Consider the following 130809-nt stretch of genomic DNA (forward strand, 5'->3'; position numbering starts at 1 on the left):
ACATTTTAGCAGATCCCATGCTTATATCCGATCCGGACCTATCTGACTTTACTGAATCAAGCGACGATGACTTTCAAAGGTACATACCCCATTGTCTAATGCATGACGGCGTTCCCAGGTGTTGTATGGGATACAACTGATAACAAGAGATGTAGTTCAATGTTTGTTAGGGTAGCGGTAAAACTATACTCATTATAATCTCTACTCAAACAAATTGCTTACCATATTTGGATATTAATCATGATTGTTAAACAGTCGTAATTAGTTGTAACGTAACAGTAACAGATCCCTAACTGGTTGTAACCCATTGTGTACTGTTCGTTCTTCCTTTTTGTTGCATTGTAATCCACTTGTCTAAATTTGAAAAGAGTGAAACATCAATGGTGCCTGTATAACCTCGTCAATAAGTTGTAACAGCTTACTAACTGCTTGTAACGTACATATGCAGCATTCTCAAGTTGGGATAACCACTTAATGTCTCGTTCAAAATGTACAGTTACACATCATTCATCAACCTCATTTTGGGGGGAGGCGACGTCAACGCGTAGTTGCAATCCCTGTGTGTTATTTCTTCCCTGAAATGCGTAACGATGGCAAATCAGCAAATATTATTAATAAAACATATGATTAATGATATACGATGTCCAAGTCTCCAATTAATAACATTACATAAATATGTGCTGTAACGATAAAAATTTGTCACCTGAGGTGATGGTGCAAATGCATGATATGCATCAACATCACAGTGTGTTGAAATTGCCCCACGCTCCTCCTACATTATATAATATAAGTAATCGACTGTCAACAAATCATTACCAGTGCCTATATTGCTCACTTATAAAGTTAAATTGGACTAGACATTATAACAAAAATGATATATCAGACCATTAAGACATCTCTGACGGAGTTATGCTTGGAAAAAATAGAAAATCTGGGATGCATCCATTCTGTAGGGACACTTGCAGGAGGCCCCTGATTAGCGAAACGGTGGACCTTGAAATAATAAAAAATAATACGTTATTAAAGCGAGCATACATTAATTACATAATTTGCATGATTTGACAGCCTTCGGGAGCTCACCGTTACAATTAAAGAAAAAAAGGTAGCTCTATTACATGAACAAGAAGGTTTTATTTTAACTACTAAATGTATGCATACCGTTTGATTTTCATCGATATCGGGAGCAACAGCATTTGGAGGGCCATTCACTGTCTGACTCATTGAATGCGTCTACAAGTTTCGTATGGGCAAAATCATTGTATAACACAAATAAAATACGTATATCAGGAGGGATGACGGCCGTAACAACATTATCACATAATGTAACATCAATGTAACTATTTAGGCTGTTAGAAACATCCAGATAAAAGCAAGAGTCATGTCCCTTTTATACTAACCGAAACAGAGTCAGTAGATGAACGGCATCCCATAAACATGTATTCCTCAAATGAAACCGATGTCGGCTCCGATTCTGAGACCTACAGTATTGACACGGTAATAATATTATTTCATAATGAATGTTACCTAAACTTTAGTTAATAGTATAACAATAACTTAATTTTAGCATAAATGTTTCCCAAGTACCAAATTTTGATCCATACCGTAGTCTGTGTAGTCCTTGATAATCTAGATTTTCTTTTTACTCTGTCAAATTTATCGACCCAACTTCGCATCACTCTACTTTTCTTCCCACAGCCTCGTTTTTTAATGCCTCTTGCGACTACTGCCTCCCCCATTTCATTTACAATTTCAATTTTATCTCGTTCCTCCATATTCAGATTTTTTTGATTTTGCAAAGGTTGCTCTTCACTTTCTGAGAGGAGGAGCTCAACTCTCTTTGACAAATCGGATATGACAGTGATTGCTACTTTGCTGGTGTCCTCCGACATTGCTGCTCGAGTTGCGACCTTAATCATGGCTGGAGCGAGCTCCCGATAACGAGTTGAAATCATGACTTTAGGATCAGTCACAACTTCCTGTCCTCGCCGATCAAAACAGTCTCCAGCCCGAGCTCTTTTTGTCCATCGCCTCTTAATGTATTCAAGAGGAATTATTTTTATGCCCACGGTATCAAACACCTTCAACGCGTGCCCACATAAAATGCCTTCATTCTCGTATTTTTTGCAACTGCAACGTACACTTAGATCATTCCGATTGAATACTACTGTTCTTTCAGGTCCTCCATCATACCTCATGACCGTAAACTCCACAAACATCGCTGCATCTTGTTGTCTCAATATAACCATAGCTGTTGACTCACCATATTCATTTTGGAATGCAACAAATACGGTTGGTGAATACGTCTCTGATGCATGCACAAGCATAGGTGTTTGTCTTAACCCTACCATGGGGAGCTTTTGCCTCATTTCATATTCTGCGATCAGTTCATTATATCTCTTTTCATCAACCACCCGATTGAAATGTCTAAAGAACTGCACAAGGTCATGATCCAGTTTCAAATGATTTTTAATTGCTGCATTTAGGCTTTCGCTGAGTTGGGTGCTTCGCATTCCCGCGGTCCATCTTTCTTTCATCATGCACCTTGCCCATTTATCACGAATTTTGTACAACCCTGAGAGCCATTCATTATTTTCAAGATTGTGTTTCTTCACCATCGCCTCCCACACCCTATTGAATTGTTCCACTTCTTCAAACTCATACATGCAGGCACCAAACATGTATGGAAGATCACTATTTTCCTTGTAGTGATTGCCAAGATGTTTCATAAAATTACGCCTTATGTGAAACGTACATAGACCGTGAAATGTTTCAGGCATGACAATTGAAAGAGCGGCTGCCATGGCGTGATCTTGGTCGGTTAGTATGGTACTTGGATGTTTTCCGCACATTGCTTCTAAAAATGTACCAAACACCCATTTGAAAGAATCTATCGTCTCATCATACATAAGGGCAGCACCGAATATCACAATTTGCCTATGCTGGTTAAAACCCACAAATACTCCAAGTGGCCGGTATTCTTTATTTGTTTTGTAGGTTGTGTCGAATGTGACTACGTCTCCAAAAAAGTTGTAGTCAATTAACATTCCTGCATCAGCCCAAAAGATATTCGTTATCTGCTCTTCACAGTCCAGCTGTACGGCATGAAAAAAGGATGGATTCTCGAGTGTTTGCTCTTGAAAATAATTCAGCATGCTACCTGCTTCTCCATATTTCAAGCTCCTTTCCCGTCTCGTTCGAAGATATCGTTTAAGATCATCCCGAGTATATCCCACATTACCCATTCCACCTGCTTCCGTTCCCATAAGCTCATGGCTCTGTTTCAATGAAAGCCCAGCATCCTCGCTTATTTCAGCTTGGAATCCTTGAGCCACACTCACTTTTCTTTGTGATGGCATCATGTGAGCACATTGAGCAATGTGCAACTCATGATTATGCTCTAAGACAAGGTCATGCACACGGTACTTCATTGTCCCTCTAAACAACACGATAACCATCTTAGCTCCACACCCTGTTTTCATCGGCGCTCGTGTCCTCTTTGGCATCACATCACCTTCGTACTTGCGTTTCACACCTTCCTTGCAGCAACTATATCTCCTAGACGTGGTCACGCCGTCTTTATCTTTATTCAGATAGTCTTTACGTACACTGAAACCCATTTTAAAGGCATACTTGTTGTAAAACTTGTACGCATCCTCTTCACTGTTGAACTCCATTCCTAATTCAGGGGTCCCATTTTCTGCCAATTTGCTGTAATCCATTACTTCTACTCCTGCCAATTATGCATCAAACACCCTAATTTGCAACATTTCATGAATAGTATGTACATAAACGACAATATAAATGTATATTACCATTTATAATGTGTTATGAATCACACATTACTCGTATACCAAATCCTATTATTACGCTTATCAATATGATTAATGATTCACATCACCTTACTTTTACTCTAAGACAACGACATTATCTATGTACAAATACAACTCCATGTACACTAACTTATACGGACTGTAATGTATTGGTCACACGATGTAAGTCTATTTTAACTGTATGTACATCCACGCTGGTGATTATATTTTGATTCTAGATTCTTTAACTTACTGGACCTTATGTCATTCGTTAATGACAACCGCATAAACCAACTCCACATTTTCTACTTTTTCTACATTTTGAGGGCCAAACAAGTACTTTCTACTCATTGTAATATATTTCTTACATCATGTAATTGACTTACAACACAAGGTTCACCCATTTATTATTCACATATGTGTCTTTTCCTCTGTTTCACCTCATTCAACTCTGCGCCTCTATTTTATACACACTGTATGGTTAGGAGAGGGGCAAACTAATATTGCTCCATGAGCATGGACCAATTACTAGATGCACAATAATTCATATCAATTGTAATACGGTGGCTATAACATGTAACTAATTTACAACAAGATGTATATTCATTCACTTGTTAAATGTGACTTTATTTCTCTCATCTTTCCCTAATTCCAGTCGACGGTTTACTTGAATACATAACCCTAGGTCTTCCAAAAACTACTATCCCATTATAGTCCATCACTGAAAAGCTGAATGCTCACACACACACAGATACGGTACACACATACAAATACAGTACAACTTCACTATTCTTCTATCATTTTCATATTATGTCTTCAGTGACTCTAATTTCAGCCTTCCTTTAACAGATGTGCATTTGGGTGATAAATTATTGGTCACAATTACTGACATGGTTCAGTCATGTTACCTTGGTCTGCTAATACGCTTCACGTTTCACCGAAGTCGGAGACGTAGCTGCTTCTGCTATTAAGTTGAAGGACAAAATCTGGTTTCGTGAGATGCTGAATTTCCTCTATTTGCTTCTACCTTACCGCCGCTCTTGCACGCATTCAGAATACATACAACACTCTTATACCCAATTGGAGACCACAACTGCTTCTGCTATTCAGTTTTACGGATAAACTTTGGCTTCATCTCTGTTTGCTTCTTCCATGCCGCCTGCCTCTCCACCCACTTTTCTGTCAATTGCTACCTTCATCAGAGTAGACTACACCCACTTCACCTAGAAACACCTAGTAGGTTGAATCCCACCTGAACTTCAGCTTTCTGCTTTCAGTGAGTGGTTGGTCAGAGTAGATTACCTTCACAAGCACATGAAAACGCTTCCCTCAGTTTTGTTTTCTGCGGCTAATTCAAAATTTCAACTTGAATTTCAAAAACCAATTCTCTTCCGTTTGCTCCGTCTGCTCCCGTTTAGAAGTCAACATTTTTTTATTTGGAACGGCATCGTTTTTGTGCCCTGCTTCAGCCTTGCTGACTTGGCTCATTTGTCTCCTCACGTTTTTTATTGTGAGGAGACCGTTCAGGAGCGGTCGTCTGAGGACCGCTCCTGCCCCGTATCCCCACTAATAATAAAAGTAAGGGACTTAAAAGAAAGAAGGAAAAAGGATCTGCAGGTACAACGCCACAAAAGAAACAACAAAAGAAATCAAATGATCAGAGAAAGAATAGTTGTTTCTTCTGTGGAGTTGAAGGGCATCAAAAGAAGCATTGCACCAACTATCACACTTGGCGTGTTAAGAAAGGTTTGTCTCTTAATTTAGTTTGTTCTGAGATTAATTTAACTTTGGTACCTACACACACATGGTGGTTAGATTCTGGTGCAACAACTCACATCAGTGTGTCTATGCAGGGTTGCCTGAATTGCCGAAAGTCTAATGATAATGAAAGATATATCTATGTGGGCGATAGCAAAACAGTTCAAGTTGAGGCAATTGGAGTTTTTAGATTATTGTTAAAGATCGGATTTTATTTAGATCTCAATGAGACATTTGTTGTACCATCTTTTCGACGAAATTTAATTTCTATTTCTGTTTTGGACAAATCTGATTATTCTTGTTCATTTGGAAATGAAAAATTTGAATTGTTTCATGATTCAAAATTAGTTGGTTCTAGTTCTTTAATATACTATGATAATCTATATTTAATTGATACAATTGGCTCATTTAATGAATCTCTGCATCTGAGTACTAGAGGAGTAAAAAGAAAATTAATCAATGAGAATTCAACCGCATTATGGCACAAGAGATTGGGACATATCTCCAAACGGAGAATAGAAAGACTTGTGTCAAATGAAATTCTCGACCCCTTAAATTTTACAGATTTTGATGATTACATTAACTGTATAAAGGGGAAACAAACCAATAAAAGAATATTTGAAACCAATCGGTCTTCAGACGTCTTAGAACTTATACATATGGATATTTGTGGATCATTTTTCACATCTGCTTGGAATAATCAACAATATTTTATAACGTTCATAGACGATTTTTCAAGATATGGCTACATATATCTCATTTCTGAAAAGTCACAGTCACTGGACGTGTTCAAAAATTTTAAGGCTGAAGTTGAGAATCAACTCAATAAAAGAATTAAAAGCGTCAGATCTGACCGTGGTGGTGAGTACTATGGTAGATATGACGGTTCAGGTGAACAACGTCCAGACCATTTGCTAAATATCTAGAGGAATACGGTATCGTCCCACAGTATACTATGTTGGGTTCATCCACTATAAACGGTGTAGTTGAAAGATAAAATAGAACGTTTAAAGACATGGTAAGGAGTATGATAAGTCATTCTACCTTACCAGAATCACTCTGGGGAGAAACACTTAAGACTACAGTATATATTCTTAACAGAATTTCAACTAAAGCAACTATCAAAACCTCTTATGAACTTTGAACTGAGAAAAAGTCCAGTTTAAACCATCTATATAAGACCTATGTCCAGTTGAGGTAAGGCCTTTTAGGTCTAATGAAAGGAAACTGAACTCAAGAACGATTAGTTGTTATTTTATTGGATATTCTGAAAGATCCAGAGGTTACAAGTTTTATGATCCCACAGCTAATTCAATTTTTATGACAGGAAATGCTCGGTTCTTTGAGGATGTCGAGTTTGGGGGAGAAAATACAGTAAGAGACATTGTCTTTAAAGAGAAATATATTAATATTTTCACAAGTGTCATTGTTCTTGTTCAGGACCCTATTCCTGAACTTGATCATGGCATGACAAATCACGACAATGTCAAAGAGTAAACTGTTATAGAAGAACAAACTCTTCCTTTTCAAGAATCAGTGTCATTAAGAAAATCCACTAGAGAAAAGGAGAAGTGCAGTGTCAGATGATTACATTGTTTTTCTCTAAGAACATGAGAATGACTCTGGATTGATGGAAGATGATCCAATCAACTTCTGTCAAGTCATGAAAAGTTCAAATTTTTAAAAGTGGATCGATGCCATAAATGAGGAGATTAAATCCATGAAGGATAATGATGTCTAAGATCTTGTCCCATTGCCAGAAGGTGCGAAACCCATTGGTTGTAAATGAATATTTAAAATCAAGAGAGATTCGAAAGGCAGTGTGAAAAGATACAAAATTCGTTTTGTCACTAAGAGATATACACAAAAAAAGGTATCTACTATAAAGAAATATTCTCTCCAGTCTCTTCAAATGACTCTTTTAGAATTATCATGGCATTAGTGGCACATTTCAATCTTGAGTTACATCAGATGGATATAAAGATAACGTTTCTCAATGGTAACATTGATGAGACAATTTATATGGTGCAATCAAAAAATTTTGTATCAGGAGATCCAAAAAATATGGTTTGCAAACTTAAAAAATCCATCTATGGGTTCAAACAAGCGTCTCGACAATGGTATTTCAAATTTCATCAAGTGATCATCTCATTTGGTTTTGAGATGAATTTAGTTGATGATTATATATATCATAAGTTCTGTGGGAGCAAGTATATTTTTCTGGAATTGTACGTTGATGATATTTTTCTTGCGAGCAACGATATTGGTCTATTACATGAAATTAAGAAATTTCTAACTAAGAATTTTGAGATGAAAGATTTTGGTGATGCATCTTTTGTGTTAGGCATACAAATACACCGTGATTGCTCTCGGGGTATTTTAAAACTATCACAAAAATGCTATATCGAAAAGGTTTTTAAAAGGTATGACATGTAAAATTGTAAATCAGGTGACACTCCTGTAACTAAAGGAGACAAATTTAGTCTTGAGCAGTGTCTTAAGAATGCTTTTGAGGAAAGAGAGATGTAAAGAATTCCTTATGCCTCAGCAGTATGGAGTCTAATGTATGCTTAAATATGTACGCATCCGAATATTGCGTACATTATTGGGATGCTAGGTAGATATCTGAGTAATCTTGGATTAGATTATTGGAAAGCAATCAAATAGGTCTTACGGTATCTACAGAAAATAAAAGACTACATGCTCACGTATCGGAAGTCAGATGAGTTAGAAATCATTGGATATACTGATTCCGATTATGCTGGATGTCAAGATACTATGAAGTCAACGTCAGGCTATGTGTACTTGTTGGCTGGAGGTGCCATATCCTGGAAGAATGCTAAACAGTCCCTCATAACATCTTCCACTATGGCTGCAGGGTTTATAATTTGTTATGAGACATCCAATCAAGAAATTTGGTTACGAAATTTCGTCACAAGATTACGTGTAGTGGATAGTATTGAAAGACCACTCAAATTATTTTGTGACAATAAGTCAGCAGTCTTATATTCCAACAATAACAGGAGTTCGACGAAATCTAAACATATAGATATCAAGTTCCTGACTGTTAAAGAATGAGTATAGAGTGGACAGTTATCAATAGAGCATATCGGGACAAACTCCATGGTTGCGGATTCGCTTACTAAATGATTGCCACCCAAAATGTTTCATGAGCATACTGTTCATATGGGTGTCGTATTAAATGATGTACAGTTTTAGTGGGAGTTTGTTATTTTAAATGCTCTTATGACATTTTTTTATTATTAAGAATTTAAGGATATTTATGCATAAACAAAGTTTAGATTTATCTACATTCTGACTTCGGTATGGTTTGATCTCATGAAAATTTAACGTGGACCAGTTGGAAATAGGCATGTTTTGATCATATTACATGAAATTTCCATGCTACACATCCACATCATGATTCATGTCATTCAATTGTATCGATATATGTAACCATTGATGGGTCGAGTTACGAAAGTGTAACAAAGGCCGCTTTGATCCTATGTTGGTATGATTGATGGAGCGAATTGGTTGCAGATACATTATGATAATGACAGTAAAATTGAATTCATATGGTTAATTGCGAAACATAATTATAAGGTTATATATATAGTCCAAGTGGGAGATTGTTGGATTCTTAATCCAACATTAGACTTATATGTGAATAATTATGTATTGCAAGCTGTCAATTAAGGTTAAGTCCAATTAAAGTGATCAAATATAGTTTGGATTTAATGTATCTAATAGGATGTGGGCCTTTAATGTGTAGATACTTATGGGTTCCTATTTGTATGATGGGCTGAAATAGGATTCCAAAAGATAACAGGAATGTTACCTATAAATAGGGTTATGGTCCCCAGGTCACAGGTATCATTCTAGTTGTCGTATTTTCTAATACCACAAAATAACTCTTTCCTGATATCCCATCGTCATGAAAGATACTAGAGAGAAATTAAAGGCCTCTCTCAAGGACTGGCAAATACGTGTTGACCTGTAAAGTCACCCCAAATTCTCTAAAGATTCAAGTATCAAGTTTGTCAATATGGATTCATGTACGCTTCCGCTATTTTTACTGTTAATTTATTTCTTAATAATCGCCATATAGATTTTGGGTTTAATAGGTGATGATTTTCACCAAAGGTTAAAATTAGATAACCACCCTAACACCACGAACATCCACTTTGACAGATTTGCATAGTTTTTGCAAACTACTCAATAATTCCCCGCTAATTTGCAAAACTTATGTATCTTAACCCATGTAGTCTTCAATAATACAACTTTAACTGATGAATCTTAAGCATAATTAGTAGTATCTCTTGATTTAAACTTCCAACTGGTGTAGGTGATTTAAATTTTTAATGGAGTTGTTAGAGTTCTTAAATTGAACTATAACTCTTATATATATTAATTATAAAGCTTTCGACCCTTTATGTGAGTTTTTAAAATGAAAGATGCTGTAGTTAGTTCTTCTAAGTGTGTTACTTCTGGATTGGCATCTATCTTGATATCAAATGAATGTTAGAAGCAATGTTTTGAAAATCGGATCGGACCGGCCGGTTGAACCGCGAACCGGTCATGGCACCGGTCCGGTTCAATGCCATAATTGACTTTGTCAGAAAACCGGTCAAAAATCAGTTGAATCGCGAAAACCGTCGAACCGGATTGAACCGGTGGTTTCCGGTTTTCAACTTTTCCCTTTTTTTTTAAAATTTTGCAAAATGCAACTATCAAGATTCGAATTCAAGACCTTTGTAATAGAAGATCAATATATTAACTGTTGCACCATCACATCTTATTAGTTTTTTTTTTATAACTTATTTATATGAAACAAACACTCATATTTCTTTTTTTTTATTTTTCTTACAAAATCTCATCCTCTCATGGCCCTTTCTTTTTAATTTTCAACTCTCTCTCTCTCTATTCTCTTTTCTTTTGTCACTCCCTTTTTAATCAAATCTCTTTATTTTTAATTTATTGATGTTTTCTTCCATCTTTTAATTTTGTTTTTGTTCATTAAATTGAAAAAAATTAAAAAAGAATTATTTTTTTAACCCAAATTATTTAATGCCACAACCACTCACTTTTATCTCATTTTTTGTTTCTTATCAAGTTTACATTTCTATTTTCGATTTTCTTGACTTCTTTCGAATTCCAAACTTCATTTTTTAAATTGCAATCTCTAAATCTCAAAACGTAAATTAAAATTTAAGTTTACAATATCTAAATTCTCATAGACGTGAAATAATTTCAAAATATTGTGATATTTTTGGGTTGGATTTAGATATAATTGAAATTGAGATGAAATTAATTTGTTTTAACATATAATTTTAAAATTTTATTTTTTAAAATCAAAGTTATTAAAAAATAGTAAACTTTTCATCATATAAAGTATTAAATTAGTCCATTACATGTCTTATTTTATATATATATATATATTTATATAAATTATTTTAAAAAAAATTCATTGAACCGAAGTTGAACCGTCCGACCGGTTGAATCTTGACCCTTTCACTTCACCGGTTCAATTAACGGTCCGATTTTTAAAACATTGGTTAGAAGCATAATCATGTGGTAGCTAGACACTACCAACTGCAAGCCTATAATGTTGCAGACATTTGGTTTTAACTGTTGTCAGTTGATTGACTATATTATTATGAACTGATGTTGTACATTGAGGAGATCAGTCCAGCATCTTAAGTAATCTAATAAATTTGATACATAAATGTCCAAAAATGTGGATGTATTTTTAGCTAAAGGCCTAAAGGCTTTGTAACTTGCAATAATAAAAAATTCAAAACAAACATCTCCCCCCGCCTTTCTTCTCAATTTAGTAGTAGTTTTCCTTTCCCTGCAATTTTGACGAAGCAATTCGAAATGTGAAGTATTTTCCAGGGCCATTACAATAGAATAACAATCCGTAACTTCAAAAAAAAAAAAAAAAGATTACTGCAATATCGAACTAATCTAAGATCCAAGAAGCACGAAAAATGAACAAAATGAAACTTCAATCAATTTAGCAGAGGGGTCAAACTAAAAGGTAGACAAGCCAGAGGAAAATGGGCACCAGAGGTTGAAATGAGTAAGAGGCATTTTCATGATTGATGGCTAGCATTACAATTTCCTTCAATCAAAACAGGATTTTTCTTAAGACATAGTATGAATAGAAAGTTCAACCATTGCATAGAACGCATGCAAAATGAGCAAAACACGGCTAAAATCTCACATTTTCGTTGTTCTGGAGTGCTTGACATCATTGCACTAGTAATCTCTGTTATTGGCCATATTGGTTGCCTAATTTTGGTGGGCATGGGTACAGACAAAAGAAGGTAGAGTTGAACAAGAAGGGAAAATGGAAAACATTGTAATTAGGCAACGCTAATTCATCAAAATGAACTGACCTTATGAATTTTTGTGGAGAATTTTGGTTTAGTTATGGAGACTAGGGAGAAAGATGTAAAGAAAAGAGTGAGGGAAAAATTTGGGGTGGGGGACAATGTATAAAGTTTCCAACAGATTGTAAATTGTATATAATCATTGTACAGTATGTGAAAAATCATTAAAAATATCCCTTATATTTTGTAAAACAACTTTTTTCATCTCTCATTTTTAAAAGTGTATTTTACATCCCTTACATAATCAAATTGGTCAAATTTGATCTCTATCTAGGTTTCTGACTAGTTTTTAGTCAAAATTCATCACATGCCTTTGACGTGATCATTTTTAAAGAGCAAAATTGTCAAATTAAAATTTACATAATACGATCCGTAGTCCTTCACATTTAACAAAATAAATTTTTTTGTCCCTCACATTTCACAAAATGAATTGTTTCGTCCTAGATTGTTGGAACTGTTTTGAGATCTTTCCGTAATTCATGGATGGTGGCATAATCCTTCACTCACTGTTATTTCTCTCCTGGAAAATATCGTGATTCATGAATTTCTTTTGTTGCTTTGTATTTGTAGGACTGGGAGATTGTAATAGCTTTAGAAAAGCTGGCGGAGTGCCAAGAAACTATCTTAAACTGGGAGATTGTAGGACTGGGAAGTAGTTAGATACATTGGCTTCACCCATAAAGGCTGCTCTTTTTGATAAGGCCCTTTTTGATAAACTATCCTGTTGTTGCCACCATGACAACTCCTGAGAAGAATACTCGCCAGCGGTCATCTCTTCTAGATAAAATGCTAGCTGAAGACAAATATCAGACCAAGGATCTCAAGTCTCCTAAAACCAATGAAATTATTCTAGAGGGTAATAGCTATTCTACCTTTGGCCCGAATTGGACAATAGAACCTCCAGAGAAAGTAACAAATTCAAATGGTGTTAATTGTTCAAAGGATGAAGCTGAGATAGGTTCTTTGGCAATCATTCCCAGTAAGAAAAGGGGAAGTGGAGGATTGCTAAAGAAGCTATTAAGGAGAGAGAGAAACAACACTTGCAAGAAAATAGTTTCATAAGTTGAACTAATGCTAAAACTGAAGTGCGGAATCCAGCAACAGTGAAAATTGGTTTAATTTTTTTGGCTAGAATACTACATTGTGATTTGTGCCTTGCATATCTATGTTAGAGAGATGGTGGGTGTCTCTTTGTTTCTTCTATTCTATAAAAATTCAAAAGAATACATTTCAATTGAATTAGAATTAAATTTTTTTTATTATACCAAGAATACAGAGAGGAGGAATAATCTAGATCATCTATGTTCAACACATAGAACTTACAAGGATAAAGCATTCATCGAAAAGAGTATTCAAATCTTAAGTTGGTCATTCGAGAGAGAGAGAGAGAGAGAGAGAGAGAGTATGCTCTCTATAAGAGGTTTTAGGATTTTTGCAGAACTCATAGCCAAAGGCATGCTTGTGCAGGTGACTTGGGAAGGCACAGAAACTTGGTCTTGAATTCAATTGAATGTTATAATCAACGTCATAACATAATCCAAAATATCATCCTCAGACGTAATTCCAGAATTCTAGGCGGCAGCAGATTACAAAATTGGAAATGTACATGAAAGCAAGATAAGCATATGCCAAAATCAACTTTAGTTCAATTTCTGTATAGCACAAATTTGGCAATTCCATGGAGCCCAGCTTCCCCATAACATTTAGCAATCCGCTCCAAATTGTCATCCCAGGTGCCTTCCATAGAAGCCAAATCCAACAAGAAAGCTGCTTCACCCAAAGCAACCTGTAAACAATGGAAGGTGTATATACACTGAAGCACACGTTGCCAAAAGGTGAGAGCTATGTGAACTAAAACAACACAATACAGATAACAAAGCAAATGAAAGAAAGTACAATATATGCAATCTTGAAGACCTAAAGCTAATGAATATGACAATAACAATGTAAAGCAACATACTGTCCCCAATTCAGGATGTGTAACATCTTAGACTCACATTCTTGGCTAGAAGCGATACCCTGTACTTCTGTACTTGTATCACAGGCATCTACATCCTGAGGATGTGACGGCGCCACCTCCCCCTGGGTGTATCCTAGGGTTTAGCAGACCGCCTGCCCAGCTCTCGCCAGGACTCACTCACTCGCATCCATTAAAATAAGGTGCAACCTCAATAATAAACGAAATAACGGTTCCCAAGTTTCGAACATACAAATACATTCATTTTATCTCAACCATCCATACAGTCCCAAATACATCAAAAGATTTAAGATTTCAGTACATTCAACCCTAATCGAACGACTAGTGCGAGTACAATTACAAAATTCAAAACAACTAGACTACGCTAGTTTGTACACGTCTCACGCCTCGCTCGTACCCCTGTAAGGAAAAAAAATGGCGTGGAATGAGTTAAAATCCCAGTGAGGTACCAAATAGCAAATTGACCATTATTTATAAGTACAAGTTTTCGATATAGCAAAGTAACGAGCATGAAGAGTTCATAAAAGTGAGCAATAACACGTCAAGTAGCAATCTCAAAATAAGCGAGTGTAAAAGTTTTTCAGAAGAAACAATAATCCAATAAGCAATAGTCGTTCCAAAGTATAAGGATACGGAGGGCTCTCAGGAGCCAAATTCCCATTGCAACACCAAGAGCTTGATCACGTAATAGTTGACACTCCGTCAACTTTCAAGTAAGTAACCAATCCAGTAGAACACCACTTACACTACTCTCCGTCTACCATTCAAACCCCCTACTGAGCCCAAAATCCTCAATAAACACGGGTGGTAATACTCGAGTATACTGATTAGTCAAGGAGATATCACTCCACTCGACAATCAAGAGACCCAGGGTTTGTTGCCCAATCGACCAAGCCCTTGCCGGCTCGACTTGAGTAACTTACCGCAGGATTTCTGGAATTCCAGGAAGTGCGCATATCATAAACAAGTATATCAAATCAGTTTCAACAATAAACAAGTATATATATATCAAGTAAGGGCAAGTGCGATAAAGTACACTCTTACCCTAACAATTCACGTATATAACATGTAATCACCTTGGTCACGTATCAAGTTCAATTCGATATTTGAAATCAATTCGGTATTTGAAAGCACTCACCAAAAGATATAGTGCCTTTATTGGTCACTTTCAGGTGGTACTCCGGGTTTGGAGTCCAAATCTGCGATAAAACTCAATTTGAGAACCTTGAAACATGATTAAGATTCGAAACTTAGACGTTTCATTCAATAAGAATCAAGAAATGGAAATTCACTTGGAGAATAGTCGTGAAACAGTTGCTCGCTTTTCATACTGAAAACGTTTGTAACATGTTTACTTGGAAATAACCTTTGAGTCGAAAGTGCAAGGAAAACGGATTTATAGTAATTATTACCGCTTTTCCTAAGGGTACAAGTTCGGCTAGGTTCTAACGTATAACCCTTGATAAACAAAGTAGCAATTGTCCTAGATGGTTCAAGTGATATTCATTTATCAACTTTACCCAAGTCGCAAGTGTATTTTTCTAGTCCTCGAGCGTAAATTTGGGCAGCACGCCCTTTGTATTTTCCTATTTTCAGCCATTTTTGGTTTTATTATTTTCCTCATTCAACCCCAAAGTTACACACACAACAATCTAATTTCAATAGCCATTCAATAGGCTCAAGACAATACAAGGACAAAAATCAAGCTAACAACAAGTGCGGAAATGAGGTTTAACAAAAGACAGATTTGACATGTTTTTGCGTAATGGACACAACCAAAGCTACGCTCATTGGATTGAAGTACAAATTATACCGTTTCGAAGCAAAGACGAAGGCCTACAATTTTCATGAAGATCACTTAGTCCATTTCCAGTGTAACCCAGTCAAATTTCCAGTTCACAGAACCAAATTCCAACTAATTGGCTAATTAACTGTACTACCTTCAAATGGTCATATCTCAGGCTACCAAAGTCCGTTTAAGACGCTCTTAGAGGCGTTGAAAAGCTAAGACAACATACTAAAATTTTTATGTTTTGGAAAATGGCTAAATCAGCACAGATCATAGTGAATAGACACGGTCAAAGGGAGGAACTGTCTAAAATGGATCACTGGATGCATCCCAGGGCAGCAAGGGTATTTTGATTTTTTCATAGGCTACATTGCTCCGATTGAGTTGAAATTTTGTAGACAACTATAAAATATCATTCTCTACAACTTTTATGTTTTATGCTAAGCCTAATTCGGCCTCTAACATCACGAACTGGAACCAGACAGAACTGAACTATCATTTTCCAGAAATCTGGAATTTTACGGTTTCAAAGGAAACTTTCTTCATTTCATGCTTCAATCACTACCACAACCTCTTATATAAGCTTAGATACAACATATACATCCATACAACAAGTATAGGTAGCAAATCCTTCAAACCCTAACTCATGTAACTCAAGAAAACATACACTATATCCACCCAAATCACTACAATAGCTATCATCTACCACAAATTTAAGGTACTATGCCAAGTCAAGCAAGATTAAGAGTAAGAAATGAGGAAATCAGCATTATTACCTTGTTAAAGTGACTACCAAGAGCAACCCTAGCTTTTCCTTCCAAAATTTCACCAACACACCACTAGCTAAACACTCAAGGAAGGTTTTAATCGGTTTAGTTTCTTGTTTCCTCACTTAATATACTCAAACTCAAGATGAAATGGTTCAGCTCTCCCTTGGTTTTTCTCTCTCTCTCTCTTGGCTAAAGCTGCAGAAAAATGATGAAGAAAGGCAGCTCCATGGTGATAAGAAGGCAAGACAATTGGTCTTGGTCAAGGCCCTTAGTTGGCCAACAAGTGTCATCACCAATTCCACTCATTTTTTTGTTTTTTTCCTTGCAAAATTGGGTCAACATTTTCGGCAAAAGCAGCTGAGATTGAGGGGATATTTTGCTCAAATAGTAATGAGCTTGTATGATAAGAAAGAAGTGATCAAGTGGTGTGTTCAATCGGTAGTGCACGGTACACGTCGGTTTGCACCGTTTTTCCTTAAATCACATGTACTAGGATTGTTTTACTTATAATTCACTAACTTATTATTCTCACTTCTAATTTCATATTATTTCTCATCTAAAAGTCACTCTTACCTACCAAATTTGATCCTCACTCCGTACCGAATAGTCACACTATAGAAAAACGTGAAAACCCTAATCCGCTCTAACTTGAAAACGAAAAGTGAAACCCTACTTTCTAGGTTCATTTGCACTTATTGCGGAGTAATTGAATAGTAGGACTATTATAAATTAATAATTTCCAAATAAAAGGGGATTTTTAAGAAAAACGTGAGTGGTTTTACAATTCCATAAATTGAATTTAAAATATAAGAAATTTGAGAAAACGGTCAGTCACAAGTGAAACTAGGGTTTTGATTAGACTTTTAGGGTTTCTAGTCTTATAAAATAAAATGAAGTTTTAAATCAAACCCAAAGAAATAACTTTAGTTTCTTCTTTAAAACAAAATAATGGTTTAAAATAAAAATAAACTAAAGAAACCGTAATACCCTCTTTGAGACTAAACAAAATATGATCCTAAAAGTTGGGGTATTACAGAGGATGCTACAAATTGAGATCAAACAATCTAAGAAGAACATCTCAACAAAGAAGATTTGGATTAGTTTACCCAGTTGGGGCAGTAGGCCATCCATCGCAGCAAAGTAGTTACAGAACCTATACACAACAAGCAATGTGTAAAGATAGAATATTGGTCTCAAATCAATATATTTATTTTTTATTTTTTTGACTTTTTAACTCAAACGCAAGCCTTATTCACACCTAAGGTGTTTTCTGAAAGGTACAGTAAGAGGAATCAAACCTCGCTTGGCCTCAAGAGAAATTATTGACTCGTCTGCTACCAGTCAATACGCTAGCCTAAAAAGATAAGAAATTTTTTATGGAGTAAATAAAAAACAAAGAATTTTAGGGGTAGTTGTATAATTTAGCAGAAACTACAAAGCAAGGCTAGCTTGTCAATCACAAATTAATTAGTAAAATAGATAAAAACAAAGAAAAAGAAAAATAACAATTTATCAAGAATTGTAATTAAGCACCACAGGCAACAACATGAAACTCATCACGCAAGTCTTTTCTCAAGGGAGTATCATGCAACTAAACAAATAACAGAAACAACATAAGAAGATTCAGGGGAAGAATCGCCAGACGAACCGAAAACAAGATATTCATAAAATAAGAGAAATTTCTCAACAATTTGATAACACCAACAATAGTTGAATTATTAGGAGGAAATTCTTTATACAAAAGCCCTAAAAAAAATAATATGTAAAATTTTATACAAAATCAACTACGTATCTGGATGCATTTAGGATCCTTATTGACACATTTAATAGTAATACTAATAATATTGATTAAAAATATATAAAAATATAGAAATCTACCCTAATTAGAATTCTAAATAAAGTATTAACAATATAGATGAAGAATTCCTGAACCCATCCTCTAAATATATTGATAGTATAGATGAGGAATTTCTGAACCCAAGGTCCTCGTTGTGTATCAGTGGTAGATGACTTGTAAGCAGACTATGTTTGCTCCTAAAATTTTCCCTTAGCATACTTCATGTAGTATTACTAGTCACTCTAAGATGGAACAAGCATACTATATCAGTAGGCTTAGATTTGTTTTGCTCCTAAAATTTTTCCTTTGCATATTTCATGTAATATTACTGGTCACCCTAAGATGGAACAAGCATACTATATCAGTAGGCTTAGATTTGTTTTTCTCATAATGAATCTTAGAAGAATAATCATATGTTGCTGCAATTTTGCAAAAACTATTGACTGGCTACATGAGTATATGATGCATATTGAGTTAATCAATCTCAGAAATTTTGATGTACAAATGACTAGAAATTAGAGATGTATTCAGCTAAGGGCTTGGTGGCTTTATAATTTGCAATGACGACAAATTCACAACAAATATCTGCAGCACTGCAGTATTCAATCAGATCTGGAATATGGGACAAGGAACAAAACAAGAAATATTAACCAGATTAGCTGTCAAAGTAAACGGTAGACAAGTCAGAAGAAAATGGGCACCAGAGGTTGAAATGAGTAAAAGACACTTTCTAAGATCCATGCCTGTCTCCCATCAATGTCAATAGAGGAGTTGGCCACCACATTAATAGTGGGGTGGGAGGTCAGGGGTTCAAACCTTGCCCTGACCTCCCATCAATGTGCCTCTATACGAGGAGTGTTCTAAATTCATATGAGTAAGTGGTGCACCCGTCTGGTCTGATGGTGGTTCAGTCCCCGTCAGATTCTCTCGACTCAATTGGGCCACTCCTTAGAGTTGATTCCCATAGAGTAGGTTCTCCCCCCTTTAGGAGTGGGAGTAGGTTAGACTAGGCTAGATGTGTTGTTACCGGTAAAAAAAAGATCCATGGCTGCCATTACACAAGTAAAAATGGGGATCTTCTTGAAATATAGGGCCTGTTTGGAACTTGAGTTTTTACTCAAGTTTGTTTTATACTAGTTTTTTACCAACTTTAGCTACAGTAAGCTAAAAAAAACTTCTCAAAGTTTTCCATCTACATACTTCAAAATACCCAAAACACACACAAAAAAAATTCCTTTCCCCTTTTCTTCTTCTTCCTCCCCCACCCCAACCCACCACCACCTCCATTGCCAGCCACCACCTCCGCTGCTAGTTCCGACGCCGATCACCTCTCTTTACTCTTTATGTCGGTCTTTTTTTTTTTTTTAAAAAAAAATTAGAAGGGGCCGATAAATACTCCTTTGTGTAAGAAAAATCCAACCATGAGAGGAGACTGCTCCTCCTTGAGGACAATACCAGGCAATTCACTCATACCTATGATGGCAAGCAACTCAATGGTCTCCCTATCGACCTCAATCCTATCGGTCTTGATCGCGGATTCTTCAGGAACGAAGTCCATGCAGCGCTCTCCCTCTTCCTTTTGAAGCTTGAGCAAAATACTCCAAATTGGGCTCTTTTGGATCCGTTTCATGAGATGGGTAGAGAACCCGACGATCTTGTTTTTGGAGCCTTTTTTATGGGATGATGACGACTTTGCCGAGGACTTTCTTGTTGGTGTGGAAGTCTAGCGTCAACTTGGAGTAGTAGCGCTCAATGACTTGGCTGGAGGACTTCTTTACTGTCTTGGTGCGGACGCAACCCATTTCTTGGTTGGCTTGTTTTTTGCAGCCTGGGCGGCGAGGGGAGAAGGTGTTGGGGGCGAGGGAAGCTGCGGAGAGCCGGGGGAAATGTGAGCGTTGCTGAGGCTCCCGGTGCCGGTCTTCTTGGGGAAGGGGAAGGGAGGAAGGAAAAGAAAAAAGAAAGAAAAAAAGAAAAAGAAAAAAAGAAAAAGAAAGAAAGAAATGAAAAGGGAAAAGTTTTTCATCTTACAAAAGTTTTTCTACAACTTCTACCGTGATCTAAATTAAAGTTTTAGACAAATTTCCAAAAAACTCAGGTGCCAAATAGGGCCATAGTATTGGTGAACAGAAAGTTCCACAAATTGGGAATGCATACGAAAAAATGAAGAAAACACAGATGATAACTCATTTTCTCATTTCAAGTACTTGACTCTTGAATTGAGACCATTCCGCTGTTAATCTGTGTTATTGGCAGGCATTGTTTTACAGAAAAAAGTGCTAGTAGCGCCGGGGAGAAGGAACATCACATCACATGAAAAAACTAATGAACATTTGTATCATTGGCACAAAATATTTTCCTAGATTTATATTTGGATAAATTCCATTGTGACCCCCTAAACTATACGCGGTTTCCCGTTTCAGTCCCTAAACTTCAAAAGGGACACTTAAGTCCTCAAACTACTAAATCCATCCCAATTAATTAAAAACGTTGACCGAATCCACAAAACCATCAAGGTTTTTGCGGCATGTAAAACATGTGCTATTGACCAAGGGCAAGGATGAAAATTTAGACAAAAGATATTAAAAATGAAATAGGAATTTATTTTTAGCACAAAGAAGGGAAAGCTTTCCTCCTTTTATCCAGCACATTCGGGTCATATATTTGACCCGATCCAATTCATGAAAGAGAAGCGATGTGCCCTAAGAAAACAGAGACCAATTGGTTGAATCTCAAAATAAAAGGTAAAAACTAAGAAGAAAAGAGCATCTGAAGATAAGAAAGGAGACAAAGGAAAGATCGTTAGGGAAACATGCAATTGTGGAAAACAACCATTGATGATGACATTATGGACAGATTTAAACCCAAGAAGAAGGTTTTGTCGACATCCAAATTATAGGGTAATTTCCATTATTTTTGTTGTACTTCTTCCCCTATATTTCTGATTTGTATACAATGCACCCAGATAAACTTGTATTTACTCTCTTAATGGTGTTGTTAATGTAGAAATCGGGGGAATGTAGGTATTGGGATTGGGTGGATCTTGAGATGTCCAAAGGTGCAAGAATATAATATCTGGACCGATAAGAACAAAGAACAAATTGGAATCTGAGATTGAGAGGTTGTAAGAGAACTCAAGGCTGTAGCAAGGAAAAATAAGGAGGCTGAAAATATACTTGTTTCTTCACTAGGTTGTTGCTGTTTTAGGGATCCTTTCGTTCAAATCTGGGGCATAAAGGTCATCCTGGGAGTTCGACAAGAAACACCTATATGATTGTGGGAAAAGAAGCAATAGTGTAGTGGGAATATAGTGTAGTATAATGCAAGTCAAAATGGTGCTATTTAATTGGGATGGAGAAGATGTAATTTTTGCTAGCAGTATAAGTTGCGGTTTCTAGTGTAATGTAGCATGTGTTTCAAGGAACACTAATTTCACTAATTTTGGATAGATTTTATAGTTTAGTGGCCTCCGTGTTCATTTGTTTGAACTTTAGGAACCTATGTGTCCTTAGCTAATGAAGCATAGGGATTGAACTATCCCTTTTCTATAGTTGAGGGACTAAAATGTCCCAACTTGTTGAAGTACATTTGGGAGTATATGATAAACCTGTAAACATTTCCAACACCACCAAGTGTTTGAGACAATAGATGCAATTGAAAATGGATTAAATTTGAGCATTTAAGAAGAAGGCATGTTTAACCTTACACCAAAAGACCAGCTCCCCAAATTTTAATGTGAACAATTTATGTAAAAATTCACAAAACAACAAAACATCATTTGTGAGAGATCCCTAAAAACACAACTATTTGCTTCCAAGATTTAAATTCATTAACTTTGCAGCTTCGTTTCCATTCCCATAGAGCTACACATTGCCAATGCCAGTTGAATCATTCATGTGACCTACTACTACTTGCAGTGTAGACAGATTTACACACATGTTCCCCTTTTATTGGCTCTAAACATGTATACAGCCTTATAAACCTAGAAACAACTTCTTCATCTATATTAGCCTCAACAAACACAGCTGATCCTAGATTTGCTCTCTTCAGTTCACCGCAAAAAGCTTCCAACATGGTGTACTACTTATCATGAGACCCTTGAATGGCACCTCTCACTTTTCTAAGTGCTCTATACTTTTGTTTAAGATTGAAATCCACATTTAACTCTTCAGTCACTTTGGTCATCAACTTATGTACTGTCATAGATGATGCTTTCTTGACCTCATCAAGAAATAGTTTGTTGGTCAGTCTAGATGTCATGTTTTTATTATGGAGCACTCTTCCACAAGTGTGCTCATCACTAAGTATTTTATTTGAAAGGTAATCTCATCTTGCATTTTAGACCCCAATCGCTGCCAATCACAATTTTTGCATTTCACCCTCATCCTCCATGTATCATTTTTCTTGAAATACGCATCTCTCCCATCCATAATTGCTTGGATTCTTATAGCCAACCTAAATATAATAACTGATGTGAACTTCTGACCAACTTCAAATTGTGGTTTCTTCATGTCATGTTTCTCATTGAAAACTAGAAATTTAGGCCTCCTTTTCTTAGCACAGCAATCTTCATCAAGTTCACTTTTGACTTTTCAATTCAAGTGAACCATTCGAGTCATATTCAGATTGCATGTCATCAATATCAATCATATCAGGGCCATCACAGCAGTTAATTTCATTGGGTGGGTCTCTCTTCTTTCCTAGCTTCTTCTTTCTTTGTTCATTGCAATGAGAAGGATCGGGTTCATATGCACCTAGTTCCTCTCCAATAGTTTGTCCAATTCTCATGGCTTCAATTAATAAGTCATTGTCTCCCCCTCATCCTCATAGTCTGAATCTGCCAACTTCTCATCAACATTGACTCTATTTTCATCCTCTTCTGGTCTAGCGTTATCACGTGATGCTTCCCCTTTAGCACCTTCATTGTTGGCTGCCTTTTTTGCATCTTCATTAGAATTTTTACACTCATCCTTTTGTCTGACTTGTGGATTTGAAGCCTCATCATAGCCTTCAACACCTTCTAGTTCCTTTGAACCAACACCCCTGCTATAAGCTTTCTCTTCTACAACAAATTCAGCTTCAGGAGTTTTGCTATTCATGTCTTCATTTTCTGGTTCATCTTTAGCAGCTTTGCTATAAAAATTCTCACTTTCTGGTTCAACTTCACGAGGTTTTCCTTGCTTATTTGTAGTTTTTGGTGCTACTTTAGGCCCTTTGCTACTGCACCCTTTACTACTATGTAAATTTGCTGGTTGTATGTCAACATTTTCTCTTCTATCTTGTTCCACTTCACCACCATTGCCACTCTCTTGTATGATCATAACATTACTATCTCTATCCCCTACAACTTCGTCTCCCTTAGCTTGACTTGAGAGTGTAGTAGCCTGTGGGAATGAGCCCCTTGGAGAACCTTCACCTTCAACTATAAGAAACACTTCTGCCACCCTATGTGGTGGTAATGTGTTCACCATGACCTCGTAGTCCCTATCACACAAGTAAAAGAATAGGTTAGCATCAATATCATCCTTGACAGCAAATAATACCACGCAAAACCAGCTTCTTTATTACACCCAAGTCTCTCTCCACACTTGTCTAGAACTAGCAATCACCACATTTTCAGGTTACATCCATCTGTAAAGTCAACCCTTCCCCCTACATACTATTTGTTAGGAGAGTTTGTGAATGTCCCTTGATGGTGTTTCTTCAACAAGAAAGGTTATGACTAGATTCCCCTATTACCATTTTTTAATTCAATAATTAAAATTTTTACACCTTTCATAGGAGATCAAGGACCACAATGTCTTCAATACATGGAGCATTGGGGTTTGGACAGCATAAACTTTGACTTGAAAAACACCCCAAATCATTTGCAGGCCCATACAATCAACATTATACAATTTTCTCAACCATAATTTGTCAGTAATACCTAATTCAATCTTGCCCTTTTTTCATTCCACAAGACTCCTACGAACCCTAGCCGACAACAATAACAATTCAAATAAACCAACTATCAAATACACTATTACAATAATCAACAAGAAAACAATGACTCAAAAAATCATTCTCTTACCCGGTTCGGTCTTTCTCTTCTTGTTCTTCACTGGAGATTTCATTTCTCCATCAACCCTCTTCCTTCCCATGTCTACAATATACTTGACCTCTAAATCATGATCACAATTAGTTCATGGTATTTGATGGTAGAAATTGGGCAATTGTTTGTTCACTTCTTCACTCTCTCTCTATTGAAATCGAAATATGCAAAGTGAAGAATAAACAAAGTTGTTTTGGTTTATCTCTTTGGCCCTTATACCTAATGGGCAAATTTACATTTCTGTCCTAACCATTTTAGTTTTCATTACTTATTTAGCCTCGCTAACGGCGCATGTTTTACATGCTCCGAAAACCTTGACGGTTTTGTGGATTTTGCCAATGATTTTACTTAATTAGGACGGATTCAGTAGTTTGGAGTGTCCCATTTTGAAATTTAGAGATTGAAGTGGGAAAACACGTATAGTTTTAGGGTGAAAATGGAATTTACCCTTTATATTTTGGGTCAAACTAGTTTTAGAGTACACATGTGTCATATCTTTTTTTAATAATATTACTGGAACTCATAACTATATATATGTTCTTTTAAAATTTAATATAGTAATGAAAAATAGTCTACATCTAATCTTTGATACTTTTTTTTTGTTTGTTATTTTAAATGTTATGAGAAGCTAGTTTCTATGGCCTTTTCTTCAAATATTTTGTAAATTAGTTTTTGATACTTCAAATGTTTCCTTTTTTCATTTAAGACATTTATATTGAGCCCAACATCACCAATGCCTTTAATAAACTATAGAAATATAACCTATTCGAAGTTTTCAAATAATCAAACTTTAAGTAAATCAAAGAACTTTAAGTAAAAAAAACAATCATTGAGCATAAATTCCCCCAAAAAAATGTATAAGCAAAATATTTTTATTTCCACAAAGGCAGTTTATGTGTTTATCAAATTTTTATTAGTAGGTAGGTAACTTACCTACAAGGTTTTAAACAAATTATTTAGTAAAGAGCAAATTATCTGGTTGGCCATTAAACTTTTGCCATCGTTCAGTTTTGGTCACTCAACTATTAAAAGTCTAGTTTTGACCATTGAAATATATAAAGTTAAGACGTGAGGCCATTCTGTTATATTTGGCCGTTAAGTTTACCAATATGTCTGTTTGCACGATTTTCAAGATAAAAGTTAGGGTCAATTTAGGAAGTTCAAAATCTTCTCTCAAAAATTGTCCATCTTCCTCCTCCTCCTCATCAAATCTTCGTCAGACCCTTTTCATCCTCAAATCTTCCCTTCACCGTTTCATTACTCTCTCCGTCAGTTTCCACCGACTTCGTTGCTGAATCAATAATTGAAATCTTCCTATAATCTCCGCTCACTTTATCATTCATATTTATACTTCAGCGGCTCCTTCCCGGACAAAAGCTCCAAAATCACACTCCAAAAGCGTATATGTCAAACTTCTGCGTCGCCAAGCCGGTGGACTTAAACTCCGGCAACAGTATCCTCTCACTCCTTCAAATTACCCACCCCCATTCCCCGACCTCCGCAGCTCCGGCAATTCCTTTTTCGTTATCTCACCTCCATCATATCTCTCCGTCTCGGAGCATAGCTCGGCGGCTCCGAAATGGCAAATTCGGGCATTCAAGGAAGGCTCAGTGATAATAATTTCACTGCTCTTCACGTACTGGTGGACCAAACTTATGCTAAATCTAGCTGCGGTGTGGATATAATTCAAGCCGTAAGCTAAATCCATGGCGATTTGCATTCGCAACATCCAGGTTGAAAGAAAGGTGAAATCAGGGTTTCTTGGATTTTGGAGACAAGTAGAAAGATTGGAGCCGTTGATAAATTTGTAAACTAAGTAAATGTGATTATTTGAAATGGAAGCTCCGAGGAGCTTGATTAAGCATTTATGTGGCTTTTACAAATAAAGAATAATTTGGATCTGAGTCAGATTCGTGGATTGTTTGATGGATTTTCCGTTGGAAAATAAAGTAAGTATCTTACCTTCAAAGTTTTAAACAAATTCTTGTATAAAGTAAGTATCTTACCTTTAAGGTTTAACACCTTGGCCCAGATACTGACTCAAGAATTTTTGAATAGGAAGCATAGATATCCAAAATGCTAAACCTAAATTAATAATAATTGATGAGTTTAGAAATTATAAATGATTGCTTTTCCAATCAATTTCCTGACTTAGGATAGGGTCTTATATTTACCCTTTTTGTGGCTTTTGCATCCTTGCAAAACCTAATTATAATCTGGACTGTTCATTTAGTACTTGTACATGCTTGGAAACTAGGAAAAGAAGGTAAAAAGATACATTAGAATAGATTTTAACTCAAATGTAGTATTTTCATTTAAAATAGGAAATATAATGTACAAAGGTTATTGGTTCAAATCAGGGACATCTAACTCCTTTAATGTCCTATTATTAGCTATAGTTTCTTCTATCTTTGATTATTGAAATAATCACTAGAAGAATTAGGCAATTTAATAGCTAAGTTTAATCCTAAAGTAGATGACAGCTCCTCTCTTCTTTTCCTAGTTTTCTTCCTAAGCCAACGCACAGTCTTCTTAATTTCAAGAATATATACCAGTTCACATATATGAGAAGAATAAGGCATAAGCCAGCCAAAAATTCAAAAAGAAAGAAATAAATCAAATTAGGCAGCAATTCTCGACAATGACGTCAAATTATGATGAATTGTCAGTCAATCTAAATGGAATACCTACTCTACAATAGATTTTTCTAGAAAATATATTTTTACCATGGTCTAGAGGTAAAATATCTGAATCTCAATTTGATGTACATGAAATAAAAAAGTGATTGAAAAATATATTAACGACAAATGTAAAAATGTTTTGGAGAAATTGCTTTCCAGACCAGGCCAATTTTGCTATTCCCAAGTCACAAAATTTCTCAATTTGGTCCTATAAATTAAAATTTTCTCAATTTACCCCTCCCAAATTAAGAAAATTTTTATAACTTGACCTTTCAAGGCTACTTTCTTGAAAACATTACCAATAAGCTCATCATACAAAGATTTCAACTAAAAAAAAAAAGAAGAAACTAGACGAAGCCATTATGCTTATTGCATACCCCCGTGCCATAATTTCTTGCTGATAAAAGTACAATCTTTTGCTGGCTATCCTTTGATTTTTATATAAAGCTATTTACAGGGTTCATCAAAAAAAAAGTGCACTAATTTATCTCAAAAAAAAAAAAAAAGAATGTACTTGTCTGATTGAAATCAATAACAGAGACATATATTAGTAGAATGATAAAATAATCGTTTATAAATTTTGTTCTTATAGTTTGATTTGTTCTATAGTTATTGGGTTTGAACAACAAAGTTGAAACCATTTATTATTTTAGAGGATCAAATTGAGACTTTATCTAATTCCTTCCCCTCTTTTTGATCAATTGTCATCCTTGTATATATTGATGAAGTAATAATTACCAAAGTAATTACAGATAATTGGTAACTGCCAAAGAATCATCATTCTGTGCTTTTTTGCACGTCACACAAGCAAGTGATCCTTTAGATAACAAAAATGTCGCTTTCTTAGATTGTAGGATCCGATTGAGATATTTACTAATTCAAATTATCAAACTGAGACTTATATATATATATCAAATTGAGACTTGTTCATTTTGATGGTGCAATTAGAGATTTTGGACCAATTGGGAGGACCAAACTATAATTAACCCAATAAGAGAGCCGCGCAATAACACAGTAAAGCTGGTGTCTTTTCGCCATTTTATCCCCTTCCTTTCCTTCAATCCAAACGGTGCCTTATTTGAGTGATGAAGGTGGACTGTGTGAGGAGTGTTATCGTCCACAACATTCCCAACCAACCAACACGAATGGATGATCAGATGATGGAGATGCAACGCTTGATGCCTTGTAACTCCCGCCTGGCTGCCTTTATTAGTTGCCGTTCATGCCTATTCGCTGTTTGTCAAAATTCCCGTGACAATTGGATACCACGTAGTAGTGTGGTAAATGTTCCATTTAGTCGCTCTGGGACTTGCAAACTTTGTCTCAACCCGCCCAAGTGCTCTAATGATGCCAATAACTGCTCGACTTTTGTGCAGCCGTTTGGTAGGGAGGATGGGGAGGAACTTTCTTATATTTCCTTCAATGAATCCATTTGCGAAATGTGCATGTCAGGAGAAGTAAATGAGGCGATGTCCTTGCTCTCACAGATGGAGGCTTTGGGCTCTCGTCCCAATTTGAAATCTTACACCCTCTTGATAACAGCTCTCGGAAATGTTGGCAGGACCTTGGAAGCTGATGCTATCTTCCAGGAAATGACGAGTCTTGGATACAGGCCCAGAGTCAAAGCTTTTAATGTCTTACTTAGATGTTTCTTGAGAAAAGGCCTGTCTGGGCTCGCTGATAAGGTTCTACTTACATTGGATGACTTGGGAATACAAAGAAACAGGGAAACCTATGAAATTCTTCTGGAGTACCATGCACGGGCAAAACGTCTGGCGGATACGTGGTTAGTCATTGCTGAAATGAGGAGAGAGGGATATCATCCAAATTCTTTTGTGTACAGTAAAGTTATTGAACTTTACAGGGACAATGGCATGTGGAGAAAAGCGACAAGCATTGTTGGAGAGATACGGGGTATGGGTTTGTCCCTAGACAGGAAAATCTATAACAGCATAATTGACACGTTTTGTAAATATGGTGAGTTAGGTGAAGCAGTAGAAGTTTTTAAGACAATGCAGCTGGAGGGTATAATGCCGGACATCACCACCTGGAACTCTTTGATTCGGTGGCACTGCAAGTTTGGGGATGTGTCTAATGCTCTGGATATGTTCATAAGCATGCAAGAACAAGGCCTGTATCCTGATCCAAAGATTTTCATTACCATTATTTCCCGTTTGGGAGAACAGGGGAAATGGGATGTTATAAAGAAAACTTCTGAGAATATCAAGCATAGAGGGCACCACAGAAGTGGGGCCATCTACGCTGTTCTGGCTGATATTTATGGGCAATATGGGAGATTTCAGGATGCAGACAATTGCATAAACGCCCTAAGATCAGAAGGGGTTAAACTTTCAGCAAGTACTTTTTGCATCATAGCAAATGCTTATGCGCAACAGGTAGGGATATGCACCGATATAGCCTAGTGTCTAGGCAGTGTGATCGCCATTATGAAGGAAATGCTTTTGCTTTGATGTCTTATGCAGGGATTATGCGAACAGACCATTAAGGTTCTGCAGCTTATGGAAGCAGAAGGAATAGAACTTAACCTTTTAATGCTAAATGTGCTGCTCAACGCATTTAGCACTGCAGGGAGGCATTTGGAGGCACTATCAGTTTTTAACCACATAAGAGAGACGGTAAGACCCTTGACTTTTTCAAGTAATCTAATTTGGGAAATCTTTAGCTAATAATTTGGTAATCCTGTAGGGCTTTTGTCCTGATGTAGTTACCTACAGCACACTTATGAAGGCTTTTATAAGGGCTAAAAAGTTTGATCAGGTAGTTTTCTCGTCTTGAAGTTTGCAGTTAATGACCTCATGGTACTCATCACCATTGGTCTATTCTTCTCCATAGAGATCTCTTTTTATCCTATCTGAAACTTGCATAAAATGTACCTTCTACTGATCAATGAAAACCAAAAATTAACCAGAAATATGGCCGACAATCAAGTTGCTTTAATAGTTATTAGGGCTACTGAAGTTGCTGTAATAGTCTGTTCCATCTTACCAGCTTGCCACTGCAGGCTAAGGTCTAACTTATCCTTTCTTGGTTGCCTTACAGGTTCCTAGTATATATAAAGAAATGGAGTATGCTGGATGTACACCAGATAGAAAGGCCAGAGAGATGCTGCAAGCTGCTGAAATGGTTCTCCAACAAAGGCATTTGGAGTTTTTAAGTAATACACCATGATATCTTCTGCACATGGCAAGCTGTTATCACTAATCAGCCCAGCCCTTCTTCTAAGTTCCAAGTCCTAAGTCCTATCGGTGGCTGCTGCCCATAGTGCAAAGCCCACCAGCACTCCGATATGTCATCCTCTGTTGTAGCAGGTGCTTCATCTTCTTGCTCAGCTGCTTATGTGAGAAACCTCTCCCTCAAATCCAACTCCTCAATTCCATCTGCAAATGCAAAGCGATTAACTTCCCACTCTGAGGTATATATAGTTAAAAGCATGGCATAATTGTGCTTAACTTCTTTGTCGCACAAAGAAATCCGTTTATAATTTGGTCCCTCTGTGCATATATAATATTTGCATGTATCTCTCCTTTGCTGATTCAGTATATATATGTATGTATGTATGTATGTATCTCTCTTTTGATAGTACTGGTGTTGGTGCTGGCAGAAATTTAGCTTCCAAGGGTGCTCACTTCAAGAGGTCAAATGGAGCATCTCGCTTCTTTGATGGCTGAGATCACTACTACTAGTACTAGCAGAGAAGTGAGAACAGGTCTTGAGATTACAGCAAGAACTGCTGGGGCTTCAAAGACCATTGAGGTTGAAGTAGACAAACCACTGGACCTAGCTTTGGGTCAAAAGTTGGGTGGTGGTGTGGTCATCACGGTCAGTCCTCCTCCCCCTCCCCTCTTACGTTCTTGTCAAAAGCTGGCCTATATAATTTTCTTCTGATGCCAATTGTGTCTACTACTAATTTCAAGTTGGTTGCTATCCAGGAGTAGAAGGTGGTGGCAATGCTGCAAAAGCAGGGCTCAAGGTTGGCGACCAGGTCCTCCACACAAGCAGCTTCTTTAGGGATGAACTTTGGCCTGCTGATAAGCTTGGATTTACCGAAACCGCTATTCAGGCAAAGTCAGATTCCGTCTACTTTGTTGTCAGCAAGCAAGCTCTTCTTTTGTTTTGCTTATTAATTTTACATGCAAAATTTGTATTTGGATTTTAACCCATTCTGACTTTGAAATTTACAAGATATTTTGGGCCATAGCTTTGGTAGTGGTACAGATTCTTTTGAAGAATTGTTATGGCATTGTTTAAGTTTGTATAGCATAAATTAATTTTGGACTGGCCTCACTTTCTGTTTGAAGCTGACGGCAGACCATAATGTTTCAGTAGAATGACCTGAATTTATTATCAATCTGTTTTTCTGAATGTCCTGAATCTTTTTATATGAACGCCTTTCATTTTCCTGTCTCATTGGTAGATGTTCCACTTTTATCCTCTATCATGTAAGAAATGCAAAAATAGGGAAAAGTGCCTTCCTAATTCCTCATCTTTACCAGGTAAATATTTGGTCTTGTGTCCTTAAAAAAAAAAGTGAAGCTAGAAGTTAGTGCAACAGAAGTATGCAATTGAACATAGGAGCAACAGTAGAATTGCTCAGTCAGTAAATGCAAGAAGACAGAGTTAATTGCTGATGAAAGGATGCGCTGTTTAAATATCATTTTTTTTTGGTAAGTTGCTGTTTAAATATCTAAAAGGTTTAATGATGTCTTTCTTCAAATCAAGAAGCGAGGACTGCACTGATATCTGGACCAGATCCTTGACTATCGTCCAATAGTTGAGAAGTCCGTTGCTTGATGGTAGCACCTCTCCATCAATAGTAGGTTCTCAAAGTGTGGACATAGCTTCATCTTCAGTAGCTGTAATTTGTGAGATGTTTGATCATCTCAGTTGGCAGCAAAGAATGTACAAATTCACGAAAATATTCTTATGGGAGTGGCAGATAAGGCGATGGCCTTTTCTGTTTTTCATTTTGTCTAAACGTCTTTGGATCAATCTTTATCTGGATACAGAGGAGCTGGTGTGGATGTCAAATTACTGCAGAAGCGCCCAGCACCGCCTCAATTTGGACGGAAGTTAACTGATGCTCCAAAGGCAAGGCTGAATATATGACTTAATAAGTATGTTAATTGTTATGCTTCTGTAAGTTTCATTCCCTGTAACCACGTGACTGATATTCTAATCTTTCAGGCTTGAGCAACTCATGTATGTCTCAAGTGTGGGTACATATACACCTTAACAAAATCTTCTGATGAGCAGGCAAGCTTTCGTCACTTGTTGCTCATTTAAACTTTGAATAGTGATGTCAAGCTAGCTATTCCCCTGCCACCCCACCCCCCCCCCCCCCCAAAAAAAAAAAACCACAAAAGACCCCATCCTTCTGTAGTCTCAGTTTTATTTATGAAACCAGTTGTTCAAACCGGATAAAAAGTGGGCACTCTCCCCCTTCCTCCTTACGATTTGTATGGAATTGTATGTATGCCATTTCAAACAGCTGAAAGCCATGCTGTGTAAAATAATTGTTAGTGAATCTGGACTCATGTTGAGGAAAATTTTTTCTCTTGACTTAAACTACTACTGCCTAGCTTGTTGGTAAGTCTTAGGCTGACGGCATGACAAAGTGTAGAGGAAGATAATGTGAGGATGTACCAGTTAATTTTCAAAACCGTAGGTTTAGGTGTAAATTAAGTACAGGCACGTTTTGTCTCCTGCTAAAGAATTAAGAGAGAGAGAGAGAGAGAGAGAGAGAGAGAGAGAGAGAGAGAGCATATATTATTATGTGTTATAAGTTTTACACACATGGCATGTATCTACATAAGAAAAATGAGAAAAAAAAAAAAAATGTAGGGAGTTGAACAAGGTTATTCATTATTGAGTAATATGAAGTTGACTTCTGTACCTGACATGTCCTTGTAATCAACTTGTGCCGGACAAGAGCTTCAGTAGCAAAGTCTTTAGGTTCGCACTACTGAAACGCTCAAATGACAGCCTCTTTGACCTTCGTTTTGGGCGATCAATGCAGGATTTGACCCACTAGCCTTTTCATCGATGATTGCTACAAGTCTTCGGATGCAGGTAGTTCTGTGATCATATATGATAGTATAAACTTAAGTTTAAGAGTTTTTCGTCCTTATATTTTGGTTTATGAGTTAGATAGAGGTAACCCAATTGTCTTAAATCAAGCATAGAAGAGTGAAAGGATCTCATAGGGAGGGGTCCAAGTAGAATTCTTCCTTAGTTTTACTCTTTTGAGTTAGAACCTATGAGCGCGGACTTTTGGACATGTAAGTTGAGTGTTAAGGATGTGCTTTGGGGTTTCATTGGCCTAAGGATGGTAGTGGGTAATTTTTGGCAATGCTGAGATTCTTCAGTTTGGCATTGATTGAAAAAATAAAAAACCAACAAGGGAAACCTGGTAAGACCCAAACTATACCAGGTAACTAGTTAATTAGAGGCCTCATGATGTGCGCGAGATTGCCCAGGTTTGGTTTGGTTTTCTTTTGGAGTTTTAGGACTATACATTAAGGATTTTAATGTCCATGGTGATACGTGTTTCAGCAAATGAGTTTTCAGATGAAGGAAGCTGTAAACAATAAGCTGTGAGAACCTTCTTGTTAATTGTTGTATTCATGTTTCAACGAGACACAAAGTAGGTATGTTTACAATATGTATTATTGTGAAAAGGATTAGCAACTATGGTATGTGCTAATCATGGCAACTATAGAAGTTGTAAAGCAGTCTGGGAAAGGAAATAAATCTTCATTCGGGGTGCATTGTTGCGACTCGTTGCCCTTTGCTTGTTTGTTTTTTAATGGTCTATTTAGCAAGCCAAGTTGGTTTGCCGAGTATACTGGTTCACCCATAAATATTGCCAATAGCTGAAAGGTTGTGTGTGCCTGAAAGACAAATAGAGGTTTGTTCAAAAGTATGTTATATCATATTTGTAAATCTTTCGATTAACTTTGCAAGCACCATGCTACACGCCAACTATTTGATTTGCCTATTCCTTGCAATGGGTTGGAAAATTTACTTGTTAGATGTCACAGAGAATCTTCATATCTTTAGTGTGGTTGGATCTGACTTTCCGCACAGCAGATTTTTAGAAGTTTGATTTAACAAACTAACATTGTTTGTGTGATCAAAATGAGACAAGACCACTGAATGTATCCCCTGGGAGTGCATCCTTTTGAGTTTAATGAATTCAATGACACTACGAGGCATAAACTGCGTGATGCGTGATGGGAAAAAAGATGCAGATGCCCAATTCAGTGAAATTATTTGTACTAATCCAAAATGGATCCATTAATGGAATTTGCTTGCTTCTGATGAAATTTAGTTATAGAAAAATCCCAATATATATATATATATATCTATATATATTGAACCAAAATCAGAGTAAATTCTAATATGAAGAGGGCACCCACAGACCAGAGAAGGTTGATATTACTAGTAAGTAGGCTGAGGATGGCTGCAACCTCTCAGATTGCAACATTCAGAAAGAATCAAGACTTCATCTGATATTTCAGTAAAAGTCAAACATTCATGTAGGGGTGTGAATTGAAATTAAAATCGGTAATTAGGAACTTTGAAATTAGAATTTTTTGAAATTTTGGTATTAGTATTTTCGACCGATTTCGATTTTGAATTCACCAATTTCGAATTCGAATTCATTTCGAATTCGAATTCGAATTCAGTAAATTCCGAATTCATGAATATAAAAATTATTATTATTATTATTATTATATAAATATTATATTACATATATATAAAATATTATATATATGTGTGTGAAAACGAAAACGAAATTGAAATCGAAATCGAAATAGGAATTTCGATTTCACCGAATTCATGAATTATATATATATATATATATATATATAACATATTTGAAATCGAAATAGAAATTCCGAATTCTGATTTCGATTTCGATTTCGAATTGTGAATTCGAAATCGGAATTTCCGATTTGAAAAATCTCGTTACCGAATTCGACCAATTTGAAATCGAAATTCCGATTTTCATTCCGAATTATCGAATTCGAATTCGGTCGGAAAATCGGAATTTTTCGATTTTGCACACCCCTACGTTCATGTGATTATATAATCGTGTAAAAAATAGAAAATGTTGTCCTCATTAAATAATGCCTTAACAACAAAAGTCAGTTAACAATTACTAGAATATTAGAGGATTTAGTCCAAGTTGACATCTACACTTGCTATCTCAAGGCTCAGTTGCATTATGGTCTGGTTAAGAGATCCATCAATTTCCTACCGAAACTCAAAACTTGTATAAACATCGTCAGGGGATCGATTTTGCTATCTTTCCATGCTGTCAAAATAGTGAAAGCATTTATAGTAAGATGATTCATGGGCTTCCAGTGCAGAAAGTAAACCGCATTCCAAATCTTCCTAATTCATATGGGAACTCAAGCACGCTGAAGGCGGGAAAACCATGGAGAGCCAGATACAAATTTCAGCTAACAAATATAAAAATCAGTAGTCACCATGGGGTGGTATAGTTCCTTAGAAGCCGTTTGGTTCAGATTCCTCAGTCATTATCACTATGAATATCATTAACAGTAGCATGAGTATGGATTTTGACGATTCCCCCCAACATGTTTGGTTTAGTAATGGAATGGGTATTATTATAAAACTACTTGTTTGGTTTGCTTATAATCAGGAATGGCTTTCAAGTGAATTTTGAATTTTTTAAATCTCTTTTGTATAATATGCATATTTTTAGATCTCTTATTTTGTTTTTTTTTTTTTTAAGAAGGGCTTCTTCAGGTTTAGATAAAGCCATGCTCTAATTTGAGTTTTATGCAAATTTTAACCTTATAAAACAGAAAAGAAAAAAGCCATTTTTATTGTATATTAATATAGAGTCCCATATATCTTTGATTTCCAGTTTAATTTTTGCCAGGACATATGAACATCAAGTGAGAGAGAGAATATTGCAACAATGCTTATAGAACAGTCCCAGTAGAGCAAGAATACATCAAGAACCATTGTGAAGCCAGTGATCAATCGAAAGGCAAATTAACACAAGAATACATCAAGATATAAAATGCCATTTACAAATGTTGTATTTCAATACCATATTTCAATTGTTAGAGAGAGAATATCACAAACACCATAATATAAAGTACGATATTTACCGCATGGAAAACATAATAAAAGTCCAAAAAACACTGATGATTGAAACGAAAATCAACCAACATATCATTGCAGTTGCAGAAGCTTAGCCCTCAAATTCAGAAAAAATAAAGGTTCCAAAAGACAGACCAGGAAATCTTAAAATCCTCAACCAGTAAGATTTATAGTTTGCAGAATCTGACTAAAGCTAAATTCTCAAGCTAAAATGCCAGGGATACAATTTCCCATACCTTTCCTGGTGAAGCTAATAACAGCAAAGAAGTTCTAGACTGCGGAATAAATGAATGAGTCCTTGTTTCATGGAGTCTTCTATTTGCGTACTCGGGAACTTCCGCCGAACAAAGGATGCGCAAATAGCGATCAGCTTTGAAACGAGTGCTAATCTGTCAGCTACTTGTACGCAAGGCGTATGCTCTCACAACTTCCAGCATCACAAAAGGAAAGTGCCATTGATCTAGCATAGAATTACCAAATGTAGCTGACATCAATCTATAATTTCATCACTTTATGAAGTCATTGCAAGTATAGTAGATTAAACTTGCAGACATGTAAAGTGGAAGTTGTAATCCAAATGCAACAGGAAAAGTGCTTCAGTACAACCTCAGTAGTCAATAAGTGACTTGCATCCATGATTTTTATCTAAAAATGTCCACCAATCTGACAACAAAACTCAAGCGAAATCATACAAAGAACTGCAGGGACCCGCTCACAAAATTTTCAGATCTCAAGATAGTAGGCTTCTATAAGAAATACATTTACTTGAGTGTTACAGAAACTTTCACAAGCATTGGTTTTACAAGCATTAGTTCTCATTCTAGTTGTGGCTCCTCTGAAAAATCTTGAACCCGGTTGCTGAAATTGTGTAAACAAAAAGACCCACAATTTGAGATCTAATGGCTGCAATTACTCAAAATACTACAACAACTCTATAACACTTTACATGTACAACAGAAGGAAAAGCAACACAACTTTCAAGAATTGGTAAGAACATTAAAAACAAGAGGCAACCAGGAAGTTGTGCAGTGAGAATGTTATGCAGCCATAAAACATCAGCTTAATGCATATGTAACTATATCAGATCAGACTGGATTACATGAAAAATATCGCCAAATACTTTCTTACTTGAATCCGAACAGTATCAACCAGCATATATCGGCAGGCAGTTAGTTGCATGTACATTTTTAAACACAAAGTCTGCATTTGTGTGGATAGTGGCACTGGACTCAAATATAATTCAAATTTAGTTCATATAGTACCTTCTTTCTGTCAAATCTATTAAAAAAATTAAAAGAGAACATGTAATGACATAAGCCAGTAACATCAACAAATCGTTTTCACACAACGAAAAGCAAAATACTTGAACACGTAAAGTGCCTATACAAAGTAATGAGGATTACATTGGAAGATTTCTCTGTTGTATATACAAATGAACTCAAGTACACATGAAAGAAGTATATTCGCATATAGCTCCTAAAGACAATCTTTACCCATCATTTTTAATCATCTTCAGACCTAAAATCAATGCAAATTTCCCTCTTCTTTTCTTAATAGCCGAGTAGAAACTTTAGATGGATCAATATGTGGGTTGTTTCTAACTGTTTCAGTAGTTAATGCTCATAATTTTTTCTCTCTTGAATACAAGTCAGACAAAAGCTGCCTCATCAGAGCTTCAGAAAACTTTCTTAGCCATCCTTCAATGACAAGATTTACATTGAAACATGAGAACTCAAAAGATATTTTCATCTTTTTTCGAAATTCAAACTACGAGATCCTCTCCTTTCTTAATTGAGATCTAAAATTTTCCAACCACTCTACAGAAATTCAAAATGCAAGATCTTCTTCTTTCTTAACTGGGAACTAAAATTCTTCAACTGCTCTATCCAATAAAAAGAAATTGGTCATTAAAATTCTTCATAAAAGTAGGCGCTCAAGCTTTGCTTTGGAATATCATCTGGCGGAAAATGAAATTCATCATACAGAATCTTGGTGAAAATAAAAGGAAATCTGTATAATTACAACTTAAAAAAATTGAAAAAAAAAGAAGAAAAACTGAAAAAGCTTTAATTTGAACATTGGATAAAAGATTCTGGAAAGAATTGCTACAGATAACATAAAGAAAACAACCAAAAAGAAAACTGAAGAGACCACTCCAAAAAAGGGGAACAAAAAGAGCCATGCTGCTGATGGTAAAACATGTTGTTGGCTACGTCAAGATAGAGCTTTGAATATTAATAGGATTTGAAGCTTCAAAACCCGACTATTTCGAAGGAAAGATAGTTCAGATCATTTAAAAAATTAGAAAGAAAAAAAAAGGAACGTGAAGGAGATTTAATATGGCCAGCTATGTAAATGGTTTTTGAGTCCTCAGTTAATCATTACTCTTGATAAGGCTTTCCAACTCTAAAATCATTGACCCAGAAAAAAGGTCAGAATTTGGCCAGATTAAATGCAGAATATCAAACTCCAAGAAGGTCAATAAGCTTATTTGAGCTTAAAAAATAAAAGAAAACAAAAAATATAACTGACGTTCTGAATAAGCACCAAGAAAATGAAAATAAAGCTTAGATCTGCGCCAGCATAGACGCATGGTGCTGTCTAATTCTTTTTTTTTTTTTCCTTTCTTCGCCTTACTCTTCCTTCAATGAGTTGGTTTAGAAACATTGGTTCTCCAGTTACACATTTTACCCAAGCATATGGCCTAAATTCCACAAATAATATTCACCTCCCAAAATTATCAAAAAATTCATATTAAAGGTAAGCACCTTCTTAATCACAATAATGTATTCCATTCCTCAGTATACCTCAAGACTAAAACATTTTTAAGTTTATTAAAGAGTTACACTTTAGAAAAGCTTTTAGAACCATATCTAATACATCCACGAAGTCTGTCAATTTGGTGAGCACAAACTGTAAAAATTACATCACATACAAGAAATTACTTTCTAACACATGCAAAACGCAAAACAGTAAGAGCCAAAGTGAGCAGCGGAAAAAAAAAAAAAGAAACCAAGCACATGAAAATCCAAATAACTAAACAAGAAAACTGTACATTAGTGGCAGAAACAAGATACTTTATCCCGTCTGACCCAAAACAAAGGTAGAAAAACAGTACAATCAAGGCTTCAGTTCATATCAGCCAAGGTAAAAAGATAAAAATCTTGTGACCTGATCCAATGCCAAGAAAAAAATGGTAAAAAGGTCAAAAAGAAAACTTCTGAAAAAAAATAAGAAATGGACTTCATTAAAAAAATATAATAATAATAGAAAACCCCACCCACTACAAGACCAAAGCAAACACAAGCTCCAAACAAGTTAGATATTCAGAGGAAAACAAAAAGAGAACAGAACAACGTACCAATGGGCAGAGGAACATTCTTACTGTTATGAAAAAAAAAAAAGAGAAAAATGTCATAGCAGCACAAAAGCAACATTGATGACCCCCAAATACCCCTCAAAGTACCAAATCAGGGCAACCAAGGATCCAAATCAGATCCAAAACAAATAGAGAATAGAACAACAGCCACAAAAGATTATAGCAGAAATCTCCCTACCAACAACAATGATAGTCCGACCATAGCAAGCCAGCGTCCCCGAAAATCCCCTATAAAAAAAATGAAAAAGGAAGTAAGAATCACAAGCATGGAGAAGCATCCTAAACTTTGAGATTAGCTGCTATGAAATGTTGCTGTCATTCAAATTAGTGCCTGGAAGAAATGTACTCGTGAATTACAGACGCGAAAACTTGATCTAACGTAAGCAAATGGTCCCTAAATCGTAGCAAAAATGGCCTGAAAGCAGATCAGGAACCGAATTCTGGAGGAGAAGCAAACGAGGGGGAAGAGCTGGAAATGTCGAGGCTACTATCTTGATGGAAACGAGGCAAACTAGAAGAGGCCTTAGATTTTGGCTACAACGCCCATGCATCGAGCGAAGACACGTGACTCGACAACGAAAATCCAATGTGGCAAGGGCTGTTAGCTCTTTATACACTCATGTTGAATAGCAGACTATTATAATAGGATGTGATGTAGAAAAGACAACGGAATCCATTGACAGATTAAGATGGATTAGAGTCATAAAGACTCCAGGAACTAATTCTTCAAGTTCTCATTTCTTTACTACTTTTTGCCAAAATTCATCACAAGACCAGAAGAAAATGTAGAGTGATACTATTCATAAATGGAGTTGAGGAACAACCTGTGATCATATAAAAAGCCAAATCGTGCTCATAACCAGATGAAAGAATAGGCACTGGGGAATTCAGTAACCCATGACAAATTCAAAAGGGAGATTTTCTCCTTCAAGAACTAATTAATGAGCGACAACTGCACTGTTTAATAGTGATTTCAATGAAAAACTGATATGAAATTTGAGCTGGTAATGGTGAACAAATAATACACAGATGGGAAAAAAGATATTTCTATACTACGCATAAACAGTCATAAAAAGCAGAACACAGCAAAACAAAGACAAACTCACCAATCAACTTCAAGGTTCAGCTGTTCTTCATTCAAATGTTCCAACATTACAGAAGGCTCTCACTAAAAATTGATAAACAACTCAAATTAATAAAAAGTAATCTCTATACAAAGAATGAACAATCACAAAAGCAACCCCAAGAAAAAATCAAATTGAAAACTTCAGGCAGTGAAGTAGAACAAACAATCATAAAAGCAACCAAAAGTACCAATCAAAATTCAAAACTTCAGGCAATGAAGTGGCACAATCATTTTAGAAGTATAAGGTAAATATTCTCATTTGTTCATTTATCGAGTATTTTCAACTTAATCATTTTGCTTCACTACTATTAGTTTTCTTCAAACTTGACAATTTGCCAAATCCACTGCAGCACAAAGTAGTGTACTCTATGACAAAAGTGGCATAAATTAGGTAGGAAACAATGAGAGGCATTATGCTTAATTGTATACATGACAAGAGGAGAATCGCAGAAAACTTTACACATCGAAAATCATGATTTACCATCCAGAGTTTCATAATATCAAGTGATATGGAAGAGGGCCAGAAAAGACCACATGATTGGAATACCTGTACCTTCTTGAATTTGTCAAAGTCATCACCGCTGATGGTGTTCCCCATAAATAAGCTGGGCATACGACCATCTTGCTACATTCACTTCACAACTATTGAATCAACTAGTACACAAGCAAAATTCAAAGGAAGTAGAGTAAATTAGGAAGGACAATTATTTATGAACCAAGAGAACATAATTACCATTTAAACCATCCCAAAGTACTAAATAGACAACAATTTCACAAGAAAAAACCTCAAATCTTGGCAACGAGCGAGAAGCCGGAAATATTCGCTCAGGATATGGCAAATTTAACTACCAAGTATCAAAATATTCAGAAAAATGGTGCCAAACTAATTACCCTCAAGTGTATTCTATGAAAATCTTGCACAGAAAGGAAGCCGGTGAGGATGACACAGATGGCAAGGACAAATGGGCTATGCAAAACTAAATTCACATCCTCCAAGTCCCAGCTCTCTAGTCGGGGTTCTCTTGGCCATCCAGGGACAAATTGCGGGGCAGAAAAGACCAAAGACCTACCTCACAAGTCACAATTATCCCTTATCACCAACTGCCATTGCTGAATTTGAATTTTCTGTATAGACAGAAGACGAGAAAGCCGAAAGAGATTGGGATGGACGGCAGGGGCGGTTCATAGAGAATGAGAGCGACAAAGAGAGAGAAGGGATGGAGACAGTTGGAGAATTGGGGAGTTCTGGAAGACACTAAGACCGCTGAAATTACTTTTCTGCCACCAAAATTAACTACAGAATTCCAAAATTAGTAAACAGGATGAAATTGAATTGTCATCTTCAATTTGATTCGTCATTTGGAAACTCCTGTCTTTATAGTAGTAAAGATTTTCTTTCCCATCAGGACAACATGCAAAGAAAACAAATTTCAGGACAACATTCGCGCTGAAATTTACTTGGAAACAGGCTTGACTTTCTTTGGCAGTCAAAACTGCAAGCCAGCCCTATTTGATCTCACATTCCCGAGTTTGATGGCTTAGAACTCCTTACAAACTTCCTTTTCTTGAATTGCACACTCTTCCTCCCAACAGCCCTAGCTTTTCCAAATTTGATCAACTTTTTCTTCCTCCCTTCTATATCAGCTCGGATTACCCTATCTCTTTTCTCGTCTGGCAGCAAAACCAGCCGTGAAAACATCTTAGGTCTCACTGGGCCAAGCCTCTCCTTTATGTCCTTAAAAGCAGGAACAAGGCCCTTTCTAATATAACATCCTTCAATTAGCTGCATAGAGTTTGTCTCTGGGAGGGTTGAGTTGTTTTTCAACTCGAGGTCCAGGCAAAATGGAGAATCCTTCAACCACATCCTCAAGGAATGAGCTTTTGCAACTAGGAGACCACTCCGAGTTTTACAAGGCAAAAATGGAGATCCCATTTCCCATAGGTATGCCTTCACTGTGCTGTTCAGTGAGACATGATTGTAATCTGATGCACCTGTTATCAGCACCACAGATTTTGGAGATTCTGGGACACCCTCCAATGAAGCATCCTGCAGAACTATAATCTACATGAGACTCAAAGACGTAGTAACAATGATAGAGGCTAATCTAACACAAGCAAAGAAACTTTTCGATTAAGACCGGAGTAGATATTAACGAGAGAGAAACTTTCCTGCATGTGGTCAAGCCATAATGTTAAGCCGACAAGAGCAGCACCAGCCGATAACTTTCTAAAGTCAGCCCCCCAGTCCTTGTCAGCCACCCTGCAGAATCATGTATGCAAATGAGCAAGACTGTATGAACATAAAGGGAAGCCTAAAGCACTTAACTGCCAATTAATGTTTCATTTGAAGCACAAACCAATCACTAACATGAATGTGGAGTTTTAGGTTGTGTAATTCTCCTCATCTGTTACCATGAAAGTGATTAGGACCTCAACAAAGGTCTGCTTTCAGGATCACAAGTTTTCATTTAGTTATCAACAGAAACAGGAAAGAAAACCCACAGATTCACTTAATATATGGGGATCTGGTGATCAAACACGGTAACTTTATCAAGTTTTACATGATTTTGAGTTTCCTGGGGAACATATCAACTGAGGCTCATCCACAGGCAAAAACACATCTCCTCGTTCTCTAACCTAGATGAACATGAAAGCTCTCAAAAAACGTAGTACCATGTATATATACAGCTCATATCAGCATTACCTGAATATGTCATGCGGATAAATGTTTCTCTTGATTGCCAATTGGAAAATCCATGATGCAGTGGCCCGAAGTTCGAAAGCCCACAATAGGTCGTCCAAAGCATTTACAAAATTAAATGCAGCATTATCTTCCAATGGCTCTAATTCTGCAAGATAGCGATCCATCTCTAATACCAATAACTCTGAACTATTTCTAAGAAACCTAAAAAATAAACCACTGTTATTTTTTAATATGGACAAATTCTATAAAGAAGCCACCCCAATATCATCTTGTCCCAACAACAATATAAAGAAGAATAAGCAATAAAAACTGGTGTACCTTAGTGGGAGATCAAACCCAGCGTCAGCAATGGCATTTAATAGTATTATAGCCTCAGAAGTACTGTGACACATACTTGCAGCTCGAATAAAGCAAGTCCATATCATGTGATTTGGTTCCAGACCTTCTGCTCTCATCTCCAGGAGCTTTTGAATGGCAATATCACGATCTCCATTCTTGAGATAAGCCTCAATGACGGAACAATATGGCAGTGTACCAAGAGTTAAACCCGTTAATTTTAAATCGTTAAGAACTTTTTCAGCTTCCATCGGCTGGCCAGAGCTGCCATAAGAAGTCATAAGCAAATGCATTGTAGCGATGGTTGGTTCCACTCCGGATTCCTTCATCACAACCATCAGCTTTTCAGCTTTAGAATGATTTCCAGAGTTTCTGTACATCTTCATCATTAAATGATAAAAAGAACGATTCAGTTTATGCCCTCCTGACCTGAGTCTTTCAAAGAGCTCCTCAGCTTGTTCCAGCATCAGCTGTTTACAAAACGCTGCAATCAAGCTTTTGTAGGTATCCAGATTTGGTTCCAGACCTAACTGCATCATTTCACGCACCAAAGAAAGCCCCTCTTCTGGCCTATGATCCCTACAGTACATTAGTATCAGAGTACTGTATGTATCCTCATCTGCTTCCAGTCCAGCTTCTTGAATTTGCTGGAATACTTGAACTGTTTTCTTAAAATCTTCAATCTTTGTGTACAACTTCAGCATTGAATTCCTTATGGATATATCAGGCTTGAATCCCGCTTCCTGCATTTCTGAAACCATAGCTTCAACATCTCTTACCTGTTTTCCACCACACAACAACTCTATCATAACCCTGTAGAGATGCATGGTCGGAAAATATCCTGCAGCTTTCATTCCATGGTATATCTTCTTCACTTCAAATATGTTTCCTGCTCGAGCAAAAGCATCAAGCATCAAAATAATAGAACTTTTACTAATTTTGAAGCCCATATCTTGCAGCTCCTGTATTACAACATAAAGCTCGTTCAATCTGTCATCAACTATCAATGCTTGCAGAAGGCCATTAATGGTTTCTACTGTTGGGGAAGGACCATCTCTCATCATTGTATTGAATGCTGCTCTTGCTTTCTCATAGAAACCACTTGCAGCATAAGCTTGTATTAATGCATTCCAAGCCTTCCGGTCCACTACACTACATTGTTTTTTTAGACTTCCAACAATGCTCTCTGCTTTTTCCAATAACTTCAACCTACCATAACCCTCAATCAGACCAATATAAGTGGATATGTCATGAACAGCAATGCCTCTTGCTTCAGCCTGATCAACCAAAAAATGACCAGTCTCCGGGAAGCCAAGTCTACAATAACTAGTTGCCATGATTCTATAAATATCCCAAGAAGGCTCCAGTGCATTAAATCTCATGTCAGAGAAAATTTGTGAAGCTTCAGCAAAGTGTTCACTCTCCACACAGCACTTGATGAGGGCATCATACATGGTAAAGCTTCCAGAAAAAAAACTGAATTCACGGAGTTCATGGTATTCCTTCAAAGCAGCATGCATTTGATTAGCCTTGCAGAAGATAACAACGAGGGCTTCAGATATGAATCTGTCAGATCCAGAAGGATGTTCTTTTAGAAAATTTAGCAATTCAATTGCCTCTAAGTGCCTCCCAGATGAACTATAAGAACTCAAGATAGATAACAAGTTCTCATTGTCCAAACTATATCCCTTTGCAATGGCTAATCTCAACATCTCAGCAGCAAAATCATAACACTCACCCTTTGTAAGTATAGAGGAAATTATATGTGGACTCAGTTCATGTAACTCCTCCAGATCCTTAATTAATTTCTCTATACTTTCAGATTTTTTTTCTCTTCCAAGGACTCGGAGCATAACCTCGTAAAGGGAAAGATCTGGCAAGAATCCATCATCAACCATTTCCCGATACAACATCATTGCCTTCTTGGTTTCATTAGACCTTAAATGGATGTCCAACATGACAGAATAAGCCAACCTATCAGGCTTGATTCCAGAACGAAGCATGCAATTAAACATCTCCTCAGCATTCATTCTCTTCCCAGCTTTTGCATAGCCACAGATTAAAGCGCTGTAAGTACGGACAGTTGGCTTAACACCAGCATTAAGCATTTCTGACATGACCTGTGCAGCCTCTGTAATCTTATTTGCTTTTCCAAGCGAGTCAATGAGAACAGTATACGTAACTACATCAGGATTCCGACCTGCTGTTTTCATGTCTCTGTACAGTTGCAACGCGAGGCCAACCTGACCATTTTTCCCATACATGTTGATGATAGTATTTAAAGTCATCTCATCCTTTCCAAAACCCATCTTAACCATTTCTCTGCATATTTCGTCTACCTTCGGAACATTACCTTCTCTTGCAAATGCATACAGTAGAGAATTATATGTGACCACATCAGGATAAAACCCTTTTGACTCCAAATCCTTGAAGAGCCGTTCAGCTTCACCAGGTAGTCCACATCTGGCAAACACCGAAATCATGGCATTATACGTCCAAAGATCGGGCTGGCACTTATTCACTTCCATGTCATCGAAAACCTTCATGGCCTCCTCCAAATTGGAGTCGCGTGAACAAGCACTGAGAAGAGTGTTGTAAGTGATGACATCAGGTCGAATCTTTGAGCTCCTGACTTCATTCAGGAGTTGAATTGCCAAATTTGGCGACAAAGGCTCAGCTTTCAAACGTGCATTGATCAGAGTATTGAAACTGACGAGGTCTGGCTCACAGCCCCGTTGGCGCATCAAGTCAAGCAGCTGCCGAACACTAGTAAACTGCCCATTCCGGGCATGAACACCCATCATGGCGTTATACACTTGGACAGTGGCAGCAACCCCAGGCTCCGCCCGAGTGAAAATCTCGACGGCCAGCGCTTCCTGGTTGGCCTTACCAAGCACACCGAGCACGGTGGCAAGCATGCGGGGATTAGGGGAGTACCAATGGCGAAGATTCAGCCATTCATAGACCTCCAGTGCCCTCTGCCAACTGGTCTGCCCGACCCACTTGACGACAAAACAAAAATCCGTAGGAGTCATCTGAACCATCTTCTCATCAAGCACGTCAGCAACAAACTCCTCGGGCTTCAAACCCAAAATCCTATCAGTCAAGAATTGAACCCTCTTCCGCCAATCTTTAGCCCTCTTTAACGCCAGTTTGTTCATTTTCTTAGCTGCTTTCCTAGTAGGCCTAGGCCAACGCAACGCCTCTTCTTCCTCTTCCTCCTCCCCATTCCCTCTCAACAAAATTGTCTCTTCTTCTCTGTCAGCACTTTCAGCTCTACCACCCTTGATCTCCCCTACCAAATTTACAGCAGAAGTAGTGGGAGAGGGCGGTTGGGGGAAAGAGGAATGGTGGTGGAGGTGGTGAGTTTCTGGGAATTTGAGGTGGGGCCATCTGAGGGATGGGGAGGCTCTGCTGTAACTAAATTTCTGGTTCGAACAAGTTTCTTCAGTGGTGGTAGTGGTACAACTCCTAGTTGTACAACACCTAGAAGAGGAAGAGCAAGAGCAAAGAGAAACAGAAACAGAAACAGGGGAGGAAGGTTTATTGGGTAGCTTCTTTATGGAGGAGTTGGAGATTTGCTGCTGCAATGGTGCTGCTGAAGCAATAGTAGCGTTAGTTGGCAATCCTGCGCAGGCTGCCATATTCCCTCCCCGGCAATCCAAACACCAAACCAATCTTCCTGCTGCCTGCAATGGGATTTCAGTATTTACTTCCTGCTGCAATGGTATTTTATCCGGAGTGCCCCTGTAGTCATTTAAATTGGCGATAATAATGGAAGAAAAGGTAAAGATATTTATGAGGGTTAATTTCAGAAATTTGCCCCGAGGTTCATCCTAATGTCGTCTGGCACACTGGAAGTCCCGAAAATCTCACTAAGCTCTCCTATTAATGTGATGGGATTTGACGTCTTGATTAGAGGCATTGAAATGACAAAGTTACATCTTATGTTTTCCTATTTTTTTTTTGGGATAATTTCAGATACCTCCCTTGAGGTTTCTGACAGTTTCACTCCCTTCCCCTGTGGTTTCAATAATACCACAAACCTCCCTTGTCAGATTGTGAGGTCCCATTTCTTAAGTCATTGGTGCCAAAAAGACTTAAATACCCTCACAAGTTTGCTAATATTTCGTGATTATCTGGAAAAATTTAGTTAAGTTAGTTATAAACACAATTAATGTAATTAACGAAAAATTAGAGTCCTAACAAGCAATATAGAAAGGGGCCTTCAGCAAAATGGCACCAAACTTAGGCGCCATGGTCTGATTGACATAACAGCTTGATAGGCACGGTACATATAGAAGCAAGAAACTTACTTTGTTCCCGCCATTGTTGAGATATAGCAACTGAGGTTGATGGTTGGCAAACAAAGCTCTTGATTCTCGTTAAGAAAGCTCTTGGCAAACAAAGGTCTTGGCAAACAAGCTGAAGAGTCTCTTAGCTCATTAAGAAAAATTTACCAGGTAAGTGTTTAAGATTTCATACTCTGTTTCAATATGATATTGGCAGCTTGTGATGATTTGGCTGTTGTTTGTGTAAGCTTGATACATGTTTGCTTATGATTTTCTGGTTTGTCATGTGACTTGGTTTGCTAAGCCTCTACCAAATTATGCTTACTTGATTCTAAATTTCTCGTCTGACTGGGGTTGTTTGATATAGTTAGATGCCAAACCTCAGTACTTAGAAAGCTTATGCTTGCTCTGTAACTTCAGCAACCAATGTTGCAAGATGGTTAATATTGTAGCTAATATTTTCTGTAACTTCAATAACTAATATTGTAACTTCAGTAACTTCAGTAGCTTTTGATTGTCTATTGTAGGATGGTTATCACTGATGTTCATGATATTGTGCTCCATTTTATGGGAAGAAAAGTAAGAGTGGCTAAGGTAGATCCCAAGAGTTACTTGTAACTTTTTATGATTGTCTTACCGGAGGAAGGTAAATTGTCTCACAGTTCATGGCTGCTTGATACATTGTAGAGTTATTGTCGCCTTCTTGAATATTTTATCAATTCTTCTTTGCTGTTGTCTCCAACCTCAGCATCCCAGGCACAGCTGCTTGTGCAACCTGTTGCAGTTGGTCTGTCTATTGGGTTGTTTCCTGTTCCTAAGGACCCTGAAGTGTTTGTTCGTATGATGCAGTCTCAGGTTCTGGATGCGATAGTTCCCATCTGGAATCACCCTTTGTTTCCAAATTGTAATCCAGTTTTTATAACTTCTATTATTTCACTAATCACTCATGTATATTCTGGTGTTGCTGATGTTAAACAAAATCGTAGTGGGTTGTTAGGGAATACAAACCAACGTTTGGTGGCTCCACCACCTGATGAAGCTACCATTGCTACCATTGTTAAGATGGGGTTCTCAAGAGCAAGAGCTGAGGAGGCATTAAGAAGAATGGAAACTAATAGTGTCGAAATGGCTATGGAATGGTTAAATAGTCATGCTGAAGATCCTGTGCTGGAGGATGATGAATTGGCTCGTGCACTTGCTTTATCTCTAGGAAATTCCTCATAAGCATCTAAAGTCGATAACACTGAAAAATCAGTGGATGTTTTGGCAGAAGAGGAACAAATTAAGACCCCTTCTGTTGATGACATCCTTGCTGCAACAATGAAGTTGTTTCACAGTAGTGATTCAATGGCTTTCCAGTTGACAGATTTGCTTGTGACTCTTTGCAATAGGAACAAAGGAGAAGACCGTGATCGGGTGATTCCTTATCTTGTAAAGCAGCTACAGCAATGCCCCATGGAATTCTCAGAGGATAATAGTGCATTGTGCATGGTTTCACATACTTTAGCATTGATTTTATCTGGAGCTGAAAATGCTCGACAAATTGCTGTGCAGAGTGGCATTGTCCCATTGGCAATTGATATCTTGATGAACTTCAAAGCAAGGACTACTGCAGGAAATGAGATTTTGAGCCCGAAATGTATTAGTGCCTTACTTCTAATCCTAGATAATTTGTTGCAATCCAGGCCCAAAATCTCTCGTGAAAGTACAGAAGAGACTGCAGCAGGACTAATACCTGACTCATCAGAGGAACATGTTGCATCTCCAGTTCTGGAAGATGTTGCTGAGAAAAAATCCACTCCTCTTTTGCAGGATAAAGAAAGTAGCACCATCTTTGAGAAAACATTTGGAAAACCTACAGGCTTTTTGACGATGGAAGATTGTGGTAATGTATTGATAAAACAGCATGTACCAGCTTTGGTTATGCAGGCCGTTCTTCAATTATGTGCTCGCTTGACAAAACAACATGCTCTGCCAGAAAGAGCCGTTGCCTTCCATTTTGTTCACTACTAACGTTCAGACCTTAATGAATGCATTGGTCTCACTTACACCCCCTCAAGTTTCATTCTTCTTAAATTCCCTGTTTTTTCTTCACATGAGATTAGTTCATTAATGCAAGATAATGAGGGCATTTGTGGTATACACTTGTTTCTCTCTCCAGCTACTAATTTTTTATTGTTTGTATTTTTAAATTGGGCTTATTTTGGCATTGCCTATCTAGTTTTAAGGGAGGTTTGTGGTATTATTGAAACCACAGGGGAGGGGAGTGAAACTGTCAGAAACCTCAGGGGAGGTATCTGAAATTATCCCTTTTTTTTAAGTAGCAAAAGGTTGAGAAAAGATTTTGACTAAAAAAAAAAATCCTACAAGCTAAAATATTTAAAAACAAATAACAACAATGACATTTACAATATTCTTCTCCCTCTTTGTTGCAAAATCTTTGCTTTTAATATTCGTCTTTGCCACAATTGATTTTCTAAAATTTTCATTCTAATTTCCCTCTTTGCAGCAAAACTTTTGTGTCTCTTTACTAAATAATCTTTACTCTTAATTTCCTTCTTGTTGCCACCAATCTCTTGAAACTTTTGTCTTTTTATAATGTTAAAGTAACTGTAAAAGTTACGCTTGTATTGCGCTTGTATATAATAGTGTTAGCAAGTTATGAAACGGTTAAATATATTACTTATTGCACTTACACCTTCTCATATTCTAAATTTAATATTCCATCTTATTTGTCTTGTTTTACATTTCAAATTTCATAAATCAAATTGAACAATGGTAAAAGTAAAAAAATGATATAATCTCTCTCCTCCAATGCATTTTCTAATATTACTTTTACATATAAGTGGTGACATAATGTTATACAAATTGTCATTCAAGGGGAGCTTTGTAAGATTTCTAAAACTTCAAGAATACTAGGTGACATTAATATAAACCTTAGGGAATGTTTCTGAAATTAATTCATACTTATTATTTATATAGGGTTGAAGATTTATCATATTACGTGTTTATATTATATATTGTTGATATCACTGGTACATTTTTCTATACTAGTTTTTGGTAGCCATGCAAAATGCATGGAGTGCCCAGAAGGATTTTAAAAAATGCAAAATACGAAGGTACTGATTATTCGTTTCTAATTCTAGTGTTTCAGTATGAAAACTTGCAAGACAAAAAAAGTAACCTGCTAATCTCTTAGCTTCATTCGAATTGAGGAATTTGATGAAAGATTTGAAATCCATTCAAATTGCTATCGTTGTTTAGATTATTTAAGAAGAATTGATTATTTATAATGACCACATAAAACTCTTAATTGCATCAACATGATGCTAGGATATATCCTAAAGCAAGAAACCGCAAAGAAAATCATAGGAATTGAGGGAGGGGGAATCAGTCATTTATGTTGTAGCTCAAATGACATAAACAAAATTTACAACTATTAGTCATGGAAATTTACAACACCAAACTTCTTAATAATACTAATTTGCTGTTAGTCTAAGTATTTGAAAATTCCAAATAACTACAAGAAGAAAGTTGTTTCTTGGAGATTCTTGGAGAAGAAATTCAACTAACCCAATTATTTCAACCTAATTGGTAAGGTCCCAAGATGTTTTTGTATGTGCGTGTGAGTGTAATTTTTTTTTTTTTTTTTTGTGAAAGGCAAAATTTGTGAGTTAATTGGTAGGGAAGAGGAGATAAGATTCAGAATAGTGAAGTGAGGAAAAAGATGAGCCATGGTCAAGTATTGAAATAGTGCTTTTGTTTGTTTTCTCATATCTGTCTCCCAATGTAGGCCAAACATTGGGCAAATTGAATGGCCAAGATTGTAGCACTACATGATCCAGTGACTAATATAAGAAACCAGAAAACTTTCCACTGCTTCATCTAAAATGCCCTCAAAGTTGCTCGAAATTACAGGATAACGGGTCCATGCACACCGTAGCAACTCCAACTCGTGCTTTTAGTAGAGTAAAGAAAAGATTGAGTTTGTTTGGACTGGAAATTTGGTTTATCTAATTTAGTGGTGCAAAACAAGTTTTGAAAACCTTGTTTGGACACTTCAGTTTGCCATACTTGAAGACTTGTGGTGGGTCAAAGAAAAACATTTGTTGGGTGACCCCACCAATGTTTTAAAGTACGGTGCAATTCCTCCATCACGTGAAACTGTCAGAAAAGTGAAAATAATATCCCATCAAGGGCATCAGGGCCAGACACCCATGCGATGTCGGCACATTTCCTTCCATTGGCATAGCTAAGTATTGATTATTCACAAAAAGAAAACCCATTCCACCGTTTGCCATTTTTGTTATGCACAACCTCCTTATACCTCGTTCTCCTCCTGCAAACATTCACCTCACAAAAATTCAATTTCTGCTCTGAACGATAAGAGGCAACAACAGTGCGCCTGCCAAAGTATGAAGTGCTGAAGCAGTCAAAGTTAGATTCGCCTCAGTTTGGCATCTGGGTTTCCATCAGTGCGCCGGTTTCAATGGTGAAGCAGTGCATGCTGAAATAAGATTTCCTGATTTGGAGCTTGCTTAAGGCCAAATTCAATGCTATTAACTGACCGTTGGCAGCTAATTTAGAGGGTGTTATCTTTTCCTGTCCGAATTTGGAAAACAATTTGCAATTCAGGTTAGTCGGACCTCTTTCTTAACCGCCCATAGCACATTCTTTTGCCTATACTATTAGCGGTAGCTCAAATCAATGATTGAAATTAATTTGCGGCCGTCAAATTGGTAAACCGTTCTTTGTAGATCCAAATCCGTGCTGGGCTTAGCTGTCTGATATGAGTGGAATTCTTGTATTTATTAAATCGTTAGGTTATGAAAAGTCTTTCTTCCTTTGACGGCTTCTGTTTCTTTACTTTAGATCAGTTAAATTATAGGCTATGATGATGAAATTCTATGTATAATTGCTGTGGTTGTTGGCTGTCGGCTCATGATAATGCACCACTAATTGGATCTAATTAACTTTGCTCTATCCTAATAGCATGGTCAAATTTGATATTTGATGATTGATTCCCCATCTTCTGTTCCCAATCTGGATTCATCATCATGGCATGAGAAGGTTAATTATGAGATTTGCTTGGTGATTCTTGAGCATTAGTATGTGAAAAAAGATTTTGGTGATGCCATATTTCCTCATTATATACTATTTTATTTCTTTCGCTATGCAATTTTCTTTGTTTCGAGTTTCTTATTTGTAAAGAAAAGGGATTTCAAGAAAATTGATAAACTACTGGTAAACTCAATTAAAGTGGAGTGCAAGTTCGAGGAAGGGCATGATATGTACTGAAAGAAATGAGTATGGTAATCCAATTGTTGCATGTTATAATTGGCAGTTGTGCATTTGGCATCCAGTACATGAATTTGACTTGGATAAAATAGGCTTGCTGCTTCGTCTAGTCCACTTTATGGATAATTTGTATTTCCTGCAGAGTAGTAACAAATCCACGATTTAGGCATTAGGTCTCTCAAAAATTACCTGCATTCTCAAATGCAAATAGCTGGCCGTTAGAAATCAAAATATTTGCCGCAGGTACTGGTCTGAGGTCTGGCTCAGCATGACCTGCTGTTGAAGGTAGAGCACTAGTAAATACCCAACAAGCGGAGGAGATCACTGTCCGGTCCTACTACTCCACCCCGTCTTTCCGAAGCTTCATCCGTCCACTCCGTCACAGACTCGAACGACTACATCCAGTCCCTTGTCAACTACTTTAGAGTAAATCCCCAATATATCCATACAAATGGCCATTGTTGTTTGATTTTTAATGCATCTTCCTCAAATGTGAAGATTCCTTCATGCCACAATTAATTTACTATTTACTTATATTTGCTTGTTGTACCAGATTTGCCATTCAATGCCTATAGACCGATAACTAATGAAATATTGTGTAATCCCCTGTACTCTATACTGTGACACTATACCTGATTTCAAACTTGGTAGCATACATGTGGCTTGAGTTTTTGGCCTGTTGATTCTTATCACTTAGTCCCAATAAAAAACATCAAACTAGAGATACTTTGTGCCAGTGATCTACCCCACCAAGAATTGACAGCAAGTTATAAAAGAAATTAGTTATTATTGGGTTAAGGAATGGATGGCTAGCTAACAATAAAGTAGATTGCTTGATAGTGATCCAACCCCTAATCTGGGAAATTTCTCACACACAACACCAACTTCTCAGTGAAAAATAGCATGTGAAAGGTGACGATGTGTGTTATAATTCCTTAGATTCATGTCTACAAGGCTCTTGACCATTAAAGGAAGGGAATCTACTGTCATTAAAAATATTTCTGTTTCGGTGCTTATGGGGTGCAAACACTTTGATAAACTAGATTTTATTTGGTTGTTATTCCCCAAGTGTTGTAATCTGGTTCTTCTTTGATAAACCAAATTTTAATAATGCAAGTCCTTTTTGTTTCTTATATAGATGCCACGAGACCACACCATTGCAAAGGCACATTGAGATGAAAACATGGAAATACACTTCTGTATGACATATGTCGAATGGAAAAAGAGTGGGGAGTGGAATCCAAACATTGCATCAGATGCCAATTGGATGAAACTTGCTTCCCACCTAAATTTGACCTGGGGAAAGCAACATAGTTGGACAGTGTACCATTCTAAATTCTTGAACAAGATTTGGAGTGCCTTTGCCAAGTTAAAGAGTCTGTGACAAACGTTCGAAACTGGTATTGGTTGGGAACAAGAATAGGAGATGCTTCTTGGCTGAAGATTCTCAATGGAACAATTTGCAAATAGTAACATCTCAAATAACTTAAATTCAGTTCCAGTCATGTAACTTGCTATGGCAGTATTTCGTCTTACCATGTACTGTGGAATATTCCTGTTTCTTTAACCTGTAACGTATAATTACTACTGCATGAACCATTACTTGTTTATTTGTCTTTGGCCTTAGCATCTTATAGCATGAACATTAGTTATAGTTGGACAGTTAGGGAAGTTTTGAAATATCCATCAGCACCTAATCTGTCTCTTGTTATCAAAGATGACCCATTTACAATATTATAAGGTAACAGCAAATGTGCAAATCAAGTAGAAGGAATTGTTCAAAGTATTTTACTTCCGGGGCCTATACAGTGCATAACTGAATACACTTGGCCATAAAATATCCCCCGTGGGCTTTTGGGTTATATTTGTCCTCGCACTTAATATTTTGTCATTGTGAATGATGACATATTTCACCTTCCTTGTTGTCGCTTTCCAACAGGAGAACCAAGATTATAGGAACTTTAGATATTTCCAATGTATCGACAAATATGCTATCCTGTTTGAGGTCTTAGAAGGAGAAACCGCTACAGGGAATCAGGCTCAAGCTTCTTCGGTACCGCCTTCAATTTTGAATCCACGCAAGCGAGCTGGACATACTGGTGGGCAGATTTTCTCTTCACAATTTGGTGATGAAGTGTACAACGCAGGCCAAGATGTCGACTTCAACAAAGAAGCTCCAAGTGTAGGAGTTAAGTGAGCATCAAGCAGTCAGGGGGCACGACTTCGCTCCCAACTGGATCTCATGGAAGCAAGTCAAGTAGAAGTACAAACAATCCTTTCGCCGAATGTGCCCACTCGCTCTCCACCCTAGCAAATTCAAAACTACAGATCAAAGGTCGCAGAGAATCTGAAAAAGAGAAATTTGATGTGACTATGGCAGCTCAGGTCGTGGAATCGTTCGAATCGGTGCACAAAGGGAGGAAGCTCACTGCTGTTTTACAACTCCAGGAAGACAAGTGACGGAAGATTTTCCTGAGTCTCACTCGCGATCTTCAAGAGTATTGGTTGAATTTTTTGGAGATTGCCTCTCAGATGGGGCCAGATGAAAGGTAGGTGAGACTTCAGATTTTAGTGGCTGTGCATGACAACTACAGGCAGACAAACTGCTCGGCCTTTAAATATTTGAGTGAAAGTGCTGTTTGTATTTTGGCATAGCTGAGTTGGGATTTTCGGCCTGTCATTAAATGTATTTCCTTCAAAAAACTTGTTTGGATAATTATGAAATGTTGAGTTTCTTATTCCGCATTCCTTGAAATAACTTCACCTATGCAATTTAAATAGTAACGTGTCTTCTATTTGATATTTGGATAGCCCTCTTTTTTTTAAGCGTTAGCTTGTTAATTCACTTTATGGAGGAATTGATAATAATAGTTATATATTATTATTTTGTTGCAGGATACTGATGTTATACTTTAATGCTGACTTTTATTTTAGTCCACATAGTTCACAATTTTTATTGGATGAAAACGTGTTGTGGCAGAAGTGAAAATATTATAATGAAGGACAGGACATTACTTAAATGTTAAAATTAAACAAATAGGTTAAAAATGCCTTCCAATTGGTACTGCGCGTAAGTAATAATCAATAGTGGAAGGCAGTAGAATGATTGCAGTAGTGGAAGGCAATAATGCAAAAATTTCTAGATATTCTACTCAAATGGACAGCAAAGCAGTTCCCTTATCCAAATAGTATCCACCACCAAAATACTCCTGCAAATTTATTGATCTACAGCGAAAATCATCAGAGTACTCTATCAGGCTTCAAGGTAAGCAAAATAAATTTTTTAAAAAGAAATGGGTTCGGACAAGTAGCACAAGATTATAAAACAAATCTCGCTGCAGATTTTCTTTCCTAAGATTTGACCTCTCATACAGCCTTCTCAGTTGACTTTATCGTAACCATACAAATAAAATGGGAATCGGGTTGCGAACAAGTATAGGCAAAGCTGTATATATTCATTCGTACTGGAATCCAAAGACGATCCAAGTGAGCTAGTAATAATGGTAATCACTCTTGATACCTAATCACAAGAACCCCTCCAAGATCCCCTAGGTAACGGACAAGTTGTACGCGAAGGGTCATGGACTTTAAAAGGATGCAAAAAATTTATCCAAACACACATACAGATAGTAGAAAAAAATAGCATGTGAATATAGGAATCTCAAGCATTTAAATAGTAATCCACCCGAGAAACCACCATTCTATCTATTTTGGCAGAATAACAAATGAACGCATTTGGTGATGTCCAGGGAACGAGCTCGTCATCAGACGAAGATGATCTTCTATTTACTGCTGGCGCTACACTATTATTTGGGCCAAATGCAGAACCATATGGGGGTCCAATCTAGAAGGTATTATGCAGGACATCTGTATTAACAGGACGACACTGGGTTGAAGAATTGATGTTAGGTCACCACACCCAAATTATGGATGCTACAAGGTTAACTGTTAATTCTTTCATGAGATTGTGCCAGCTTTTGGCCGAATGTGGATTTGTTCCCCAAAATCATCAAAAACGGGTTACAATAGAGGAGGCACTGGCGATGACATTGGCCATGACGAGCCACAACATGCGAATGCAAATGATTGCTGACCGATTTAACTATTCGATGGAGACAGTGCATCGAAATATTCACGAAGTCATCCAGGGCCTATGCACATTCGTACAATTCATCAATACTCCAAGACGTCGGGACGAAATTCATCCGAAAATTATGAACGACAGGAGGTTTTATCCTTGGTTTGAAATACGGTTAAATCAAAATTGTTTTGCCATAACTTTCTAAAATTTTAACCCCCTACTGCTTATTAATTTCGTGAGTTTTACAGTTCATCATGCATCACAGTTGGAATACTATAGATTGCGTTAGAATCATACCTTGGGATCAAAATCCGTTTCTTTTCAAATTTCATCTAACAATTGAAATACAAGTCTTGTCCCGCAGATGAATAAGATGACACATCACCGTACTAATTCCTATCAGGGACATTAAAAGTGGCAAATTGTCTTGTACTTGGAAGTTTGCCATCGCCTTTTTTTTGTTTGTTTTATGGGACTTCACATATATTTATTAGATTATTTTTTAGGCCATAATAATGGTACTTAGATCACATGTCATTCATATACTAGTTATTACCTTATCCATTTACTATTTTGAATCTGAAGGACTGCGTCGGAGCTATTGATAGGACACATATACCTACTTCTATCCCCAGCGGACAGCAAGTGGCATACACTAATAGACACGGAGTGCAATTACAAAATGTTTTAGCTGTATGCGATCATGATATGCGATTTGTATATATGTATGCTGGTTGGGAGGGAAGTGCACATAATGCCCGAGTTTTGGATGGGGCTTTGACAGGCCCAAATCACTTCCCTATGCCTCTTCCAGGTATAATTTGTAATCCTTCCATGTATATAAGCCAGCAATTCAATGCAACTAATTCGATTGTATTTTCGAATTGTCATAGGAAAATACTATTTGGTTGACTCCGCGTATCGAAACGTGTCCGATTTCTTACCACTTTATAGGGGATGTAAGTGGTCGCAGGAGGGGGAGATTTGCAACTGCCAAAGAACTTTTTAATTACCGGCATTCTACACTACGGAATGTCATAGAGCGAAGTTTCGGTGTCCTTAAGATGAGATTTGCCATTTTAAGGAGAGCCGTATCAAATTGCATGATAACAACGCAGATAAATGTAGTTATTGCTTGTTGTGTAGTGCATAATTTCATTAGGGACCAGCAGCTGAATGATATGTATTTTGCTAACTAGGATGTGGGAGATCCAGATATTTATGATGCAATTCCTTCATATCGCGAGATATAGCCGCTGCATTCTCCACCGGAAGTTGTTGATCAATGGATTGCCATGAGAGATATAATAGCGACACATATGTTCAATGCCTATAGAAATACACGACACCGTGTGTGAAGCAGTCAAAGCATTATTTGCTATTCGCTACAGAATCCACGATTTTGCAGCAGTACTGCCACATTTGTAATGCCCAAATAAATTTCTCTTTCTTCGTAGTATAATGTTGCCTTTCTTTGTAATCGGAGCATTACTGTCGTGTCATTTAAAGCCATGAGTATTGAGTTTTTACTACTGGTCGCCAAACAAGCTGGAATACCAACTTGGGGTTTATTTAGACTAAGAAGGAAAAAAAATTGGTTGAGTTTTTCAAAAATCTAAGTGAGTTGTTATTAAAATGTGGGAAATCCAACATCATGCAAGGGCATGATATTCCGAAGGAAAATCCAAATTTAATTCGCCGCCCACAGACTCATTCAACAATGTGAAGACAACGAGCAATTAATTCAAAAGTCAAAGTGTGGGACCTGTGTCTCAATTTAGTGGCTGTGAAATGTACCAGAGGCTGTCCAAAGTCATAATTGTGATTTCAATCTCGGTACATCAATCTGGCACAATACCATAGTCAAATAACTTAAATCGTGGAAATCAAAATTTCTATCCAAATCATTCAAATTCGACCTATGCAAACAGACTCATTGTTATTATCAAATATTACTATTAAAACATCATAAGTTTGTTTCGTTGTTGGTATGATGATTATTGATTAGGAGATCATCATTTTCTAATGCATGTTCTACAATGAAGCCTTTCCTTTTTTTTTTTATGTATGCCCCTTTGATTTTTGTATTTAATTATCTTGCAACTTGTTGTGAAATATATTGATCGGGTTGCATTCTCATTGAGTATAGATTGAACAAATTTGTGGTATCTAAATGAATACATTGATTAGATATTGGGTTATATTTAATAGTGTGCAATTAGCATAGATGAGATATTGTCATAAAAAAGTTGTCCAAAATGTGAATTAAAAGGCATGCCCAACTTAGCTATTAGATTACACTTCTTCAACCAAAATTTTAACAAGGAATACATAACACTAAACAGTTAAAGAAGTTGAGTTTTTAGTATAGACCAACAAAACAAATAACAAGGTAAAAAATGTGTAAAGAATAGTAAGAGTTCAAATTTTTCATGCAATATAAGCTATGTGGGGGAGGAAGCAAAGGAAATTTTGTCAAAATTTTAAGGGGTAGACGTAGAGTGAAAGAAACACTTTTAATGAAAATTTTCATAATCTCCTAGTCACCTAGTGGCTAAAATTTAAAAATATCTCCAAATGTTGGGGGATTGTGGCTGCCCCTGCCTCCATTCCCACTGCCTCTGGGATGTGCCTAAAAGTGTTTGTTAGGGAGAAAAATCTCAAGTGAATCCACGGAAGAGGTGTAATATGTAAGTTTAAAACCCCGTCATTGATCAAAAAACTTAAAATGTTAGGTGTCGATCCTTTATTAATTTACATATTGAGTGGTGTTTGTTCATTTCTTGACTTGATGTAGGACAGTGGTGGAGCATGTGCAAGCAAGTGGGTCAATTTTTTTTTTTTTTTGTTATTGTCACTATCTACACCTACTGTTACTCTAACCTATACAAGGGAAGTGACCCAACAGGATCACGGGAAACCAATAAGAATTGAACCACCATTGGACCATACGAGTACGAGAGGCCAGTGGAGTCAATTGACCTCACTTAATTTTGGAAAATTAGTTTTTAGCCTTAGGTAATTTAGAAAATTTTAAATTTGCATCTTATTTGACTCCACTAAATTTTACCAAATTCTCTTTTCTCATATACATCGACCCCAAACAATTGAAATTTCATAATTCTTACCATCATGACAATTTTGAATTTATTTCAAGTTATTTACGGAAGTTAGTTCAAGAATAAATTCATCCAAAGTTTCCAAAAACAAGGGGTGAACTGTCTTGAGTAGAGTGACAAAACCAATTCTTCAAATTTCAAAGTTTAAAAAAAAAAAAGAATTTTTCAAGTGGACGGTAAATTTTTTATTTATAATACAAAATTAAGTTACTATGATTTTTATTTATAACATGGTAAAGATAAATTTCTTAAAAGAAACTCGTAGAAAATCAAGTTGATGGTAATTCACAAATTATTTTTAAAAAATCAAGAGTTTCATTTAGTTACATTGAAAAAGATGTATTTAATAAAATTGATAATGAATTGATTTTGCAACGTTTTAAAAAAATTGAGTACTCGTATGGTATAATTTTAACTGGTATGTAACATTAGTAATTTGTTTTAAAATATATGTTTTATTGTACTAAAATTTGACTCCACTTAATGTCTCCGCCCCTGATGTAGGACACAATTATCCATTAATGAATCTAACGATCCTTCCTTTCATGAGTTACCCCTCACATTGAACCCAAATTTACAAGCAAATTTTTAGAGATATGAAGCCACTGCAAATGGTGCGGCTAGTTGTGTTGAAGCATAATCAGGCCCTGTTTAACAGATGTCAGTCTATTGATCGTTGCATGAAAATGCCTTCTTGCATGTCTTCATGCATCAATTTCAAACTTAAGTAGCCCTATGTTTTACTCTTCTGGTTGCCAATTCTCTGTTCTTAACAAAAGTTCATCTCTCCAATTTCTTATTCACACTAATACAATTGAAGATGTCCATTTGTTGAAAGGGCAATAATCCTAATCCAGAACCCTCTATCAGTTAGAATTTCAAGTCGCGAGCCATTTCACTTTATTTATTTGCATCTTGCACAAGCATAAAAGTCAGACTGAGAAAGTCCATACTTTAAATACATAATTGAGGTGTTGTAAAGTTTTGTTTTTGCAAAAGAGCTTCACACTTATAGTCACTAACTCATTTTTAAACAACTAACACACTGAAAAAGACAAGGAAAAAGGCTAAAACTTCGAGAAAAGGAAGGAAAATCGCATGTTCAATTACTCAGATACAGAAAAGTAAAGGATGAAGGAAATGCATAAATCACTTTTACACAGCCTAATTTTACATAATAGACAGTGTGCCTGCAAACATGACATTTGGATATTGTTAACAGTTTTTCTGTATAATGTTTTTGTGTGTGTATAATACAAGAATAGCACATATACAGGAACATGCTTCTTGAAGAAGTTCACTAGTCTGTTGCCACAAACTTGTATGAAGCATAGGAAAGAGAGGTAAGACTAGTCCAGCTGTGATGGATAAGTTCTGCTTTCCATTTTTCACTAGCAGCACCCATTGCTACATGTAATGGGTAAAAATGTTCAGGCCAAGGATGAGCTTCTTTTGCATATGGTGCCTTCTCTTCATACTGGTTAATATCCTCATACCTACCAAAACAGTAGTACTTATTACCTTCTTTAATCAAACTATTGACTATTTGCAGCATTTAGCTTGTGCAACCATCCAACTACCCAAAGCAACTGTTATGCATTTACAGATGCTGCCTACTAGATTAGATGGTGGTTATGCAAGTCAATGTGCTTATACTTTTCCCTATGCATTCTAGAAATTCTTTTGCAAAATTTTGCAAGTTTGTTTAAGGGTTAAAAACAAAAAAGCCCCCTATGATATACTTAATACACAAAAAAGCTCCCCATGGTTTCAAAACATACAAAATGACATCTCATATTTTGAATTAAATTGTAAACTAACAAAATTCGTTAAAGTTAACGAAAATGACTGTTTCGACTGTTAAATTTACCGAATTTCGTTAAATTTACTGTTAAGTTTACCGGATTCCGTTAAGTTTTCCATTAAATTTACTGGATTCCGTTAAGTTTAACGAATTCTGTTAATTTACAATTTAGTTCAAAATATGATGTGTTATTTTGTATGTTTTGAAACCACGAGAAAATTTTATGTGTATTAGGTATACCACATGGGGCTTTTTTGTTTTTAACCCTTTGTTTAATAGAATAATTTACCTTCCTATAAGGATGGCTTCTTTGAGCCAAGTATTAAACTGCAGAACACAAGGATCAATCGAAGTAAATTCAGGGAGACTTGTATTGTGAGTGGCAGCTCCTGAACCAACTATAAGGTAGCCCTCATCCTTGAGAGGGGCCAATGCTCTTCCCATTCGATAATGGTAAGTCCCATCTCGCTTGGCTGGACAGATATCTGGCAAACTGGTATATCAGCATCGGGATACATAAGCATGAGGGGAACCCATGCTCCATAATCCAAACCGCGCTTCTTATCCTCCTCTACCTGATCAAAACCTGAGGTAGTCAACAGTTCCTTTACCTTCTTTGCCAATTCTGGAGCACTTGGTGCAGGATACTGGATCTGGAATTTAACAGTCAGAACATACATACAGTTAAGCATGTGAATGATCTATGGACATATGTGAATTTTGTTCATTTCATTATGTACATCATACTACTAATATGGCCTCCTATGTTGGTTGAAAGCGTTACCGTGGTTCTTTAAAGTGGAATTTCATCAGGAAAGATTTTTCATCCTCTTATATGCACTTGTTGCTTCTGATGATTACTGTCAGGCAACTTTTCTTGTCAAAGTTTAAAATAAAAAAGATTGGCCAAATTCATTTTTCTTCCTCAAATGGAGATTCTCTGAAATTGGCCACAGGTGTTATGTTTATCAGTCTGAAGCTTGGACAAAACTAGTAGCCGTTAACAGATTTTGTTTTTGATCCAGTATGCTCTTGTTATTGCCCTAGTTGATGAATAAATGTTCCCACCATAGCAGTTATTAATCTGCTTGCGCTTTTTTCTCTAGAATACCTACGTGAGCTGGAAGCAAATTTCTAAATAGGTGTTTCTCAGTAGAAATCACTGTGGATCCAAGAATTAATAGACCATTGTTCCTTATTTCCCAAAATGTGTGGTGAGTAAGATCAGAATTTACAGGACTTAGATTTTAAATGACTGTAACAAAACTCATAACAAAACTTTGTTACAGTGACTTACTGAACTCAATAACATAATCACACAAAAGAGAATCTGGTGTCAGTAAAAGTGCAGCAGAACAAACTTTCCAAAAAAATATCAGATTTCTCGAACTAATCTTCACATATTGAGAGAGTAGAAACACAAAAATAACAATCATGTTTCTCTTTTACTTCTATTTCCACCATTTTCCCATCATGTTCAAAAATTTCTTTCGGATCGATTTATCTGTTAGGGTGGTTAACTAAATTTAACCATTGGTGAAAACCATCACCTATTGAACCCAAGATCTATATGACGATTATAAAGAAATAAAGAAATAATAAAATAGCAAAAGCGTACCTGAATCCATATTGATAGATTTGACACTTGGATCCCTAGAAATTTTGGGGTGACCTTCCAGGTCAACAGGTATTCACGATCCTTTGAGAGAAGCCTTTAGTCTCTCTCTGGTATCTTTCATGACGATGGGATATCAGGAAAGAGTTATTTTGTGGTATTAGAAAATACGATAACTAAACGATACTTGTGACTTGGGGACCTATAGGTAACATTTTGTTACCTTTTGGAGCCCTATTTCAACCCATCATAGAAATAGAAGTCCTAAAGTCTCTACACATTAAAAACCCACATCCTATTAGATACATTAAATTCAAACTATATTTGATCACTTTAATTGGGTTTAACCTTAATTGACAGTTTGCAATACATAATTATTCACATATAAGTCCAATGTTGGATTAAGAATCCAACAATCTCCCACTTGGACTATATGTGTAACCTTATAATTATGTTTTGAAATTAACCGTATGAATTCAACTTTACTGTCATTATCATAATGTATCTGTAACCAATTCGATCCATCAATTACACCAATATAGGATCAAAACGGTCTTTGTTACAATATTGTAACTCGACCCATCAATGGTCACATATATCAATGCAATTGAATGACATGAATCATGATGTGGATGTGTAGCATGAAAATTTCATATAATGTGATCAAAACATGCCTATTTCCAACTGGTCCACCTTAAATTTTCATGAGATCAAACCATACCAAAATCAAAGTGTAAATAAATCCAAACTTTATTTATGCATAAAATATTCTTAAATCCTTAATAACTGAAAAATATCATAAGAGCGTTTAAAAGAACAAACTCCCACTAAAATTGTACATCATTTAATAACACGACACCCATATGAGCAGTATGCTCATGAAACATTTTGGGTGGCAATCCCTTAGTAAACGGATCCGTAACCATGGAGTTTATCCCGATATGCTCTAACGATAACTGTTCATTCTGCACTCTTTCTTTAACAGCCAGGAATTTGATATCTATATGTTTAGATTTTGTCGAGCTCCTGTTATTATTGGAATATAAGACTGCTGATTTATTGTCACAAAATAATTTGAATGGTCGTTCAATATTATTCACTACACGTAATCCTGTGACAAAATTTCGTAGCCAAATTCCTTGATTAGATGTATCATAACAAGCTATAAATTCTGCAGGCATAGTGGAAGATGCTATGAGGGACTGTTTAGCACTCTTCCAGGATATAGCACCTCCAGCCAACAAGTACACATAGTTTGACGTTGACTTCATAGTATCTTGGCATCCAATATAGTCGGAATCAGTATACCCAACGATCTCTAACTCATCTGACTTCCAATACGTGAGCATGTAATCTTTTATTTTCTGTAAATACCGTAAGAACCGTTTGGTTGTTTTCCAATGATCTAATCCAAAATTACTCAAATATCTATCCAACATCCCAATAATGTACGTAATATCAGGATGCGTATATACTTGAGTATACATTAGACTCCCTACTGCTGATGCATAAGGAATCTTTTGCATCTCTTTTTCCTCAAAAGTATTGTTGGGACACTGCTCATACTAAATTTGTTATTTTTTGAGAACCTTTTCGATATAACTCTTTTGTGATAGTTTTAAAATACTCTGAAATCGATTTCGGTGTATTTATATATCTAGCACAAAAGATGTATCATCAAGATCTTTTATCTCAAAATTCTTAGTCAAAAATTTCTTGATTTCATAAAATAGACCAATATCGTTGTTGGCAAGCAAAATGTCATTAACATACAATATCAGAAAAATATACTTGCTCCCACAGAATTTATGGTATATGCAATCATCTACTAAATTCATCTCAAAACCAAATGAGATGATCACTTGATGAAATTTGAAATACTATTGTCGAGACGCTTGTTTGAGCCCATAGATGAATTTTTTTAAATTTGCAAATCATATTCTTTGGATCTCCTGATACAAAGTTTTCTGGTTGCACCATATAAATCGTCTCATCAATGTTACCATTGAGAAACGCTGTCTTTACATCCATCTGATGTAACTCAAGATCGAAATGCGCTACTAGTGCCATGATAATTCTAAAAGAGTCCTTTGAAGAGACCGGAGAGAAGGTTTCTTTATAGTCGATACCTTCCTTTTGTGTAAATCCCTTAGCGACAAGACAAGTTTTGTATCTTTCCACATTGTCTTTCGAATCTCTCTTAATTTTAAATATCCATTTACAACCAATGCGTTTCGCACTTTCTGGCAATGGGACAAGATCTCAAACATCATTGTCCTTCATGGATTTAATTTCCTCATTCATGGCATCGATCCACTTTTGAGAATTTAAACTTTTCATGGCTTGACGGAAGTTGATTGGATCATCTTCCATCAATCCAATGTCATGCTCATGTTCTTGGAGAAAAATAATATAATCATCTAGCACTGCACTTCTTCTTTCTCTAGTGGATCTTCTTAATGGTACTGATTTTTGGAGAGGGAGAGTTTGAACTTCTATAACAGTTTGTTCTTCGATATTGTCTTGATTTGTTATGTCATGATCTTGTTCAGGAATAGGATCCAGAACAAGATCAATGACACTTGTGGGAATATTAATATATTCCTCTTTAAAGATAATGTCCCTTACTGTATTTTCTCTCCCAAACTCGATATTCTCAAAGAACCAAATATTTTCTGTCTCAAAAATTGATTTAGATGTGGGATCATAAAACTTGTAATCTCTGGATCTTTCAGAGTATCCAATAAAATAACAACTAATTATTTTTGAGTCCAGTTTCTTTTCATTTGGCCTGTAAGGCCTTGCCTCAGTTGGACACTCCCAAACATGCATATGCTTTAAACTGAATTTTTTCCCTGTCCAAAATTCATAAGGGGTTTTGATAGTTGATTTAGTTGGAACTCTATTAAGGATACATGCTGTTGTCTTAAGTGCTTCACCCCAGTGTAACTCTAGTAAGGTAGAATGACATATCATACTTCTTACCATGTCTTTAAACTTTCTATTTCGTCTTTCAGTTACACAATTCATAGTGGGTGAATCCGGCATAGTGTACTGTGGGACGATACCGCATTCTTCTAGATATTTAGCAAATGGTTCTGGACGTTGTTCACCTGAACCGTCATATTTATCATAGTACTCACCACAACGGTTAGATCTAACGCTTTTAATTCTTTTATTGAGTTGATTCTTAATTTCAGCCTTAAAATTTTTGAATACATCTAGTGACTGTGACTTTTCAGAAATGAGATATATGTAGCCATATCTTGAAAAATCGTTTATGAACGTTATAAAATATTGTTGACCATTCCAAACAGATGTAAAAAATGGCCCACAAATATCCGTATGTATAAGTTCTAAGACGTCTGAAGACCTATTGGTTTCAAATCTCCTTTGATTGGTTTGTTTCCCCTTTATACCGTTAATGCAATCATCAAAATCTGTAAAGTTTAAGGGGTTGAGAATTTCATTTGACACAAGTCTTTTCATTCTCCACTTGGAGATATGTCCCAATCTCTTGTGCCATAATGCGGCTGAATTCTCATTGGTTAATTTTCTCTTTACTCCTCTAGTACTCAAATGTAGAGATTCATTAAATGAGACAATCGTATCAATTAAATATAGATTATCGTAATGCTTTAAAGAACCAGAACCAACCAATTTTAAATCATGAAACAATTCAAATTTTTCATTTTCAAATGAACAAAAAAAACCAAATTTGTTCAAAGCAGAAATAGAAATTAAATTTCGTCTAAAAGATGGCACAACAAATGTCTCATAGAGATCTAAATAAAATTTGATTTTTAACAATAATTTAAAAACTCCAATTGTCTTAACTTGAACTATTTTGCTATCGCCCACGTAGATATATCTTTAATTATCATTAGGTTTTCGGCAATTCAGGTAACCCTGCATAGACACACTGATGTGAGTTGTTGCACCAAAATCTAACCACCATGTATGTCTAGGTACCGAAGTTAAATTAATCTCAGAACAAACCAAATTAAAAAACATACATTTCTTAGCATGCCAAGCGTGATAGTTGGTGCAATGCTTTTTTTGATACCCTTCAACTCCACAGAAGAAACAACTATTTTTTCCCTGATCATCTGATTTCTTTTGTTGTTTCTTTTGTGGCGCTGTACCTGCAGCCCCTTTTTCCTTTTTTTCTCTTAAGTCCCTTGTTTTTATTATTAGTGGTTGACACCAGATGAGCACTTTCTGTCTGCTCTTGTTTCAACCTTTTCTCTTCCTCTACACAGTGTGAGATGAGTTCATTTAGAGACCAAGTCTCCTTTTGACAGTTATAACTCACTTTAAACTGGCTAAACTGTGGAGGAAGAAATATCAAAATCAAATGCACTAGTAACTCTTCAGAGAGTTTCAACTTAAGTGCATTTAATTTCGAAGCAAGATGAGACATCTCCATGATGTACTCTCTGATATTGCCTTTACCACTATATTTTATTGAAATTAGGCGTGTCAAGAGCGTACTAATTTCAACCTTTTCGTTCTTGACAAATCTTTTTTCAATGTTCTGAAAGAACTCTTTAGCGGTTACAGTCGTTTCTGACATTGTTCCCCTGAATGCTTTTGGAACGGCCTTTTTAATGATCATCAAACATAAGCGATTTGATCTCTCCCACCTCTCATTATTTCTCTTTTCATCAGAGGTATTCTGATCTGTAAGAGGTAGGAGAGAATCAGTCCTTAACGCAAGGTCGAGATCCATTACTTCAAGTACTATCAAGAGATTTTTTTTCCAAGACTTGAAATTTGTGCCATTCAACATAGAAATATTATTGATGTTGGTAGTAATATTTGTAAGATCATTTGCAACTGAACAGAAAATATAATATAATTAAAACAAGCTCACACAAATCTAAACAATAATAAATTCAAATAATGGTAGTCCCATCTCAAGATACCGTTATTCCATTAATATTTTGTCTTTGGACCAAAATATTAACTTCTAAATGATATCTTGATGCAATAATAAATACTGATAATAATAACATGTCAAAAATAAATTTTCCTTTGAACCAATTTATAAATCACATGTAAAATCGAAATAATTATCTCGTATTTATTACCACAAGTACACATGTAATTTTATTAAATTTTAACCTTCCTTTGGGTCGATGAATATTCATAAATTTACAGGTACTCAACTAATTATATTTTAAAATAAATTAATTTCCATAATAGAGGCCACTTTGGTAACATATTATTTTAATTAATTTATTCTAAAATATATATAATCATACCAATATTCAAATTTAAAACTATACAAATTAAACCAAAATTTTGATCAAAATCAATTTTGGTCAACTCTGATCAAAACGTGGTCAATCCAATCAAATTGGATCAAGACTTATTGGACCAAAGGTCCATATCCATAATTTGACCCAATTTATAATTCAAGCCCAAATTTTCTTGAAGTCCATAATTGTTTTGTAAAAATTTATATTCAGTGGGCCTAATATATGGACTTTGTAGGCTTAAGGTGGCGTTTGGTTCGCACATCGGTATTGGATTCGGATTCGGAATCGGATATCTTGGGTTTGGAATGAGGTCATTCATTCCAATACATTTGTTTGATTCAAGTACCTGGAATGTGTATCATTACTATAGTTGATGTTTGGTTCGTCGACTCTTTCGGAATGGAATATAATAAATATATTATAAATCCCATCGTAAATGATAATTATTGGCTCTTTGTAAATGGGATATAAGAAATCTTCACTAATTAAATATATGAGTATAAATGTATTAGTAAATTTAGTCTAACTAATTAATAATTTCTATTAGTAAACATGTATAATTATTAGTATAATGGATAATATTAATTATATTACATAAATTAATATACATTATATAATACATATAAATAATAATATTATTATTATAAGTTTGTAACTAATTAAATTAAATATTATATATATAATTAAATATAAATATACAAATGTTATAATATAAATATATAAATATATAATTATATAATATATACAAATATTAATTATAAGAATATTTTATATAAATATAATATATATTACATATTAAATATAGTTATTATTATATATTATTATATTTAAAATAATAATTATTATAATTATATAACTTATTAATATTACATACATGTATATATTATAATTATATGCACATGTAATATACATTTATAAATATACATATATATTATAAATATAATATTATATAATATTAATAAATTTATAATATATATTATATAAGTATAATTATATTTAACTAAATAATTATAATATATAATTATATAATACAATAACATCATTATTATAAGTTTGTAACTAATTAAATTAAATATTATATATATAATTAATTATAATTATACAAACGCTATAAAATAAATACATAATTATAATTATATAATATATAAATATTAATTGTACTCATATTTTATATAAGTATAATGCATATTAATATTAGATATAGTAATTATTATATATTATTGTATTTAAAATAATAAATATAAATATAAATATAATTATATAATTTATTAATATTATATACATGTGTATATTATAATCATATGCACATATAATATGCATTTATAAATATACATATATATTATAAATATATTATTATATAATATTAATAAATTTATAATATATATTATATGAATATAATTATATTTAACTAAATAATTATAATATATATTTATATAATGTACTAATATTATAATTATAATATATTATATATATGTATATATTATAATATATAATAAATATAATATATATAAATATTAATTATATCATTGTATAATTATAATATGTAATTGGATTTGTTTCTTGGAATCAAACTTGGGAATCGGACAAAACCCACCAAAATACTTGGGAATGGAGAAACACCAAATTTTTAGAAATCATTCCAAGATTTCAATTCCCATTCCAATGAACCAAACACCATTTATGGGGTTCATTCCATTCCCCAAATCCGATACCCTCTTACCAAACGCCCCCTAAATATCTTATTAACTTTATTAGGGTTCACTTAAATTAGAAAAACCCTAATATCCTTAATATAAATATATGCAAATTCTCTTATACAAGGAAGCAAGCCAAAATAAAATACTAATAACGGTTGAATCAAAACATGGCAAGTTATGTACCCAAAATTTTAGACATAAACCATTAGTGTGTTTGGACTGTAAGTTATTTGAGATATTTTTACTGTAGTACTTTTTGTGATGTGATGTATGTGAGATAAAAAGATAATTGGGAAGATAAAAAGGTGTATTGAAAATTGTAATGATGATGTAAGCATATAAATATACGGGTCCCAAGTATATTGTTTGTGCCTCTTTATGCCAATAATATACATGAGAAACTTTTGGCCATTTAAAGTTGAGCTTTTGACCACAATAATGTATATCCAAAATCAAAAGTACAAGGCATGTGAATGACATAAGCAAACAAGTAATCTGGAATCATTGGGCATGTAGCAAAACAAAAGTGCTTGCAATTCTAACAATCCGTGGAGCCCATTGAATTGAAAAGTTGACTGAATTTAACAATCATACAATGCAATTTGGACCACAGCATAAAAGGTGACATTATGGATGAATCCGTGTGGCATGCAATTATAACGGCAATTATTTATCACATCAATTCGTGCCATCAGCAACCAAGCCTTCCAAAAAGTAAACGGCAAAGCCAGAACATGAAATCCGAAACACTTAGCCGTACAACAAAAAAAAACTATGAATTACCAAAACAAAAATATTTCCTAATAATCAACCATATGGATTCTGATACCACTTGTTAGGGTGGTTATCTAAATTTAATCATTGGTGAAAACCATCACTTATTGAACCCAAGATCTATATGACGATTATTAAGAAATAAATAAACGATAAAATAGCGGAAGCGTACCTGAATCCATATTGATAGATTTGACACTTGAATCCTTAGAAATTTTGGGGTGGCCTTCCAGGTCAACAGGTATTCACCGATCCTTTAAGAGAGGCCTTTAGTTTGTCTCTTGTATCTTTCCTGACGATGGGATATCAGGGAAGAGTTATTTTGTGATATTAGAAAATACGACAACTAAACGATATCTGTGACTTGGGAACCATAACCCTATTTATAGGTAACATTTTGTTACCTTTTAGAACCCTATTTCAACCCATCATAGAAATAGGAGTCCTAAAGTCTCTACACATTAAAGACCCACATCCTATTAGATACATTAAACCCAAACTATATTTGATCACTTTAATTGGGTTCAACCTTAATTGACAGTTTACAATACATAATTATTCACATATAAGTCTAATGTTGGATTAAGGATCCAACATTATCTACTTGTAATTCCAATTTACACCAACTTATACATGGACATGCGCATACTATATGACTTTAATGGCGTATACACCACATGAACATTGTATACTTAATCAGTGCATGTGTGAGCGTTAATATGCAGGAAACTAAGGCAGAGATAACGAAAGAAATTTAGCAATAGGATGATGATTACATGAGGGTACCTGGTACAATGCCCTGGGTAAGTTAGAGATGAGGTCATGTATAGTATCTTGACGGCCAGGGATCAAATTCACAGCTGGTTCTGAGGTTTCCCAATGGGCAGAAATTATCAGAATGCCTTTAGGTCTCTGACTGAACACCCTTTCTTTGAAAACCAGCAAGAAATGTCTTGCAGGAAATGAATCATCCAAAGATATCATTGGTGATCCATGTGATATGAAGAATGTCTCCTTTATAGCTCCCATCTTAATTTTTCTTCCTATCTTGCTCTCCAGCTTCTTTGTTTCTCCTACCAAGATTGAAGCTTGCCAATCCGCCAAGTTTTTTGATTCTGTTGTCATAGGAGCCTCATATGCTTAAAAACAAATTGCAGAACCTTTTTTCTTTGTCCTTCTTTTTCTTTTTTCCAAAAGTTTTTGAAGCATGTTTTGGCTGTTGCTGGCGACATCTTTCCTGTCCATTCCTCAATTAATATCAAAATGCTGAGTTGAAATGCTGGCGACTGCATGTTTTGGCTGTTGCTGGCGACTTCTTTCCTGTCCATACCTCAATTAATAATAAAATGCTGAGTTGAAGTTCGAAATCATTGAAAAACCGGCTAATATAGTTCCAGTAGATCGGTGGAGACAAAGTGGGGGCATCTGCTCCACTCATCTCACCATGCCCAACTCCTTGTCCTTGTACCAATGTACGTGCAATAATTGCAAAGAAGTTTAAAAAAAGTGCTAATTACAATTATATTTGCCCCATTGACGAGCAAAAGCAAGTATCAGTGAGCAAAAAATATATTGCTCCTACCAATATTTCAAAGGATTTTTCTAACGGTGCTTTCAATAAAATATTTAAATCATACCTAAGTTACCATGTAAATGCACACATTCACATTTATTACACCCTTGAATTTTGATATTTTTCCAAATCAATCATACTTTTCCAAAAAAAAACAAACATTTGAGCCACCTCTTGTTGAGTACCCAATGGCATTCATCAGCCAAACCATATTTCTAATGGTAATTATGATTGATTGATAGAAAAACTAATTTAGAAAAATATTGACAATAATCTAGCTAGGAATCCATTGTTTTAGCCCTTTATTGTAAATAAAAACAGCGCCATATGAACAAAAGTTCTAAGTTTCTGTGTTGGCAGTTACCACTTTCAAATAAGCTTTTATAAAGTCAGAGAAATATTCATAGGAAATGCAATATGTCAAATTTCAAAGCGATTCTTTCAAAGTTCAACATGAAAGTTTTCCATCCTTTATTATTATTTTTTTTTACAGTTTATATAACAACTTTTCTTGTATGTAAATGCTTTTTATTATTTAGTTGAACCTAAACATAAAGTTACCTGCAGGAATTGAAGCACCAAAAAAGATATGGAAGAGCGACGTGAGAGAACATAGAATGTCCTGAAAGCAAATAATTTTGCCCCCACGAAATAATTATGTTTGGATTGTAGTTTTGCCAATAAAAAAATATTCATTTTCCAAGAACACATTTTTTAATTATCTTTTTATCTCATGTACATTAAGTCGTTATAGTACCTTTTTTTCACAAAACTCCAAAAAATAGTAATACAAATAGTTCAATTCTAACTTCACCCCTATTTTGGAATTCATGTTGAATGGTACTTTTGCAGGCTTCACTATTAGGATAATAGAAAGTTAGAGTGCAAAAAAATTTCGAGTTTATCTTTTTATATATACTGATAATATATATATTATTATCATTGGATACATGTCACATATGCAACAAAATGATAGTCAAATTTAAATTCAAATTAAGTGACAAGCATCCAAAGATAAAATTATATACACTATCGGTGTATACTATTATGGTCAAAAATTAATCCAAAAAAATGCTTTGTCAGATTAATCCAAAAATTAATTATAAAATGACATCTATGGTCAACTAGGCATGAAGGTTTGAAGGAAATCAATAAAAATGCTACCTTCACCAGGATCACTTTCTTAATGTAATAAATATCGACCAGGTACATTCATCAGATTATAGTTTGAAATTAATGTCTTTGTCAGATTACTTTGTATGGTTATTCTGTTCTAATAAGTGAGGTATGACCTAGTTTTTACGCCATGCAATAACTGGATTAACTAATCGTTAGTACTATTTAGCAAGATAAAATTAGAGAAAATTGCACATGTAATCCCACGCATGCTTATTTGTTTTTTTTTTGGTCCCTCAGATATGAAACAAAACATTTTGGCACTGAAGATTGGGACAAAACAGCATGGACGACTAGAGGGGGCTAGAAGCGCCTCCCGCGGCCCCCCCAACACCACACACAAACACACAAAGTTTTATGAAATTTCATCTTAAAATTTTGATATCTTTGAAAATGGCGTTTGTAAATTACAATTTGGCCCCACAAAATTTGAAAATCGATTATGTAGTATACTTAAGGTTGAAGTAGTTTAAAGTTTGCCCCTCAAAATAATTTTTTTGGTTTCGTCTACAATAAATGTTTCAATCCTTTATGACGGCAAAAGTCTTGGGCTCTTAAAAATTGCAACTTGCTCTTTAATCAAAGTAAACTAGTTTAGTTTCTATTTAATTTCGTTCCTTCTTTTTTACGGAATCTTTTTTCAGTTGGCGTAATATAAGATAGAAAAAAGGAAAAATATATCTAAGTCCTTGGAGTTGATTGCTTAGAACTTGTTTGAATCTAAAATAGTATTTCTACTGTTATTTCCCTGTGCATGTTTATTGTTACCTAGGCCAAACAAAGAAAAGCATACTAAACCTCATGGACATCCAACCTTCGACATCTCTGGCATGAGTTTATCCATCGAATATGGTCAAATTAAAACTAGAACAAAGATTTAAGTCGAAATTCATAGATATTGTACGTGGAGCAGTTTTAGTATTATAGAGAAAAGCAATAGTTATATCAAATGAAGCAATTGGGTGGTAGGAATTACAGGGGTAATTTTTTTCCCATAATAAAAATATTTTGGTGAAACCGTTAAGTTGTACAACTGGTGTTAGTTTTTAGAGCGAAATTTGCATCCTTTGTGAGTATAGATATTGATTTACAATTCACCTATAAATATACAGGGCATTTCATAATTAAGCCTAAAATGTAGTATCACTTTTAAAGAGTTAACAAATAAAGAGGTGCATTTTTCCTTTTCTGCGAATTGCGACCGCCTGGTTTTGTAGCCAAAATGCCACTAAATTGAGGGGACAGCGTTTGGGCCTTGTTATTTTAGGCCCAAATAAATTAGGCCCAGTTTAGAATATAAGGCTTTTTTTTAAAAAAAAGTAGAATATAAGGCATTGTAATACAATCAATAGGTATGGACGATTGTCAATGATAATCTTTTTGAACGGTGTAACATTTTTTGAATAGCATGTAACTCTACATAAAATACTTATAAAATGCGGATGCAATTATTATGCATAGAACTCACATGAATAGTAACAGAATATCAAACCTCTATTGTAAGAATGTACAATTGGTTCACTTAGAGTTACAAAACGTTCAAAAAATATTACATCGTTTAGAGATATTTGATCTAACAATTGTTACTATCCCACGTCCTGTTAATGCTTAGGCCTATTGGAACTTGACTCAGATAGCACAATTAACAATTTTACCTATTAATTGAAAGTTGTTAATACTCTAATCCCTCGTTTGATACATGAAAATGCCTAGAAGGGAAAGATTTTTCTACCCAAAATATGTTTTCACCTAGAATGGTAGGGAGAAATTTATTATTCCAATTTGATAGACAAGTCAAGATGGAATGCTTACTTAGCTTCCATTGTTTGATATAATCAATATTTAGATGTTAGAATGGAATATACTATTTTCCCTTCTCAATTCTTTAAAAGACTGATTGTGGGAGAACTCTCCTTTATGTAGAAGTTTGCCATTGGCCTTCTAAACCTCAAAAGATTCAAGTATATTATTTGTCTATTTACGTGAAATTTTGATATTTTTATTTAAAAATAAATGAGGTCCAATATCAAAATTCTTCAATTTTAATGCTTGTTTCATTCTAATATATAGATTTTTAAGTTAAAATTGTATTTAATAGCAATATAATTAGTAGTGTAAAATATAAGGATAAAAAAAATTTGGGGAGCCCTTCAATTATTATTGCTATCAACTTTTGGCTCCTCATCTAATTTTTACTTCCGATTGGCCCTTGAACAATTAAAAATGCATACTTTAAGGATTTCTGATGACTTTAGACATAAATCTAGTCGGATTTAAAGGGCATTGTTGTCCGTTCATGTTTGAAGCATCAGGGCCATCAACTAAAACGATATAAGCATCCTTTTATCACCTACTTCATCTTCTTCTTTTGCAAAAGAAAGAAAAATTAGGGGTTTTCTTGCACCTATAACATCAGAAACAACGAGGTGGAAGATGCCAAGATCAAATCCAATACCTCCAATGTGTGGCTGTGGATTGAGTACCATTGTGAAAACGTCGTGGATACCATGGAATCCAAGCCGAAGATATGCAGAATGGCCGCTTGCTCAGGTAATGGAAAGGAGTAATTTATTTGAGTTGTTAGTAATTCCAGTCAATAATTATTGTTTGTTGTGAATTTGGGTCAGGGATGCAACTACTGGAAATGGATAGATGAAGAAATTGTCCACGTTCAGTGGAGATTATACCTGGGTTGTTTCGGCGAATCAATCAAATAGAGAAATATCTCAAAAATGCTAAAGAGTCTGCAGAAAAGTATGAGTGCAAAGCAACAAAATTGGAGATAAAGGTTCGAAGATTGGAAATTATGGTGCAATGACATGCATCAAGGGAAAGAAAGCTTGCTGCAACTCTTGCAATCACCTACGGTTTTGTGTTAGCAGGATTTGCTATGTGGGTGGTTGGGAATTTAGGGTATAAGGATCTATTGCAATTACCAGATAAAGATGTATTATAAGTAAAGGAATAAAGAAAGTGGAACTGGAATGTAATGTACAAATGTAGTTCATGGGTGAATGAAGAAGCATGTTTTAATGACATAGAATGTGTTGTATTGTTGGTTAGATTTAACAGTAGCATCATGTTGGTTTATTGTGTTTTTGTAAGCAATGTGGAGTTGGTGGAAATGCATGTTTAACCATTCTTGTGTAATGTTGGAATAATGTAAAACTACAAATAAAAATGATAGAACACAAAGCAAATGGGAACCAAAGACCTTTTGGATTAAACATCAGATGCCAACGTATAATTACATCATTAATACCAAGAGTCCTGCCACTTAATTAGCAAACAAAAGGTAGTCCACCTGTATGACATCTATGAATAAACCAAAAAGACAAGTCATTTTCATGCTCGATGACAAGGGTTTATTTTACGTATTTTTAGTGTGTTTTATTAGTTAATTTTGGTTTGATTATTTAGTTTTATAACTAAAATAACTAAGGTTTTGGTAAAAATCTACATTTTATGTTAAATTGGCTAAATATTGCATTTGTTGGATTTTTATGGGAAAAACTTCATATTTTGTAGGTTTAATGATTCAATCATCAAATGAAGTGCATTGAGAAGATATTTGGATGATTGAAGATGGATTAAAGTGGGGAAAATAAAATATGAAGTGTAAAAGGAAGAAATGCAATTTGAGGACAAAAAATCAAGAAAAGTCAGCTTTGACAACTCAGACATATTTTCGTATTTTGACTATATCAGGAGCTACAATGATCGGATCAAGGTGATCTTGGTACCATTTTGAAGCTAAGAGATATATCTGCATTTGGTATGAAGACATCAAAGTCCAATTCAGCCGTTTTCCTGGTCAAAAGGTCGAAACACAGAAACTTATCTGGATGGTCGAAAGCTGAAACCCAGAATTGACCAGTGTATGGTATTTTGACCATATCTCCGTCCACCGATCTCCAAATTATATGATTCTTGAAGCATTGGAACTCTAATTCAAAGGGCTACAACTTTTGTGTTTTACACAAAAGCCAGTTCGGCCTTCATCATGGAGAAAAATGCAGTTGAAGTGAGGTCAAAAGTAAAAACGTGTCTGGCAGCCGAATTTCTGTAATTTGCTCAGCCATTTTTCTCATCTTCACACTACTTTCCAGCTAGAGTTGGAGAGAAAACGTAGGCTGCACATGCTTCAGAAGACATAAGGAAGAGATATAGCCAAGGTTCCAAGTCAAAAGCCATTATTTTTGACTCCCTTAACAAATTCAGATTTGGAGAATCATAGCAGAAATTTTTGACTGGTAAGGGAAGGACTTTTCATCAGCTTATATGCAGGACATTCATTAACATACGGAAAAAGCTTGGAGTCTGCAAAAATGTAGCTTTTCCATTCTCTTATTGTTAGATTAGTTTAGTATAGAGTAGTAGTTCATCCTTCTTGTTTATTAGCTAGGCAAAGATGAAGAAGGAGATGAAGAAGGCAAGGAAAGAGCTCATGTGACAAGGGTTATTTTTCCTTTCCAACTCTTTATCTTTTGTATTTGATTCCAAGTTTAGCTAATATACAAGTTCTGGATTTTATATTTAATATGTGTCTTTAAAGTTTATACCTTGGGTTTGGTTGAACTTTCTATGATTGTTAGTATTTATTATTTGGTTATTTGATTGCTATGATTTGAGCAAGTTATTTAGCACTTTGACTCTTTAAATCATGATTAATCTGGTACCATTAATTGTGATTATCTAAGGTGTTATTTCTGCAATGAAAATTGAGATTTAACATTAGTTCAAGAAGTGCTAAACATAGGGAGTACACTCACGAAAGTAGAGGTGCACCTATGTGGTTTTTAGTGATTCATTTCATGTAATTTCACTGAACAAATAAACTTGTAGCTAATTTCATAACCATGAGAATAGGTATGGATTAGTTATAAGTATAATTGATTCACTACGAAAGTAGGATTCAAATGCATAAGGAAATTACACCATAACTAGCCTAGATGTAGTAATTAATGATCCAAATATAGCACTTGCATGAGTAGTTAGGGATACCACAACCTAAGGAGCATTTAATTGTTATTTTGTATAATTTCAGTAGGATAAATTTGTTATAATTCATTGATAGTCTAAATAATAGAGAAACTTTAGTAATACCGGTAATTGTTCACTCTTCCTTGTGGGATCGACCCTTAATACCCTATACTCGCTCACGATTCGTATACTTGCGATAAATCGCGTGTGGGGTATTTAGGAGTTTATAAATGTAAAACTTGATTAGGATGAGCTTAATTGTATATGTATACTCCGCGCACGTCAAGTTTTTGGCGCCGTTGCCGGGGAAGATTTGGCAATATCGGTGTGAAGAGCAACTTTATTAATTTAGACAATTTTTCTTATTTTTGTTATTTTTGTTGTATCTTGTGTGTTTTATGTCATTTTTTTTTAGTCAACTTTTATTATTATTATTATTATTTTTTTCTGTTTTAGTTTGTGTCTTGGAATCTATCCTTCTTAACTAATCTTACTTTTGAGATTGTTTAAAAGTAATTTTAGATAATGAGGAGGGTAGGTGAACTGGGAGGACAAAGCTTGAGAAATGAAAGATTGACAATGGATGGTTACCTAGTGCAAAGCTCCTTCAACAGAGGTAACCAAGAAATTACTGAAGGTATGTTTTTTGAAGATGGTATAAGGTGCTTAAAGGCTAAATTTGATGTTATGATGCTACAAGTTCAAATGGACAAAATTGTGCAGGAAATTGAACAAAGGAGGAATGCAAATGTTTTTAATTCTTATCATGTGATTTGTGACTTGTGTGGAGATTATCATGCTTCTAATACATGTAGACAAGCACAAAATATGGATTATTATGATGAATTAGAGCATTACAATCCTTGTTTTGATCGATATAGTGCTAATTTGAGCAATTCTCCTGCTTATGGTTGGAATAATCAATGTACTTATAGTAATTCTTCATATTTTTATGATTACCAACCTGAATGTGTCCAATATGAATCAAAACCATCTTGGGAGTTGGCAATTGAAATGGTAGCTAATGATTCTAAGCCATCTTGGGAGTTAGCTTTAGAAAAATTAGCTAATGCAACTTCCAACCGTTTTGATAGGATTGAGGAAAGAATAGATGAATTAACTTCTCACTTTGGCAGAATAAATGAGCAATTGAATGCATTGTGTGAGGTTATTTCTTCTAATAAATTGCAAAATGATCCTAGCATGAATGGTAAGAATGTTGTATGTGAAAATGGATTGCATGTTGATGAAAATGATGAATCTCAATTGTGTTTCAATGAGCAAATGTCCATTTCACAAGATAATATCTTTGGAACTAACTTTGAGGCTCAAGAGGTGAGTTTTAATGACTCATTTTTCACCCCTCTTGAGGAGTGCATTGAAAGTGTAGGTTCTAAGGGTATTGCTGCCCAGGATACTCTCATGACATTTCCGTTGGTAAGTTCTCAAGTGGTGCATATTCAAGGTAATATTTATGAAACACTTGGGATAGGTAAGTCAATTCCATTTCTCCTATCATTAGATCATGTGACTTTTGCTATAAAGTCACCATTTAATGATCCACCACGACCAAAAATGGTGGATTATTCTTTAAATAAGCCTCCTTGAAAAATGAGGTGAAATAGTCAAGCTATTGACTTTAAAGAAGCGCTTATTGGGAGGCAACCCAATGTTTGTTTAAGTTTATGTTATTTTGGGGTGATTTTATGTTTAAAGTATATGTTTGAGTTATTTTGTTATTTTTCATTTGTAGGTATTGGAAATGGAAGCAAAAGTGACCAAATGAGGTGAAAAAAGCGAAATTTGATCAAGGAACTCAACCCCTCAATTTGAGTAATTGTTGTTTTTGATTTGTTAGAAGGGGTTAAAATGCATATTTTGATCATTTTACATGTGTGCATATTGATAAATTTTACAAACAAATGATTTATGATGCATTTTGAGTGATTGGGGTATCATTTGTAATTTTTCAAAGTTGGCTTTCTGCAAAAATTTCGCAGAAGAAAACGCATTTGGGCTGAAAACGCGCCTTAGAATCGCGTTTTCCATAATCGCGTTTTCGATTCTGCGCCTATACTAAAGAAAACGCGCCTCAAAACGCGACAGGAAGTCGCGTTTTCTACCAATTCGCGTTTTCCAGCCTGATCAAAAATTGAAAACGCGACTTAAAATACGCGACTCCAAGTCGCGTTTTTAAGCATAGTCGCGTTTTCGATCCTGCAAGATATGTGAAGAAACGCGACTTCATAAAACGCGGCTTGGTGGCGCGTTTTGATGAGTCGCGTTTTCGGAGCAAAAAAAAAAAATGCAGATTCCTTGATTCTCTTTTTTCTTCTTTTCCTCATATATATTTTCTTGTACCTTGAGTTGCTTATTGTGTATTTTTTTTAGGTACATCACGAAAACAAAGGATTGAAGTTACGGATCATCATTTTGTTTATTAAACCTTTGTTATCACTTTTGCTTCTCATTTTTTTTTTAGAATTACATCACTAATGGTTATCCAATGAAACTCATGAAGCGTTGGAGATACACGGACAATGGATTTTGAAGCTTCATATTCAATCGCAACAATAGGGGAGTATTACTTTTCTTTATCTTGATTTTCCTTTTTACACATTGAGGACAATGTGTATGTTAAGTGTGGGGGGAGAATTGAGATTATATACATTGTATGTGATTGAATTATTAGTTGCAAATATTGGACTTGTGTTAAAATTCAAAATTTTTCTAAAATCTTGTCCAAAATTGCAAACTTGCCCCAAAAAGTTTCATATTTTTTCGATTTTATCCAAGGGGTAACAAGTTCCATACCATTAGTAGTTCAAATTCCTTCTACATTTGAGATAAATATATATGATTTGGAAACTTCTTTTCTCATTTAACTTGGAAATGACTATTATGTGATTATAATTTTGCATTTGTAGGAAAATATATCTTGTGAAGTGGAGAAAATTATGCCTATATTTTTTTTGCATATTTGATGAAATTTTCTTCTCTTTATTGGATTTTATAAGTTAAGTGATAAATATGGTCAATAAGTGCAATACTCTTCTCATGATTATTTTTTTAGAAACTTATTATTCTCTTTGCTATAAAAAAAAAAGAAAAAAAAATGATGAAAAATGAAAAAAAAAAAGAAAAAAGAAAATAAATAAAAATTCTTCTACTCCAATGATTTTTGTACTTAGTAACCGGGAGTCTTCATCTACAAATGTCGACTTTCGCGTAAAACGGTACTTGAATTAAGAGTATGCAAAGCAACTTGAGTATGTGAAGTGTTGAGTAACCGGTGATCTTCATCTAAAAATGTCGATCCTCGCGTCAAAAGGCATTCTCACGTCTTAAGTAATATTTAGATATGTAATATTAATAAATATCTTTTTAAACAGAATTAAAAGATGATCATGAGTTTAGGAAGCATTATTATTGACCATATGAGTTGCTTGCTTGTGAAATCAGGTAAGGATGAAAAATCGATTTGAATTTGTTATAATGATGGTATAATTGGCTCTCCTTTACTTGATATTATGAGTACTTGAACTTAATTGAATAATTGCATAATGGTTATTTACTCTGTTTTGAGGAAATGAAGTTGAAATGCTACATATATTTATTTTCAAATTTTGGATCATTGTTGGTTTGTATTTTTATTGCTTGAGGACAAGCAATGGTTCAAGTGTGGGGGTATTTGACAAGGGTTTATTTTACGTATTTTTAGTGTGTTTTATTAGTTAATTTTGGTTTGATTATTTAGTTTTATAACTAAAATAACTAAGGTTTTGGTAAAAATCTACATTTTATGTTAAATTGGCTAAATATTGCATTTGTTGGATTTTTATGGGAAAAACTTCATATTTTGTAGGTTTAATGATTCAATCATCAAATGAAGTGCATTGAGAAGATATTTGGATGATTGAAGATGGATTAAAGTGGGGAAAATAAAATATGAAGTGTAAAAGGAAGAAATGCAATTTGAGGACAAAAAATCAAGAAAAGTCAGCTTTGACAACTCAGACATATTTTCGTATTTTGACTATATCAGGAGCTACAATGATCGGATCAAGGTGATCTTGGTACCATTTTGAAGCTAAGAGATATATCTGCATTTGGTATGAAGACATCAAAGTCCAATTCAGCCGTTTTCCTGGTCAAAAGGTCGAAACACAGAAACTTATCTGGATGGTCGAAAGCTGAAACCCAGAATTGACCAGTCTATGGTATTTTGACCATATCTCCGTCCACCGATCTCCAAATTATATGATTCTTGAAGCATTGGAACTCTAATTCAAAGGGCTACAACTTTTGTGTTTTACACAAAAGCCAGTTCGGCCTTCATCATGGAGAAAAATGCAGTTGAAGTGAGGTCAAAAGTAAAAACGTGTCTGGCAGCCGAATTTCTGTAATTTGCTCAGCCATTTTTCTCATCTTCACACTACTTTCCAGCTAGAGTTGGAGAGAAAACGTAGGCTGCACATGCTTCAGAAGACATAAGGAAGAGATATAGCCAAGGTTCCAAGTCAAAAGCCATTATTTTTGACTCCCTTAACAAATTCAGATTTGGAGAATCATAGCAGAAATTTTTGACTGGTAAGGGAAGGACTTTTCATCAGCTTATATGCAGGACATTCATTAACATACGGAAAAAGCTTGGAGTCTGCAAAAATGTAGCTTTTCCATTCTCTTATTGTTAGATTAGTTTAGTATAGAGTAGTAGTTCATCCTTCTTGTTTATTAGCTAGGCAAAGATGAAGAAGGAGATGAAGAAGGCAAGGAAAGAGCTCATGTGACAAGGGTTATTTTTCCTTTCCAACTCTTTATCTTTTGTATTTGATTCCAAGTTTAGCTAATATACAAGTTCTGGATTTTATATTTAATATGTGTCTTTAAAGTTTATACCTTGGGTTTGGTTGAACTTTCTATGATTGTTAGTATTTATTATTTGGTTATTTGATTGCTATGATTTGAGCAAGTTATTTAGCACTTTGACTCTTTAAATCATGATTAATCTGGTACCATTAATTGTGATTATCTAAGGTGTTATTTCTGCAATGAAAATTGAGATTTAACATTAGTTCAAGAAGTGCTAAACATAGGGAGTACACTCACGAAAGTAGAGGTGCACCTATGTGGTTTTTAGTGATTCATTTCATGTAATTTCACTGAACAAATAAACTTGTAGCTAATTTCATAACCATGAGAATAGGTATGGATTAGTTATAAGTATAATTGATTCACTACGAAAGTAGGATTCAAATGCATAAGGAAATTACACCATAACTAGCCTAGATGTAGTAATTAATGATCCAAATATAGCACTTGCATGAGTAGTTAGGGATACCACAACCTAAGGAGCATTTAATTGTTATTTTGTATAATTTCAGTAGGATAAATTTGTTATAATTCATTGATAGTCTAAATAATAGAGAAACTTTAGTAATACCGGTAATTGTTCACTCTTCCTTGTGGGATCGACCCTTAATACCCTATACTCGCTCACGATTCGTATACTTGCGATAAATCGCGTGTGGGGTATTTAGGAGTTTATAAATGTAAAACTTGATTAGGATGAGCTTAATTGTATATGTATACTCCGCGCACGTCAAGTTTTTGGCGCCGTTGCCGGGGAAGATTTGGCAATATCGGTGTGAAGAGCAACTTTATTAATTTAGACAATTTTTCTTATTTTTGTTATTTTTGTTGTATCTTGTGTGTTTTATGTCATTTTTTTTTAGTCAACTTTTATTATTATTATTATTATTTTTTTCTGTTTTAGTTTGTGTCTTGGAATCTATCCTTCTTAACTAATCTTACTTTTGAGATTGTTTAAAAGTAATTTTAGATAATGAGGAGGGTAGGTGAACTGGGAGGACAAAGCTTGAGAAATGAAAGATTGACAATGGATGGTTACCTAGTGCAAAGCTCTTTCAACAGAGGTAACCAAGAAATTACTGAAGGTATGTTTTTTGAAGATGGTATAAGGTGCTTAAAGGCTAAATTTGATGTTATGATGCTACAAGTTCAAATGGACAAAATTGTGCAGGAAATTGAACAAAGGAGGAATGCAAATGTTTTTAATTCTTATCATGTGATTTGTGACTTGTGTGGAGATTATCATGCTTCTAATACATGTAGACAAGCACAAAATATGGATTATTATGATGAATTAGAGCATTACAATCCTTGTTTTGATCGATATAGTGCTAATTTGAGCAATTCTCCTGCTTATGGTTGGAATAATCAATGTACTTATAGTAATTCTTCATATTTTTATGATTACCAACCTGAATGTGTCCAATATGAATCAAAACCATCTTGGGAGTTGGCAATTGAAATGGTAGCTAATGATTCTAAGCCATCTTGGGAGTTAGCTTTAGAAAAATTAGCTAATGCAACTTCCAACCGTTTTGATAGGATTGAGGAAAGAATAGATGAATTAACTTCTCACTTTGGCAGAATAAATGAGCAATTGAATGCATTGTGTGAGGTTATTTCTTCTAATAAATTGCAAAATGATCCTAGCATGAATGGTAAGAATGTTGTATGTGAAAATGGATTGCATGTTGATGAAAATGATGAATCTCAATTGTGTTTCAATGAGCAAATGTCCATTTCACAAGATAATATCTTTGGAACTAACTTTGAGGCTCAAGAGGTGAGTTTTAATGACTCATTTTTCACCCCTCTTGAGGAGTGCATTGAAAGTGTAGGTTCTAAGGGTATTGCTGCCCAGGATACTCTCATGACATTTCCGTTGGTAAGTTCTCAAGTGGTGCATATTCAAGGTAATATTTATGAAACACTTGGGATAGGTAAGTCAATTCCATTTCTCCTATCATTAGATCATGTGACTTTTGCTATAAAGTCACCATTTAATGATCCACCACGACCAAAAATGGTGGATTATTCTTTAACTAAGCCTCCTTGAAAAATGAGGTGAAATAGTCAAGCTATTGACTTTAAAGAAGCGCTTATTGGGAGGCAACCCAATGTTTGTTTAAGTTTATGTTATTTTGGGGTGATTTTATGTTTAAAGTATATGTTTGAGTTATTTTGTTATTTTTCATTTGTAGGTATTGGAAATGGAAGCAAAAGTGACCAAATGAGGTGAAAAAAGCGAAATTTGATCAAGGAACTCAACCCCTCAATTTGAGTAATTGTTGTTTTTGATTTGTTAGAAGGGGTTAAAATGCATATTTTGATCATTTTACATGTGTGCATATTGATAAATTTTACAAACAAATGATTTATGATGCATTTTGAGTGATTGGGGTATCATTTGTAATTTTTCAAAGTTGGCTTTCTGCAAAAATTTCGCAGAAGAAAACGCATTTGGGCTGAAAACGCGCCTTAGAATCGCGTTTTCCATAATCGCGTTTTCGATTCTGCGCCTATACTAAAGAAAACGCGCCTCAAAACGCGACAGGAAGTCGCGTTTTCTACCAATTCGCGTTTTCCAGCCTGATCAAAAATTGAAAACGCGACTTAAAATACGCGACTCCAAGTCGCGTTTTTAAGCATAGTCGCGTTTTCGATCCTGCAAGATATGTGAAGAAACGCGACTTCATAAAACGCGGCTTGGTGGCGCGTTTTGATGAGTCGCGTTTTCGGAGCAAAAAAAAAAAATGCAGATTCCTTGATTCTCTTTTTTCTTCTTTTCCTCATATATATTTTCTTGTACCTTGAGTTGCTTATTGTGTATTTTTTTTAGGTACATCACGAAAACAAAGGATTGAAGTTACGGATCATCATTTTGTTTATTAAACCTTTGTTATCACTTTTGCTTCTCATTTTTTTTTTAGAATTACATCACTAATGGTTATCCAATGAAACTCATGAAGCGTTGGAGATACACGGACAATGGATTTTGAAGCTTCATATTCAATCGCAACAATAGGGGAGTATTACTTTTCTTTATCTTGATTTTCCTTTTTACACATTGAGGACAATGTGTATGTTAAGTGTGGGGGGAGAATTGAGATTATATACATTGTATGTGATTGAATTATTAGTTGCAAATATTGGACTTGTGTTAAAATTCAAAATTTTTCTAAAATCTTGTCCAAAATTGCAAACTTGCCCCAAAAAGTTTCATATTTTTTCGATTTTATCCAAGGGGTAACAAGTTCCATACCATTAGTAGTTCAAATTCCTTCTACATTTGAGATAAATATATATGATTTGGAAACTTCTTTTCTCATTTAACTTGGAAATGACTATTATGTGATTATAATTTTGCATTTGTAGGAAAATATATCTTGTGAAGTGGAGAAAATTATGCCTATATTTTTTTTGCATATTTGATGAAATTTTCTTCTCTTTATTGGATTTTATAAGTTAAGTGATAAATATGGTCAATAAGTGCAATACTCTTCTCATGATTATTTTTTTAGAAACTTATTATTCTCTTTGCTATAAAAAAAAAAGAAAAAAAAATGATGAAAAATGAAAAAAAAAAGAAAAAAGAAAATAAATAAAAATTCTTCTACTCCAATGATTTTTGTACTTAGTAACCGGGAGTCTTCATCTACAAATGTCGACTTTCGCGTAAAACGGTACTTGAATTAAGAGTATGCAAAGCAACTTGAGTATGTGAAGTGTTGAGTAACCGGTGATCTTCATCTAAAAATGTCGATCCTCGCGTCAAAAGGCATTCTCACGTCTTAAGTAATATTTAGATATGTAATATTAATAAATATCTTTTTAAACAGAATTAAAAGATGATCATGAGTTTAGGAAGCATTATTATTGACCATATGAGTTGCTTGCTTGTGAAATCAGGTAAGGATGAAAAATCGATTTGAATTTGTTATAATGATGGTATAATTGGCTCTCCTTTACTTGATATTATGAGTACTTGAACTTAATTGAATAATTGCATAATGGTTATTTACTCTGTTTTGAGGAAATGAAGTTGAAATGCTACATATATTTATTTTCAAATTTTGGATCATTGTTGGTTTGTATTTTTATTGCTTGAGGACAAGCAATGGTTCAAGTGTGGGGGTATTTGACAAGGGTTTATTTTACGTATTTTTAGTGTGTTTTATTAGTTAATTTTGGTTTGATTATTTAGTTTTATAACTAAAATAACTAAGGTTTTGGTAAAAATCTACATTTTATGTTAAATTGGCTAAATATTGCATTTGTTGGATTTTTATGGGAAAAACTTCATATTTTGTAGGTTTAATGATTCAATCATCAAATGAAGTGCATTGAGAAGATATTTGGATGATTGAAGATGGATTAAAGTGGGGAAAATAAAATATGAAGTGTAAAAGGAAGAAATGCAATTTGAGGACAAAAAATCAAGAAAAGTCAGCTTTGACAACTCAGACATATTTTCGTATTTTGACTATATCAGGAGCTACAATGATCGGATCAAGGTGATCTTGGTACCATTTTGAAGCTAAGAGATATATCTGCATTTGGTATGAAGACATCAAAGTCCAATTCAGCCGTTTTCCTGGTCAAAAGGTCGAAACACAGAAACTTATCTGGATGGTCGAAAGCTGAAACCCAGAATTGACCAGTCTATGGTATTTTGACCATATCTCCGTCCACCGATCTCCAAATTATATGATTCTTGAAGCATTGGAACTCTAATTCAAAGGGCTACAACTTTTGTGTTTTACACAAAAGCCAGTTCGGCCTTCATCATGGAGAAAAATGCAGTTGAAGTGAGGTCAAAAGTAAAAACGTGTCTGGCAGCCGAATTTCTGTAATTTGCTCAGCCATTTTTCTCATCTTCACACTACTTTCCAGCTAGAGTTGGAGAGAAAACGTAGGCTGCACATGCTTCAGAAGACATAAGGAAGAGATATAGCCAAGGTTCCAAGTCAAAAGCCATTATTTTTGACTCCCTTAACAAATTCAGATTTGGAGAATCATAGCAGAAATTTTTGACTGGTAAGGGAAGGACTTTTCATCAGCTTATATGCAGGACATTCATTAACATACGGAAAAAGCTTGGAGTCTGCAAAAATGTAGCTTTTCCATTCTCTTATTGTTAGATTAGTTTAGTATAGAGTAGTAGTTCATCCTTCTTGTTTATTAGCTAGGCAAAGATGAAGAAGGAGATGAAGAAGGCAAGGAAAGAGCTCATGTGACAAGGGTTATTTTTCCTTTCCAACTCTTTATCTTTTGTATTTGATTCCAAGTTTAGCTAATATACAAGTTCTGGATTTTATATTTAATATGTGTCTTTAAAGTTTATACCTTGGGTTTGGTTGAACTTTCTATGATTGTTAGTATTTATTATTTGGTTATTTGATTGCTATGATTTGAGCAAGTTATTTAGCACTTTGACTCTTTAAATCATGATTAATCTGGTACCATTAATTGTGATTATCTAAGGTGTTATTTCTGCAATGAAAATTGAGATTTAACATTAGTTCAAGAAGTGCTAAACATAGGGAGTACACTCACGAAAGTAGAGGTGCACCTATGTGGTTTTTAGTGATTCATTTCATGTAATTTCACTGAACAAATAAACTTGTAGCTAATTTCATAACCATGAGAATAGGTATGGATTAGTTATAAGTATAATTGATTCACTACGAAAGTAGGATTCAAATGCATAAGGAAATTACACCATAACTAGCCTAGATGTAGTAATTAATGATCCAAATATAGCACTTGCATGAGTAGTTAGGGATACCACAACCTAAGGAGCATTTAATTGTTATTTTGTATAATTTCAGTAGGATAAATTTGTTATAATTCATTGATAGTCTAAATAATAGAGAAACTTTAGTAATACCGGTAATTGTTCACTCTTCCTTGTGGGATCGACCCTTAATACCCTATACTCGCTCACGATTCGTATACTTGCGATAAATCGCGTGTGGGGTATTTAGGAGTTTATAAATGTAAAACTTGATTAGGATGAGCTTAATTGTATATGTATACTCCGCGCACGTCAAGTTTTTGGCGCCGTTGCCGGGGAAGATTTGGCAATATCGGTGTGAAGAGCAACTTTATTAATTTAGACAATTTTTCTTATTTTTGTTATTTTTGTTGTATCTTGTGTGTTTTATGTCATTTTTTTTTAGTCAACTTTTATTATTATTATTATTATTTTTTTCTGTTTTAGTTTGTGTCTTGGAATCTATCCTTCTTAACTAATCTTACTTTTGAGATTGTTTAAAAGTAATTTTAGATAATGAGGAGGGTAGGTGAACTGGGAGGACAAAGCTTGAGAAATGAAAGATTGACAATGGATGGTTACCTAGTGCAAAGCTCCTTCAACAGAGGTAACCAAGAAATTACTGAAGGTATGTTTTTTGAAGATGGTATAAGGTGCTTAAAGGCTAAATTTGATGTTATGATGCTACAAGTTCAAATGGACAAAATTGTGCAGGAAATTGAACAAAGGAGGAATGCAAATGTTTTTAATTCTTATCATGTGATTTGTGACTTGTGTGGAGATTATCATGCTTCTAATACATGTAGACAAGCACAAAATATGGATTATTATGATGAATTAGAGCATTACAATCCTTGTTTTGATCGATATAGTGCTAATTTGAGCAATTCTCCTGCTTATGGTTGGAATAATCAATGTACTTATAGTAATTCTTCATATTTTTATGATTACCAACCTGAATGTGTCCAATATGAATCAAAACCATCTTGGGAGTTGGCAATTGAAATGGTAGCTAATGATTCTAAGCCATCTTGGGAGTTAGCTTTAGAAAAATTAGCTAATGCAACTTCCAACCGTTTTGATAGGATTGAGGAAAGAATAGATGAATTAACTTCTCACTTTGGCAGAATAAATGAGCAATTGAATGCATTGTGTGAGGTTATTTCTTCTAATAAATTGCAAAATGATCCTAGCATGAATGGTAAGAATGTTGTATGTGAAAATGGATTGCATGTTGATGAAAATGATGAATCTCAATTGTGTTTCAATGAGCAAATGTCCATTTCACAAGATAATATCTTTGGAACTAACTTTGAGGCTCAAGAGGTGAGTTTTAATGACTCATTTTTCACCCCTCTTGAGGAGTGCATTGAAAGTGTAGGTTCTAAGGGTATTGCTGCCCAGGATACTCTCATGACATTTCCGTTGGTAAGTTCTCAAGTGGTGCATATTCAAGGTAATATTTATGAAACACTTGGGATAGGTAAGTCAATTCCATTTCTCCTATCATTAGATCATGTGACTTTTGCTATAAAGTCACCATTTAATGATCCACCACGACCAAAAATGGTGGATTATTCTTTAACTAAGCCTCCTTGAAAAATGAGGTGAAATAGTCAAGCTATTGACTTTAAAGAAGCGCTTATTGGGAGGCAACCCAATGTTTGTTTAAGTTTATGTTATTTTGGGGTGATTTTATGTTTAAAGTATATGTTTGAGTTATTTTGTTATTTTTCATTTGTAGGTATTGGAAATGGAAGCAAAAGTGACCAAATGAGGTGAAAAAAGCGAAATTTGATCAAGGAACTCAACCCCTCAATTTGAGTAATTGTTGTTTTTGATTTGTTAGAAGGGGTTAAAATGCATATTTTGATCATTTTACATGTGTGCATATTGATAAATTTTACAAACAAATGATTTATGATGCATTTTGAGTGATTGGGGTATCATTTGTAATTTTTCAAAGTTGGCTTTCTGCAAAAATTTCGCAGAAGAAAACGCATTTGGGCTGAAAACGCGCCTTAGAATCGCGTTTTCCATAATCGCGTTTTCGATTCTGCGCCTATACTAAAGAAAACGCGCCTCAAAACGCGACAGGAAGTCGCGTTTTCTACCAATTCGCGTTTTCCAGCCTGATCAAAAATTGAAAACGCGACTTAAAATACGCGACTCCAAGTCGCGTTTTTAAGCATAGTCGCGTTTTCGATCCTGCAAGATATGTGAAGAAACGCGACTTCATAAAACGCGGCTTGGTGGCGCGTTTTGATGAGTCGCGTTTTCGGAGCAAAAAAAAAAAATGCAGATTCCTTGATTCTCTTTTTTCTTCTTTTCCTCATATATATTTTCTTGTACCTTGAGTTGCTTATTGTGTATTTTTTTTAGGTACATCACGAAAACAAAGGATTGAAGTTACGGATCATCATTTTGTTTATTAAACCTTTGTTATCACTTTTGCTTCTCATTTTTTTTTTAGAATTACATCACTAATGGTTATCCAATGAAACTCATGAAGCGTTGGAGATACACGGACAATGGATTTTGAAGCTTCATATTCAATCGCAACAATAGGGGAGTATTACTTTTCTTTATCTTGATTTTCCTTTTTACACATTGAGGACAATGTGTATGTTAAGTGTGGGGGGAGAATTGAGATTATATACATTGTATGTGATTGAATTATTAGTTGCAAATATTGGACTTGTGTTAAAATTCAAAATTTTTCTAAAATCTTGTCCAAAATTGCAAACTTGCCCCAAAAAGTTTCATATTTTTTCGATTTTATCCAAGGGGTAACAAGTTCCATACCATTAGTAGTTCAAATTCCTTCTACATTTGAGATAAATATATATGATTTGGAAACTTCTTTTCTCATTTAACTTGGAAATGACTATTATGTGATTATAATTTTGCATTTGTAGGAAAATATATCTTGTGAAGTGGAGAAAATTATGCCTATATTTTTTTTGCATATTTGATGAAATTTTCTTCTCTTTATTGGATTTTATAAGTTAAGTGATAAATATGGTCAATAAGTGCAATACTCTTCTCATGATTATTTTTTTAGAAACTTATTATTCTCTTTGCTATAAAAAAAAAAGAAAAAAAAATGATGAAAAATGAAAAAAAAAAGAAAAAAGAAAATAAATAAAAATTCTTCTACTCCAATGATTTTTGTACTTAGTAACCGGGAGTCTTCATCTACAAATGTCGACTTTCGCGTAAAACGGTACTTGAATTAAGAGTATGCAAAGCAACTTGAGTATGTGAAGTGTTGAGTAACCGGTGATCTTCATCTAAAAATGTCGATCCTCGCGTCAAAAGGCATTCTCACGTCTTAAGTAATATTTAGATATGTAATATTAATAAATATCTTTTTAAACAGAATTAAAAGATGATCATGAGTTTAGGAAGCATTATTATTGACCATATGAGTTGCTTGCTTGTGAAATCAGGTAAGGATGAAAAATCGATTTGAATTTGTTATAATGATGGTATAATTGGCTCTCCTTTACTTGATATTATGAGTACTTGAACTTAATTGAATAATTGCATAATGGTTATTTACTCTGTTTTGAGGAAATGAAGTTGAAATGCTACATATATTTATTTTCAAATTTTGGATCATTGTTGGTTTGTATTTTTATTGCTTGAGGACAAGCAATGGTTCAAGTGTGGGGGTATTTGACAAGGGTTTATTTTACGTATTTTTAGTGTGTTTTATTAGTTAATTTTGGTTTGATTATTTAGTTTTATAACTAAAATAACTAAGGTTTTGGTAAAAATCTACATTTTATGTTAAATTGGCTAAATATTGCATTTGTTGGATTTTTATGGGAAAAACTTCATATTTTGTAGGTTTAATGATTCAATCATCAAATGAAGTGCATTGAGAAGATATTTGGATGATTGAAGATGGATTAAAGTGGGGAAAATAAAATATGAAGTGTAAAAGGAAGAAATGCAATTTGAGGACAAAAAATCAAGAAAAGTCAGCTTTGACAACTCAGACATATTTTCGTATTTTGACTATATCAGGAGCTACAATGATCGGATCAAGGTGATCTTGGTACCATTTTGAAGCTAAGAGATATATCTGCATTTGGTATGAAGACATCAAAGTCCAATTCAGCCGTTTTCCTGGTCAAAAGGTCGAAACACAGAAACTTATCTGGATGGTCGAAAGCTGAAACCCAGAATTGACCAGTCTATGGTATTTTGACCATATCTCCGTCCACCGATCTCCAAATTATATGATTCTTGAAGCATTGGAACTCTAATTCAAAGGGCTACAACTTTTGTGTTTTACACAAAAGCCAGTTCGGCCTTCATCATGGAGAAAAATGCAGTTGAAGTGAGGTCAAAAGTAAAAACGTGTCTGGCAGCCGAATTTCTGTAATTTGCTCAGCCATTTTTCTCATCTTCACACTACTTTCCAGCTAGAGTTGGAGAGAAAACGTAGGCTGCACATGCTTCAGAAGACATAAGGAAGAGATATAGCCAAGGTTCCAAGTCAAAAGCCATTATTTTTGACTCCCTTAACAAATTCAGATTTGGAGAATCATAGCAGAAATTTTTGACTGGTAAGGGAAGGACTTTTCATCAGCTTATATGCAGGACATTCATTAACATACGGAAAAAGCTTGGAGTCTGCAAAAATGTAGCTTTTCCATTCTCTTATTGTTAGATTAGTTTAGTATAGAGTAGTAGTTCATCCTTCTTGTTTATTAGCTAGGCAAAGATGAAGAAGGAGATGAAGAAGGCAAGGAAAGAGCTCATGTGACAAGGGTTATTTTTCCTTTCCAACTCTTTATCTTTTGTATTTGATTCCAAGTTTAGCTAATATACAAGTTCTGGATTTTATATTTAATATGTGTCTTTAAAGTTTATACCTTGGGTTTGGTTGAACTTTCTATGATTGTTAGTATTTATTATTTGGTTATTTGATTGCTATGATTTGAGCAAGTTATTTAGCACTTTGACTCTTTAAATCATGATTAATCTGGTACCATTAATTGTGATTATCTAAGGTGTTATTTCTGCAATGAAAATTGAGATTTAACATTAGTTCAAGAAGTGCTAAACATAGGGAGTACACTCACGAAAGTAGAGGTGCACCTATGTGGTTTTTAGTGATTCATTTCATGTAATTTCACTGAACAAATAAACTTGTAGCTAATTTCATAACCATGAGAATAGGTATGGATTAGTTATAAGTATAATTGATTCACTACGAAAGTAGGATTCAAATGCATAAGGAAATTACACCATAACTAGCCTAGATGTAGTAATTAATGATCCAAATATAGCACTTGCATGAGTAGTTAGGGATACCACAACCTAAGGAGCATTTAATTGTTATTTTGTATAATTTCAGTAGGATAAATTTGTTATAATTCATTGATAGTCTAAATAATAGAGAAACTTTAGTAATACCGGTAATTGTTCACTCTTCCTTGTGGGATCGACCCTTAATACCCTATACTCGCTCACGATTCGTATACTTGCGATAAATCGCGTGTGGGGTATTTAGGAGTTTATAAATGTAAAACTTGATTAGGATGAGCTTAATTGTATATGTATACTCCGCGCACGTCAAGTTTTTGGCGCCGTTGCCGGGGAAGATTTGGCAATATCGGTGTGAAGAGCAACTTTATTAATTTAGACAATTTTTCTTATTTTTGTTATTTTTGTTGTATCTTGTGTGTTTTATGTCATTTTTTTTTAGTCAACTTTTATTATTATTATTATTATTTTTTTCTGTTTTAGTTTGTGTCTTGGAATCTATCCTTCTTAACTAATCTTACTTTTGAGATTGTTTAAAAGTAATTTTAGATAATGAGGAGGGTAGGTGAACTGGGAGGACAAAGCTTGAGAAATGAAAGATTGACAATGGATGGTTACCTAGTGCAAAGCTCTTTCAACAGAGGTAACCAAGAAATTACTGAAGGTATGTTTTTTGAAGATGGTATAAGGTGCTTAAAGGCTAAATTTGATGTTATGATGCTACAAGTTCAAATGGACAAAATTGTGCAGGAAATTGAACAAAGGAGGAATGCAAATGTTTTTAATTCTTATCATGTGATTTGTGACTTGTGTGGAGATTATCATGCTTCTAATACATGTAGACAAGCACAAAATATGGATTATTATGATGAATTAGAGCATTACAATCCTTGTTTTGATCGATATAGTGCTAATTTGAGCAATTCTCCTGCTTATGGTTGGAATAATCAATGTACTTATAGTAATTCTTCATATTTTTATGATTACCAACCTGAATGTGTCCAATATGAATCAAAACCATCTTGGGAGTTGGCAATTGAAATGGTAGCTAATGATTCTAAGCCATCTTGGGAGTTAGCTTTAGAAAAATTAGCTAATGCAACTTCCAACCGTTTTGATAGGATTGAGGAAAGAATAGATGAATTAACTTCTCACTTTGGCAGAATAAATGAGCAATTGAATGCATTGTGTGAGGTTATTTCTTCTAATAAATTGCAAAATGATCCTAGCATGAATGGTAAGAATGTTGTATGTGAAAATGGATTGCATGTTGATGAAAATGATGAATCTCAATTGTGTTTCAATGAGCAAATGTCCATTTCACAAGATAATATCTTTGGAACTAACTTTGAGGCTCAAGAGGTGAGTTTTAATGACTCATTTTTCACCCCTCTTGAGGAGTGCATTGAAAGTGTAGGTTCTAAGGGTATTGCTGCCCAGGATACTCTCATGACATTTCCGTTGGTAAGTTCTCAAGTGGTGCATATTCAAGGTAATATTTATGAAACACTTGGGATAGGTAAGTCAATTCCATTTCTCCTATCATTAGATCATGTGACTTTTGCTATAAAGTCACCATTTAATGATCCACCACGACCAAAAATGGTGGATTATTCTTTAAATAAGCCTCCTTGAAAAATGAGGTGAAATAGTCAAGCTATTGACTTTAAAGAAGCGCTTATTGGGAGGCAACCCAATGTTTGTTTAAGTTTATGTTATTTTGGGGTGATTTTATGTTTAAAGTATATGTTTGAGTTATTTTGTTATTTTTCATTTGTAGGTATTGGAAATGGAAGCAAAAGTGACCAAATGAGGTGAAAAAAGCGAAATTTGATCAAGGAACTCAACCCCTCAATTTGAGTAATTGTTGTTTTTGATTTGTTAGAAGGGGTTAAAATGCATATTTTGATCATTTTACATGTGTGCATATTGATAAATTTTACAAACAAATGATTTATGATGCATTTTGAGTGATTGGGGTATCATTTGTAATTTTTCAAAGTTGGCTTTCTGCAAAAATTTCGCAGAAGAAAACGCATTTGGGCTGAAAACGCGCCTTAGAATCGCGTTTTCCATAATCGCGTTTTCGATTCTGCGCCTATACTAAAGAAAACGCGCCTCAAAACGCGACAGGAAGTCGCGTTTTCTACCAATTCGCGTTTTCCAGCCTGATCAAAAATTGAAAACGCGACTTAAAATACGCGACTCCAAGTCGCGTTTTTAAGCATAGTCGCGTTTTCGATCCTGCAAGATATGTGAAGAAACGCGACTTCATAAAACGCGGCTTGGTGGCGCGTTTTGATGAGTCGCGTTTTCGGAGCAAAAAAAAAAAATGCAGATTCCTTGATTCTCTTTTTTCTTCTTTTCCTCATATATATTTTCTTGTACCTTGAGTTGCTTATTGTGTATTTTTTTTAGGTACATCACGAAAACAAAGGATTGAAGTTACGGATCATCATTTTGTTTATTAAACCTTTGTTATCACTTTTGCTTCTCATTTTTTTTTTAGAATTACATCACTAATGGTTATCCAATGAAACTCATGAAGCGTTGGAGATACACGGACAATGGATTTTGAAGCTTCATATTCAATCGCAACAATAGGGGAGTATTACTTTTCTTTATCTTGATTTTCCTTTTTACACATTGAGGACAATGTGTATGTTAAGTGTGGGGGGAGAATTGAGATTATATACATTGTATGTGATTGAATTATTAGTTGCAAATATTGGACTTGTGTTAAAATTCAAAATTTTTCTAAAATCTTGTCCAAAATTGCAAACTTGCCCCAAAAAGTTTCATATTTTTTCGATTTTATCCAAGGGGTAACAAGTTCCATACCATTAGTAGTTCAAATTCCTTCTACATTTGAGATAAATATATATGATTTGGAAACTTCTTTTCTCATTTAACTTGGAAATGACTATTATGTGATTATAATTTTGCATTTGTAGGAAAATATATCTTGTGAAGTGGAGAAAATTATGCCTATATTTTTTTTGCATATTTGATGAAATTTTCTTCTCTTTATTGGATTTTATAAGTTAAGTGATAAATATGGTCAATAAGTGCAATACTCTTCTCATGATTATTTTTTTAGAAACTTATTATTCTCTTTGCTATAAAAAAAAAAGAAAAAAAAATGATGAAAAATGAAAAAAAAAAGAAAAAAGAAAATAAATAAAAATTCTTCTACTCCAATGATTTTTGTACTTAGTAACCGGGAGTCTTCATCTACAAATGTCGACTTTCGCGTAAAACGGTACTTGAATTAAGAGTATGCAAAGCAACTTGAGTATGTGAAGTGTTGAGTAACCGGTGATCTTCATCTAAAAATGTCGATCCTCGCGTCAAAAGGCATTCTCACGTCTTAAGTAATATTTAGATATGTAATATTAATAAATATCTTTTTAAACAGAATTAAAAGATGATCATGAGTTTAGGAAGCATTATTATTGACCATATGAGTTGCTTGCTTGTGAAATCAGGTAAGGATGAAAAATCGATTTGAATTTGTTATAATGATGGTATAATTGGCTCTCCTTTACTTGATATTATGAGTACTTGAACTTAATTGAATAATTGCATAATGGTTATTTACTCTGTTTTGAGGAAATGAAGTTGAAATGCTACATATATTTATTTTCAAATTTTGGATCATTGTTGGTTTGTATTTTTATTGCTTGAGGACAAGCAATGGTTCAAGTGTGGGGGTATTTGACAAGGGTTTATTTTACGTATTTTTAGTGTGTTTTATTAGTTAATTTTGGTTTGATTATTTAGTTTTATAACTAAAATAACTAAGGTTTTGGTAAAAATCTACATTTTATGTTAAATTGGCTAAATATTGCATTTGTTGGATTTTTATGGGAAAAACTTCATATTTTGTAGGTTTAATGATTCAATCATCAAATGAAGTGCATTGAGAAGATATTTGGATGATTGAAGATGGATTAAAGTGGGGAAAATAAAATATGAAGTGTAAAAGGAAGAAATGCAATTTGAGGACAAAAAATCAAGAAAAGTCAGCTTTGACAACTCAGACATATTTTCGTATTTTGACTATATCAGGAGCTACAATGATCGGATCAAGGTGATCTTGGTACCATTTTGAAGCTAAGAGATATATCTGCATTTGGTATGAAGACATCAAAGTCCAATTCAGCCGTTTTCCTGGTCAAAAGGTCGAAACACAGAAACTTATCTGGATGGTCGAAAGCTGAAACCCAGAATTGACCAGTCTATGGTATTTTGACCATATCTCCGTCCACCGATCTCCAAATTATATGATTCTTGAAGCATTGGAACTCTAATTCAAAGGGCTACAACTTTTGTGTTTTACACAAAAGCCAGTTCGGCCTTCATCATGGAGAAAAATGCAGTTGAAGTGAGGTCAAAAGTAAAAACGTGTCTGGCAGCCGAATTTCTGTAATTTGCTCAGCCATTTTTCTCATCTTCACACTACTTTCCAGCTAGAGTTGGAGAGAAAACGTAGGCTGCACATGCTTCAGAAGACATAAGGAAGAGATATAGCCAAGGTTCCAAGTCAAAAGCCATTATTTTTGACTCCCTTAACAAATTCAGATTTGGAGAATCATAGCAGAAATTTTTGACTGGTAAGGGAAGGACTTTTCATCAGCTTATATGCAGGACATTCATTAACATACGGAAAAAGCTTGGAGTCTGCAAAAATGTAGCTTTTCCATTCTCTTATTGTTAGATTAGTTTAGTATAGAGTAGTAGTTCATCCTTCTTGTTTATTAGCTAGGCAAAGATGAAGAAGGAGATGAAGAAGGCAAGGAAAGAGCTCATGTGACAAGGGTTATTTTTCCTTTCCAACTCTTTATCTTTTGTATTTGATTCCAAGTTTAGCTAATATACAAGTTCTGGATTTTATATTTAATATGTGTCTTTAAAGTTTATACCTTGGGTTTGGTTGAACTTTCTATGATTGTTAGTATTTATTATTTGGTTATTTGATTGCTATGATTTGAGCAAGTTATTTAGCACTTTGACTCTTTAAATCATGATTAATCTGGTACCATTAATTGTGATTATCTAAGGTGTTATTTCTGCAATGAAAATTGAGATTTAACATTAGTTCAAGAAGTGCTAAACATAGGGAGTACACTCACGAAAGTAGAGGTGCACCTATGTGGTTTTTAGTGATTCATTTCATGTAATTTCACTGAACAAATAAACTTGTAGCTAATTTCATAACCATGAGAATAGGTATGGATTAGTTATAAGTATAATTGATTCACTACGAAAGTAGGATTCAAATGCATAAGGAAATTACACCATAACTAGCCTAGATGTAGTAATTAATGATCCAAATATAGCACTTGCATGAGTAGTTAGGGATACCACAACCTAAGGAGCATTTAATTGTTATTTTGTATAATTTCAGTAGGATAAATTTGTTATAATTCATTGATAGTCTAAATAATAGAGAAACTTTAGTAATACCGGTAATTGTTCACTCTTCCTTGTGGGATCGACCCTTAATACCCTATACTCGCTCACGATTCGTATACTTGCGATAAATCGCGTGTGGGGTATTTAGGAGTTTATAAATGTAAAACTTGATTAGGATGAGCTTAATTGTATATGTATACTCCGCGCACGTCAAGTTTTTGGCGCCGTTGCCGGGGAAGATTTGGCAATATCGGTGTGAAGAGCAACTTTATTAATTTAGACAATTTTTCTTATTTTTGTTATTTTTGTTGTATCTTGTGTGTTTTATGTCATTTTTTTTTAGTCAACTTTTATTATTATTATTATTATTTTTTTCTGTTTTAGTTTGTGTCTTGGAATCTATCCTTCTTAACTAATCTTACTTTTGAGATTGTTTAAAAGTAATTTTAGATAATGAGGAGGGTAGGTGAACTGGGAGGACAAAGCTTGAGAAATGAAAGATTGACAATGGATGGTTACCTAGTGCAAAGCTCTTTCAACAGAGGTAACCAAGAAATTACTGAAGGTATGTTTTTTGAAGATGGTATAAGGTGCTTAAAGGCTAAATTTGATGTTATGATGCTACAAGTTCAAATGGACAAAATTGTGCAGGAAATTGAACAAAGGAGGAATGCAAATGTTTTTAATTCTTATCATGTGATTTGTGACTTGTGTGGAGATTATCATGCTTCTAATACATGTAGACAAGCACAAAATATGGATTATTATGATGAATTAGAGCATTACAATCCTTGTTTTGATCGATATAGTGCTAATTTGAGCAATTCTCCTGCTTATGGTTGGAATAATCAATGTACTTATAGTAATTCTTCATATTTTTATGATTACCAACCTGAATGTGTCCAATATGAATCAAAACCATCTTGGGAGTTGGCAATTGAAATGGTAGCTAATGATTCTAAGCCATCTTGGGAGTTAGCTTTAGAAAAATTAGCTAATGCAACTTCCAACCGTTTTGATAGGATTGAGGAAAGAATAGATGAATTAACTTCTCACTTTGGCAGAATAAATGAGCAATTGAATGCATTGTGTGAGGTTATTTCTTCTAATAAATTGCAAAATGATCCTAGCATGAATGGTAAGAATGTTGTATGTGAAAATGGATTGCATGTTGATGAAAATGATGAATCTCAATTGTGTTTCAATGAGCAAATGTCCATTTCACAAGATAATATCTTTGGAACTAACTTTGAGGCTCAAGAGGTGAGTTTTAATGACTCATTTTTCACCCCTCTTGAGGAGTGCATTGAAAGTGTAGGTTCTAAGGGTATTGCTGCCCAGGATACTCTCATGACATTTCCGTTGGTAAGTTCTCAAGTGGTGCATATTCAAGGTAATATTTATGAAACACTTGGGATAGGTAAGTCAATTCCATTTCTCCTATCATTAGATCATGTGACTTTTGCTATAAAGTCACCATTTAATGATCCACCACGACCAAAAATGGTGGATTATTCTTTAAATAAGCCTCCTTGAAAAATGAGGTGAAATAGTCAAGCTATTGACTTTAAAGAAGCGCTTATTGGGAGGCAACCCAATGTTTGTTTAAGTTTATGTTATTTTGGGGTGATTTTATGTTTAAAGTATATGTTTGAGTTATTTTGTTATTTTTCATTTGTAGGTATTGGAAATGGAAGCAAAAGTGACCAAATGAGGTGAAAAAAGCGAAATTTGATCAAGGAACTCAACCCCTCAATTTGAGTAATTGTTGTTTTTGATTTGTTAGAAGGGGTTAAAATGCATATTTTGATCATTTTACATGTGTGCATATTGATAAATTTTACAAACAAATGATTTATGATGCATTTTGAGTGATTGGGGTATCATTTGTAATTTTTCAAAGTTGGCTTTCTGCAAAAATTTCGCAGAAGAAAACGCATTTGGGCTGAAAACGCGCCTTAGAATCGCGTTTTCCATAATCGCGTTTTCGATTCTGCGCCTATACTAAAGAAAACGCGCCTCAAAACGCGACAGGAAGTCGCGTTTTCTACCAATTCGCGTTTTCCAGCCTGATCAAAAATTGAAAACGCGACTTAAAATACGCGACTCCAAGTCGCGTTTTTAAGCATAGTCGCGTTTTCGATCCTGCAAGATATGTGAAGAAACGCGACTTCATAAAACGCGGCTTGGTGGCGCGTTTTGATGAGTCGCGTTTTCGGAGCAAAAAAAAAAAATGCAGATTCCTTGATTCTCTTTTTTCTTCTTTTCCTCATATATATTTTCTTGTACCTTGAGTTGCTTATTGTGTATTTTTTTTAGGTACATCACGAAAACAAAGGATTGAAGTTACGGATCATCATTTTGTTTATTAAACCTTTGTTATCACTTTTGCTTCTCATTTTTTTTTTAGAATTACATCACTAATGGTTATCCAATGAAACTCATGAAGCGTTGGAGATACACGGACAATGGATTTTGAAGCTTCATATTCAATCGCAACAATAGGGGAGTATTACTTTTCTTTATCTTGATTTTCCTTTTTACACATTGAGGACAATGTGTATGTTAAGTGTGGGGGGAGAATTGAGATTATATACATTGTATGTGATTGAATTATTAGTTGCAAATATTGGACTTGTGTTAAAATTCAAAATTTTTCTAAAATCTTGTCCAAAATTGCAAACTTGCCCCAAAAAGTTTCATATTTTTTCGATTTTATCCAAGGGGTAACAAGTTCCATACCATTAGTAGTTCAAATTCCTTCTACATTTGAGATAAATATATATGATTTGGAAACTTCTTTTCTCATTTAACTTGGAAATGACTATTATGTGATTATAATTTTGCATTTGTAGGAAAATATATCTTGTGAAGTGGAGAAAATTATGCCTATATTTTTTTTGCATATTTGATGAAATTTTCTTCTCTTTATTGGATTTTATAAGTTAAGTGATAAATATGGTCAATAAGTGCAATACTCTTCTCATGATTATTTTTTTAGAAACTTATTATTCTCTTTGCTATAAAAAAAAAAGAAAAAAAAATGATGAAAAATGAAAAAAAAAAGAAAAAAGAAAATAAATAAAAATTCTTCTACTCCAATGATTTTTGTACTTAGTAACCGGGAGTCTTCATCTACAAATGTCGACTTTCGCGTAAAACGGTACTTGAATTAAGAGTATGCAAAGCAACTTGAGTATGTGAAGTGTTGAGTAACCGGTGATCTTCATCTAAAAATGTCGATCCTCGCGTCAAAAGGCATTCTCACGTCTTAAGTAATATTTAGATATGTAATATTAATAAATATCTTTTTAAACAGAATTAAAAGATGATCATGAGTTTAGGAAGCATTATTATTGACCATATGAGTTGCTTGCTTGTGAAATCAGGTAAGGATGAAAAATCGATTTGAATTTGTTATAATGATGGTATAATTGGCTCTCCTTTACTTGATATTATGAGTACTTGAACTTAATTGAATAATTGCATAATGGTTATTTACTCTGTTTTGAGGAAATGAAGTTGAAATGCTACATATATTTATTTTCAAATTTTGGATCATTGTTGGTTTGTATTTTTATTGCTTGAGGACAAGCAATGGTTCAAGTGTGGGGGTATTTGACAAGGGTTTATTTTACGTATTTTTAGTGTGTTTTATTAGTTAATTTTGGTTTGATTATTTAGTTTTATAACTAAAATAACTAAGGTTTTGGTAAAAATCTACATTTTATGTTAAATTGGCTAAATATTGCATTTGTTGGATTTTTATGGGAAAAACTTCATATTTTGTAGGTTTAATGATTCAATCATCAAATGAAGTGCATTGAGAAGATATTTGGATGATTGAAGATGGATTAAAGTGGGGAAAATAAAATATGAAGTGTAAAAGGAAGAAATGCAATTTGAGGACAAAAAATCAAGAAAAGTCAGCTTTGACAACTCAGACATATTTTCGTATTTTGACTATATCAGGAGCTACAATGATCGGATCAAGGTGATCTTGGTACCATTTTGAAGCTAAGAGATATATCTGCATTTGGTATGAAGACATCAAAGTCCAATTCAGCCGTTTTCCTGGTCAAAAGGTCGAAACACAGAAACTTATCTGGATGGTCGAAAGCTGAAACCCAGAATTGACCAGTCTATGGTATTTTGACCATATCTCCGTCCACCGATCTCCAAATTATATGATTCTTGAAGCATTGGAACTCTAATTCAAAGGGCTACAACTTTTGTGTTTTACACAAAAGCCAGTTCGGCCTTCATCATGGAGAAAAATGCAGTTGAAGTGAGGTCAAAAGTAAAAACGTGTCTGGCAGCCGAATTTCTGTAATTTGCTCAGCCATTTTTCTCATCTTCACACTACTTTCCAGCTAGAGTTGGAGAGAAAACGTAGGCTGCACATGCTTCAGAAGACATAAGGAAGAGATATAGCCAAGGTTCCAAGTCAAAAGCCATTATTTTTGACTCCCTTAACAAATTCAGATTTGGAGAATCATAGCAGAAATTTTTGACTGGTAAGGGAAGGACTTTTCATCAGCTTATATGCAGGACATTCATTAACATACGGAAAAAGCTTGGAGTCTGCAAAAATGTAGCTTTTCCATTCTCTTATTGTTAGATTAGTTTAGTATAGAGTAGTAGTTCATCCTTCTTGTTTATTAGCTAGGCAAAGATGAAGAAGGAGATGAAGAAGGCAAGGAAAGAGCTCATGTGACAAGGGTTATTTTTCCTTTCCAACTCTTTATCTTTTGTATTTGATTCCAAGTTTAGCTAATATACAAGTTCTGGATTTTATATTTAATATGTGTCTTTAAAGTTTATACCTTGGGTTTGGTTGAACTTTCTATGATTGTTAGTATTTATTATTTGGTTATTTGATTGCTATGATTTGAGCAAGTTATTTAGCACTTTGACTCTTTAAATCATGATTAATCTGGTACCATTAATTGTGATTATCTAAGGTGTTATTTCTGCAATGAAAATTGAGATTTAACATTAGTTCAAGAAGTGCTAAACATAGGGAGTACACTCACGAAAGTAGAGGTGCACCTATGTGGTTTTTAGTGATTCATTTCATGTAATTTCACTGAACAAATAAACTTGTAGCTAATTTCATAACCATGAGAATAGGTATGGATTAGTTATAAGTATAATTGATTCACTACGAAAGTAGGATTCAAATGCATAAGGAAATTACACCATAACTAGCCTAGATGTAGTAATTAATGATCCAAATATAGCACTTGCATGAGTAGTTAGGGATACCACAACCTAAGGAGCATTTAATTGTTATTTTGTATAATTTCAGTAGGATAAATTTGTTATAATTCATTGATAGTCTAAATAATAGAGAAACTTTAGTAATACCGGTAATTGTTCACTCTTCCTTGTGGGATCGACCCTTAATACCCTATACTCGCTCACGATTCGTATACTTGCGATAAATCGCGTGTGGGGTATTTAGGAGTTTATAAATGTAAAACTTGATTAGGATGAGCTTAATTGTATATGTATACTCCGCGCACGTCAAGTTTTTGGCGCCGTTGCCGGGGAAGATTTGGCAATATCGGTGTGAAGAGCAACTTTATTAATTTAGACAATTTTTCTTATTTTTGTTATTTTTGTTGTATCTTGTGTGTTTTATGTCATTTTTTTTTAGTCAACTTTTATTATTATTATTATTATTTTTTTCTGTTTTAGTTTGTGTCTTGGAATCTATCCTTCTTAACTAATCTTACTTTTGAGATTGTTTAAAAGTAATTTTAGATAATGAGGAGGGTAGGTGAACTGGGAGGACAAAGCTTGAGAAATGAAAGATTGACAATGGATGGTTACCTAGTGCAAAGCTCTTTCAACAGAGGTAACCAAGAAATTACTGAAGGTATGTTTTTTGAAGATGGTATAAGGTGCTTAAAGGCTAAATTTGATGTTATGATGCTACAAGTTCAAATGGACAAAATTGTGCAGGAAATTGAACAAAGGAGGAATGCAAATGTTTTTAATTCTTATCATGTGATTTGTGACTTGTGTGGAGATTATCATGCTTCTAATACATGTAGACAAGCACAAAATATGGATTATTATGATGAATTAGAGCATTACAATCCTTGTTTTGATCGATATAGTGCTAATTTGAGCAATTCTCCTGCTTATGGTTGGAATAATCAATGTACTTATAGTAATTCTTCATATTTTTATGATTACCAACCTGAATGTGTCCAATATGAATCAAAACCATCTTGGGAGTTGGCAATTGAAATGGTAGCTAATGATTCTAAGCCATCTTGGGAGTTAGCTTTAGAAAAATTAGCTAATGCAACTTCCAACCGTTTTGATAGGATTGAGGAAAGAATAGATGAATTAACTTCTCACTTTGGCAGAATAAATGAGCAATTGAATGCATTGTGTGAGGTTATTTCTTCTAATAAATTGCAAAATGATCCTAGCATGAATGGTAAGAATGTTGTATGTGAAAATGGATTGCATGTTGATGAAAATGATGAATCTCAATTGTGTTTCAATGAGCAAATGTCCATTTCACAAGATAATATCTTTGGAACTAACTTTGAGGCTCAAGAGGTGAGTTTTAATGACTCATTTTTCACCCCTCTTGAGGAGTGCATTGAAAGTGTAGGTTCTAAGGGTATTGCTGCCCAGGATACTCTCATGACATTTCCGTTGGTAAGTTCTCAAGTGGTGCATATTCAAGGTAATATTTATGAAACACTTGGGATAGGTAAGTCAATTCCATTTCTCCTATCATTAGATCATGTGACTTTTGCTATAAAGTCACCATTTAATGATCCACCACGACCAAAAATGGTGGATTATTCTTTAACTAAGCCTCCTTGAAAAATGAGGTGAAATAGTCAAGCTATTGACTTTAAAGAAGCGCTTATTGGGAGGCAACCCAATGTTTGTTTAAGTTTATGTTATTTTGGGGTGATTTTATGTTTAAAGTATATGTTTGAGTTATTTTGTTATTTTTCATTTGTAGGTATTGGAAATGGAAGCAAAAGTGACCAAATGAGGTGAAAAAAGCGAAATTTGATCAAGGAACTCAACCCCTCAATTTGAGTAATTGTTGTTTTTGATTTGTTAGAAGGGGTTAAAATGCATATTTTGATCATTTTACATGTGTGCATATTGATAAATTTTACAAACAAATGATTTATGATGCATTTTGAGTGATTGGGGTATCATTTGTAATTTTTCAAAGTTGGCTTTCTGCAAAAATTTCGCAGAAGAAAACGCATTTGGGCTGAAAACGCGCCTTAGAATCGCGTTTTCCATAATCGCGTTTTCGATTCTGCGCCTATACTAAAGAAAACGCGCCTCAAAACGCGACAGGAAGTCGCGTTTTCTACCAATTCGCGTTTTCCAGCCTGATCAAAAATTGAAAACGCGACTTAAAATACGCGACTCCAAGTCGCGTTTTTAAGCATAGTCGCGTTTTCGATCCTGCAAGATATGTGAAGAAACGCGACTTCATAAAACGCGGCTTGGTGGCGCGTTTTGATGAGTCGCGTTTTCGGAGCAAAAAAAAAAAATGCAGATTCCTTGATTCTCTTTTTTCTTCTTTTCCTCATATATATTTTCTTGTACCTTGAGTTGCTTATTGTGTATTTTTTTTAGGTACATCACGAAAACAAAGGATTGAAGTTACGGATCATCATTTTGTTTATTAAACCTTTGTTATCACTTTTGCTTCTCATTTTTTTTTTAGAATTACATCACTAATGGTTATCCAATGAAACTCATGAAGCGTTGGAGATACACGGACAATGGATTTTGAAGCTTCATATTCAATCGCAACAATAGGGGAGTATTACTTTTCTTTATCTTGATTTTCCTTTTTACACATTGAGGACAATGTGTATGTTAAGTGTGGGGGGAGAATTGAGATTATATACATTGTATGTGATTGAATTATTAGTTGCAAATATTGGACTTGTGTTAAAATTCAAAATTTTTCTAAAATCTTGTCCAAAATTGCAAACTTGCCCCAAAAAGTTTCATATTTTTTCGATTTTATCCAAGGGGTAACAAGTTCCATACCATTAGTAGTTCAAATTCCTTCTACATTTGAGATAAATATATATGATTTGGAAACTTCTTTTCTCATTTAACTTGGAAATGACTATTATGTGATTATAATTTTGCATTTGTAGGAAAATATATCTTGTGAAGTGGAGAAAATTATGCCTATATTTTTTTTGCATATTTGATGAAATTTTCTTCTCTTTATTGGATTTTATAAGTTAAGTGATAAATATGGTCAATAAGTGCAATACTCTTCTCATGATTATTTTTTTAGAAACTTATTATTCTCTTTGCTATAAAAAAAAAAGAAAAAAAAATGATGAAAAATGAAAAAAAAAAGAAAAAAGAAAATAAATAAAAATTCTTCTACTCCAATGATTTTTGTACTTAGTAACCGGGAGTCTTCATCTACAAATGTCGACTTTCGCGTAAAACGGTACTTGAATTAAGAGTATGCAAAGCAACTTGAGTATGTGAAGTGTTGAGTAACCGGTGATCTTCATCTAAAAATGTCGATCCTCGCGTCAAAAGGCATTCTCACGTCTTAAGTAATATTTAGATATGTAATATTAATAAATATCTTTTTAAACAGAATTAAAAGATGATCATGAGTTTAGGAAGCATTATTATTGACCATATGAGTTGCTTGCTTGTGAAATCAGGTAAGGATGAAAAATCGATTTGAATTTGTTATAATGATGGTATAATTGGCTCTCCTTTACTTGATATTATGAGTACTTGAACTTAATTGAATAATTGCATAATGGTTATTTACTCTGTTTTGAGGAAATGAAGTTGAAATGCTACATATATTTATTTTCAAATTTTGGATCATTGTTGGTTTGTATTTTTATTGCTTGAGGACAAGCAATGGTTCAAGTGTGGGGGTATTTGACAAGGGTTTATTTTACGTATTTTTAGTGTGTTTTATTAGTTAATTTTGGTTTGATTATTTAGTTTTATAACTAAAATAACTAAGGTTTTGGTAAAAATCTACATTTTATGTTAAATTGGCTAAATATTGCATTTGTTGGATTTTTATGGGAAAAACTTCATATTTTGTAGGTTTAATGATTCAATCATCAAATGAAGTGCATTGAGAAGATATTTGGATGATTGAAGATGGATTAAAGTGGGGAAAATAAAATATGAAGTGTAAAAGGAAGAAATGCAATTTGAGGACAAAAAATCAAGAAAAGTCAGCTTTGACAACTCAGACATATTTTCGTATTTTGACTATATCAGGAGCTACAATGATCGGATCAAGGTGATCTTGGTACCATTTTGAAGCTAAGAGATATATCTGCATTTGGTATGAAGACATCAAAGTCCAATTCAGCCGTTTTCCTGGTCAAAAGGTCGAAACACAGAAACTTATCTGGATGGTCGAAAGCTGAAACCCAGAATTGACCAGTCTATGGTATTTTGACCATATCTCCGTCCACCGATCTCCAAATTATATGATTCTTGAAGCATTGGAACTCTAATTCAAAGGGCTACAACTTTTGTGTTTTACACAAAAGCCAGTTCGGCCTTCATCATGGAGAAAAATGCAGTTGAAGTGAGGTCAAAAGTAAAAACGTGTCTGGCAGCCGAATTTCTGTAATTTGCTCAGCCATTTTTCTCATCTTCACACTACTTTCCAGCTAGAGTTGGAGAGAAAACGTAGGCTGCACATGCTTCAGAAGACATAAGGAAGAGATATAGCCAAGGTTCCAAGTCAAAAGCCATTATTTTTGACTCCCTTAACAAATTCAGATTTGGAGAATCATAGCAGAAATTTTTGACTGGTAAGGGAAGGACTTTTCATCAGCTTATATGCAGGACATTCATTAACATACGGAAAAAGCTTGGAGTCTGCAAAAATGTAGCTTTTCCATTCTCTTATTGTTAGATTAGTTTAGTATAGAGTAGTAGTTCATCCTTCTTGTTTATTAGCTAGGCAAAGATGAAGAAGGAGATGAAGAAGGCAAGGAAAGAGCTCATGTGACAAGGGTTATTTTTCCTTTCCAACTCTTTATCTTTTGTATTTGATTCCAAGTTTAGCTAATATACAAGTTCTGGATTTTATATTTAATATGTGTCTTTAAAGTTTATACCTTGGGTTTGGTTGAACTTTCTATGATTGTTAGTATTTATTATTTGGTTATTTGATTGCTATGATTTGAGCAAGTTATTTAGCACTTTGACTCTTTAAATCATGATTAATCTGGTACCATTAATTGTGATTATCTAAGGTGTTATTTCTGCAATGAAAATTGAGATTTAACATTAGTTCAAGAAGTGCTAAACATAGGGAGTACACTCACGAAAGTAGAGGTGCACCTATGTGGTTTTTAGTGATTCATTTCATGTAATTTCACTGAACAAATAAACTTGTAGCTAATTTCATAACCATGAGAATAGGTATGGATTAGTTATAAGTATAATTGATTCACTACGAAAGTAGGATTCAAATGCATAAGGAAATTACACCATAACTAGCCTAGATGTAGTAATTAATGATCCAAATATAGCACTTGCATGAGTAGTTAGGGATACCACAACCTAAGGAGCATTTAATTGTTATTTTGTATAATTTCAGTAGGATAAATTTGTTATAATTCATTGATAGTCTAAATAATAGAGAAACTTTAGTAATACCGGTAATTGTTCACTCTTCCTTGTGGGATCGACCCTTAATACCCTATACTCGCTCACGATTCGTATACTTGCGATAAATCGCGTGTGGGGTATTTAGGAGTTTATAAATGTAAAACTTGATTAGGATGAGCTTAATTGTATATGTATACTCCGCGCACGTCAAGTTTTTGGCGCCGTTGCCGGGGAAGATTTGGCAATATCGGTGTGAAGAGCAACTTTATTAATTTAGACAATTTTTCTTATTTTTGTTATTTTTGTTGTATCTTGTGTGTTTTATGTCATTTTTTTTTAGTCAACTTTTATTATTATTATTATTATTTTTTTCTGTTTTAGTTTGTGTCTTGGAATCTATCCTTCTTAACTAATCTTACTTTTGAGATTGTTTAAAAGTAATTTTAGATAATGAGGAGGGTAGGTGAACTGGGAGGACAAAGCTTGAGAAATGAAAGATTGACAATGGATGGTTACCTAGTGCAAAGCTCCTTCAACAGAGGTAACCAAGAAATTACTGAAGGTATGTTTTTTGAAGATGGTATAAGGTGCTTAAAGGCTAAATTTGATGTTATGATGCTACAAGTTCAAATGGACAAAATTGTGCAGGAAATTGAACAAAGGAGGAATGCAAATGTTTTTAATTCTTATCATGTGATTTGTGACTTGTGTGGAGATTATCATGCTTCTAATACATGTAGACAAGCACAAAATATGGATTATTATGATGAATTAGAGCATTACAATCCTTGTTTTGATCGATATAGTGCTAATTTGAGCAATTCTCCTGCTTATGGTTGGAATAATCAATGTACTTATAGTAATTCTTCATATTTTTATGATTACCAACCTGAATGTGTCCAATATGAATCAAAACCATCTTGGGAGTTGGCAATTGAAATGGTAGCTAATGATTCTAAGCCATCTTGGGAGTTAGCTTTAGAAAAATTAGCTAATGCAACTTCCAACCGTTTTGATAGGATTGAGGAAAGAATAGATGAATTAACTTCTCACTTTGGCAGAATAAATGAGCAATTGAATGCATTGTGTGAGGTTATTTCTTCTAATAAATTGCAAAATGATCCTAGCATGAATGGTAAGAATGTTGTATGTGAAAATGGATTGCATGTTGATGAAAATGATGAATCTCAATTGTGTTTCAATGAGCAAATGTCCATTTCACAAGATAATATCTTTGGAACTAACTTTGAGGCTCAAGAGGTGAGTTTTAATGACTCATTTTTCACCCCTCTTGAGGAGTGCATTGAAAGTGTAGGTTCTAAGGGTATTGCTGCCCAGGATACTCTCATGACATTTCCGTTGGTAAGTTCTCAAGTGGTGCATATTCAAGGTAATATTTATGAAACACTTGGGATAGGTAAGTCAATTCCATTTCTCCTATCATTAGATCATGTGACTTTTGCTATAAAGTCACCATTTAATGATCCACCACGACCAAAAATGGTGGATTATTCTTTAAATAAGCCTCCTTGAAAAATGAGGTGAAATAGTCAAGCTATTGACTTTAAAGAAGCGCTTATTGGGAGGCAACCCAATGTTTGTTTAAGTTTATGTTATTTTGGGGTGATTTTATGTTTAAAGTATATGTTTGAGTTATTTTGTTATTTTTCATTTGTAGGTATTGGAAATGGAAGCAAAAGTGACCAAATGAGGTGAAAAAAGCGAAATTTGATCAAGGAACTCAACCCCTCAATTTGAGTAATTGTTGTTTTTGATTTGTTAGAAGGGGTTAAAATGCATATTTTGATCATTTTACATGTGTGCATATTGATAAATTTTACAAACAAATGATTTATGATGCATTTTGAGTGATTGGGGTATCATTTGTAATTTTTCAAAGTTGGCTTTCTGCAAAAATTTCGCAGAAGAAAACGCATTTGGGCTGAAAACGCGCCTTAGAATCGCGTTTTCCATAATCGCGTTTTCGATTCTGCGCCTATACTAAAGAAAACGCGCCTCAAAACGCGACAGGAAGTCGCGTTTTCTACCAATTCGCGTTTTCCAGCCTGATCAAAAATTGAAAACGCGACTTAAAATACGCGACTCCAAGTCGCGTTTTTAAGCATAGTCGCGTTTTCGATCCTGCAAGATATGTGAAGAAACGCGACTTCATAAAACGCGGCTTGGTGGCGCGTTTTGATGAGTCGCGTTTTCGGAGCAAAAAAAAAAAATGCAGATTCCTTGATTCTCTTTTTTCTTCTTTTCCTCATATATATTTTCTTGTACCTTGAGTTGCTTATTGTGTATTTTTTTTAGGTACATCACGAAAACAAAGGATTGAAGTTACGGATCATCATTTTGTTTATTAAACCTTTGTTATCACTTTTGCTTCTCATTTTTTTTTTAGAATTACATCACTAATGGTTATCCAATGAAACTCATGAAGCGTTGGAGATACACGGACAATGGATTTTGAAGCTTCATATTCAATCGCAACAATAGGGGAGTATTACTTTTCTTTATCTTGATTTTCCTTTTTACACATTGAGGACAATGTGTATGTTAAGTGTGGGGGGAGAATTGAGATTATATACATTGTATGTGATTGAATTATTAGTTGCAAATATTGGACTTGTGTTAAAATTCAAAATTTTTCTAAAATCTTGTCCAAAATTGCAAACTTGCCCCAAAAAGTTTCATATTTTTTCGATTTTATCCAAGGGGTAACAAGTTCCATACCATTAGTAGTTCAAATTCCTTCTACATTTGAGATAAATATATATGATTTGGAAACTTCTTTTCTCATTTAACTTGGAAATGACTATTATGTGATTATAATTTTGCATTTGTAGGAAAATATATCTTGTGAAGTGGAGAAAATTATGCCTATATTTTTTTTGCATATTTGATGAAATTTTCTTCTCTTTATTGGATTTTATAAGTTAAGTGATAAATATGGTCAATAAGTGCAATACTCTTCTCATGATTATTTTTTTAGAAACTTATTATTCTCTTTGCTATAAAAAAAAAAGAAAAAAAAATGATGAAAAATGAAAAAAAAAAGAAAAAAGAAAATAAATAAAAATTCTTCTACTCCAATGATTTTTGTACTTAGTAACCGGGAGTCTTCATCTACAAATGTCGACTTTCGCGTAAAACGGTACTTGAATTAAGAGTATGCAAAGCAACTTGAGTATGTGAAGTGTTGAGTAACCGGTGATCTTCATCTAAAAATGTCGATCCTCGCGTCAAAAGGCATTCTCACGTCTTAAGTAATATTTAGATATGTAATATTAATAAATATCTTTTTAAACAGAATTAAAAGATGATCATGAGTTTAGGAAGCATTATTATTGACCATATGAGTTGCTTGCTTGTGAAATCAGGTAAGGATGAAAAATCGATTTGAATTTGTTATAATGATGGTATAATTGGCTCTCCTTTACTTGATATTATGAGTACTTGAACTTAATTGAATAATTGCATAATGGTTATTTACTCTGTTTTGAGGAAATGAAGTTGAAATGCTACATATATTTATTTTCAAATTTTGGATCATTGTTGGTTTGTATTTTTATTGCTTGAGGACAAGCAATGGTTCAAGTGTGGGGGTATTTGACAAGGGTTTATTTTACGTATTTTTAGTGTGTTTTATTAGTTAATTTTGGTTTGATTATTTAGTTTTATAACTAAAATAACTAAGGTTTTGGTAAAAATCTACATTTTATGTTAAATTGGCTAAATATTGCATTTGTTGGATTTTTATGGGAAAAACTTCATATTTTGTAGGTTTAATGATTCAATCATCAAATGAAGTGCATTGAGAAGATATTTGGATGATTGAAGATGGATTAAAGTGGGGAAAATAAAATATGAAGTGTAAAAGGAAGAAATGCAATTTGAGGACAAAAAATCAAGAAAAGTCAGCTTTGACAACTCAGACATATTTTCGTATTTTGACTATATCAGGAGCTACAATGATCGGATCAAGGTGATCTTGGTACCATTTTGAAGCTAAGAGATATATCTGCATTTGGTATGAAGACATCAAAGTCCAATTCAGCCGTTTTCCTGGTCAAAAGGTCGAAACACAGAAACTTATCTGGATGGTCGAAAGCTGAAACCCAGAATTGACCAGTCTATGGTATTTTGACCATATCTCCGTCCACCGATCTCCAAATTATATGATTCTTGAAGCATTGGAACTCTAATTCAAAGGGCTACAACTTTTGTGTTTTACACAAAAGCCAGTTCGGCCTTCATCATGGAGAAAAATGCAGTTGAAGTGAGGTCAAAAGTAAAAACGTGTCTGGCAGCCGAATTTCTGTAATTTGCTCAGCCATTTTTCTCATCTTCACACTACTTTCCAGCTAGAGTTGGAGAGAAAACGTAGGCTGCACATGCTTCAGAAGACATAAGGAAGAGATATAGCCAAGGTTCCAAGTCAAAAGCCATTATTTTTGACTCCCTTAACAAATTCAGATTTGGAGAATCATAGCAGAAATTTTTGACTGGTAAGGGAAGGACTTTTCATCAGCTTATATGCAGGACATTCATTAACATACGGAAAAAGCTTGGAGTCTGCAAAAATGTAGCTTTTCCATTCTCTTATTGTTAGATTAGTTTAGTATAGAGTAGTAGTTCATCCTTCTTGTTTATTAGCTAGGCAAAGATGAAGAAGGAGATGAAGAAGGCAAGGAAAGAGCTCATGTGACAAGGGTTATTTTTCCTTTCCAACTCTTTATCTTTTGTATTTGATTCCAAGTTTAGCTAATATACAAGTTCTGGATTTTATATTTAATATGTGTCTTTAAAGTTTATACCTTGGGTTTGGTTGAACTTTCTATGATTGTTAGTATTTATTATTTGGTTATTTGATTGCTATGATTTGAGCAAGTTATTTAGCACTTTGACTCTTTAAATCATGATTAATCTGGTACCATTAATTGTGATTATCTAAGGTGTTATTTCTGCAATGAAAATTGAGATTTAACATTAGTTCAAGAAGTGCTAAACATAGGGAGTACACTCACGAAAGTAGAGGTGCACCTATGTGGTTTTTAGTGATTCATTTCATGTAATTTCACTGAACAAATAAACTTGTAGCTAATTTCATAACCATGAGAATAGGTATGGATTAGTTATAAGTATAATTGATTCACTACGAAAGTAGGATTCAAATGCATAAGGAAATTACACCATAACTAGCCTAGATGTAGTAATTAATGATCCAAATATAGCACTTGCATGAGTAGTTAGGGATACCACAACCTAAGGAGCATTTAATTGTTATTTTGTATAATTTCAGTAGGATAAATTTGTTATAATTCATTGATAGTCTAAATAATAGAGAAACTTTAGTAATACCGGTAATTGTTCACTCTTCCTTGTGGGATCGACCCTTAATACCCTATACTCGCTCACGATTCGTATACTTGCGATAAATCGCGTGTGGGGTATTTAGGAGTTTATAAATGTAAAACTTGATTAGGATGAGCTTAATTGTATATGTATACTCCGCGCACGTCAAGTTTTTGGCGCCGTTGCCGGGGAAGATTTGGCAATATCGGTGTGAAGAGCAACTTTATTAATTTAGACAATTTTTCTTATTTTTGTTATTTTTGTTGTATCTTGTGTGTTTTATGTCATTTTTTTTTAGTCAACTTTTATTATTATTATTATTATTTTTTTCTGTTTTAGTTTGTGTCTTGGAATCTATCCTTCTTAACTAATCTTACTTTTGAGATTGTTTAAAAGTAATTTTAGATAATGAGGAGGGTAGGTGAACTGGGAGGACAAAGCTTGAGAAATGAAAGATTGACAATGGATGGTTACCTAGTGCAAAGCTCTTTCAACAGAGGTAACCAAGAAATTACTGAAGGTATGTTTTTTGAAGATGGTATAAGGTGCTTAAAGGCTAAATTTGATGTTATGATGCTACAAGTTCAAATGGACAAAATTGTGCAGGAAATTGAACAAAGGAGGAATGCAAATGTTTTTAATTCTTATCATGTGATTTGTGACTTGTGTGGAGATTATCATGCTTCTAATACATGTAGACAAGCACAAAATATGGATTATTATGATGAATTAGAGCATTACAATCCTTGTTTTGATCGATATAGTGCTAATTTGAGCAATTCTCCTGCTTATGGTTGGAATAATCAATGTACTTATAGTAATTCTTCATATTTTTATGATTACCAACCTGAATGTGTCCAATATGAATCAAAACCATCTTGGGAGTTGGCAATTGAAATGGTAGCTAATGATTCTAAGCCATCTTGGGAGTTAGCTTTAGAAAAATTAGCTAATGCAACTTCCAACCGTTTTGATAGGATTGAGGAAAGAATAGATGAATTAACTTCTCACTTTGGCAGAATAAATGAGCAATTGAATGCATTGTGTGAGGTTATTTCTTCTAATAAATTGCAAAATGATCCTAGCATGAATGGTAAGAATGTTGTATGTGAAAATGGATTGCATGTTGATGAAAATGATGAATCTCAATTGTGTTTCAATGAGCAAATGTCCATTTCACAAGATAATATCTTTGGAACTAACTTTGAGGCTCAAGAGGTGAGTTTTAATGACTCATTTTTCACCCCTCTTGAGGAGTGCATTGAAAGTGTAGGTTCTAAGGGTATTGCTGCCCAGGATACTCTCATGACATTTCCGTTGGTAAGTTCTCAAGTGGTGCATATTCAAGGTAATATTTATGAAACACTTGGGATAGGTAAGTCAATTCCATTTCTCCTATCATTAGATCATGTGACTTTTGCTATAAAGTCACCATTTAATGATCCACCACGACCAAAAATGGTGGATTATTCTTTAACTAAGCCTCCTTGAAAAATGAGGTGAAATAGTCAAGCTATTGACTTTAAAGAAGCGCTTATTGGGAGGCAACCCAATGTTTGTTTAAGTTTATGTTATTTTGGGGTGATTTTATGTTTAAAGTATATGTTTGAGTTATTTTGTTATTTTTCATTTGTAGGTATTGGAAATGGAAGCAAAAGTGACCAAATGAGGTGAAAAAAGCGAAATTTGATCAAGGAACTCAACCCCTCAATTTGAGTAATTGTTGTTTTTGATTTGTTAGAAGGGGTTAAAATGCATATTTTGATCATTTTACATGTGTGCATATTGATAAATTTTACAAACAAATGATTTATGATGCATTTTGAGTGATTGGGGTATCATTTGTAATTTTTCAAAGTTGGCTTTCTGCAAAAATTTCGCAGAAGAAAACGCATTTGGGCTGAAAACGCGCCTTAGAATCGCGTTTTCCATAATCGCGTTTTCGATTCTGCGCCTATACTAAAGAAAACGCGCCTCAAAACGCGACAGGAAGTCGCGTTTTCTACCAATTCGCGTTTTCCAGCCTGATCAAAAATTGAAAACGCGACTTAAAATACGCGACTCCAAGTCGCGTTTTTAAGCATAGTCGCGTTTTCGATCCTGCAAGATATGTGAAGAAACGCGACTTCATAAAACGCGGCTTGGTGGCGCGTTTTGATGAGTCGCGTTTTCGGAGCAAAAAAAAAAAATGCAGATTCCTTGATTCTCTTTTTTCTTCTTTTCCTCATATATATTTTCTTGTACCTTGAGTTGCTTATTGTGTATTTTTTTTAGGTACATCACGAAAACAAAGGATTGAAGTTACGGATCATCATTTTGTTTATTAAACCTTTGTTATCACTTTTGCTTCTCATTTTTTTTTTAGAATTACATCACTAATGGTTATCCAATGAAACTCATGAAGCGTTGGAGATACACGGACAATGGATTTTGAAGCTTCATATTCAATCGCAACAATAGGGGAGTATTACTTTTCTTTATCTTGATTTTCCTTTTTACACATTGAGGACAATGTGTATGTTAAGTGTGGGGGGAGAATTGAGATTATATACATTGTATGTGATTGAATTATTAGTTGCAAATATTGGACTTGTGTTAAAATTCAAAATTTTTCTAAAATCTTGTCCAAAATTGCAAACTTGCCCCAAAAAGTTTCATATTTTTTCGATTTTATCCAAGGGGTAACAAGTTCCATACCATTAGTAGTTCAAATTCCTTCTACATTTGAGATAAATATATATGATTTGGAAACTTCTTTTCTCATTTAACTTGGAAATGACTATTATGTGATTATAATTTTGCATTTGTAGGAAAATATATCTTGTGAAGTGGAGAAAATTATGCCTATATTTTTTTTGCATATTTGATGAAATTTTCTTCTCTTTATTGGATTTTATAAGTTAAGTGATAAATATGGTCAATAAGTGCAATACTCTTCTCATGATTATTTTTTTAGAAACTTATTATTCTCTTTGCTATAAAAAAAAAAGAAAAAAAAATGATGAAAAATGAAAAAAAAAAGAAAAAAGAAAATAAATAAAAATTCTTCTACTCCAATGATTTTTGTACTTAGTAACCGGGAGTCTTCATCTACAAATGTCGACTTTCGCGTAAAACGGTACTTGAATTAAGAGTATGCAAAGCAACTTGAGTATGTGAAGTGTTGAGTAACCGGTGATCTTCATCTAAAAATGTCGATCCTCGCGTCAAAAGGCATTCTCACGTCTTAAGTAATATTTAGATATGTAATATTAATAAATATCTTTTTAAACAGAATTAAAAGATGATCATGAGTTTAGGAAGCATTATTATTGACCATATGAGTTGCTTGCTTGTGAAATCAGGTAAGGATGAAAAATCGATTTGAATTTGTTATAATGATGGTATAATTGGCTCTCCTTTACTTGATATTATGAGTACTTGAACTTAATTGAATAATTGCATAATGGTTATTTACTCTGTTTTGAGGAAATGAAGTTGAAATGCTACATATATTTATTTTCAAATTTTGGATCATTGTTGGTTTGTATTTTTATTGCTTGAGGACAAGCAATGGTTCAAGTGTGGGGGTATTTGACAAGGGTTTATTTTACGTATTTTTAGTGTGTTTTATTAGTTAATTTTGGTTTGATTATTTAGTTTTATAACTAAAATAACTAAGGTTTTGGTAAAAATCTACATTTTATGTTAAATTGGCTAAATATTGCATTTGTTGGATTTTTATGGGAAAAACTTCATATTTTGTAGGTTTAATGATTCAATCATCAAATGAAGTGCATTGAGAAGATATTTGGATGATTGAAGATGGATTAAAGTGGGGAAAATAAAATATGAAGTGTAAAAGGAAGAAATGCAATTTGAGGACAAAAAATCAAGAAAAGTCAGCTTTGACAACTCAGACATATTTTCGTATTTTGACTATATCAGGAGCTACAATGATCGGATCAAGGTGATCTTGGTACCATTTTGAAGCTAAGAGATATATCTGCATTTGGTATGAAGACATCAAAGTCCAATTCAGCCGTTTTCCTGGTCAAAAGGTCGAAACACAGAAACTTATCTGGATGGTCGAAAGCTGAAACCCAGAATTGACCAGTCTATGGTATTTTGACCATATCTCCGTCCACCGATCTCCAAATTATATGATTCTTGAAGCATTGGAACTCTAATTCAAAGGGCTACAACTTTTGTGTTTTACACAAAAGCCAGTTCGGCCTTCATCATGGAGAAAAATGCAGTTGAAGTGAGGTCAAAAGTAAAAACGTGTCTGGCAGCCGAATTTCTGTAATTTGCTCAGCCATTTTTCTCATCTTCACACTACTTTCCAGCTAGAGTTGGAGAGAAAACGTAGGCTGCACATGCTTCAGAAGACATAAGGAAGAGATATAGCCAAGGTTCCAAGTCAAAAGCCATTATTTTTGACTCCCTTAACAAATTCAGATTTGGAGAATCATAGCAGAAATTTTTGACTGGTAAGGGAAGGACTTTTCATCAGCTTATATGCAGGACATTCATTAACATACGGAAAAAGCTTGGAGTCTGCAAAAATGTAGCTTTTCCATTCTCTTATTGTTAGATTAGTTTAGTATAGAGTAGTAGTTCATCCTTCTTGTTTATTAGCTAGGCAAAGATGAAGAAGGAGATGAAGAAGGCAAGGAAAGAGCTCATGTGACAAGGGTTATTTTTCCTTTCCAACTCTTTATCTTTTGTATTTGATTCCAAGTTTAGCTAATATACAAGTTCTGGATTTTATATTTAATATGTGTCTTTAAAGTTTATACCTTGGGTTTGGTTGAACTTTCTATGATTGTTAGTATTTATTATTTGGTTATTTGATTGCTATGATTTGAGCAAGTTATTTAGCACTTTGACTCTTTAAATCATGATTAATCTGGTACCATTAATTGTGATTATCTAAGGTGTTATTTCTGCAATGAAAATTGAGATTTAACATTAGTTCAAGAAGTGCTAAACATAGGGAGTACACTCACGAAAGTAGAGGTGCACCTATGTGGTTTTTAGTGATTCATTTCATGTAATTTCACTGAACAAATAAACTTGTAGCTAATTTCATAACCATGAGAATAGGTATGGATTAGTTATAAGTATAATTGATTCACTACGAAAGTAGGATTCAAATGCATAAGGAAATTACACCATAACTAGCCTAGATGTAGTAATTAATGATCCAAATATAGCACTTGCATGAGTAGTTAGGGATACCACAACCTAAGGAGCATTTAATTGTTATTTTGTATAATTTCAGTAGGATAAATTTGTTATAATTCATTGATAGTCTAAATAATAGAGAAACTTTAGTAATACCGGTAATTGTTCACTCTTCCTTGTGGGATCGACCCTTAATACCCTATACTCGCTCACGATTCGTATACTTGCGATAAATCGCGTGTGGGGTATTTAGGAGTTTATAAATGTAAAACTTGATTAGGATGAGCTTAATTGTATATGTATACTCCGCGCACGTCAAGTTTTTGGCGCCGTTGCCGGGGAAGATTTGGCAATATCGGTGTGAAGAGCAACTTTATTAATTTAGACAATTTTTCTTATTTTTGTTATTTTTGTTGTATCTTGTGTGTTTTATGTCATTTTTTTTTAGTCAACTTTTATTATTATTATTATTATTTTTTTCTGTTTTAGTTTGTGTCTTGGAATCTATCCTTCTTAACTAATCTTACTTTTGAGATTGTTTAAAAGTAATTTTAGATAATGAGGAGGGTAGGTGAACTGGGAGGACAAAGCTTGAGAAATGAAAGATTGACAATGGATGGTTACCTAGTGCAAAGCTCTTTCAACAGAGGTAACCAAGAAATTACTGAAGGTATGTTTTTTGAAGATGGTATAAGGTGCTTAAAGGCTAAATTTGATGTTATGATGCTACAAGTTCAAATGGACAAAATTGTGCAGGAAATTGAACAAAGGAGGAATGCAAATGTTTTTAATTCTTATCATGTGATTTGTGACTTGTGTGGAGATTATCATGCTTCTAATACATGTAGACAAGCACAAAATATGGATTATTATGATGAATTAGAGCATTACAATCCTTGTTTTGATCGATATAGTGCTAATTTGAGCAATTCTCCTGCTTATGGTTGGAATAATCAATGTACTTATAGTAATTCTTCATATTTTTATGATTACCAACCTGAATGTGTCCAATATGAATCAAAACCATCTTGGGAGTTGGCAATTGAAATGGTAGCTAATGATTCTAAGCCATCTTGGGAGTTAGCTTTAGAAAAATTAGCTAATGCAACTTCCAACCGTTTTGATAGGATTGAGGAAAGAATAGATGAATTAACTTCTCACTTTGGCAGAATAAATGAGCAATTGAATGCATTGTGTGAGGTTATTTCTTCTAATAAATTGCAAAATGATCCTAGCATGAATGGTAAGAATGTTGTATGTGAAAATGGATTGCATGTTGATGAAAATGATGAATCTCAATTGTGTTTCAATGAGCAAATGTCCATTTCACAAGATAATATCTTTGGAACTAACTTTGAGGCTCAAGAGGTGAGTTTTAATGACTCATTTTTCACCCCTCTTGAGGAGTGCATTGAAAGTGTAGGTTCTAAGGGTATTGCTGCCCAGGATACTCTCATGACATTTCCGTTGGTAAGTTCTCAAGTGGTGCATATTCAAGGTAATATTTATGAAACACTTGGGATAGGTAAGTCAATTCCATTTCTCCTATCATTAGATCATGTGACTTTTGCTATAAAGTCACCATTTAATGATCCACCACGACCAAAAATGGTGGATTATTCTTTAACTAAGCCTCCTTGAAAAATGAGGTGAAATAGTCAAGCTATTGACTTTAAAGAAGCGCTTATTGGGAGGCAACCCAATGTTTGTTTAAGTTTATGTTATTTTGGGGTGATTTTATGTTTAAAGTATATGTTTGAGTTATTTTGTTATTTTTCATTTGTAGGTATTGGAAATGGAAGCAAAAGTGACCAAATGAGGTGAAAAAAGCGAAATTTGATCAAGGAACTCAACCCCTCAATTTGAGTAATTGTTGTTTTTGATTTGTTAGAAGGGGTTAAAATGCATATTTTGATCATTTTACATGTGTGCATATTGATAAATTTTACAAACAAATGATTTATGATGCATTTTGAGTGATTGGGGTATCATTTGTAATTTTTCAAAGTTGGCTTTCTGCAAAAATTTCGCAGAAGAAAACGCATTTGGGCTGAAAACGCGCCTTAGAATCGCGTTTTCCATAATCGCGTTTTCGATTCTGCGCCTATACTAAAGAAAACGCGCCTCAAAACGCGACAGGAAGTCGCGTTTTCTACCAATTCGCGTTTTCCAGCCTGATCAAAAATTGAAAACGCGACTTAAAATACGCGACTCCAAGTCGCGTTTTTAAGCATAGTCGCGTTTTCGATCCTGCAAGATATGTGAAGAAACGCGACTTCATAAAACGCGGCTTGGTGGCGCGTTTTGATGAGTCGCGTTTTCGGAGCAAAAAAAAAAAATGCAGATTCCTTGATTCTCTTTTTTCTTCTTTTCCTCATATATATTTTCTTGTACCTTGAGTTGCTTATTGTGTATTTTTTTTAGGTACATCACGAAAACAAAGGATTGAAGTTACGGATCATCATTTTGTTTATTAAACCTTTGTTATCACTTTTGCTTCTCATTTTTTTTTTAGAATTACATCACTAATGGTTATCCAATGAAACTCATGAAGCGTTGGAGATACACGGACAATGGATTTTGAAGCTTCATATTCAATCGCAACAATAGGGGAGTATTACTTTTCTTTATCTTGATTTTCCTTTTTACACATTGAGGACAATGTGTATGTTAAGTGTGGGGGGAGAATTGAGATTATATACATTGTATGTGATTGAATTATTAGTTGCAAATATTGGACTTGTGTTAAAATTCAAAATTTTTCTAAAATCTTGTCCAAAATTGCAAACTTGCCCCAAAAAGTTTCATATTTTTTCGATTTTATCCAAGGGGTAACAAGTTCCATACCATTAGTAGTTCAAATTCCTTCTACATTTGAGATAAATATATATGATTTGGAAACTTCTTTTCTCATTTAACTTGGAAATGACTATTATGTGATTATAATTTTGCATTTGTAGGAAAATATATCTTGTGAAGTGGAGAAAATTATGCCTATATTTTTTTTGCATATTTGATGAAATTTTCTTCTCTTTATTGGATTTTATAAGTTAAGTGATAAATATGGTCAATAAGTGCAATACTCTTCTCATGATTATTTTTTTAGAAACTTATTATTCTCTTTGCTATAAAAAAAAAAGAAAAAAAAATGATGAAAAATGAAAAAAAAAAGAAAAAAGAAAATAAATAAAAATTCTTCTACTCCAATGATTTTTGTACTTAGTAACCGGGAGTCTTCATCTACAAATGTCGACTTTCGCGTAAAACGGTACTTGAATTAAGAGTATGCAAAGCAACTTGAGTATGTGAAGTGTTGAGTAACCGGTGATCTTCATCTAAAAATGTCGATCCTCGCGTCAAAAGGCATTCTCACGTCTTAAGTAATATTTAGATATGTAATATTAATAAATATCTTTTTAAACAGAATTAAAAGATGATCATGAGTTTAGGAAGCATTATTATTGACCATATGAGTTGCTTGCTTGTGAAATCAGGTAAGGATGAAAAATCGATTTGAATTTGTTATAATGATGGTATAATTGGCTCTCCTTTACTTGATATTATGAGTACTTGAACTTAATTGAATAATTGCATAATGGTTATTTACTCTGTTTTGAGGAAATGAAGTTGAAATGCTACATATATTTATTTTCAAATTTTGGATCATTGTTGGTTTGTATTTTTATTGCTTGAGGACAAGCAATGGTTCAAGTGTGGGGGTATTTGACAAGGGTTTATTTTACGTATTTTTAGTGTGTTTTATTAGTTAATTTTGGTTTGATTATTTAGTTTTATAACTAAAATAACTAAGGTTTTGGTAAAAATCTACATTTTATGTTAAATTGGCTAAATATTGCATTTGTTGGATTTTTATGGGAAAAACTTCATATTTTGTAGGTTTAATGATTCAATCATCAAATGAAGTGCATTGAGAAGATATTTGGATGATTGAAGATGGATTAAAGTGGGGAAAATAAAATATGAAGTGTAAAAGGAAGAAATGCAATTTGAGGACAAAAAATCAAGAAAAGTCAGCTTTGACAACTCAGACATATTTTCGTATTTTGACTATATCAGGAGCTACAATGATCGGATCAAGGTGATCTTGGTACCATTTTGAAGCTAAGAGATATATCTGCATTTGGTATGAAGACATCAAAGTCCAATTCAGCCGTTTTCCTGGTCAAAAGGTCGAAACACAGAAACTTATCTGGATGGTCGAAAGCTGAAACCCAGAATTGACCAGTCTATGGTATTTTGACCATATCTCCGTCCACCGATCTCCAAATTATATGATTCTTGAAGCATTGGAACTCTAATTCAAAGGGCTACAACTTTTGTGTTTTACACAAAAGCCAGTTCGGCCTTCATCATGGAGAAAAATGCAGTTGAAGTGAGGTCAAAAGTAAAAACGTGTCTGGCAGCCGAATTTCTGTAATTTGCTCAGCCATTTTTCTCATCTTCACACTACTTTCCAGCTAGAGTTGGAGAGAAAACGTAGGCTGCACATGCTTCAGAAGACATAAGGAAGAGATATAGCCAAGGTTCCAAGTCAAAAGCCATTATTTTTGACTCCCTTAACAAATTCAGATTTGGAGAATCATAGCAGAAATTTTTGACTGGTAAGGGAAGGACTTTTCATCAGCTTATATGCAGGACATTCATTAACATACGGAAAAAGCTTGGAGTCTGCAAAAATGTAGCTTTTCCATTCTCTTATTGTTAGATTAGTTTAGTATAGAGTAGTAGTTCATCCTTCTTGTTTATTAGCTAGGCAAAGATGAAGAAGGAGATGAAGAAGGCAAGGAAAGAGCTCATGTGACAAGGGTTATTTTTCCTTTCCAACTCTTTATCTTTTGTATTTGATTCCAAGTTTAGCTAATATACAAGTTCTGGATTTTATATTTAATATGTGTCTTTAAAGTTTATACCTTGGGTTTGGTTGAACTTTCTATGATTGTTAGTATTTATTATTTGGTTATTTGATTGCTATGATTTGAGCAAGTTATTTAGCACTTTGACTCTTTAAATCATGATTAATCTGGTACCATTAATTGTGATTATCTAAGGTGTTATTTCTGCAATGAAAATTGAGATTTAACATTAGTTCAAGAAGTGCTAAACATAGGGAGTACACTCACGAAAGTAGAGGTGCACCTATGTGGTTTTTAGTGATTCATTTCATGTAATTTCACTGAACAAATAAACTTGTAGCTAATTTCATAACCATGAGAATAGGTATGGATTAGTTATAAGTATAATTGATTCACTACGAAAGTAGGATTCAAATGCATAAGGAAATTACACCATAACTAGCCTAGATGTAGTAATTAATGATCCAAATATAGCACTTGCATGAGTAGTTAGGGATACCACAACCTAAGGAGCATTTAATTGTTATTTTGTATAATTTCAGTAGGATAAATTTGTTATAATTCATTGATAGTCTAAATAATAGAGAAACTTTAGTAATACCGGTAATTGTTCACTCTTCCTTGTGGGATCGACCCGATATATACCCTAAACTAGGCATATGTCCCCTGTGTGACGCCCCTACCTCTCCCTAGGGCAAACCCTAAGGTGTCAGCAAGACACCTACCCAACTCTCGTCAGGACTCACACACTCATTCTAACTTAATAAAGAACCACAAGTCAACCATTGACTTAGGATTAAGAAATACTTTGAATATACAAGCCACAACTCTTAAGGCTACCATTTAAAATTACAAATCAAAATACCCAAGTATAACAAAATTTACATTTTAAAAGTCTCCAATTTCATATAAAAGGTATACTAGCTTCCATCAAAAGCTATTGTCTAGAATCACCAACTTCCACCTCCAAGTCCTATTAAGGAAAACAAACTTAAGAGATGAGCTAACGCTCAGTGAGGCCAAGAAAAAATCAAGCAAGCAAGCAAGCAGTACAAATTAAATCAAATAACGCGCTTAAAACGACTTTACATGAAATTTTATTTAAGTCCACAAATAGAAAGTAAAACACACGTAAAAGGATACAGGATCTCTCAGGAGCTAAATCCACACTGTTTCACAGATAATCTTGATCCATAATTTCCAAGTGTTGACACTTCGTCAACCGAGCAAGTAACAAGTCCGTAGAACCCCACTTTTTACCAATTTTTCGTCCACCGTTACACCCCCTGCCGGGCCCGCAAGTCAAACAAGATATGATATTACTCGAGTATATTCGAGCAAGTCAAGTACACGAGCCCAAGGTTCACCAAACTCCTCAACTAAACCCTTGCTGGCTTGAGTTGAATGGCTAGCCATTGGGTTTTGGGCGTCCCTACGAGTATAAGTAGTCGATGAGACAATGCTCCAATCGACTTAAAATCGGTCATAGTATTGAGTCGGGATGAGAGGCACCTCTCATCCGAATAGGGTGTGGTACATGCTGCCGCTCAGTATTCACGATTACAAGCATGTTCAAGTACAAGTTCAAGTCATGCAAATTCATGTTTCAAGTAACAAATATTCAAGAAGGAGAGGACAAGAGCGATAAAGTACACCCTTGTCTCAGCAAATTCACGAATCATAACAATTTCACATAACACTTGTACAAATATCATTTCAATCATAGTACATGAAACATGCACTTGACACTCTGACGGGTATTTTACATACGTGCAAGCTAAAAAATACCGAATTACACCCGTTCACTGCAAGTATACAGATCAACTAGTAGTTTAGGGTATATATCGGGTCGATCCCACAAGGAAGAGTGAACAATTACCGGTATTACTAAAGCTTCTCTATTATTTAGACTATCAATAAATTATAACAAATTTAACCTACTGAAATTATACAAAATGACAAATGAAAGCTCCTTAGGTTGTGGTATCCCTAACTACTCATGCAAGTGCTATATTTGGATCATTGAATACTACATCTAGGCTAATTATGGTGTAATTTCCTTATGCATTTGAATCCTACTTTCGTAGTGAATCAATTATACTTATAACTTATCCATACCTATTCTCATGGTTATGAAATTAGTTACAAGTTCATTTCTTCAATGAAATTACATGAAATGAATCACTAAAAACCACATAGGTGCACCTCTACTTTCGTGAGTGTACTCCCTATGTTTAGCACTTCTTGAACTAATGTTAAATCTCAATTTTCATTGTAGAAATAACACCTTAGATAATCATAATTAATGGTACCAGATTAATCATGATTTAAAGAGCTAAAGTGCTAAATAACTTGCTCAAATCATAGCAGTTAAATAGCCAAATGATAAACACTAACAATCATAGAAAGTTCAACCAAACCCAAGGCATAAACTTTAGAAACACATAATAGACATAAATTCCAGAACTTGCATATTAACTAAATTTGGAATCAAGTACAAAAGATAAAGAGTTGGAAAGGAATGTAACCCATGTCACTTGAGCTCATCACCTTGCCTTCTTCATCTCCATCTTAATCCTAGTCTAGCAATATACAAGAATGGATGAACTACACTAGCTAAACTATCCTACACAAAGGAAATGGAAGAACTACATTTCTGCACTCTTCAAGCTTCTCCCCGTATGATTCCTCTCTCTTCATAGACCTCAAATGTCTCTACATATAAGCTGATGAAAAGTCCTTCCCTTACCAGTCATAAATTTCTGCTATGACTCTCCACTTTGATTCTCCAAATCTGGATTTGTTAAGGGAGTCAAAAATAATGGCTTTTGACTTGGAACCTTGGCTATATCTCTTCCTTATGTCTTCTGAAGCATGTGCAGCCTACGTTTTCTCTCCAACTCTAGCTGGAAAGTAGTGTGAAGATGAGAAAAATGGCTGAGCAAATTACAGAAATTCGGCTGCCATACACGTTTTTACTTTTGACCTCACTTCAACTGCATTTTTCTCCATGATGAAGGCCGAACTGGCTTTTGTGCAAAACACAAAAGTTGTAGCCCTTTGAATTAGAGTTCCAATGCTTCAAGAATCATCTAATTTGGAGATCGGTGGACTGAGATATGGTCAAAATACCATAGACTGGTCAATTCTGGGCTTCAGCTTTCGACCATCCAGATAAGTTTCTGTGTTTCGACCTTTTGACCAAGAAAACGGCTGAATTGGACTTTGATGTCTTCATACCAAATGTAGATATATCTCTTAGCTTCAAAATGGTACCAAGATCACCTTGATCCGATCATTGTAGCTCCTGATATAGTCAAAATACGAAAATGTGTCTGAGTTGTGAAAGCTGACTTTTCTTGATTTTTGTCCTCAAATTGCATTTCTTCCTTTTACACTTCATATTTTATTTTCACAACTTTAATCCATCATCAATAATCCAAATATATTCTCAATGCACTTCATTTGATGATTGAATCATTAAACCTACAAAATATGAAGTTTTTACCATAAAAATCCATAAAATGCAATGTTTAGCCACTTTAACATAAAATGTAGTTTTTTACCAAAACCTTAGTTATTCTAGTTATAAAACTAAATAATCAAACCAAAATTAACTAATAAAACACACTAAAAAATACGTAAAATAAACTCTTATCAAATACCCCCACACTTGAATCATTGCTTGTCCTCAAGCAATAAAAATACAAACCAACAATGATCCAAAATTTGAAAATAAACATATGTAGCATTTCAACTTCATTTCCTCAAAACAAAGTAAATAACCATTATGCAATTATTCAATTAAGTTCAAGTACTCATAATATCAAGTAAAGGAGAGCCAATTATACCGTCATTATAACAAATTCAAATCAATTTTTTCATCCTTACCCAATCTTACAAGTAAGTAACTCATATGGTCAATAA

General features: G+C 34.5%; 4 protein-coding genes and 2 long non-coding RNA genes across 16 annotated transcripts; 2 read left to right on the forward strand and 4 right to left on the reverse strand.

The window, feature by feature from the left end:
- Nucleotides 1-284: 284 nt before the first annotated feature.
- LOC113703603 (protein FAR1-RELATED SEQUENCE 5-like) lies at nt 285-3714 on the reverse strand. The gene is made up of 6 exons (XM_072072996.1): nt 1602-3714; nt 1398-1478; nt 1159-1230; nt 886-993; nt 704-772; nt 285-575 (listed from the first exon to the last, which is right to left on the reverse strand). The coding sequence occupies exons 1-6, from the start codon at nt 3672-3674 to the stop codon at nt 504-506; spliced, it is 2475 nt and encodes an 824-aa protein (XP_071929097.1). The 5' UTR covers nt 3675-3714; the 3' UTR covers nt 285-503.
- An 18968-nt stretch (nt 3715-22682) lies between these two features.
- On the reverse strand, nt 22683-24581 carry LOC140021007 (uncharacterized). The gene is made up of 2 exons (XM_072071696.1): nt 24404-24581; nt 22683-23817 (listed from the first exon to the last, which is right to left on the reverse strand). The coding sequence occupies exon 2, from the start codon at nt 23802-23804 to the stop codon at nt 23130-23132; it is 675 nt and encodes a 224-aa protein (XP_071927797.1). The 5' UTR covers nt 23805-23817; nt 24404-24581; the 3' UTR covers nt 22683-23129.
- A 3482-nt stretch (nt 24582-28063) lies between these two features.
- Nucleotides 28064-31488, forward strand: LOC113691838 (uncharacterized). Of its 2 annotated transcripts, XM_072072800.1 has the most exons (6): nt 28067-29501; nt 29589-29741; nt 29812-29883; nt 30166-30538; nt 30728-30945; nt 31056-31488. In XM_072072800.1, exons 1-4 carry the CDS (start codon nt 28191-28193, stop codon nt 30292-30294), a joined length of 1665 nt encoding a protein of 554 aa, XP_071928901.1. In that variant the 5' UTR covers nt 28067-28190; the 3' UTR covers nt 30295-30538; nt 30728-30945; nt 31056-31488. The 2 variants fall into 2 exon arrangements, with proteins under 2 accessions (XP_071928902.1, XP_071928901.1); XM_072072801.1 differs by lacking the exon at nt 29812-29883 and having other exon boundaries at nt 28064-29501.
- On the reverse strand, nt 30230-33750 carry LOC140021590 (uncharacterized). The gene is made up of 2 exons (XR_011825478.1): nt 33020-33750; nt 30230-30503 (listed from the first exon to the last, which is right to left on the reverse strand). It is a non-coding gene; the product is annotated as an uncharacterized lncRNA (long non-coding RNA).
- A 2565-nt stretch (nt 33751-36315) lies between these two features.
- LOC113693594 (pentatricopeptide repeat-containing protein At3g18110, chloroplastic-like) lies at nt 36316-47721 on the reverse strand. Of its 9 annotated transcripts, none has more exons than XM_072071737.1 (9): nt 43795-47721; nt 43477-43677; nt 42940-43032; nt 41664-42817; nt 41326-41426; nt 40753-40814; nt 39825-39874; nt 39629-39651; nt 36316-36727 (listed from the first exon to the last, which is right to left on the reverse strand). In XM_072071737.1, exons 1-4 carry the CDS (start codon nt 47454-47456, stop codon nt 42289-42291), a joined length of 4485 nt encoding a protein of 1494 aa, XP_071927838.1. In that variant the 5' UTR covers nt 47457-47721; the 3' UTR covers nt 36316-36727; nt 39629-39651; nt 39825-39874; nt 40753-40814; nt 41326-41426; nt 41664-42288. The 9 variants fall into 9 exon arrangements, with proteins under 9 accessions (XP_071927838.1, XP_071927839.1, XP_071927836.1 ...); XM_072071738.1 differs by having other exon boundaries at nt 41320-41426; XM_072071735.1 differs by lacking the exon at nt 39629-39651 and having other exon boundaries at nt 42231-42817.
- A 4607-nt stretch (nt 47722-52328) lies between these two features.
- Nucleotides 52329-56147, forward strand: LOC113692803 (uncharacterized). 2 transcript variants are annotated; one of them, XR_003449060.2, is made up of 4 exons: nt 52329-52739; nt 53646-53828; nt 54541-54871; nt 55342-56147. It is a non-coding gene; the product is annotated as an uncharacterized lncRNA (long non-coding RNA). The 2 variants fall into 2 exon arrangements; XR_003449059.2 differs by lacking the exon at nt 55342-56147 and having other exon boundaries at nt 54541-55012.
- The last annotated feature ends 74662 nt before the right edge of the window (nt 56148-130809 follow it).

Source organism: Coffea arabica, chromosome 11e, assembly GCF_036785885.1.
Source record: "Coffea arabica cultivar ET-39 chromosome 11e, Coffea Arabica ET-39 HiFi, whole genome shotgun sequence".
Classification (NCBI taxonomy): domain Eukaryota; kingdom Viridiplantae; phylum Streptophyta; class Magnoliopsida; order Gentianales; family Rubiaceae; genus Coffea; species Coffea arabica.

Coding starts and splice junctions, on each gene's coding strand:
- LOC113703603 (XM_072072996.1), bottom strand. CDS start 3,674: ATGGAGTTCAACAGTGAAGAGGATGCGTACAAGTTTTACAACAAGTAT. Junction 1,479..1,601: donor CAAGGACTACACAGACTACG/GTATGGATCAAA, acceptor TCAATACTGTAG/GTCTCAGAATCGGAGCCGAC. Junction 576..703: donor CATTTGCACCATCACCTCAG/GTGACAAATTTT, acceptor TACGCATTTCAG/GGAAGAAATAACACACAGGG.
- LOC140021007 (XM_072071696.1), bottom strand. CDS start 23,804: ATGGTGAACACATTACCACCACATAGGGTGGCAGAAGTGTTTCTTATA.
- LOC113691838 (XM_072072800.1), top strand. CDS start 28,191: ATGAAGGTGGACTGTGTGAGGAGTGTTATCGTCCACAACATTCCCAAC. Junction 29,502..29,588: donor CAAATGCTTATGCGCAACAG/GTAGGGATATGC, acceptor TGTCTTATGCAG/GGATTATGCGAACAGACCAT. Junction 29,884..30,165: donor GGGCTAAAAAGTTTGATCAG/GTAGTTTTCTCG, acceptor GTTGCCTTACAG/GTTCCTAGTATATATAAAGA.
- LOC113693594 (XM_072071735.1), bottom strand. CDS start 47,456: ATGGCAGCCTGCGCAGGATTGCCAACTAACGCTACTATTGCTTCAGCA. Junction 43,033..43,476: donor TATCCGCATGACATATTCAG/GTAATGCTGATA, acceptor ATGATTCTGCAG/GGTGGCTGACAAGGACTGGG. Junction 42,818..42,939: donor TGGCTTGACCACATGCAGGA/AAGTTTCTCTCT, acceptor AGTTCTGCAGGA/TGCTTCATTGGAGGGTGTCC.